Here is a 121,896-nt window from a genome sequence, read left to right as displayed (position 1 = left end):
GATTTTGTGTCAGCATAACTAGGAGACAGGATTACTTACAGGCCAGAGCTAAGAAAGGCCAGCCCAAGCTGAAGGGGAATTGATTGCCAGCACTTAATTCTGGAGTTCCTCTGTCTTCAGTGCTCCACTTCAGAGATTGTATGGAGATGTTAAGTAAGAAATATGGCAGAGAGGTTCTTTTCTATGGGATGTGGAGGGAAAAATTTAACCTAAAGTTTTCTATCTTTGGTCAGTAACTGAGGCTTAGCCTGGTGCCTACCTTTGTCGTAAAGTACTGATTCTCTGGGTTGGGAAATTTCAAAGCATAAATTCCAAGAATAGCATTGCCTTAAATGGTGGGAAATGAACTGCACTGCAGGTTTGGTAAATCTGAAGGTTTTGTTCAGCCACTTAGTCATAGCTGCCCCCTCAAGTGAGAAATAACAAAAGGAATTTTTTGGAGAAGGTGAAACTAAAAAGCAAAATATAACTAAGTGAAACTGTATGAGTCCTCTAAGCCGTATAAAAAGAAGTTAAGGTAAAAGATTTCCCATTGTACAGTATTATCAAATGACATATCATACATAATGATATTAATGTAATCAGAAAGCCTCAATTGATTTTAATGGAAAAAACATTGATTTGCACCAGCAGAAGAACCGAGAGGAAAGAGGTGCATTTTTGACTGTCTTACTTATATGCTTGAAATAAATCTAAAATATAAACATTATTATCTTCCTTTATAGTTCCCTTATGCAGGTCACAAACAGACAGACACTGAGCCTTCAGTCTTTTGAATGGAGTCAAATATTGCACCGATGAAAAAAATGTTCTTGCTCATGTCACTCCATGTACCAGCAGGACCTGGCCCTACATACCACAGTTGCTGTGACAACTGTGGACAGATCTGAATACAGCAATTACCATAACATGGGTTATAGTAAATCACATCCCAAATTGATGTTCCGTATTTGTTTTTGTACACTGAAAAGGAAGTTCACAGCAACAGAAAGCATTTGCTGGGCTAGTTGTGTTGTGTGGTTCCCTGTCCCAGAGCCACCTGTGCAGCCCAGTGTGGTCACATGTAAAACAGTCAGCGATGCTGGCTTTCCTGCTCACCATCAGAGCTACCTACAGGATGCAAGTCAGTAAGTCAGAAGCTATGTGTTTAGAAAAACTAAAAATAAAAAAGTCAATGCTTTCCTTCTTCCCTTCCTGCTACATACAGTGAACAGCTGGGACAAAAGCAGCCTTACTAAGTGCTCACTTGTGTTTGAGCACAATTACAAAATTGCCATTCTAATTTCCATCAACAAAGATACAACCTGTCATGGTATTATACTGCCTGGGAATTGACTATGAAACTGTCTCAACTGAGTAAAGTGCTAATGAAGGTCTAAATGTTATCCCATTACCCCTCATTGCAGATAATAGCTTAGTTTGGTGAACACCATCAAACTATGCTGGCTAGAGGCTGACAAACACTTCTGTTGCTTATGCAGATCTCCATGGTGAGGTGAGCTGTTCTATCCCAGTGTGCACGGTGACAGACTCTGCATGGTCTGCCCAGCAGGGCCTATCCACCAGTGAGCACCACCAGGCCTTTATGAGCACCACAGCAAGACCTGCATGTATTCTAATTTGTTTTGCATGAGTCAGAGGCTGGTTAGAGGCCAGTGGTTAAAGACAGGTTAAATGGCTGGAGTCGCAATGCATTTTAGTGCCTCAGAAGTGGCACAGTAAGAAGGAAGGGAAAAAAAGTCTATTTCCCTGTTACAAGAGCATGGCCATTGATACCTCCCTGGTGCTGTTTCATGGTAGATCTCAATCTAGGCCTCAGAGTGCCATTAGAAAGATATTTCTCTAAATGTGTACCCCACATGCCCAGGCAATAGTGTACTTAAGGCTCCTGGGGTGGTGGGAATGATTCACGAATCCAAAGGAAAACCAACCCTTTTCTGGTGGACAGCCTGAACACTCACTGGATTTTTAAGCTCAGTACAAAATTACACTGGCCCTTGACAACACCTGTGGGAACCTCTGAAACTTTTCTTCATTTCAAAAGTCAGAGAGACAGTGCAGTGAGTCAGATAGAGTTGGCTTGTTTGGGAGCACGGGAAGCAGCTCAAGTGTGGCTGGTCACACAGCAGGAGTCTGTCCTTCAGCCTCTGCACTTACCCTGCACATCCTGCTGCTTTGCACCATCAATCGAGCTGAGCAGCCTCAAGGGGCGTTAAATCACAAGCAGACAGCTGGAAGTAAAACTGCAGTGAAGGCTGCCAGTGAGTGCTCTGTGCAGTGGCAGCGTAACCCATGCCTTTTATTGCAACGAGCTGCCCAGCACAACTTAAATTAACAAGCATCTGCATAGCTGTTTAGTCAGGAAAAGGGAATGCACAGGATATGCTTGGCTGGATAACGTCTGTGAGTCCTGACTTTTTTTCCTGAATAAGCCTCAAGTCAGTCCTAAGGCCTATGATGACAGCGTATGAGAAGAAATACATTTGGATGCAGTATTTTTTTTTTGTCTGGACCGCTGGGCAAGCAAGCAGTTGAGACTGTGGATGAAACATAGGATGCATTTTAAAGCAGCTGATCTCACGCACATGCGCTGTAAAATGAGTGTCACAATGGATTCTCCTGGAGATAGATCAGCTATGTCTCTGAGTCAGACATCATAGCATTTGAAAAGCTGCCTCTGGCCATTAAACGGTGTCTCAGCTGACTTGTTTTAATACTGGTTGATGGCACCTAGCAAACGTAGCATTTTCTCTGGTAAAATATATATCAGAAATAACATTGTGGTGTTTTTTTTTTTTTTTTCTTTTTTCTTCTTTTTACCCCTTAGTTTAGCTTTGGTTGTTTCAAATGAGATCTCTTCAATGAGAATAGCCAGATAAGTCTCCCTGATACATGCAGGAAGACAAAGGGCACCAAGGTACTGCTTGGCAACTTAATAGGTCTCACCATTCTCTTGTGCTGCAAGTGATGCTCTAATACTACTGACATTCATGTGATGTGCTAGGAGGTACGTCAGGTTTTCAGAGGAGAACTCAGAAGCAAAGTGTTTGGCAACCTGACAGGCTTTGAAGGATGCAACAATGACAAATGAGAAAGGGACTTATGATAAGTACACAAGGAGAACAGAAGACTGAACATAAGAATGAGAAAAAGAAAAGAGGCAGAAAGGGAATGAGCTAGGACTGATTACAGAGAGGACATGAAGGCTGGGAGTGAGGGGAGACATGTCATTCTGTGATCTGCTGGAAAGCACAGACAGCTGCCTGCAAGCAAGGCTGATAGAAACCAGGAATGGAAAGAAATGTAACAAAGAGAAAGAAACAGGCAGGTTGAAGTAGAAATGAGAGATTAGGAACAAAAAATAGTAAATGTTTAAAAAAAGAAAAGAAAAGAAAAAAAAAAGAGTAAGAATTACATGAAAAGTTAAAAAAAAAAAAAAAAGAAAAAAAAAAGGAGAAAAGGAAACAAAATAAGGAGCAAAAGTCAAAGAATAATGACTAATAGTCACCAGAAATAGGCACCTAGAAAGTGTCATTCAATCTGTTCTAGCAAAACAAGACGCACTGTGAAATCCTTCCTGATAGCCATTATTGTATCAGTGACAAGACACGACAAGAGCTGCTTTGTGCACCCAGCCTGGTGCTGCCCTGCTGTGGCAGAGCTAGCCTTTGAGGAATGACGTGCATGAGGTCACTGTTAGCTAATCTGCTTTCTATCCTTCTCAGTCACACTTTTATCAACAAGGCCTCAATTAAACTGAGATTTTTCTGAATCTCAGAAAATGTTTTAGTATTCCCTAGCAAGAATTATCACAGCTAGCCCTGATGGAAGCACTCCTGTAAATGGCCTTCTGGTATTTTTACCTCAGACTCATCAATACCTGAGATGAGAATAGTGGTAAAATTGCTTTGGAGAAGTCTCCCATAAAGTTCCTACAATTGCAGTTACTCATTAATAGGGTTAAGATTTTTTACTATGGGGTTGATATCTCAAAGCATTCATCCTGCCTTCAGCAACTCAGGAATTAAAACTGGCAGCTCTGAAACTAAAAAATCTAAAATGCAACATGGAAAAAGAAACTTTCTGGTTTCAGCTGTGATGTCAACAGAAAGGCTTTTCTGTTTCTGGTGTATTAATAAATGCAATTTTATTTTATTTTATTTTATTTTATTTTATTTTATTTTATTTTATTTTATTTTATTTTATTATTTATTTTGCCAAACTAGGGGCAAATAAAACTCTTACTATAGACCAAAGGGGAGGCTAGAAATTCCGGGTTTCTCTTAAAGAAAGACATATTAAGACTTGAGAAGAATGAAAAAAAAAAAAGAAAAGAATTATCTCAGAATATTCCCTGAAGTGTCCCACATTTCCATGTTTTAGATGTTTTAAAATAAGAAAGAAGGACTAGAGTTTAGGAAAAAGCTGAGTTCATTGGCTTTAAGTCCAAATTAGGGAGATGAAACTCTGTTCAGTCTACTGTTTTATTTGCAAACATTTCTATGCATCCCTGTGTCAGGAATGAAAGAACCTCTTCATGGTGACTCCTACACCCTATAGGAGTTACAGATAACACTGTCTAGTTATGTATCCTTTTACAATAATGTATTTGTGTAGAGGAATGATTGCCTACACTCTATTATAAAAGAGAGATGGTTAGGTTAGTAACAGAATGCAACCAAAGAAGAAAAACTCCTTCAAAATGTTCAGGGCTCAGGATAAACAATTTTTACCTCTGCTAGAAAATATATTCTTCTTACGTCTTCTTGGTGTTGGTTCATGGCAGGGTGAAAAATGAGGCATTAGGTAGTGCAAAATTCTTATTCAGTATAGCTCTATACAGGCATTTAGTCATTCATGGCAGACAAGTACAAAGATGGAATGTATCTATAATGCCACAAAAATTAACTTCAAAAATGGAAAAAGAAAAAGAAAAAGAAAAAGAAAAAGAAAAAGAAAAAGAAAAAGAAAAAGAAAAAGAAAAAGAAAAAGAAAAGAAGAGAAGAGAAGAGAAGAGAAGAGAAGAGAAGAGAAGAGAAGAGAAGAGAAGAGAAGAGAAGAGAAGAGAAGAGAAGAGAAGAGAAGAGAAGAGAAGAGAAGAGAAGAGAAGAGAAGAAAAGAAAAGAAAAGAAAAGAAAAGAAAAGAAAAGAAAAGAAAAGAAAAGAAAAGAAAAGAAAAGAAAAGAAAAGAAAAGAAAAGAAAAGAAAAGAAAAGAAAAGAAAAGAAAAGAAAAGAAAAGAAAGAAAAAGATTATTTTCCAGGGAAGAAGTGTAGAAGTGTTCTGAATTGTATTACAATGTATATGCATACATTTTCAGCATCTGTGGCAGAAGGAGGCCAGGATATTTACAATTGCAACAGTGTGGCTTTTCAGAATCCCTGCCATCTGAAGACATTTATATTATTTGCATACAGCCCCATAATGCACTGGAATTCACAGGAGTCTATTCCACACTGAGAAACATATATATATATTTTGATGGAAATTACTGTTCTTCATAGTGGCTAGAAGTTACTAGACGTAGACAATGCCAACCTATATTTTGTTTTCTTTTCTCTGTTCTTTCAGTTCTACAGCTCACATCCTCTTTGTGCTCATGAAGGACTATGATCAGTTTGGTAATTTTTTTTGGCTGTGGAGTGATCTATCTCCATAACAGGTAAAAAGTCTCCATTAATTACAGAGCTGTTTAGAGTGGATCTGTAATAAAATGTTGAAGCAATTTTTCTTCTTCAGGTTTAATCTTCTGAAAACATTACACTTAAAATCCCTACTTTTCCACAGAAATAAAAGGTAAATATTATTGTTATTGTTATAAAATGTAATTTTGTGCTCTTCCACAAAAAACAAAAAAACAAAACCAAAACAACAAAAATGCCACCAACAACACCCACTCACCTAATCAACCAAAATCAGTATGGCTTTATTGATATGGTTCCTTAAAACAGTTTCAGTTAGGAATAGAGAAACTTTATATCACAGAATCATAGAATCACCAAGTTGGGAACAGCCCTCTAACATCATCCAACCATTCACCTATCCCCAATGTTTCCCACTAAACCATGTCACTCAGTACAACACCTAAATGTTTTTTGAACACTTCCAGGAATGGTGAGTCCACCACCTCCCTGGGCAGCTCATTCCAGCCCCTGACCACTCTCTCAGACAAGTAGTATTTCTTAACATCCAACCTGAATCTCCCCCTGGCACAACTTGAGGCCATTCCCTCTAGTCCTATCGCTAGTTACACAGGAGAAGAGGTTGAACCCCACCTTGCTAACCTCCCTTCCAGTATCTGTAGAAAGCAATAAGATCACCTCTCAGCCTTCACTTGTCCAGACTAAACAACCCCAGCTTCCTCAGCCACTCCTCATAAGACTTGTGTTTCAGACCCCTCACAGCTTCACTGCCCTTTCCTGAACATGCTTCAAGGTCTCAATGTATTTCCTGTAGTGAGGGGCCCAAAACTGAGTACAGTACTCAAGGTGCAGCCTCACCAGTGCTGAATACAGAGAGATGATCACTCCCCTGCTCTTGATGACAATTCTATTTCTGATTGAAGCCAGGATGCCACTGGCCTTCTTGGACATCTGGGCACACTGCTGGCTTATGTTCAGCTGAGTGCTGACGAACATCCCCCAGGTTTATTTCCTCTAATGCCACTCTTCCAGCTACTCTGCCCCAAGCCTGTAGTGTTGCATGGGGTTGTTGCTGACAAAGTGCAGGAGCTAGTCTGCAAGAAATGAAGTATGTAAGAAAGTAAAATACTTTCATCTGAAAGATTAAACAAAAGGAGGAAACAATCAGTAAGATATAGGAAAGCTGACTTTGATGACCAGTTTGCTTGCAAATGTTTTATTGAACTCCACATGAACAATACAAGAGGTTATGTGAAGAAAATTGACAGTAAATAGGTTTAGAGATAGAAGTCAGGAAAATTTCTCAAGAGAGATAAGAGCAAGGAGAAGAGTTTCTCACACTTTTTGATGTATATAAGCTAATAAAAATATCAGAACTACTGCACTTGCATACATCAAATTCTTGCATTCATTGAATCACGCAATTGTTATTTATAAGGTACATATTGTACTACGTGACATGATGCCAAGGAGTGAAAAGTCTTGATATTTCTGCAGTGATTCTCTGAGAAAAGCCTAATATTTAAATTATGTGGCTTCTGGTTTTTCACGGATATCAGACTCAAATGATAATTGAAAAATCTCCGCCAAAAAGCATTCCTAAAAATATGTATACAGCACCATCTATTGACACTATGAGGCCTTACAGGTGAATATTTTAGGCACGCTGAAGGCCTGTTTTACAAAAGTGACGTAGTTTCCTCATTCGCATGGAATGATTGCCAGTTTTTTCCTATGGTCCTATAGACTCAGAATGATGGTGGTGATCCTTGATGCAAGAGTTTAACAGCTAAAAATGAAGCTGAATAAAACAGGGCAGTAGGGAGGAAAAATGAAGGAAAAAAAAAACAGTAAAAATGAGATATACAAGGAGTAGCTGAGTAGAAACAGTGCATGTCTGGGAGCAAATGTAAGATGTTCTTAGTAAAGGAAATTTTTGTTCTTAGTAAAGGAAATCATTACTGAGAACCCTGAGACTTCACTCTCTTCTGGCTTCAGACTTCTGCATCCTCCTTTGGGCCAGCTAAGCAGCTTATGAGTCAGTGCATCTTACTTACCAAAACAACTTTCTCTTCCTTTAGCCTGTGTCATTTTTCTGCTAGTTAGACTGGTCGAGCAGAGGAAGGGCCTGACTGAGATCAGAGCTGCTGCAAAGCTCCAAGGAGTATGGAGAGGGAAGGGAGGAACATGATGTTACTAAAGGGCTGTCAGATTACCCTGGCTATACTGTAATTTTACTCTTCCTGGGCTATATTTAGTTCATTGACCTGGTTTACTATTGCTCTGTAGACATATAGGAGTGTGTGCAAACAGGCAAGATGTAAATTCCCCAGGTGGGGTGAGCTGTCAGAGGAAACATAATGTGATCCTACAGCCTCAGTGAAGGAGTATTGAACTGGGCCTTAACAGCAGAGCACTGAGAAGACATAGTGTTCATCTCTAGTCTGCTAGCCCAGTAACTAGGATGTCCCCATGGCAGATGGAGACTTGCATTCAGCTCTTAGTTCCAGTTCTGCTAAATGATCCAACATCACTCATTTTTAACATTAGGCACACTGACCTTTCCAGACTTCACTCACATCTGTCCTAAGAGCTGTAGATCTTTGTAGACATAGCAACTTTTCTCCTGCCATGAGGATGCCACAGATCAGGCAGAGGAAAAGGAGATTGTGGCCCAACAAGCAAGCAGCAAGCATTGTGGTGTCAGCGGGGAGGAGCATGGGACACAAGTAGAGCAAGATAGGGAATGGGGATCAGTGCAGCACAAAAGATTGGTATCATGGGTAAGATTTCTGCTTCAGAGTTTAGGTGTCATTTTGTACTGAATACCTTCAAAGCCACAGTACTCCTGCTGTTTTGGGGTATGGCTTTTATTAGCTTCTGTGCCATCCAAGAACCATCTGAACTGTTTCCAGAGCTACACTGCAAAGGCATATAGCTTTATTTATTTATTTATTTATTTATTTATTTATTTATTTATTTTTGGTAGATGCTGCTAAGATGGTCATCCTGCTGAACTCATACCAGTCACTATGGATTCCTCAGCAATATGAACAAAGGAGTTGTCTTTTTTATTATTTGTAAAGCCTTTTCACAATTCTTTGACTGGAGCACTTTAGTTATACAATAATATATTAACAATTTAAAGAAATAAGGTAATTCTGTCACTGCACTAAGTTTTTCCAGAAGGTTAGATCATTGTTAAGTGGAGTGGTAGCACGGCACCGAGCACAGACTGTGCACAGAACAGGATGTTGTTGTATTTAAATAGAGTATTTAAATCTGGTATTTAAATAGAGATCACATACTGTTTCTCAGATTCCTGTAAAATGTTTTTAATTCTTTCAACCTGAGTAGTCAGCACTTTGGGTAACACTGCACATGCCTGTATCAACACAAAAATTGATGGAGCACATGAAAACTGTTTGAAGAATTCTGAATCACACCCAAGAAGCATCATAAAAGCATGGTAAAAGCATGGCAAGAGGCCTTTCCCCACACACTAAGAGAATTTCCTTTTTTCAAATTCTAGGCACATTTCTAAGTCCTGTGGAATGGCTGCAGGAATAGGATTCCTGCAGGTGTAGTTTCCTGATCGGCTCAGGCCCACCTGATCCTGTGGTGCTGCTGGAGGTGATGGTCCCGTTCCATTAGTGCTCACGTAGGTGTGGACTTGGCCGCATTGCAGAGTCAGCTAGGATAGAAAGCAGCCACTTGCTGCCAGGTTAATTTGCAGATGGATCAATTCCCTCATCTGCCTGCACACCCAGGGGTTGCTAACGTCCATACTTGCCACCATCTCTCAGCAACCGCACAGGCTCGGATCAGCATCGTAAAGCCCCACCCTGAGGCTATTTCTTTGCTGTTCTGGCTGATTCACCCACAAAGACAGCTCAGCCTTGGAGCCTTGCACTCAGCAGCCCTTTTCCTTGCACTGTTCCTTGCACTGTTCCTTGAACTGTTTGATTCCGGTGTTTTCCACAGTCATTCAACGAAGGGGCATTTATCAGTTCCGTTTCTTCATCTGAAAGAAAGGTAGCCGCCAGCCATACAATTGCCCGTAAACCAGAATAATGAACCGCTTTATTTCTAGTGCAGCATAATTGCACTATCATTTTCACATGTGCTCCCAGAAAAGTATGGTGCTGTGGAAGCCCGTCTCTTGTGGAAATTATGGCTACTGATGAAGGTCAGGGATGAGGCAGATAGCGCTGCCTGCTTCCAGAGATTTTGCTGCCTCTCTCCCTGAGCGTCCTTCTGAATTCTGCACGCGTGAACAAAGCCACGCTGCCATCAGCAAACCAAGCACAGGAAGCAGCGTGTGGAAGGGAGCTCGGCCAGCAACGCGTCAACCAGAGAGGAGAAAGGCGAAGGCACTGCGACAGGCCGCCGACGCTCTGCCAGCGGACCCCACATCCCACCACGGGCCTGCTGCCCCCGCCTCCACACAGCCCGCACGGCAAAGGGGGAGGGGCCGGCGGGGAGCGAGCCGCCCGCACCCACCGCTCCCTCGCGAGAGGCGCCACCGCCCCGCCCCCGCGCGCAGCCCCGCCTCGCCGCTGGGCTGCGGGCGGCCTGGCGGGGAGGGCCGGCGGCGGGAGCGCGGCGAGCAGCCATGATGGTGGGTGCCCGGGCGGCCGGGGCGGGGGTAGGGGCTGGGCGGGCGCCTTCGGCCGGTCGCTAACATGTGCGCTTTGTCTCTTCCCCATCCTGCCTTCCTCCCTCTCGCCGGCCTTGGCCCGCGCTTGTCCTCGGCACGCGCCGCCGCCTCCTCCTCCTCTTTGCGCCCAGCAGGAAGGCTCTGACGACGGCCCAGATTTCCTCTCGGAGGAGGATCGAGGTGTGAGTAACGCGGGGTGGCACTCGGGGAGCGGGGGCGGGTTTGGCCTCCGTGCCGCGGGGTCGAGGCCTGGGGCTGGGGCGGTCCCGGAGGAAGGCTTCCCCCGGGCGGGGTCCCCCGTGCGGGTGTTTTGCTGTGATTTGCCCTTGCTGCGGTCCCCGCGTTTCCAGGGGCAGCTGCTGGGGGCTTTTGTTGGAGAGCCGGGGCAGATCCGTGCGTGCCGCCGGGGCCGCGCTCGCGGTGCCTCCCCGCCCCCGCGCGGAGCCGGGCAGCGGGTCTGGGGTGTGCGGCCCTGCGTGGGGAACCACCGCAGCACCCTTTGCTCTCCTCAGGCCCCAGGGGTTCCCGTTCCCGTGGATAACAAAGGGACAGCATTGTAGGCTGGCATTGCCTAGTAAGCTCCTTATTGAACAGAAGTGCTGTTGTTGGGAGTGGATGCCACGGTGATGTTCCTTACTGAGAAAACACTTCTCTGACCTGCTCTTCTGGCCTCTGTTTGTCTTCTCACTATATCTGCTGCGTTCATCTTTAACTTCCATGTCTTGGTTAAGCAACAAATAGGCTAATCTGGTGCGGTTCATTCAGGCTGACCTATCAGGTGGTATCTTGAGAAGGACTGGGTGAGATAGGAGAGCAGCTGCTGGACAGAATGGCAGGGATTGACTTGGTTGCTGCTGCTCATTACAGGAGCTGTGTCTACTACATTGCTAAAGACACCAAATGTGAACAACTATGTATTGGCATGCACTCGTATCATGTATGTCATACTCAAACATCAAGCGTAATGTTCAGTACCTTCTGATTTTTTGACTGTAAGTGCGTGGTAGGAATTAACTGTATTCTGCATATCCTTATATATAGGCAAATAATGTTAGAGCAAGGGGGAGATGCTTTAAACTGAAAAAGGGAATATTCAGGTTAGATGCTAGGAGGAAATTTTTCACTCAGGCTAGTCAGGCATTGGCAGAGGCTGCCCAGAGAAGCTGTGGGTGCCCCATCCCTGGAGGTGCTCAAGGCCAGGCTGACTGGGGCCATGAGCAGCCTGAACTGGTGGGGAGCAGCCTTGTCCATGGCAGTTGTTGGGGCTGGGTGGATTTTGAGGTGCCTTGCAACCCAGACCATTCTGTGTTCCAATTCTTCAGCCCTAGTTTGGAGGGGGTTTGAATAATATTCCACGTGTGTTTTCTTTGGCAATTAGGAACAGCACTGAAGTGAATGATTAGGTTGTTTTTTGTCTGAGGATGTAGATAGAATGTGTAAAACTTTCTTGATTGTGTTTTAATTTTCCCTTTGAGGCCCCAAGTAGTCAGAGTTCACAAAGTAATTTTAAAGCCATTAGAAATCTCTTAGCAGTCTTGTTTGTGCTGTTGGACAACTTACATCATCTCAGTAGGCCAAGCACAGTCCTCTTTTTCTTTCTTTCCCTTCCTCTCACTCTAGCATCAAACACTGAGGAATTAAGGAGTGTCCTCTGTTCTCCAGTTTTGGTTTCTTATTTTCAGTCGTGCTTTTTTTTTTCTTCTTCACACTGCTCTGAAAATCCCTGGGTTTAAAGCATAGGCTGTTATCTGCGTTATTTTGATCGTGATACAGAAAACCTAATCGGAAGCAGCACTAGCAGTCTGTTCATGAATAGGTTTGTTGTGCTCTTATCTTCAAAGCCCTAACGTTTTTCTCAGCAGTAGTAAAAATAAACAGCAAAGAGCATTTTCCTAGTTCTGGTTTGTTGCCTTTCCCTGTTTGTGATTAAAAAATGGTCAATTGAATCTTTATTTGAAAGCGTGAATTACAATTTCTGGTTAATTAGCTTTCAGTTTTGGAAACAAGTATTCTTTCCTCCCTATAATTCAGAGATTAACAACTGTACTTTTAACTCTTCAGTACAGTGTTGGTCAGCTACAGTTGTGTTAAGTTTAATGTGAGGATGATGGGATGAAAGGAAAGCTGGAATTTATGCTGATGCCACATAAAACGAATTCTCTTAACAGTTGCATTATATCATATGGAGGAGACTTTTCTTGGTGATTGTAAAATAGAGCACTGAGAATTGTCTTTGAGGAAGTAGCAGTGGGTGGTCTGTAGAAGGAACTGTTTTTAAATAGTTTTCATAAAATGAGCTTGCTGGAACTGCTTTTCTAAATCTTGCTTAGGAAGATACTATTGAGTCCACTGAGAGTAACTCAGTTCCTGGTTGTGTTTTGTTGCATGATCTCTCTAATGTAAACAACAAGCATTTTAAAGGGGTGACATAGTATTGCTATACTAGAACTGTTTTGTGTATTTCATATCTGTATTTACCTCAGCTGACTTGGCTTATGCTCTTGTGTACTCATTTAGAGGAAGGGTTCTATGCCTTAGAGCAGGTCTGTTAGAAACTTGATGCTGCGGTGAGGCTTGGTGTTCCTCTGTTGTAAAGTATTGTTTATTTGTCTTGCCTTGGGTATTTATCTGCCTGTAAAGAATCAATTGAAGAAAGGATCCTTTGTCTCTAACCTTTTTGAAAGCTAAGGGCATTGTAATTAGTTACTGTTGTTGAAGGAAGACATTGCCTAAGAATGTAAGGTTTGGTTGTTTCCCTTGTCTTTACCAGCTTCTTTTTGTTATCATATTAAGTCTAATTGGTCCTTAAACGAGTACTTAGATGCTAAATCTTCTTCAATTGCACTGCATTCTCTTAGTGCTGTAACATCGATTAGCTCTGTATTTGGCTTCTGGCGTTTTCTAGACTTTGAATAAAAAAGGGACTTCATTTGTATAGCATAGGAAACTGCAAAGCAGCTGAATTAACTTATGTTTTTCAAGACATTCAGCATAAGTGGAGAGCATGTATTTAAGCATAGAATGATTGTGCTGTGTTGTATTGGATTCAGGAGGGAGGGAAGAGAAAGGAGATGGAGGGACTTGTCCCACCCATATTTCTCTCCAGAATTTAAAATAGTTTCATTTTGGTCCAAATCAAACTTTGGAAAGTTTTGTAGCATTTTGTTTTCATTTCCTATTCTGTTCATAACTCAGAAGCTATCAGTTGGTGGCAGCGTTCTTTTGGAGTAGCGATGAGAGATTGCGTAAGTTTGTTGTGTGATGATGTTGTGATTTTAATTCCCAGTAATACAATATGAGGGGTTGTGTCATATGAATAAATTTAGAGTTTTTCAACTCTGTGATTGTCTTTGACACCTTTCATTGAATGCTTCATTACCATTGCAGATGAAAACGTTCCCTGTTGGCAGTCGGGCTGCATGGCATAATTTAACATGTGATTAAAGTCTTCAGGATCGTTACAACTTAACTCAGTATAAATCAAACAATTAGTCTTTTAAAAATGTGTGCTGTGAGTGGAGTTGTCATGGTTAAGGTTGTTCTTCCTTTTCTCAGTGCAGATGAGAATTTCATTTTGAATGTTGTAAATAGTGCAAATGGTCCCATAGGAAATGCTGCTCTAGATGCTGCATAACTCTAGTAACAAATATGAAGAGCTGTTTTACAGAGTTGTAGAATTTTGTACTTTACCATTTTTTTTAGAAAGGAGAACAAAATGTTTTAATAGAAATTGTTATGACCTCTGGAGGAATAATAATTAAAAAAAACAAAACACAAAACCAACAGCATTGGAATAATCCAGATTATTTTCTGAGAGTACACAGCTGTGCTTCTTCTGTGGGACTGGAGAAGAACAAACAGTGCATCAAGCAATGTAACCACTAAAAACTTTCTTACAAGCTGGGAAATTGTGGTGTCTAATAAGGCCGAGTTTGGTATGTCAGATTATATTTTTCTTTCCTAAATTAGATCTAAAGGACTTCAGAAGCGCAGTAGGAGCTGAGAGATTCTGCTTTATAGATGTGATCTGCAGTGGGTCACTGCATGCTAATGTCACATCTTTGTGTGAGGCAGTAGCCTCTGAACTTGAGAAAACAAAACAAAAACCCCTATGTCATGTGTGGGAATGTATCACTGTGTAATCACTTCCAGCTTTGCTTTGAGCAAGGAAATTCTGGTGAACCAGCCTTGCAGGGTACTCTAGGCTGTATGATGGCTTAGTTTAATACAGTAATTGTAAGCTCAAGTAGTCTGATTGCTGCTGCATAAGGAGTGGAGTTGTTCATGCACTGAGGGCAAAGTGGGAGCTGGCCACTGAAATTTGCAACAGGTTTAAGATAACTGATGGGAAACTAGATGTGGTGGTTGATGCTTCCGTCCTGATGCTGTTCCAGCATGTTGCAGAGTTCCCTTCAAAATTTCCTTGTGTGCAGCCTTTGTGCTGCACGTTACTGGTAATTAATGCATTTTTGTACTTGAGTGCAGACTTCAAAATGCGTTCCTGAGAAATCTTATTGGAAAAAGTGCAACTTTGTATGGAAAAGCACTTTTATATTGAAGAAGTTGGTATTTCTATAAATAAGTACAACATCAAAGGAAACCGTTTCAGTAAAAAGTGAACATCGCAAGCATGAGACTGAAATAATTTCTGGCAGTGCAATTGCAGAAAATTTCTGATTTTGCCTTAGTAGTTGTAAAAATATTCAGAATGTTGGTTGCTCATGACTGAAATTGTTGTGGGACAGATTGCTCTAGAACAGCAAGTAAGGTGAAGTCGGTTTGACTGAGTAGTGGTGAAGCCTTCAGTCTAGTTACTGCCAGGCATTGCCTCTTCTGATCACTGTGCTCAGGTAGTTATCTTCTTTTTCTGTATTTGATTGTCTTGCTGTTTTCTTTCATGACTTGAATTATATTGTGGGAGTTCAGATTTCATGTCCAGTGGAAAAAATAAAAAAAAAAACAGGGATTCCTAGTCTTATTGCCATTTCTTATGCTGTTTTTCAAGAGATTATCTTATTTTTTTCAGAAAAAAAATATGTCCAAAAGGACTTAGCTCTGTGAACTTCAGAGGATTTTTTTTTTTTTTTTTTGATTGTTTGTTTTTTGTTTAGCACTTTTGATCTATCTGGGGCATCTTAAACAAAAGAATGGTGTAAGACAATGTGAGCAAACCAGCTCTTTAATAGCTCTTCCTTCTTTGAAATATAGGGCCACTTTTTTTCTTAAAGGAGCCTTTATGACTCTTAGTTACTTCTTTACATGATTTATCTTTACATGATTATTTAATGTTGCTCTTTTAAATGAATTATTTTCATAATTCTTTTAAAGGTGTTTGTCACGTTAGATTGGGGCTCCTCTAAAGGAAAGTATAAGGGAAATGCAATTAACATGTTTGTATGTTTAGCTGATATATATATATTTAAGCTAATAGGTTCTTTCTCTTTGTTTAGCTTAGAGCAATAAATGTTGATCTCCAGACTGATGCTGCTCTGCAAGTGGATATCTCAGATGCACTCAGTGAGAGGGACAAAGTGAAGTTCACTGTCCATACAAAGGTAAAAGCCTGGGTTTGTGCATTGAGCATTTTCTTAATTATAAAAAAGAAAACTACTTAAGCTGTTTAGGAAGCAACTGTAAAATATTCCAAAGCAGATGAGAGAACAGCATTATTTCATGTTTAAGAGACCATGTAGTAATGATGCTCAAAGAAATGATGACAAAAAATGGAAGTTAAAAATAAAAGTATGGAATAAAGTAACATTCTTTTTTTGCACTGGTGTGTTATCATATGATTTCTATGCCTATTAATCAGCCTATTTGTAGGTAGAATCTTTGATAAACCTCAGTATTTTTCAGAGTAGTTTTTTTACTTAGACTAGACATGGTTTCAAATTCTAAAAATACATTTCATAATGGAATTGTATTCAAGAGTCATTTTTAGTTACAGCTTGTATTGACTTCTTTTTGTAAACTTGTTGGTTTATTGAGTGCGGAATCACAGAATAGTTGAGACTGAAGATGATCTCTTGAGATCACTTAGTCCTTTCTCCTCTCCCTACTTCCACCATCAAATGAGAGTGAAGCAGAGCAGGTCTCTTAAGGTTTGTCCAGTTGAATTTTGAATATCTTCAATGGTGAAGATTGCATAGTTTCTCGGGGCAAGCCATTCCAATTGTTTGATGCACTAATTGAGATGGGAGTAATTACTGCTGTATGAATTTTTGGTAAGATGCTTATCTTGATGCTTGAGTTATTACTATTATTATTTTACAGGGATATACTTCGATATTTTTTTCAGGATTCTTTTAATATAGTAATGAAAAGCTGTTCTCTGTTGTTGTTTCGTAACTCTTCCTCCTTTTCGCTTTCCAGAGCTCCTTACCAAATTTCAAACAAAGTGAATTTTCTGTTGTTCGGCAACATGAAGAGTTCATTTGGCTTCATGATTCCTTTGTGGAGAATGAGGATTATGCTGGCTATATTGTAAGTATGACAGTTACTTTGTTTTACGTGTGTTGGTTTCTGTGGGCATGAGGAGTACTCAAGGCTGCTTTTACATCTGATGGAAACAGCAGGTGTTTGTTCCTACTAAAACAAGATCAGATGCTTTACTACTTCATTTTATACAATTACACAAAATTTATGTTTAAAGCAAATTTGGAGGAAAATCACTATGGTTGTCTTTTAATACTAAGGAGTTAGTAGCTTAATCTATATATCCTTTATCTATTAATCTATATATCCTAGCATATTTTTGCTCTACAGTATTGAAGTGTGGGAGACTGTATAACTTGGTGATATTGTTTTTGTAAGCTAATGTTTAACTTAGCTGAGAGCTTCATGTTGCCTTTGTTTTATCTGCAATGGCAGAGTGCAGTAACTGAGCACTAGTAATTAGGCTTTTTCAGTTTCCATTTTGAAGATCAGAATGACTTTACCATAAAACAGTTTGAGGGGGAAAAAAAACGAAATCCCCTCCAAAAACCTTCTAGAAATACAGATCACATTAATACATAAGTTAACAACTTTAACATGTTTTGTTGTTTATTTTATGCGTCCGAGGAAGATATGTCCTCAAAGTAGTCACCTTATGATGGGATGCCTCTTCATACTTTAATTACGGATAGAAATACTTACTATCCTGGTGTGAAAGTTAGGTATTTGTGTTTGGGTGAGATTACCCATTGATTCAGTGTGTATTTTTAATGTGTATTTCTAATTCACTAATGATTACAATTATAATCTGTGAAGTCATACTATTCTTGAGCTAATCTTTTTTAGTAAGAGGTATTGGGAGTGAGTGGGCTTTGATCTCTAGCAACTAGTTTTCAACAGTTTTCTGAGTAAATTCTGAATTTTGCTAGTTCTGTAATTCATGTAATGCAAAAATATCAGCGAACTTAAATTTGAGCACATTTTAGCTTTATTTGTTCTATTTCTCATTATTCATAGCAATTCAGGATCAGTTTGCAGCGTTTTTTCTTTCAATACTGTTATGACAATAACCTGGGGACTTGTTTGTTATATGCTTTGTTATTTCAACAGATGTATCTTTAATGTCAGCAGTGCCACAGGAAAAAACTGGTTCCTGCAAGCAGCACAGAATGTGGGGTTTTTTTTTTTTAATTTAATAATTTTGAGAGTTATAACTGGTGTGAAAGAGACTGTAGAATTCTTTCTTTCTTTCTTTCTTTCTTTCTTTCTTTCAAGAAGAAACAATCCATACCAAATAAACCAAAACTGATGATAAAAGGAAATACAGAACAGTCTGAGCGCAGCCATCTGCAGCCCAAAACTGCACCCTGCGTTCGATGCTTTGGTCTTTTTTTTTTTTTTTTTTTTAATTCCTTGCATTGGGAAAGCTAGGTATTGCTTGAATTCTGTTGTAATTAAACTACAAAAGCCATTTAGTTAGCTCTTGAGTAATCTTCAAGGACATTTGGTGAAAGTTGGCACGCTAATTCCAGATACCTAACTCATTCATGAGAGGATTTATCCGTAAATGCCTTAATAAATGACAAGAGAGCCATATATTAAAAAGCTGCAGGAACCCTTCTCAGGCAAATAGTATCCAGTCAGTAATGGAACAAAAGTTGAACGAATTTAAAAAAGTTACTTGTTTCTAGATTCCACCAGCACCACCCAGGCCTGACTTTGATGCCTCAAGGGAAAAGTTGCAGAAGCTTGGAGAAGGAGAAGGATCGATGACTAAGGAAGAATTCACCAAGATGAAACAAGAACTGGAGGCGTATGTAGACTTGATTACTACCTTTTTTTTTCCCTTCAAATTTTAGTGCTGTTGGCTGTCCCATATTTCTGATTTCACTGCAGTGGTTCTCTGTGAGATAAAAGCTTGAAAATCAAGTTGCTACATAACCAAGGTTATCTTAGTGATCATGATCAGAGCCATTAGGAAAATTCTAGAAATCACTGCTTAGAAATTATGACTATTTCACGGACAAGCTTCTGAAACGGGAAGAAAGTCAGCTTGTTCTTGAGAATTCTTTTATAAGGAAAAGATAAACAACAGCCTAGTTAGATCCCTTTCTTCACAGAGCACTTGGAAAGGGAGGAGGTAGCCCATGTCTTTTTTATTTCTGTGTTCCCCATTCATTCCCCAACAAACAATAAGTTCTATGCATATAGTAATTGAACTAGGGATTTTTGCGTGTGGTTGGTATTGTAAACGTAGATACCAACCTTCTGTTCCCTAAGAAATACAGGAAGCAATTACTAGAAAATCTTTTTTTCTTGAAATTTTTTTTTTTTTTTTTTGCACAATGAGAATATACTTCCTGAAAATAGCATCTTCACATACTGCCAATTTAGCATGTACTGAAACATTTGAACTTAGTTGTCTTGTTCTGTGTTGAGTTACGCAGTAAAGTTTCTCCTGGCTCCTTCTACTTTCCTTGTCATGCACTCACTTCTTTGATCTTTTTTCCTGTCATTGGTTTCAGTTTTCAAGTGTATATTTACACTGCTTCTAGACTGCTTCTATCAAGAGCTCTGAATTGGCAAGAGAGGTACATAGAACTCTTAGAACTGATGTTTTCTCTCCAAATGCCAGCAGCTGTGAGCAAATATCTTAAAACTCCGTGTTAGTGTTGCATACCACATAATTTATAGCAGAGTAGATATACACTTCATATACAGAGAACTGGAAATTAGTAAAACACTACATTTTAAAGAATCTGGTTTTCCAGCGGCCCTGATCATGATTCTCTTGTGGTCTGGTTAGGGGTTGGATAACACAGAAAACTTTGAGTTTCTTCTGCCACCTCCATCCTCTGCATCCTCCTTTTTTGTCTTCACTGAATGACTACTACTCTCACTGAGATCAAACATCTCCCAACACTGGCCCTGCTGGTTTGCTGGTATGTAAATCTTAACCTCCTCACACATAGTGGAAGCAAAAGTATTATCATTTCACTATTTTCCCTCAGAATGGGGAAAAGGGCCCCTTCCTTGTTTCTAGAAAAGTTGCATCTTACTGATTGAATTTGCAGAGCAAGAAGAATTTTAGAAAACTTGTATTAATAAAAATGCCATCCTCTTCATTAAATCACAAACGAGTATTTCCTTGAGTTGGTTGATCTGAACAACTACATAACTGTAAAGGTTAAATGTGATTGTTTTGGTTGTACTTACCAAAGGCACTTAATTTCACTTTTAGAGCCACAGTGAAGCAAGACATCCATGTAAGAATCTGCCTAAAAAAAAGGCTAAATCATCATGGAATAAGAGGCTGCTATTTAAAGAGCTAACCAAATGATTTGAATGTTTAAGTAAGGAAGGAGGGTGCAAATAGGCAAGGGGATGGAGATGGGGAGGAAAGAAATTATGCGTCTGCTATCTACTAACTATCTCAATTTCTTGACTTTTGTGAAAAGGCACAATTGAAATTACATTTGCAGCAAACCTATCCGTGTTAGTCTTAAAAGTTAGATTGTATTTGAGTCTTCTTTAAAAATCTATCAGTAATATGTTAGGGCTTCAAATTTCCCCCTCATATTAACATTATACTATTTGTTTTTATATGTGTGTCTTTATATATATAAATATACAAAAGTATCAGAATGATAACCTCTACTACTTAAATTTTGTGTCCTTACTGAGGATCTCTTAAAGCTTCTTATTGGGCTTACCTCAAATTTTATTGCTTCAAGTGAAATTCTTAGTCTCTCTTATTTTTTGTTTTCAGCGAATATTTGGCAATATTCAAGAAGACGGTTGCAATGCATGAAGTGTTCTTGTGTCGTGTGGCTGCACATCCTATTTTGAGAAAGGATTTAAATTTCCATGTCTTCTTGGAATATAATCAGGACGTGAGTATTGAAAACTAGATTGCTGGCAAGAAAAATCAAGATGTACTTTTATGGTGGTGTGGAAAATTGATTAAGAAAGCGTTACCTCCTGGAGCAAATTGCATCAGTTCCTTGACGTATTTGTATTTTAAGTTGCAAGTTCATTAATGTCTGTAGGAGTTAATTCTGCTGCTGCCTGGGCAACCAAATACTCTAGTGTCAAAATAAAAAATATTAGTGGGAATCTATTATGTTTTGGATTAAAAAGATTAGCTTTTGGTGGTGATTTCCCATGGTGTTATAATTGTCTGTTCCTTGACTGAAACTTGGGATGGGGTGTGGAGTTGGTGTAAAAACAAAAACAAAACAACAAAAACAAACAAAAAAACACAAAAAAACACATAAATTTTTCAGAATTTAGAACAATGGTTTAAATTCTGTTGCAAAAGAATTTACAAAACCAGAGGATTTCTCCTGAAGCATTATGATAAAGAAAGCTCCTCCTCCTCTCTTTTTTTTTTTTTTTCTTTAAATAATGTCGGTGAAACTTTAGTTTTTTTTCTGGAGATGTAGATTCTGTGGCTATCCATAGAATCTTCTGTTATTTTATATATTGAGTTATGTTATATACTGAGTTACTATCTGAGTTGATTGAAAGAAATCTGTCTGAGTTCATAGTAGCTGCTTGGTGTTAGAGTTGGTGGTTGCTCATTCTGCAAATGTATTTTAGTTGCTTTTTTAAAATTGCAGAAATCAACATTGAATGTTGGAATAGAAATCTTGACAAATATTGGTTCGACTGAATACGTACTTACCTTCAAGATGTGTTACAGAGAATCCTCTTGCTGTTTGACTTAGAAATACCAGCTTTTTAAGGAACCCATCTTTCTTATACTTGACAAACTTAGATAGGAAGAAAAAGCGTGAATAGACTGAAACCAACATTATCTTCAATGCACTGAGGGATTAATGCTTCTTGTTTCTCAAAGTGAGAGACTTGTCATTCTACACTCAGAAGAGCAAAATCTGGTAATAGAAGTTTAACTCAGGTTATACTATGCATGATGAGTATTGTATTATTGATAAGTGACACGTGTGTGTCGTTAATTTGGTGTCATATATATTTGCTAGAATATTGCTGAATTTTCTTTTATTTAATGGAAGAATATGGTAGGTATAAAGGACAGTAGTAAATCAGAGTAGTCTGATTCTGGGTGCATGGTGGTCTATTTCCTTTAATGCAGAGCTCAGTTAAGTAGAGAGCAGGAAAACTGGTTTAGAAGCAGCAAGCTTTGGTATGTCTTTATATATCTAGAATTAAAAAAAAAAAAAAGCTACTATTGCCTCCAGCAAAAGAAGTAACTTGATATATGAATTTGTTTTTTCAGTTGAGTGTTCGTGGGAAAAATAAGAAAGAGAAACTGGAAGACTTCTTTAAAAATATGGTGAAATCAGCTGATGGTGTCATTGTTTCAGGAGTAAAGGTAGTTGCTGCTTAATGTATCAAGATTAGAAATGTATTAACATTGTCTTTCTCTTTCAACATTTCCTAATGTTGAAATAGTGTTTTTATAACTAAAATTCTGCAGAAGCTGTTTTTTGGTCTTTTTTTTTCTTTTTTCTGATATTAACTTTCCATTTGCAAGCAAATTAATGGAAGCTGAAGTTCCTAGTAATAAAATCTTGAATTTCAAATTTTCTGGACAGAGGGTATAACACTGGATTAATTATGAGATGGAGAAAAAAATATGAAGTTAAAATAACCAGCAGTGGTTACTCAAAAAGCATGTTGTTCAAAGCCTGTATTGTAGTCTATTAGGTCTTATTGAGTATCCGTGCTATTTTAGAGTTCTACTTTAAGCCACACATCTTAAAAGGTAATATAGTAACAATTTAAATTTACCTACATTTGCAACCTTAAAAGAAATCTGCCATAAAGGTCAGTGCTGCAAGTTTGTATTGTCTGTATTGTTACCATTTCATTTGCATGATTGAGTTATCTTACTATTCCATCCTGCCTGTTTCTTGGTTAGTGTCCTTGATTAGGTACTTGACATTTATCCTGTATTTCTATCAACAAAGTGATCGGTAGTAGTGAACTGATTTTCTTCGCTTCTGGTTTAGTTACTTAGACCTTTGAAATGCTTGTTACAAATTTGTAATAAAACATGAGATCATGATTAAATAAGTAAGGAGGAAAACAGTTTACGTGAATGTTTTGGATAAACATAGATTTCATGTCACAGTAACAGCAGTATATCCGCATTCTCTCAGTGCGATTTGCACTGTACAGAATGAGTGAAATCTGAGGTTTTTTTAAATCGTCTTTTTTTTTTTTTTCCAGGATGTGGATGATTTCTTTGAACATGAAAGGACATTCCTTGTAGAATACCACAACCGAGTCAAAGATGCTTCTGCCAAATCTGATAAAATGACAAGATCACATAAAAGTGAGTTATTTTTTCTGAAGGAGAGCTGTTCTAGAATACACAGAAATGATTTGTGAGGAGCAATAGTTTTTACTTTTTAACAAGAAAAGATGAATTTCTCAAAGTGTAGTCTTCTGGTAGTGAAAAACAAAGTTTAATATTGTTTTAAAATTTAACCTTTGCTATAGTAGTCTGGATGGAGTATGAACAGCATGTTTCAGTGCTGAAGGTCTCTTCAGTCCCTTTGGAGAGAAACAAAACTTCATGTACTTTTTTTTTTTTTTTTTTTTGAAGACTGATTCTTAGACTTTAAATTGTGAAGTGGGTAATAGAGCATTAGTAATGATTTTACTCCTAATGAAGTTGCTCTCTATTAGTTAGCTTGTGGTTATCAGAGTGCAGTTTCTTAGCACACGAGGAATTGCATTGACTTACTGGGTAACAAACTCCTGTTTGGGCTGTTAGTTATAGTCTGGGAGATCTGATTTCCATTTTTCAGCCTTCTAGACTGGGGATTGGAATTTGTATTCAGTAGCTTGGTTTGCAAGACCCCTTTTGTTGCTGAGGTGAGATTCTCTGATTAGTTGCTGTTGATATTTCTTCCAAAGCTGAATGCTAGCTAATGTCATTTTTTGAAGCTGTAGATAATTTTCTCAATTGCTTTATGCCTATTTGAGAAAATAGGAAACCTTTGCTTTAGGAAAATATAGTTGTGTTTTGAGAAAACTATAACAAGCTTGACTTTCATTACCCTTGATTTCAGTTTTTCAGACTCAAACCCTATATGTCTAATGGCAACTTCTATGAAACACCAGTGGGAATTCCCATAACTTGAGAAGCTTATTTTGGAAATGGGCAATCTGTAATTCATTGATCTACAGAGAACTTCAAAGCTAACAGTGCAAATGTCTTCCTATTTCCAATGTATTTGATGTTTAAGTGTGAAATATAGTCGACATTAATTATCCTTAATTAACAGTTAATTAACCTATAATAACCTTAAACCCTTCTTCACTGTGACCAGCTATGCTAATTAGCTTGGGCTATATGGAGAAATAAATTGGATAGATGGTGACCCACTCAATCTTCTGAACAAAAGTCCAAGCTTAATGATGAGAATTGCTTCTGAAGAAACAAGAAAATTAATTCATATGTTTAGGGTAGTTCATCTAGAAACTTTGCAAATGTAAGCATTTCTGTGAACAACAAAAACAAGAAACAAATATAGTTTCCTATTCATTGGTTGGATCTGTTGAGTTCACACTAGAAGTTTTTAAAGAAGCAATCTGTGTGTAGCAATATCTCACTAGTCAGATTAGGCAGCCTTCTTCACAAACTCTGCTTCTGATTTTATTGTTTAAAATGTTTTAACTCCAGTTCCTCTTCAGCTAGTCACTAATTATTGATGGGTAAGGGTTTTCTGAAAATTAAACACATGCAAGAAAGGATGTGCATATAGCACTGTATTTTGGTAGTTCACAGTTGATATGCAGTGTAATACCCTGAAGCACATGGATTTTTCTTTTCTTTTTTTCTTTTAAATAGTTCTGGACTTCAAATTTAACTCTGAACATCAACTGTTGATTCTGTAAGTTTTCTAAATAAAACTTGACAATGTTGCACAATAAACATACTCAGCAGGTGCTAGTTGTAATTTATCTAGGGATATTCAATACAGTCTTTGCAGTTTGGTAAGAGCCATGTTTGTTGTGTGAAGTTCATAATACATGACATAAATTAAATTTTATTTCTGTTTTTGTATTAAAGCATGCTCCTTGTAGGAGGAAAAACAAAACAAAAGCCAGAACTCTTGAAGAAATAAAGGAACTTGATTTCCAGAAAGGAGAGAAATTAAATAGTAAAACTACTGCTTGCTTTTTTCCTAGATGTGGCGGATGACTATAATAGAATTGGTTCTTCATTATATGCATTAGGAACACAGGACTCCACAGATATATGCAAGTAAGATTTTGTTAATAGCTTACGGGGGAATTTGCTAAATAGCAGTCTTAATGATGACCTGCTGAGTTTGGTAGCACTATTCTTATGAGAAGAACAGAGTTTATTGCAGATGTATCCTGTTAAGGGATTTTCTTCACTAGCATTTATGTTCTGTAATGTGAGACTGCTTTAATATTACTGCTTTAATAATTTCCTGGGAAAAATGCTATTGTTTTCTGTAGTTTGTAGACAATGATACCTCACAGAACAGACAAAGCCTCAACTCTCACTTTTTAAAAAAGTTTTTAAAGTGCTTCAGTGAATGCAACAAGGGTGTATCGCAGGTCTGAGTGTACAGATTTCTTGGACGTTCCTGTAACAGCATCTTGAAAGATAACCTTGCTGTTCTGGCAACTTATTACTGCCTTTAGGAAAGTAAAGGAATGGAAATTCCGAAAGCTTTGAAAATAGCAGGAGGTTTCTATGTGCAGATATGTTTTTTCACTCTTTCAGTGGTTTGCTTGAATGTGAACTGTTTGATGTATCTGAAAGTAAAAATTAACTAGCTAAAGATGTTTGTTAATGCTTGCAAACATTTACTAGTGTTACAATAGATAGGTGTGTAAGAAAGGTGACTTTTTTTTGTCACTTTACCTGATTTATAATTGTATATTTCCAAATGTTGTGATACCTTACAGATTACTGTAATGATTATAAACAATTACTTTGTTTATAATAATGAGATTTGATGTAGTCTGTTAGAGTCTGTCAGGAATCACATCTGTCCCCTGTCAAAATGAAACTACTGTAATTCAGTCTACTGCTGTGAAACGTGTGTATCATCTCCTGTGATGAAGGTGTGCTGCTTTTCAAGCTTACTGAATTCCAAGTAGGGCATGCATTGTGTTTACTGTTTAGAGAAAAGTTATGAAGGAGAACTGGTAACTGTGTAGGACTGTTAACCAGGATGGTGGTATTTTAGGTTTAATTTCTAGAAGTTAAAGGATCTCTGAGGAGCTGTTAAATTATTCTGCAGTAAAATCCATCCCTACATTACACTTTCTCTCTTTACCTTTTCTGAAGTTGTACAATTCCTAAATGTTTGAAGTACTGCAGTTTGAAACTCCTAATGTTCTTAAGATTCTGTAAATGACAATTATAAGCAGTGCATTTACAGTCTCTGTTGCCATACCCAGACATATTTTGATTTATAGAAAGCTGATTAGACTGTTCAATAATGTAATATAAGCTCTTTCCTTCCTACAGGTTCTTTCTGAAGGTATCGGAATTATTTGATAAAACAAGGGTATGTATCTTGAAATCTTTGTAGATATATTCTTTGTATCCATCTTTGAAGTACCAGGATATCTGGCATTAATTATGCATTAGGATGGAGATGTTTTATGGATACTGTGATATTGAATATGTAAGCAGCATGCATTCAGGAATGAAAAAGCATAAATTTTTCAGTCATCTGTTTGTAAAATGATTGATCCTTAGGAGTACTTGGTCTACTGAATTTTTGGCAGTCTTCTCTTCTGTGTAATAAGTAAAGGCGCTGTGCCTCTGAAATGCTTAGACTGCTTTTCATATTTCATGTTGATTATCATAGAACTTACTAAGGAAAAAAAGAAATGTAACCCTTAATAATCCTTAATTAAAAAAAAAAAAAAGAAGTGGTTGTGTTGCTTGTTTCTGAAGTTAAGCCCTGTTTCTACACATGCATGTCACAAATTAGGAAATGTTTTGAATGAAAAGTGTTATTTTCCTAAACAGAAACATTGTATTTAAGTAGGTACTTTGAAGGAAATGGAAATTCTGAGATAACTTGCTTTGACCTCAAATGTTAGGTTTTAGAATTTTTTAATTTAAGTTTTTAAAAATGCATTTACACACTCTTAAGTTCATAGAAATGTCTGTTTTAAGTGCAGTAATGCAGAACACAAATTTTACAGAGTAGTATTTTGAACCATTTAATGCAGTTCAGTTACACAGTTGCTCTACTAAAGTAGAGCCTTAAAATTTGTTTTCATTTGATCTTGAAGACTAGACTTGTACAAGTCTTCATACCAGATAAGTTTTTGTTTCTCTTTTATATTTTTTTCCTAGTATATAATAGTAATAGGAATTGGGGGAAAAAAGCTTTTTTTATTTAAAATAGAAAGCCAGTTGTCACATTTTAATAGAAAAGACTAATACAGTTTCCCTTTTTGCATGTTTAAGTATTGTATCACAAATGCATGATTAACTTTTGAAGAAGACAGTGTCTTGCACTGTTGCATAGTTCATACTGTATTTACATCATACAAATATATGTCTGATATTTGGATGTTTAAATCAATGTTTTTACTTACTGTTTTTTTTTCCCCCAGAAAATAGAGGCCCGGGTATCTGCTGATGAAGATCTTAAACTTTCTGATCTTCTGAAATACTACTTAAGGGAATCTCAAGCTGCTAAGGTAAACTTATGTTTTGTGTTTGGTGGGTTGGTGTCCCTTTTTTTTCTTTTTTTTTTTTTAATAAAGGGTGGGTGGTGGGAGAAATAGACTGCTTTTTTTTAAATGGAGAGGTTGAAATAATACCACCTCCAGCCTTCTATTTTTCCTTCAACTGTGCAAATTTTATCTCAGTTTTATATAAGAAATAGCAGTGCAGTTATTTGGGCTGTATGAACCACTTGTCAAGGCTAAAACGTGCAGTGTAATTAAAAACGGTAGAAGAGCACTTGATAAATTTGTCAAGCTGTAGACTGCAAGCAGATTTGTTTTGTTCATTTTAATATTGAAGATAAATACTCCGGTTCTCTGCAAGCGCTGATACGAAAATGTGGGCAGATTGGATATTCTGTACCTAAAAAGACTCATTTTTATTGCTGCTTGATATAAGATGATTAAATAGTAGAATATAGAAGCGTTTGGCAGAAAGTGTCTGTATTTAGATCACACCAATAGCTGCTGCACAAAAAAAAATACTGCTATTTCTTAAGCCCTGTTTATATTTAGACTACAGATCAGAAGTACAGTTTGTTTCTAATCTAAGAAGCTGTTAAATTTCCCATGATTGCCTTCTCTTAGACTTTTTGCAGTATCATCTAAGCCATCTGGTGCTAGCTTCTGTCAGACAAGATGCAGACCAAACAGTATTAAATTGCATGCCTGATCCAGCATGGACATTTCTGTGACTTGCAGGATGAAATACAATGAATGAAAATAATTTAGTTAGATATATGGGATGAAAGGTTAATTTTAATCTAATTTTCTTTATCACTTTGTATATGCTAAAATGTTTGAGTACATTAGTGTAAGTTCTGTATGGCCTTTATCCTTTATAGGATCTCCTGTATAGAAGATCTAGGTCACTAGTGGATTATGAAAATGCTAATAAGGCATTGGATAAAGCAAGAGCAAAAAACAAAGATGTGCTGCAAGCTGAAACTACTCAGCAGATATGCTGTCAGAAATTTGAGAAAATATCTGAATCGGCAAAACAAGGTATTTGGGTGGCTTTTGATTCTGTGTTACTACTTGAAAAATAATGGAATTTGAGTTAATATTAATGAGATTAAGATTTTGTTCTGCATTTCCTACGCAAAAGTGTTATTTTTTTCTAACTACTATTTGCTTATTTTGGACAGTTCAAATGATATTTTCCTTTGGTTCTGATAGCTTCATTAGTCAGTAATATCAATGTTGTAATTGCTTGGCAGAGCAAAGTCTAGGTGCAGATTATCTTTTATCCCTCTCTTATTTGCATAGACTAAGATATAAAAGGGCAATTGCTGTCAGTAAAGGCAAGCCTGATATTTTTGAGTACTGTTAAAATTCACCTTTTGGTTTTATGCAGTCTGTTCAACAATGATAGTAAATAAGGGAGGGTTTATGAAATGAGGTTTTACTGAAGATGCAGTTACAGTAATTATAAAGGAAGGCAGTATTTTTTACATGTTGGCCTCTTTCCTGGAACTGTACTGCTTTTCAGGCTTAGATTGTTGTGGGTAAGTAGTAATCTGACTCATCTGGGACAGATTCATACAAGGTTCTTCTGTCTTCATCAGTTAAAGGAACTGTTTGACCCTGTAAATCTGGCTAATTATTCTTCTAGATGAGACATCACTAAACTCTTTCTTCTTGAAGGAAAGTCGAGGCACTAGCAATAATACTGTTAATGAATCCAATCTTATTTTATATAGAATTGATAGACTTCAAGACAAGAAGAGTTGCAGCATTCAGAAAAAATTTAGTGGAACTAGCAGAACTGGAATTAAAGCATGCTAAGGTAATTATGGTCCTTTTTTGGCCTTTATTTCAACTGGCTTTAAGCATTAAATGCTTGAATAACCAAAACACCTGCATTAGTTTTGTGTGATACACACTCCTACATCCAGGGAGAGGAGTCTGATGATAAGCATCTTCCAGAAATGTAACCTTTCCACAACTTTTTTAAATAATAAGAATAATATCAGTAAAATATATCTGAGGGCCTGGTATGAATTGTCTTTAGAAAACTTATGCCCTTGAAGACAGTGTTGACTGTGGTTTTATGTTTTGCTAACTCTTCGGTATTTATTGCTTTAGCACGAGTACCTGCCAGTCTCATCTCATGATTTTTTTTTCTTTTTGTGAGATAGGAAGTGTTTTTTCCTGTTATCCAGATGCTGGGGACTTGATAAGTAGGGCAGACTTAAGCATGAGATCATACGAGACTTGTATGAAGTCAGGAACTAAAGTCAGATCAGTTCTGTGTGTATACTTTTGGAACTCTTTTTGCCTTCAACTAAGCAATGCTAACAAAAGATTTTATTTAGCAGATGCATAGCATAATGTGTAGATATACTTTATAAGCAGATCAGACTTTTTAACAGTGGAGCAAGAGAATGTTGAATTAAATTATTATTTTTTAAAAAAATTAGTATTTTAGGCCTGTTCTGTGTTTCTTAATAATTTTAAGCAGCTGTAGTTTACATGTGTTCAAGCACGTTGTGCAAAAGCTGTGTTTAAACCTACTCAGTATTTTACCATTGGATTTTGGGGCATTCTTTTGTTGTGCTTTCATGTTCAAGAAGGGAGGACTGATGGTCTGAAATTTGGTGAAACTTCTGAAGTATACTTAAAACATTTAGAGCCTTGGCTGCACTTCGTGTTATGACAGGAATTTTAACTGAGCTACCTCCCTCAAAAAAAAAAAACAAAAAAAAAAACAAAAAAAAAAACAAACAAAAAACACAAAGATCTTCCCACAAATATAAATATATACTGCCTTTATAAATTCTGATGTAAGGAAAAACAAAAACAAAAACACCTTGTTGCTTTATTGATAACAGATGTTTGTTTGGAATTGGCAGAAGAAGAAAGTAAGCAAAATCCACAGCTAAGGGATTTGGTTAAATGTTTTGTCAGAAGTCATTTATTCCCTGCTTCTGTCCCCGCAGTCTACCAATAACTGTAATTTTTAGTGCTCAGGAATTTGAGTTGGTAAGAAGTACTTTTCTGAATGTGAAATTGGAGGACTTTTGAGCTGTGCTGGTGCAAGTCAAGTATATAAAATGTTGCAGCTAGAAAGAGCGATGGTGCCTCTGTTGTCCTTCATTTACTATAACTTAAATAAGGTTATTGTTGTGAACGTAAACTTAATGAAAACGAATGGTGTGCCTGTGTGTCAGTAGGCTGTCATACTGAGACGGGAAATGACTGAGAACCTTTTTGTGCTATGTAATAGCCCATGAACTGCAAATTATTTCATGTTCCTGCTGAACTGTAAAGAGATAGGCAAAAGATCACTTGTCACACTTCTGCTATAGGTAACAGGCATGCAGTCCAGAAGTACTTCAAGCTGAAAACTAAATCCATTCCATTAATGACTTTGTTACTAGCTAATAATTAAATGTTACAATAATAGGGCCTTTAGATTTATGAATCCTATACACTGCAAAGATGGGCCACCAGGTCCACACACATCTCCTGTATACGGAGCTTGTTCATATCACAGAATTCAAGCCAAGTGAAGCAGCTTGTGACTGTCCCCTACACTTATAAACATGAAAGAACAAAAAGCTACTGAAGCTGTAACTGAAATATGTCTTTTGAATAAGTCTGAAAAGGGTTTGGTAGACCTAACATACCTTCTGTTTTAATGTGGTTAACTGCTTAATGTGGATTGTAAAAACAAAAAAACAAAAAAACAAAAAAACCAAAAAAAACAACAACCTTGCTAGAGGAGAGAGCTATGATCTCTGACCGTTTCAGGCAGAGAAACAAACGTCCTTTTGTGTATCTACCACTGGTCACTTGGTAGGCTTTCAACTGTGAAAAAGTAAGAATTACGCATTCATCAGTAGTTGTGTGGACAATTTATCAAGGATGTTGATAATTACACAATTACAACTTCTGATACTGATTAGTTACAGGGTTTTTTTTGTTTGTTTGTTTGGAGACATGTTTTCAGGTTAGTTTTTGGAGGATTTTTTTTAAAAGGAAGCAGTTTCTCCCATGTTTACAACAGGGCATTCAGAGTGGTTTGTCCTTGCATTTTGCCTGAATCTGATAGGAATTACATTTAGCAGTTAATAATCTATTATTATTTCTTACAGAGAGGTTTCAGAATGGGGAACAAATATAGTACAGCTGTTTAAGAGTGAACAGACGGTGATGTAAAGTGATCTGAGTATAACTGAATGCACAAAACAATGTGAATACTGATAATATATTGTTTTCTTCTGCAGAGTATCTCCTGGCTTACCAGCAGTTCACTTGTGCATACTTGGCAGTGGTAGCTTTTTAACTGCTAGCTCTGTAAATTCAATTAGAAATCTGAAAGTCAACCTGGTAGAGTTAGAATTCTTTAAATATCATTTACAAACTGATGTACTAAATCTCTGTTTGGAAAGAAGGGCAGAAATTGCCTGCAGAGATAAAACTTAGTTAATGTTCTAATAATGCTTTCTGTAGTCTCAGCTTTGAAACTTTCGTGGCTAAATCAAGCAGCTAAGCATATAAATCTGTGGGGAGAAGTCTTTTACACAATGCCCATCTTTGGAAAAAAAAACTACAAGCTGAAATGGCTGCTATGGATAGAAGATTGCAAAGCACTGCTTAACACTTTCTGATAAAATCAGCATTATTTGCGTGTATGAATGCTTCTGTTTTGGGAATGATACTGCAGTGACAGGGTAATGGCAACTCTGTGTAAAGAATGAAAACTTTACAGCTTTGAACTTTTTTGCTGAGACTGCTCTGCATAGAATAGTTGATATTGGCCAAACTAGATCTTCTGTGAGAAACTCGTGGGGAAAAAAAAAAACAACATGGAAATGGTAGTAGTGCTTATTTTTGAATGTCAAGTTCAGTGTCATGACACAGCATTCTTAAAGTCAACAAAAATCTTTTCCTTAAATGTCTTCACATATACTTAACGTGTATCTGTTTTCCCTTAATGATGACTGTTGTTGCTGTTTTAAAAAAAGCATTTCTTGTACCTTGAATGTACAAGGAGATGTGGTCATATTTTTCTGTATTTTTACAGGGTAACTTACAGCTGCTGCAGAGCTGCCTGGCAGTGTTAAATGGTGACACATAAGCTACGCTCCGTCCTCCCGCTAACAAGGGCTGCCCTCCTGGATTTTGTTTTCATGACTTTAAGTAGGCATTTATAGTTCCCTGGAGAAATTGTTTGACAAAGTGCACATAAGTGAGCTCTTCCTTTAAAAAAAAAAAAAAAAAAAAAAAAAAAAAAAAAAGTTAAAACAAAGACCTGAAAGTAGCTCAAGACTATACAAAGCAACAGCTTACTTGTTATTCATGCATATTCATGTTTATTTAATCATTATATGCTTTCATTGTTCAGAAACCAAATGCTGTTCTTGTGAAACTAGCCAATATAATTATGTACATGTTATGAATACTATGATACAGCTGCCAATCATTTACTTTTGTAATTAATTTCTGAAGTTCACCATTTGAAGTACATTATTCAAATGGCTTAACTATGACCATTAGATATTTGACTATTGTTCCTATAATGCATTGTATACACTGTCTTAGCTTTTTCCATTTACTGATATCGAGAAACTTAATCTTTTTTTCAATTGTGAACATTTCTTAGAAGTTTTGAAGAACTTTGTGTAACCTTTATAACTATGATTTAAAAGGAGAAGCAAATACATTAGTATGTTTGCCTTAACTTGTAGACTAATCCAATTATTGTAAAATAAACCATAAAATCAATGATTTTTCTAAAATTATGCAGACATTGTATCATCTATAAGCTTAATATTTTCTAGTGAATCAGATTAAGTAGATTTTTCTTTATTCATCCTGTAAAACAGGTACCAGATTGATTTGACATGAAGTACTCACTTGGTAATTTTTCACTTGCATTCTCAGGTTTACCTGTTTGCCTCTGTTCATCTGTGACTTCCCTATCGAGCATAGTTTTTTTTTTTTTCTTACCTTAGTGCTGACTTTGCATTTTCTTTGGCAGAAGTGTTTTTTAAGGGAGCTAGCCGGTTTCTTTCCAGAAGGGGAAAATAAACTGGCAGAAGGGTATTCAGTAGAAAAGGTAATACTGCCCCACTTTTATACAAATGAGAAGCTTTGCTTCAGAAAATAACTAGTAAAGGCATACCCAATAAAGGAATGCCTGAACTGTATCTCCTGCTAACTGGATTTAGAGCTCTGGACGCCTTATGTTGTTTGAATCCACTGTCATTTGTTGAATGCTCTCTCTCTCCCCCTTGAACCACCAAGGGGGAACCACCACTCTTCCAAGAGCTGCTGTTCTCTTCTATAATCTCAGAATGTCATAAAATTAGGCTTTACTTGATTAATCATTCATCAGGGGGATTGCTGCTTTGTATGGGTCTGTAGCCCTTCAGTAGAGCAGCAGAATTCCAGTGAATGGCTTTTTTTTGTTTGTTTGTTTGGAGATGCCAACCAATGTCAGTGGCTGTCTCTGTAATTACACTCTCCGGTACTGCTGCATGGAGGGCTAGGTTTATTTTCAAATAGGATGAATTGCGCAGTGTAGTAAACCACAGCACTGCACATGGAATGGTTTCTAACCTAAACAGAAGACAGAGGTTCCTCAGCTTCACGTGCTCTTTGCATTGAACGTCTTAGGCATAGCCTCAGACGTGTGGTTATCAGTGCCCAGGGGCTATTAGCAACTCACGTCGTGTATATACTATTTTCTATTAATGGCAACTACACTAATACTGTGCTGTTCATCTTCCAGATAAAAAGGTATAATTCCTAAGGAACTCATCTATAAATAGACTGTAAGGGACAAAAGACTACAATGTATATACAGCTAACACAATTGTAAATATTTTAAGTAGGATTGTGGGAACAGTTTTTAGACTAGTCCTCGTTGTTCAGTGTTAGTAGCTCATTAAATTTTTTTCAAGCCTCTTGCTATTGGGTGTGTCTCTTCAACCTTCAGCCTGACCCTAGCGCGCCGCTGGGGGCAGCACAGCGGGGCGGTGCTCGGTGGAGGGAGGGGGAGCGTGCGTTCCCTTCTGGGGGTTGGGCCTGGGCCGTGCTGCTTCCGGCGGAAGTCGCGCAGAGCCCGGAAGTGGCGGGAGCGGGCCGTCAGCGAGGGGCGGGGCGCCGCCATGAGCCGCCTGCGGGAGGAGGACGACCCTTACGTGGTGGAGGAGCCCAGCGACGAGGAGCGAGCGCTTAGCAGGTGCCAGCCGGCTCCCGGGGCGGGCTGGGGGCTGCCGCTTCCTTTCGCTGCAGGTTTTGGTCTGTCTCGTGCTGCCGGTAACGGAGGAGGCCGCTGAGGGTGTGAGGGGTCTGTCCGCCACAAGTCACGGCAGCGATCCCTTGGAGCCCGGGTGTTTGCCTTTGTAATCCCCGACACACCGAACTGCCGAGTGCTGCGCGGAGCCCCCGGAGCCGTGTTGCTGGCGCCTAGCGGCAGGCTGTACTCAGTCAGTTGCTCCTTTGCATTAAAACCAGTCAGAATCTGGTTAATAATAAAATAGGTCGGTGGATTTCGCATAAATACACGGATAAATGCTCCTCGGTATTTCGACACAGCTCAGACGGTGGTTGTCCTAATTAGTCAGTGTAGTGAGCTGTTAATAATAATTAGGTGTGTGATGTTTGAATGTTTGTAGCTCTGAAGATGAGGTGGATGTGCTCTTGCACGGCACTCCGGACCAGAAGCGGAAGCTGTTACGGGAGTGCCTGACTGGGGAGAGTGAATCTTCCAGTGAAGATGAGTTCCAGAAGGAGATGGAGGCAGAGCTCAACACCACTGTGAGAAACATAGAAGGCAAATGGAAATCACCAGAAATGGGTAAATCAATCTTGACACCTGCTTGCCTCTGAAACTGAGAGTTAAGTGGTGTCCAGTTAAGGAGCTGATGTGTTCTTATAGCTGAAGGGGGGGTTGCAGTGGCAATGGAGTACTGTTTGAGACCTGTGGAAAGGTCTTAAAATGGCTCTTCAGTTCCACAGCAACGGGTACTTGGGTACCTTGAATGCATTTGTTTCATCCGTTCTAAGATTTTTGCTTTTGTTGTTTCTGAATCTCTAATTTCCTGTTACACTGTGATTTTTCTTTTTATGGTCAGCCCTCTTTTTTCCCCAGTGTCTCTGTAACTTCTGTTTTAAGTAATTTTCGCGTGTATATTTAGAAGCCTTTCAAGTGGTTTGCAGTCTCTTTGCCCAGTGGCTCAGGATGCTATCATGTTTGGAGCATGTTCTTGCTGAAAGGAATGGCATATGGTGGGTTACGATCCTAAGATCCCAAATCGACTGGGGAAAAGAGTCAGGAAAAATATTAATCCCCAAAGTGCTCATAATTATAAGTTGCATCAAGTGGTGAAACTGTGTAAAGGATTTATCCGTTCTGGAGTTTATATACTGTTTTGGGTGCTGTAGATTGCTCTGGCATTTAAAGATTCGTTCTTTTTACCTAGTACAAAACATCTGGTGAAGTGTTCTTAGTTTTCTGCAGTATTGATGTAGTGCTTGTTTTAATGTAGGAACTTCATTTCCCGTGCAGCAGATTTAATGGTTTTGTTTGTGTTAGTGGTCAAACTTGATCTATAATTCTGTGTTTGCAGTTAACAAAAAGCACTTACAATACTATGTGCACCCAGTGCAGAGACTTTTGGTGCAGACTGGCTGTGGTAGTTGTGATTGGCAATTGATCTGAACCTTTTATGAACTTTCTGTATGAAGTTAGTACAGAATGTATGAGATGTAGTTGTTTTTTTGTTTTTTCTCATTTAGATTTTATGTTGATCAAAGTTTATGAAACAGTTTGCCACACTTGTATTTCTTTTGTATGACTTTAGAGAATAAGAGAATAAACTTTCCTTTGAACCATACCTGAGGTTCATCTCGAAGGAATTGAGCAGTTTCACCTGTAAATGAAATAATACAAGTAACGTGGTTGGTCAGGACATGGGAATAAACTGGGAGAGCTGCAGCTTAACATGCATAAATAGACTGAGGGGCTCTTGAGTCGGGCAGCTTGGAGATGAAGGTTTGTTCTGGGCTGTATGCATGTTGTCCTTTTGGTGAGATGTTCTTACCGTTTTCAATTTCACACAGGTACTTCTTCAAGCACTGGGCAGGCTGGATCTGCTACCACTTCAAAATACTATGATGACATTTACTTTGATTCTGATTCAGAAGATGAAGACAAAACGGGTAAGGGGCTGAGAGAGAAGACAGCATCTTCAGAGTGTTACTGTATCTCAGATCCAGTAGAATCCTCTCAGGGCATCAGAAGCTATTCCCCTTTTGGGGGCAGTTACCAGCCTATGTAGTCTCAACAAAGTTCATGCAACTTTATGATGTATCCCAATGTATGTAAGGTGCTTTAGTTCTTTGGGGTGGTCTATTTGGAGGAGGGGTAAACTAGATATTTACAAGTTAGTTTACATTTATTGCAGGTATTTAAAATGAAAATTGAAAAAATTACTACTTTTTGATCAGCTGAGTAGAGAATCATCATATATCTAACCGATGGAACCTGTGCTTGCCTAATTCTCTACAGTTGTGCAAGATGTCCAGAAAAAAAGAAAACATCAGCAACGTCGGATTCTTACCAATGATGAGCTGCTATATGACCCAGAAGAAGACAGTCGAGACCAAGAGTGGGTAGACTCACAGAGGAGGAGGTAAGAGACTGTAAATAAATATAGGATGTTTACCATAAACTGAAACATTCCAGTAGACATGCTGAACGTATAGAAAAACCCTATACTGTCAAGTTCACTCAGTGTCTTAGAATTTATGGCACGGGGAATTTAAAAACTTGTAAAACTTCTGCATATATATATTGGAAATGGACTCTTTAAAGTGACTTTTAGCGTTCTTTAAAGAATGCTAAAACATGCAGTTTTTCAAAGTCAAAACTTCCTAGTTTACTAAGCCAGTCTATAGATCTTATAAAAATAACTGTGGTGTTGATGAAAAATGTGTAATAGGAATAGTTCAAAACTGCTTTACTTGAGGTTTCTTGGAAGGGTGAAAAGTACTTGTTGCAGCAGAGGAGAGATGTAAGTCTGTTGAAAAGCACATCAGTGTATGTTACCAACAGAGATTGTTCTTGAGATACCTGTCTTCTCCAGGAAAATGATTATTGGGCACAAATCCACATCAAAAGTATGCACATCTCTGGGTGAAAATCTATACAAATGAAATGGAAAAATATTTGAGTATGGTTTTTCTCCGCTGTGCTTATATTTAGTTGTTTCAGTTAGTGAAAAGTTGTTGAGAAGGAGACAGGTATTACCAATGTATTTTAATTTAAAAAATATTTGAGGGTCAAATTGATGGGCAAGGATGTGTCATTTCACTTTTTTTTATCCTTCCTCACTTCATTCGGTAGATACCGTAATCAAAGAAGGGTGCTGCAGCCACAACAGACAAAACCTTCATCTGTTCCAAACAGTGATGCTGTTTTAAATTGTCCTGCTTGCATGACAACTTTATGCCTGGACTGTCAGAGGTAATTAGTGAACAATAAGAAGTCTTTCTGTAATGTCTCTCTTTGAGTCATTTGCAGTTTTAGTGTGTTCAACAATTTGATTAATTCTGTCTTGCAACATGGGGCTTTTAAAGAGAAGATGGCTATATGTGAATCAGGTGTGTAGGTGAATACCAGTTTAAAAGAATGATGGTGATCAGTTTAACCTGCAACCATGGAGATGAAGAAGAACAAGGAAGGACTTTAGCGTAGTAGATAAAGGAACGTGTTTAGAAAAATGGGACTAAACTGGAAGTTCATTTTGGATGTTGTCAGTGCCTCATCCCTGGAGGTATTCAAGACCAGGCTGGATGTGGCTCTGGGCAGCCTGGTCTAGTGTGACAACCCTGCACACATAGCAGGAGGGTTGAAAATAGATGATCGTTGTGGTCCTTTTCAGCCCAGGCCATTCTATGATTCTGTGCTGTATGTTTTTTCTAGTTATGTTGGTTTGATGGTTAAAGGAATAGAGTTATTTCAACTATTATTTTCATGTTGAAGCGTCTGTTTTAGGACAGGGTTAAGCAAAATCAAGGCAGCATGTTATTTCTCGGTTTGAGTACCAGCAGTTGTGGTTTTGAGTATAGTTACGTTAAGTAGTATCTGGAAAGCATTTAGGTGTGAATTCATAGTTTGTTTTGCTGTTCTCCAGTGTTTCACTGCATTACAACCCTAATTACTACTGTTAACCTGGGCAGAAGAGGAAACTTTGCATTTTTGAGCAAAGGAAAAAGAAATTCTGTGTAGTGAGGAATAAACTGCCTCTAATTTATTGAGTACTTTTGCTGATTAAAGGTGAAATTCTCCAGCAGCCTGAAGTTATCTCAGTGCTGGGTGCTGTTTCTCACTCTGTTTCCTCTTTCCTTTGCTGGTTCTGGTACTCCTTGACTCTCTTCTCTAGTAAAGTATTTCAGTTTGCTAAGCTGACAGAAAACTGTCAGGCTTGTCTTCTGTGGGTTCAAAAAACTAAAATACCTCAGCATGCCGTTAGACAAGCCTTGGAAGTCAAGACAGGACTTCTGCAGCCAACCATGCTGGCTTAGGCTGCTCTGAAATTGCAGCTGGACAGATGTGCTGATGCAGACCTGAAGTTTGCTAAGTACTCCAGCTATGCAGTTGATATACAGATGACTGCTGAAAAATATATTTTATTGTAGGCAGGATTTTTAAAATGTGTTGTGCGATTGTTTATCATACAGAATTTCAGGCTTGAAATGTTTTAGGTTATAAATACCAGTATTTGAGTCACTTGCGTTCACAACTTCAAGATTTTTGCCTATCTATCATAAGCTCTAAATAGTCATGCATGATTGTGTAATACCAAGCTGTACTCCAGGGGTGCTTATTTCAGTGCGAACCAGTGTGTTTTTATGTACGTTCCTGAAAAACAAGACAGGCAGCTTCAATTATTTCTGTGATTTTTTGTAGTTGGGACTGTTCTGTTTACAAAACTTCATATTTATATGGCTTTCAGCCATTTGGCATGGCACTTCCTATCTTTAATCTGATTTCCAGAGATGATACCTTATTTCATGGAAGCAGAGTTTTACCAGTGGTATGACTTGCATTTTCTCTTCTTCTCCATAGACATGAATCTTACAAAACACAGTACAGGGCAATGTTTGTGATGAACTGCTTTGTTAACAAAGAGGAAATTCTGAAATACAGAAAGAAGATAAAGAAAAGAAATAAGAAAAGGAAGCACAGCGAGGAAACTACTCCTGTACAGTCAAATCAAGAAGAGGAGGAAGTGTATCATCCAGTATTATGTACTGAATGTTCAACTGAGGTGGCAGTGATGGATAAAGATGAAGTTTTTCACTTCTTCAATGTTCTAGCCAGCCACAGCTAATATGCAAAAGCAGAAAAAAAAGTGCTCTGTTTAAGATTGTGTGAAGTATCAGAAGTGCAGGCAGTGTCAGAAGTGTCTTTAAAAATATGTTCTTTTAAATGTACGTTTTTATCAGAGAACTTTATAGTGGTTGGACTTCTGACACTATTGCTGTATTCCTTTTTATGAAAGGAATACTGTTAACTGCTTGCATTTGAGAGTGATATTTTTTTACACTGTCAGGTGGTTGCATTGTTGAGGATTTAATGTTTTGTAAATACAGTGTAAGATCTGTGTATTATGATCATTCCTTGTGTATGTACTGCCCATTACCTCAATATGTATTAGAACTACTGCTTAGAATAAATACTGTATAAGCTGGTTCTCTCTAGCTGCATTAATCATTTCTTTGGAACTGTTAAACTTGGTGGTTCCCCATGAGGATTTTGGGCTCCTTTATGCTGGCATTTTTTGTTGATTTGCACAAACATAGTTAAGATAAAGAAAGAATTGTCATTGTGTTTGGATTTGTGGCTCACCCATATCTCAAAAATGTTTTTTATACTTTTTTTATAATTTTTTTTTTAATAATTTTTTATACAGACAGATTGGATGATTAGGTTGTATCAACTTTGCAGGTGTGGATGATTCTAACATGTGTCATTTAAATCAACATTTAATGCTTAGTAATGCAATTTGGAACTTTTATATAAAGAGGTATGAAGAAAAGAATCTGACAGGTTGTTTTGATTTTTTTGTTGTTGTTGTTATTGCATAGATGTTGCAGCAGACAGAAGAAAGGACAGAGATGACATAGACTCTTGGTTTTTTTTTTTTTTTCTTCCAATTTTTTTTTTTTTTTTTTTTTTAAGTTTGTAAATCTGATGAACATTTTGGCCCTTTGAATACTAAATGCTGTAGGCCAGAGTCTGTTGGTTTGCCCACCAAAATTTGAGGATTTACATTGTGAGGAAGATAAATGACCAGAGTCTTATATTAGATGTATCTGGGATTAATGTGAAGGAATCTGTGAAAGTGATATTTCAAGCCAAGGTGGAGCAGGATGTAAAAAGGAACTGAAGGAAAAGAATCAGTAAGCTGTTTTAGGGTTTTGTCATTGCCTGAATAACAATTATGCAGAGGCCACAACTTGGACATGCTGGAAGCAAATTCCTTTTCTAGTCAAGTATCACAGTGCAGTGGACAACTTTCTGCAATGCAGATTGGTGTGATCTGTGCCTCTTCTGGCACTTTTTCAGAGCTTTCTAAACACTCTTAAACCATCCTAAGCATCCTAAACTGTTGCATACTTATTTATTAATTGCTTTTTTGGATATTGGCTATCTTCATGTGTGTTTTTTTGTTTTTTTGTTTTGTTTGTTTTTAAAGGAAATTTAAGATTTATTTAACTTTTACTGAGGGAATTTAGTACAGATATCAATATTCACCTTTTTCTTTACAGTTTTCAAGGAAATAACTTGTTATTGATGATGGGGAAAATAGGAGCCATCAAAATTTTTGTCTTACATGCGTGCATTCTTGTAGAATTTGCATTAATGCAGACTGATCATACTTTCCAGAAAAAAGAAAGTAAATCCTACTTTGAAAGCTATATAGGTTCACTGTTAGAAAGTTGCAACTTTCTTTTTCTTTTTTTTTTTTTTTTTCTGGTAATTTCAGAAACGTAGCTGTGCTAGCATTAGGACAGATTTGAGCATGAAAGAAGAGTAAATACTGTAATTGGTCTTTATTGTATCCAGAAGAATGCTGACTTCCCTAGTGATATGGTGAACATGAATATCCTGAAATTACTGCTTGTTTCTCAGGAAGCAGCTTGGAATACCATGTGCATTTTTTACCTTAATGTCTTGACTTCCTATTTTTGCATCAGCAGAAACTTCTTGATGAAGCACTGAACTATTGAGGTAGCTGCTGAACACTTCGTTGGTCAGGTTGGTGTATCTTTCTCTGCACGTCAAACCTACAACTGAAACTGAGCTTTGTTTTGAAACATGGGATCTACTTAAGATAAGATCTCTATACCATTTTCACTACCTGTGGCATGTTGTCGGAAATTATGCCATCTAAAATGGGATAGACTATTATTACATGCTTTAAGACTGGAGTCATATATGGAAAATTTTGAATGTGAGAACTATTCCTTAGTAACACTGTGAAGGAGCAGATGTAATAGAGACTGTACTCTGTGCTGTAGGGCATAGTGGCCTCAATGCAAACTGTCTTCACAGTCCAGGTAATGCATGAAAACTATGGAGCATCAGGGTAAGATCTTTGCACTAAGCTGCTGAAAACAGGAGAATGTGAGAATGTTGTTCAGGGAATAAAAGTCAGTGCAGGTGGTAGCAGGAAGAGCAGTAGTCAATGGCAATTCCTAAGCAGGACTAGGATGGAACTGGTGGAGGATGGGACACTACACAGAGGAATAGTATCCATTTTTTTCAAGGGACTAATAAACAACAGTTTCCTTCTGAGTATGCACCAAAGTGAAAAGGTGTAAAGGGCCTGGACAAACAGCTGGTGGATGTGGCAGGAAATTGTGAAGCTGGCATGCTTCTCAGCATTTCCTTCCTTCTTATCTCATGTTCTTGCTGCTGCTTTTTGCTCACTTGAATTGCAGCCCCTCTTCTTGTGGAGCATGGGAGCAGGTGAGACTGGGACATGTTTGCTCCATATTGATACTGCTCTTGCAGCTGTGAAAGGGAGTAGTGCTTTAGTTGTGCTAAAAGCTCCGTGTCCTTGGATTTTGTGTTTATTTAGAAAGGCAGCTTTCATCACGGCTGCAGCTCTTTCAGGCAGTGTCAACAACACAAGACTCCTTCAGTATCAGTTACAACAAGAAACATCTGTCTTAGGTAGGGGCAACAGCTCCTTTAGCCAGTTATGTGGGGGTATTAATTGTATGAATATGCTCATTTCTTCTTGTGCTGAAATAAATTGGTCCAGATAAATTATGTCTGAATGTATTCTGACTGGATTAAATCCCATATCAGATCTTTCCACATAAATTACTACAGAATTTGGTTGTCTCTGCCAGCTATTTTCTTTTGCGCAGTTATCTCCTGGAGCTGCAATTTGCAGCTCTGTAAGTAAGTAATGTGAGCACCCTCCTGTGACTATGTTTCCTTGCTTTCCATTGCAATAACAGCGCTGGTTACGTTAGGTGTGAGGCAGCTGCAAGACTAGAATTGCACTAGAACTGACATCACCTGAAGCTGTTTTACTGAGCAGGATTATGGCAGAGGGCTGACAGTTTCTCATCTGTGGTGCGCACCTGGCATGTGTGTGAGGCTTCTCCTGGTGGCCTGGCTCCAGCACACAGGGGTTGGTTTTACTTGGTTGGCTTAATTGGGATGCTTGATTTCCCCATATGTTGCTTTTCACTGGGTTTGTGTTCTAACAATTGCATTTGAAACCCAGTTGTCCATGTAAGCTGCCAATGGCTGTTATAACTGTGTGGTCCCAGGCCAAACTCTTGGCCTTTGATAAGGAAAAAGTCAAAATAGCAGCTACAAGTTTCTAACACTAAAGTGTCTGGCCCTAAACACTTCTCAGAAGTGCAAAGTTAGCAACTCTCATGAAAGAAAGTTGATCTTTTGCCCTTCACTGTTTCTGTGGAGTCGATCTAGTCAGTCCAAGTCGACAGATTGTAAGTTCTCCTTTATCCGAGCAGTGGTTTTGAGTGGGCTTTGCCCTCTGAATACTAACAGTGTTGAAGCATTCTGCAGAACCCTCTAACACACTTCTGGCGGATCATATTGAGTGCCATCTTCAGGTGATCCCTAACATCCAGGATGTCTATTTAAATGAAACAGGATGAGAGAAAATTGTGTGCAGCGGTCTTCCAGATATGACTCAGATCTGCTCACATGGTGACGGGCAGTCGTGTGATGTGATGTGATCTAATCAGGAACAGCCTCGTACATACAGCTGATCTATTCTGTAGGGGAAAATCAGTGCGTTCTGCTATGGGGACTGTGAGAGGGGCTGGTTTTGTAATGTGTGACGTGAGCTTCTCCTGGGATCTGCACAGACTGTTTTGTACAAGAATGCGGGCAGCCTCATGGCCCTGTATCCAACTCCAGCACTGACTCGCAGTGAGGGCGGAAGGGAGAGAGTACGGCTCCCTTACGCTCCCTCCGCCCTGCTGCCAGGGGACGTGCGCGGAAGCCTCGGTGCTGAACGTCCGCATCCCCCTTCCCCCGCTCCGGGACGCCGCCGGCTGGCGCCCCGCCCGCCTCGCAGCGCCTCCATTTCGGGAGGCCGCAGCCCAGGGCCGGGCCTCGCGCGGCGGGGCCAGTCGGCGGAGACGGCGGGGGAGGGCGGGTCCCGGGCAGCCACCGCCCCCGTCTCCGATCGGCCTGGGCCCGGCGCAGGCGGCTCGAGGCTGGCGGCCGGCGGGGAGAGCGCGGTGCGCGCCATGGCGCTGGGCTCGGCCTGGAAGCAGATGTCGTGGCTGTACTACCAGTACCTGCTGGTCACCGCGCTCTACATGCTGGAACCTTGGGAGCGCACCGTCTTCAGTATCCTTCTGCCAGCGGCGCGTGGCGTGCTGGGCGGGGAGCTCTGGGACCGGGTGGGCTGTGAACGGTGTCCTGGGGCTGTAGCCGAGGCCGGCTGGGGCGGCGGGGCCCTGGGAGTGGTGCGCGGGGAGATGGCGGGGCTGCAGCCGGCGCGGGCGTAGCGCGGCCGGAGTCAGGGAAGAGCCCTAGTGCCGGCGTGTGCTTCTGTCGCAGGCATCTGGCCGCTCCGACTGCCTCTGCCCGGGGCCGGGTTTATATCCTGACATGCTTTCTCCTGCGCTTTTTTATTATTATTTATTATTATTATTTTTCTCCTGTAGAATTGCGATAGTTTTTCCCCCCCGACTCTTCAACTGGAGCCCCACTGTTTCTGCTCAGCACAATTCTTTTGTGAATTTTGTTTTGTTGTCTAGTAGAAAGTAAACGTGTGTGCTTCAAAACCTGGAGAGATTCGGTTTGGGCTGCACTTTGTCACACGGTTTTTGTTAGAAGAGCATTTAATCCTTCAGCTGGTAAATTTGTTTGGCTCTTCTGGAGTGGAAGAACTGGATAGATTCTAATGTGGAGGCTTCTGTATGCAAATTGTTTAAAGGTGAGCTTCGTCAAGCAGCTCTGTCAGACTGGCACTGCGGTCTTCTAGGGGCTGTTATTTATCACAAGTGATATTCTTTGCAAGCATAGCTGTTTTGATCTCGAGTTAAAATGATGTCTCATGAATGACCCTGAGCCATCTCCAGTTAATGCTGAGAGGTACAGAGATAAACTAACAAAAACATTAAAGCTGCTTTCAACCATCAAGAAGGGTTTAAGAGTGAAAAGCTGCTTTTCCTGGTCAGTTGTAAAGGAACTAGTTTCATTATATAAGAGTGGTTCATATATATATAAGAGTGGTTTCCCAGGTTACAGCTGGTTACAGGTTGCAGAGAGTTTTCTTGTGTACACTTGGTAAAAGTGGAGTCATTATTACTTTTTGTCTTTCTAATACTTACAGATGCACTGTGCATAGTTATAGAGGCAGTGGTTTTTAGTTTCAAAATACCATGTTTCTAACTAGAATACCCTCATCTGTTTGTACTGTGTATCACTGAAAACATTTCACTTTTGCTTTCCTTACAATTAGGCTAGTTAAAAATATATATATATTTTTCCTTTTGTGTTAACCAGACAGCTTCTTAACTTGGGCGAGCCATTTAACTAATTGACAGTTTACTTACTTTATAAAGTGCTTGTTTTGCAGTGAAGTGATTGTTGCTCCACTTAAAATAATGCCCTGAGTGTCCCATGTATTGTTTGCAACATCAGATTGGCTACACTGTGCCTGTCCTCACAGGGAATGCTGTCACTGCTGGTGGGCCAGGTCTGCCAGGCACTGTGCAAGGACCACATGGGCAGAGGGCCTTGGAGCTGGCAGTGCAGAGACCTGCTGGGTGCATTTCCAGCCTCTTGTGTTCCAGAAGTGCTGGGAGCACTGGTACTGGAATGTAGATCTATGGGTTGACCTTCATTTTAGTGTCTTGCATTGTGCAATCTTCTGGGACTAAAAATACACCCAGAAGCTGGTATACTCTAATAAGCACCACATATACCTCTGCTCTATCTCGGGGAAGTCAGTCACAGAGCCTTTGTTGCACACATGCTATGGTAACTTCATTTCTCAAAGTTATGGAGCATGCACAGCTCCTCTGATTTCACCTGTGGAAACTGAGTACTGTTATCTGCGTTATCGTACTTGTTGATCTTCAGAGCTTTATATAGTGTTTCTGAATCTCTGCGAGTTACTGTTGAGAGTAAAACTTTTGAATTTCTGATGTCTTAAACTTTGAATGGCCTAATCCTTGAATAGTCTGATGCTGTAGTTTCTGCACATAAAGCCTTGAGAATCCTGGAGTGTGACAAAGGTCTAGTTGTATGTTTACACTGTAAGCTGACTTCTTTGAGTTTCTGGTTTCCATTTGGAAAGTTCAGCTAAATGAAGGGATCATCTTAAGATTGCTTAGCAGATGGCTTCATGTGAGGTTTGTTTTGCAGCTCTGCCATAGTAAAATACCAGTGAGCATCTATTTATTTACATAAATTTACTCCAAATCATGCTGATCCTGTGAGGTGTTGTGACTGAAATATCTGGAAAGGTGTGTGTAACAATGTCACCCACATTTTTCATTACTCTTGCAGCCTTTTTTCCTTAAGTACTGTCAACACTTTTTAAATGGAGGTCCTTGTCTATGAGAAGAGGTCTGAGCTGATAGAGCAGCAAACCAAATAATGTAGTAACTTAAAGCCTAGGGAACACTGGTTTCCTGGCTTTATGGTTGCAGTACAGTTTTCATGCCAGATGTTTTGTGAACATTAAGTTGAATTTATTATGTCATTCTATTCCGAGAAGTTGATATCAGCATTTAATACTGTCTTCTTAATAGTGAGTAGGCTGTGCACAAGTAACAGCTCTTACTCAGTACAGGTATTCATATAATCCTTTTGTTTTTGCCTTTTTTTTTTTTTTCCAGTGGTTGACTGTTCTGCCTGACTGATTGTGCTGGCTTCTGCAGGTATTGCTTAATACGTTGGAGGATGTATGCATAATTCATATATCCTCAGTGCCCGTTTTCAATTCCTCCTTCTCCCTTCCCATGCTTCAGTCTGTACTGTTGTGTCTATGATAAGGCAGTGGATATCTTGCAAAGCGTCTTGCTGTAATTCAGCTTATCACCCCTACCTGCGTTCTGTTTTCTAATCTTCTGTTGCTTCTTCCTACAGCTGTAACTGTTGAATACAGTTAGTACTTAGGATTTACAAATATAATGTTATGAGCTAGATAATAGAAAAATGGTAATGCTGTGCTTATTTGGTTTTAAATGTTTTCTTCCTTAACTGTAGTTCAGATTCAATGCTAGTTTCCGTTGTTGGAATGGCACTGTACACGGGTTATGTGTTCATGCCTCAGCACATCATGGCAATATTGCACTACTTTGAAATTGTGCAGTGATGAAGAATGTATGTTGAAGAAGTAATCATGCTCTGAAATCTGGTCGACAAAGAAGATTGAACCTCTTAGTTTTAACAAGACTTCTACCGATGTCCAAAAAGGAAAGACACGATGATTCTGAAGACTAAGAAATGAGATATGTAGAGCAGGGGCATGAGATGTCCCCTATGTTGTGTTAATTCCTTTTGATTTTACAAGATATGCCCTTGTATAGTAGTTTTGTCTACCTTAACATTGTGATTGTACTTTGATATCAGTATTTTCTTAACTTTGTGACAGTTTCGATATTGCACTGTGAAAGCTTTTCTTAATTGTAATTTTGAGTAAATCTTAATTGCCTTCTATTTTTAATCAGAAAATCATCTAATTAAATGGGGCTTAAAGCTTTTGCTATTGTATGGTATGTATTTGCCTGGGTATTTCTATCAATGCATTTTTGTAAGAAAATACATCTAGATTCATATTAGAGACATGGATATATTCGTCTAACACTACTTACACAAATTAGTTTGTACGACTCAACTCAGGTGTACTGTTTTCTTGTCCAAACTTTGTTCAACAGTATATTTGTGCATATCACCTGAAATTGGAATTAGCAATTATTTCAAGTTTCTGTGCTCTGTATGTTGGAGGAGATAGAGAGAAAGCACTGTAACAATGAAGGCTGTATTCTTTATGTTTGAAGAAGTGCTGTGGTTATGGTCTTTTCATAGTGGGAACAAAAGCACTTTGCTGACATAGGCCCACATAAAGCTTTGGGATAGTACTTTAAGTCAACACTTTTTCTAACAACCGATTAAATTGTACTTTTACATAATGCTTTGTTATGTTCCATTGGTGATGGTATTCTGGTAATTTTCACACAACAGTGTAACAGCCTATGTTTTAAAGGGGTTTTCTATCACTGCTAGCGTTCCAAATGTGTTCTCTCTACAAATGACCAAAATGTAGGGTTATAAATGGACTCGAGTTAAAACTACAGCAATAAGTAGCTGAAACCTTGACTGAAGTCCTGTCTTTTTTATTTAGTTTTTTTTTTTTTTATAGGGATTTTTTTTTCAGTTTTGTATACTGAAATGTAAGATGGTGACAACCTAACTTTCTTAAGTGTTTTTTTTTTTTTTTTTTTAAATAAAACTTTAAAGCAGAGCTTTGCTGCAGAACTTTCTTTAAGCAGTTAGTGTGTTTCTGAATGTTGCTTACTTTTCTCAGACCTATAAAAAAATGAGAACTAGTACCTGACCAAAGAATTGTGATTTAGTGGCCCAGTAATAACATGTACTGTTACATTTTTTGTGCGACTTCTTTTATAATGAGGAATTTAGTTACACAACTAAACAGTTCTATAAATACACTGTCTTTTAGGTTTATATGGCTTTCTCAGATGCACACAGATGGAGCAAAAAAGTCTTTTTTCATTTAAGTACTTTATGCATCTCTAATGGAAACTCTATCATCATGTTGGAGCTATAAACAGTGGGCCTTCTTAGGTGAACCATAGCTTTACTGCCATTGGTAGAGGTCTCTCACTAAATTAGTGCCTTGCTTAGGGTGGAATTTCTTGTGAAAATTTCTAAAACTTTTAATTGCCATTTCACTTATCCCATGTCTGCATGAGAGGCCCAAGCAGTGGTGTTACTGATTTGGTAAAGCTGGAGACAACAGGTGTGTAATCCTGTCTTTCCTTATTTAAAGTTGGAAGAGCAAACAGGCAGTTTTATTTTTAAAGTGCATCCACGTGTGTGCATAGGTATTTAAAAAATAAAAATGGAGATAATGAGTAGTTAACATTCTCTTTTTGAAGTAGTGTATTGTAAATTCATGCTGCCCATGGGTTAAATCAGTACTGTGATGTTTCTTTGTGAACTACCATTGTATTTGAGGCAAATTACTGCTGAGAGAGGGTTTTAGTTGGGGTGGCTGGCGAGGGGGACGGGGAGGGATTACAGTAACAACAACAAGAAAAAGCTGTGCTGTAGCATTACGAATGCTAAAAATGATTTTTAATTGTGAAAGGATTTGTAAAAAAAAAAACAACCTTTTGATGTACTGACTTTTATTAGCTGTCTGGTTTTTTATTTTTATTTATTTATTTATTTATTTATTTATTGAAACAGGGCAACCATAACCTTTAAACACTTGCATTATGTTAGTGTGGGCTTGATTGATATCATCCTTGGATTCAATTTGCTAATTTGAGGAATCTTTTTTAGCAGTATTTTTCAAATTATAAATCAGTAATTTCTTAGGAGTTTTGGACTGTTCTTTTTGGCTCTAGATGCTTTGTTAAAGATGAAATTATTTCATTAACAAAATACTGTATGTTTCTAGAGGTTTTTCAGGGTGATTTTTGTAAAGCTGATCTAATGAAGAGGTGGATTAAGTACAATAATTATGAAGCAAAATGAGTGTCTTTTTTTTTTTTTTTAAAGTAAGGATTTTGGTAGAAATTTAATTCATCATTAAATTTTAATAATAAATGAATCCTAAGGCTATTAAGTTGTTTCCCCTGAAACTACAGCAGTCTGCTTCAGTGTCATATTAACTGGGGAATCAATTCCTTCATGTACATACTCTGAGCTTTTTCTTTGCAAGCTGAGGCACCTTGTATTCCATTTGGAGGAAGCAGGTCAATTATACTTTTGTTTAAAAAAGAATGTTGTTAACCAAGTCATCCGTATTTTATATACAGATAGAAAAAATAATTGTGAGAAGTATCTAAGGGCTGCGTGTGGAAATCTGAGCCCTTGAAGTAGCTTTATGTTAGTCTTTTAACAACAATAGCTCCTGGGATTTAGCTGGAGTAGCTCAAAATGTGTTAACTCTTACAGTGCAGCTGATAACATCAGCTCTGTCAGACAGCCCCTACCAGAGGCTGGCGTCCTGCCTACTGTGGTATATGCTGTGCCTGGGGCTCAGCTGCTCTCCTGCTGGTCTGCTCCATAGTTGGCTACACACACCCCCATAGCTGGTGCAGTGTCTGGACACTGCAGGGATTGTCATTATAAACTCCTATAGTAAGAACTGCTGTAGCTGTAAGAGGAAACTTAGACACGAAATCTAGCTGTTCAGGGACATGTGTTGCGATTGCATGTGTATGTGTATGCATGTCCCTGATCAGTCAGCTTTATAAAAACGTACCCTCCTGGTGGATGATTCCTTCCTTCAGTTTCTTCCTCAAAGATACTTTTCTGAGGTGGGATTGGGCTGAGACTGGCAAGTCTCAGTTGTAATGTCTCTGGTGGCTCTGATAATTTTTCTTTGGGATTATTGTGTAGCACATAATAAGTTGTAGGTGTTATTTTGTTGTTGTTGTTTTCCTACTTTGTGAAGGAAGACTCAAGAATCCTAAAGCAAGACTTTCTCACTGAAATTTAGCAAAAAACAAAAAACAAACAACAAAAAACAAACGTTTGTGCATTCATTTAAACATTAAAAAGAAACCGGTGTGAAAGGACTGTCGTCCTTTAGTCCTATAGTCCTTAGAATCACAGAATATCCTGTGTTGGAAAGGGCCTACAGGGATCACCGAGTCCAACTCCTGGTTCCATACAGCACCACCCAAATCCAATATCTGAGAGCGGTGTCCAAATACTCCTTGATCTCCAGCAGGTTGGGGATTGTGTCCACTGCCCTGGGCAGCCTGTTCCATGTGTTCCTCCCTCTGGTGAAGGACCTTTCCCTAACTTCCAGCCTCACCCTCCCCTGGCACAGCTCCATGCCGTTCCCTTAAGCCCTGTTGCTGTCACAGAGAGCGGAGCTCAGTGCTGCCCTCCACTCCCTATGAGGAGCTGCAGCTGCCATGAGACCTCCCTTCAGCAACTCTGCTCTGGGCTGAACATAGCACAGGACCTCAGGTGCTCCTCATGTGTCTTCTCCTGTAGACCTTCCACTATCTTCATAGCCCTCCTTTGGATGGTCAAGTAGTTTTAAATCCTTCATACACTGGCACCCAAACCTGCACGCAGTGCTCGAGGTGAGGCTGCACCATACAAGCAGAGCAGGACAACCCCTTCCATCACCCAGTGGCTGTGCTGGCCCTGTTTCACCTGGGGGTACAGCAGATTTTGGGCTGCCTGGGCGTGCTGCTGGCTCAGATTCAGCTTGCTGTCAGCCAGAGCCCCCTGATCGCTTTCCTCGTGGGTGCTCTCTAATGCCCCCAGATTGTACAAAGATCTGGAGTTGCCTCATGCCAGGTGTAGAATCCACCAGGATGAATATAAATTGAATCTTAATTGTATAATGGGTGGGCATAGGATTACTGTAGATTAGTGCAACTAGTCTGATAGGATGTGCTGTGCTGTTTCTCTTGGGTGCAGTAAAGAAGCACGTGTTATAAATGCTGAGCAAGGGATACCTGCTACTGACTAGCAAAAAAAGATTGTATTGAGATTAACAAGCACAGCATGAAGAGATTTGACCCTGTGGTATTACTGGACTGTGAGCAAAGTTCTGAGGAGAAAGAAGTCATCCTTTAAAACACTAAAACAGCATGTTCTGGGGTTGGGACACCAATAAAGTTTTTTTTTTATTGTCAGAAATTCCTTCTCGTTAGATAATTTGCCCATGTTTTCTACAGCTGCTGTTGTGGGACAACAATTTCTTCCACTCTTGCCCATCCTAGCACCAGGGTTGTTTTTTCTTTTTCTTCTTTTCCTTTTTTTTTTTTTTTTTATTGTTTGCTTTAAAGATAGAAGCATAAAACTTTATATGTCATTTGCATTGTTTCTCTATTCAGTCTGCTGTGGTCAGACTAAAACAGAAGTATTAACTGAGCACAGCTGCTGTCTCCCTTTCATCAGGATGATTTAAGGGGGAAAATCTAACATCGTAGTCCTGATCTGAATCAAGCTTCCTTTCCATGTAATGGGGAGAAATGAAATTCTAGATGTGAAATGCCCTCTCTGGAGTTTCTGCAGAAACTCTTCTGTTTTTCTTAACAAATTCAATATATGAAATTTAGTGTATCATTACAAGATTTTTCCACCCATCTAAACTGTCGTAGTGTAATTGAAGACTGAGGAATGATGACCATCCACACTCCCTGAGAGATTCAAGCCCTGATTCAATTTCTGAAGTGTCATTAAAGTCAAGCTTTTTCTTCACAGTATTTTTGCAATGACAGTAGGTGTATTTCAAATGTTACAAGTACTTACAGTAAAGCAGAATGGGTAATTACATTATACAATAGCTTATCACTAAATCCTATGTAAGATGCTGTGAGGCAATCTTGGCTGAAACTCAAGCTGTCCTGAGGTGGTGTTGCTGGTGAAACTCTTAGCAGTGCTTTGTGAATTCTGTCAGCCTGTAGACTGTAGAGATCTGTGCTTGTTCACAGGGGGAGTACTTGTATTTAAAACAAACAAGGTATGTAGACCTTATAATGGGAAAACCAGGTTTTTGAAAGAGGCCTTACAAATATCAGGGACTCTGTTTTATATGTACAGCAGTTCTTTACGTTCTGTTGTTGCTCATTTAGTACTATGTGACTCCAAATACCTGTAGGTCTTAGGTATTTTGATGTCTGTTAATGGCTTTTAATGTAAAGCCATTCTACTTTCTTTTGCAGGGGGGATCCTCTGTTAATTACATTCCTTATTCTGGAGGAATTTTTAAATGTGTTACGGTGATTCTAATCTAAACTTGGCTCATTATGTGAAATCAAAGGGAAGGTGCATAGGGTGGAACTAGTATAAAAGGAAAGAGGCTGAAAATGAAAATTTCATTTGCCCTTGGACAAGCATAAGGAGTGGATTGGATGAAAATTATTTTTAAAGGCTTTTGGTTTCTGTGGAACTTCAACTATTGCAGAATGGGTGTTTCTAGTATTTTGATAAATGTTAGAATTATTTCCCTCAGCATAAAGCATAACCTTGTTTTCAGATGGCTGTGTTGAAATTTTACATAATCCATTGCTGAAACTAAAGTTAAACTCCAAAATTTACCAAATGAAAATGTGAATTTTTCATAGAAATATGACAGTTACTGAATTAGGAACTTTAAGCTGCAGAAGTGTTGGTTTAAGGTGGCATTTTGGAGTGAAAGCCCAGTGTATTGCACTCTACTGTATTTAATCGTAATTATCAGATATTTTCCAAACTCGGGATTGAATTAGTGGATGGCTGTATGAAAATCTTTCTTGGTCATTAATCTTGTCAAAAAAAAAAAAAAAAAATTGTCCTTCCATGCACCTCCCCTGTAGTTATAGAGTATTCCAATAGGCTAGACAAAAAAGTAGTGCTCAGCTCAAACTGACAGGGTGTAAGATGCACGGTCTATCTGTCTTAGACCACAGAAGAAGGGGACATACTTTGATGGTCTGTTGAATTTCTGGTATCTACTCAAACAGAATGGTGGTTGCCACTGAAAGATGAGTGTCTACACTGAGAAGGGAGACAATTTCTGTGGAAATGAGGTTTTCCAGGTCAGAATGTGGCTGTAGGGTATGCCTGCCATGCGATTTTACCTTGTGCTGAGATCCAGAAGTACTCTGCAGGAGAATTTGTGCAGCACTGCATTTCCTTGGAAAGAAAATTGTATAAAGTCATCTCTATGCTGAAAAGAAGGGAAGTGTGTGAGAGAAATCCTGATCAAGCTGAAGCACACAGAGATGATGTCTCTCCTCTCTGCACTGTGCAGCATTGCCTATAAGCATCCATATGGCATATTGGTTTTCAGTACTGCTTCTGCTAAATGTGATGCGCACGTGTGTTCACAGTCATTCAGTTTTTTATCTTTGGGAAATCATAAGGCATGCTCAGATGTATGGGTAGGCATAGTTCAAGGGTTTCATTCCTTATTCTTTTGGCTGGAAACTGTGATCTGGAGAGCAAATGCTATGCCTGTTGTTGGTCTGTAAGTTGACTGATGATGGCAGTATTCCTTTTAAAGCCAACATCTGTGCCTCTCATTGTTATATCAGTTTGTGAATGTCTTTACCTGCTGCAAGAAGCAGGTAAAGTTGTTTTCAGTTGGGAAAACCTCTTTTGTCTGATATTTTAGCAACATCTGAACTCTTCATTCAGCTACTGATAAACCCTTTGAATTGTGCGTGAGATTGTTTAATACTGCTGTGTGCTTTCTCAGGTAATTTCAGGCTTATATTAGGACAGCAGACCTCAGATGGACATACTGCAAGACTTATTAAGGTCACAGGCCTACTTTTGCATGGGAAGAAATCATATAAGGAGGCTATACAAGTGACCCAGAATGTGTCTAGCCTTGATGATGTAACAGAAGCCAGCCACATATAAAGGTATGTGTTTGTCCCTGCTAGCAAACAGAAAAGAGCTGGTGGCAACTGGGGTTGCAGATGATGGCAGGGGCTTGAGTGCTCACAGATAAATCAATAATAGATTCAGAAGAAAGGTGAGAGAGAAAGTAGCAAAATAACTTTTGAGTTTGTGCATATAGAAAACAGAATTCAGCTTGTTTAGGGAATTGCTAGGCAGAATTGCCTGAGAAGCTGAGGATATATTGTATGTATTCATTTGTTTATGTCAACTAAGTTAACACATAGGGTGACAGATTGAAAATACAGTGAAAGTGCTGAGATAGCAGTGATGATATGGTCCCAAGGTGATCTTTACATTTTATTTCTCTCAGTGAGGTTATAAGTCAATAAAAAGTTATGGTTAGAAGGACCAATAAAAACAGAATAGAAAGCACTATTGTCTGAGCTTGAAATGAGAAAAAGGTCAGGAGAGGCAATGACTGCAGTATCTTACAGTCTGTTTCCTGTAAAAACTGAACAGCCCATCAGTTGAGCAGAATTTTATTCCTTCTCAATTAGCTGTTTTCTGAATTGGTGTCTTATGGTCTTGGCTCTGATTTTTTCTGCTATCTGCTGGTTATCTGCTAGGCTCAGAAGTTGATTCACACTTGTCTACAGCCAGACTTTCGTAAATACTCAGTGTCGTTGTTATGAATGACTCTGCTATTAAGAAATCAGAATGTCTCATCTCCTTTTTCAGTGAAGTATTGGTTCCAGAAGAGAGTGGAAAGAAGAATCTGATTTCTACTAATTCAATTTGAAGCTGTTTTCTGTGGAACTTGAAAATAGCTTATTTATGAGAGCTGATTGTTCTCATGAAAGGCCTGAAAGAGAAAACCAAAGAAAGAGAGCCTGTTATTGCAGACGTTTTCTTTCTTTGTCATTATTACAGAATTTCTGTTGATGTTCTTTTTTGAATTCTTGAATGATGTGTGGTTTAGAGAAATTACTAAAAAGGAATACTTTGTTGTCTCACAGTCTGGGATTCTCATCAACAAAAAAACCCACATCAGAAAAAACATTTTTTTTTATAGTATAAAAACACTTCAGTCAGAGATAAAACCTATACATTTTTTTCTCCTTTTGCAGTAGGCAAAAGGAGCAGGAGGGTGCTTCTGCTGCTGCTGGAGACAAATTTTTTAGCATCTTTGAACTGTACTGGTTCCGAGAGCTCAACAAAAATAAGTACCTGTTCTACTTCTGTTGTCACTATGTCCAACCTAATGAGTAAGGGATGTGGTTAGTCTTGATAGCTCAAGTTAGCATCACCTTAACTTAAGTTGCAAACTCAGTAATAGGGTCATTCATCTGGAGAAACCCAGCTACGAGTCCTTGTTTTCACATATAAATGAACTGCGAAGAGTATCAGGGAGACCATATCTTCCTTTATAGCGTATCTCAGGCTAAGTATCCCTCAAGCCACTCTGTGTGTTTTGTCCCACATGCACCAGCTTTCATCTTTTTCTTTACTCCTGAAAGAAAATTTTACTCTGGGAATAAATTTCCCATTGACAGCTTAGCTACTGTGGCAGGATAGCAACACCTCATTCTTGCAACCCCTGCCAGCAGCTCAAAATGCAGTGACTTACACTTTCAGTGACAGCACTTAAGGAATTAGAGCTCACCTCTATGTTGTGGGTGGAGGTCTCCTTATAATGAACCTGCTTGATGTACTGATATAACAAGACAGGATATTAAGTGGATTGTGAACATCAAATTGCTATACTTTTAAAAGAGCTGCAAGTTTAAGGCCTCTAGTTCAAGTAGGCCTCCTCAGGAAAGCATCAACAAAAGACACCTCAAGACACAATTGTTTTGTGCCCTAATGAGAATGCTTCTTGCCATTATGAGGCCAGTGAGACTGGGAATTTGCAGTAGTGCAAAGGAAGCAGCTGATTCCCCACATGTCCAGCTTTTTTTTTTGCAGAGCTCTGTTAGTAATACAAAAAGCAATGCACAGTTTTGAAGAGAGATCTTCGTGTTCTTTTGTTCTTTCTTGATAGAACTGTCTGCAGTTTTGGGAACAACAGTGTCTTCTGATCATTCTTGTCTTTGCACATCTGTCTTTTAGGATGATTTTCATATTAATCACGTACTTACACAAACAGATAACCAGATAATCTGCTGTGGGGTGAGGCTCAATGATTTTCCTCATCTGTAACCACAGGCCTCATTCCATCTAAGCTTGTTCCTACCTGTCCTGTCCACTGTGTGTGAAGACTGTTTCTTTTCTCTTTGTGAAAGGTTTTACACTGCTGAAGACTGGAAGGGTGAGATGGGAATTTAACAACCTATAAGCTCAACTTCCTCAAATAATTTCTTAGAACTTTCTGAAACTCCTTAGTAGAGCCTTCTGAAACTCCTTCTTTGAGCCTTCTGAAACTCTCAGCTGAGGCCTTATCAGCATCAAATAAAATGGAGAAAATATATTGTGACAAACACATGAAATAATCCTGTTTGTACAGCCTTACCTGATGTTTGCCTTTCTAACAGTGGCATTATATTGACTTCCCATCTGATGGATATCCATTGTATTGCAATGCCATTAAGTGCTGTTAACTGACAGCTATTTTCTATCGTAAATTCATTCAGTTGGGCATTACTATTAAAATTCAGCATTCTACATTAAGTTCCTATTCACTTTGTATCTTCTTCCAGATTGTTTCTCAAATTTATTATTATTATTATTATTTTGACATCTAGTATACTTGGAGTTCTCCCTACTTTGTCATATTCAAATTTAACAAACAATTTGTTTATTCTGCTGTCCAAATTATTAATGAAAGCATTAATAATAATTATTTAATTATTTATATAATTAATATAATTTATATAATTAATATAAATTATATATATATATATATATAATTATATATAAAATTTTATTATTTAATTATTATTAATTATTATTATTATTTAATAATTATATTATTAAATAATATTATTATTTAATAATATAATATTATAATATAATATTTTATTATATTATATATTATATATATATAATAAATTATAATTATTATTATTTAATTATTAATTATTAATAATAATTAATGAAATGAGGTTGGAGGTGGTGCCACTGTCCACGAAATATCCTGTTTGATGCATACTTCCTTTTTGGCAGGGAGTTGTGGGTACATACCCCTTAGAACTGATGATATTTGCACCCATTCTGTGGTAATTTGATTTAGTCTTTGCCTCTGCAGCTCATTTATGAGAATGTCATGTTCAGTAACATCAAAAGCTGAAACTGAATTTTGGCACCTATTGCTTCTTCTGTATCCACAAGACCTGCTGGTCTGTTATGTAAGGAAATTTGATTGATTTGGTGTGATTTGTTCCCTAGTACTGTTAGTGGGTTTGTTAGATGGTATAATTTAGTCTAATAGTTTTCTGGTAACTGAACTTGGCAGGTTTTTAATTTCCACCTTCTCTTTTTCCTCCTCTCGTTAGAGATGCAGTAGATTTTCCAGCTGCCAGAAGCTGCCTGTATTCTGAATTCTCCTGTATGTCCATTAACACTACTGAGGTTAATTCCAGAGGTTGTAGAATTATTCTGGGACAAACAGCATTACGCCCAATGAGAATGAAAAAGATGTCTAAATAATCTATTTGTCTAAATGGACCTTTTGAATTAAAAATTCAACTCATCTGCTTTTATTTCATTGACTTTATTTACTTTTCAAATGTATATATTTTTGAAATAGTTGAGTTACTCTGCTGTATGCATTTTTACCCCTTTTGTTGTTGATATGATGATCTGCATTCTGCCAATATTTCTAGTTAGTCTCCTATATGATGTAATTAAATAATTTGGACATGTGGCGTTTTCTGATAACTTTTATCTTCTTAATTCCCATTCCTATTCTAAATTTCCTGTTCCACTAACTGCTGAAGCATTCCTGTTAATGTTCTTTCCTAGTTGCATTTGATTTTGTCTTGCTATTTTCATTTTATCCCTAGACACTCCTGCTATTACTTTATACTCATCTTTGGTACTATGACCCAGATTGTTTTCTGTCCACTTCCCCTTTTTATCTGATAAACAGCTTGCAATTTCCTGAATTACTTTCTTGCTACCTGTATTCTCCTTTTCTGCTTTAGAGCCATTTGAGCTCTTATTTTTATTTTAATTTCTTTGAGGAATGGCACCCTAATTTGTCTTTTCTTAAATTCAAAGTAAGAATTCAAAGTAAGAATTCAAAATAGGTATTCTGTTTACAAAGAATATCTTCAAGACAACATAATTACTGCTTTCAGTGCTTTGGTTGACCTTGCTGGGTAAGGTGTGTGTGTGGTTTCACAGGAAGCCTCAGCTGCATAACTTGAGTAAATCCTTGGCATGGCATCTTCGTTTCTTTTCAGTTATCATAGTTACCACAGAACAGATTTAACTCAATTTAACTCAGGCCCAGATCTCATGACTTTCTCAAAATAAGAGTGATTTAAAAAAAAAATTTTTTTTTTCTTTTTAATCTACCTGTTCCTCTAAAATAAACCCTGTCCATTCACTTGTACATAGCATAGCAAACCATGCAGCCTATGGACCAATACATTTCCCTAGATGCTGTGCGTTCCATTTTATGCTCCCTTGGGACCATGGACAGCCCTTGAAATATGCTATTGATCCATGCCAGGTTATAGCAGGAGCAGAAGATGGGGAAGGGAAGAGATTCTTATCAGTTATTAAAAAGGTGAGAGTATGCGTCATAAAGCCACTGAGTATGTAGCAAATGGGTCACATAGCCTCATCAGTTAAAAACTTCATCATTTCTTGCTCTCAACTAGGGTATGAAATATTGTTTAACACTCTTTTTCCTCTATGTTATGCTAGTCAGGCATCCTAACAAACACTTTACATGCAGTGTCCAAAGTAAAATGAAGCAGCTTAGAATTTCTGCATATCATATCCAGAGCTATTAAAGCACATGTGCTATTATGGCAAGGTAAGATAACTTCTGATCACATATATGATGCTTCCCAAGTCTCTTTACTTTCATTTAGAAGGAAAGTGCAGCATAGCATTTAAAAATAAATAAACAAATAAATATTGGGAGCCCTTAATTAAATCAGCAGATTTCAAAAGGGACATTTAAGTGACCATGGAATGTGTTTGAGGATGGATAAGAAGAAAGCCCCTGGGGAAATAGTACTCTTTTACTCCTTAAAATGCTGTCCTTCCCGGCAGATATGTTCACTTTGAGCTGGTGAACCTAGGTGAAGGCAGAGCCAGGGCTGAGATCTCCGGAGCTTGGATATTTTCTTTGTGAAGCAGCGAAAAACTGGAGATGGAAAATGGAACTAAGTACCTACCCAGGCTTTCTGATAGGCGTAATGAAGCTGGACAGAGGTTGAGTGGGCACATTATATTAATGTAGCTGTTCTCTGAAGCTGAGAATGGAGCTTTGTGTGTTGAAGTGAGGAAAACTGCAGGTTGTCATAAATATTTGCAGAGTCTACAAATTCCACAGAATCCCTGGGTGTTTTTCTGATATTTACTGGTAAAAGGCCATTTTCCAAGGGGGGGGGGGGGGGGGGGGAATGTGGTGTAAGGTATATGGATTCAAGTAGCAGATAAGATTCTTTCTACACTTGGTCTTTTTATTTAGAAGATAGAATAAAAATTAGCAGCATGATGGTGTCCTACTACTCTTGTGTGTGTGATATAAAAATAACTTGTATTTTATCCAAAATAGAGCTTTTTTTTACTGAGAGTTTTCCATGCTGCAAGAATTTTTCCTTCAGAATTTGATAAAGAAATAGTGCCTTTGCTGAGGACACCTGGAAAAAAAAAAAGGAAAATAGTTATGACTGTATATATATATATATCTGTATATGTATTTATATATATGAATGTATATAATAAATGATGCACAAGTAATTGCTCACCACTCCCTGACCAATGCCCAGCCAGATCCTGAGCAGCGGAAGAGAGGGAGATAAACTCCCACCCCCTTCAAAACTCCTTCTGCATGATGTCATATGGTATGGGATATTCCTTTGGCCAGTTTAAATCCGCTGTCCTAATTCTTTTCCCTCCTTGGGTCCTTTGCTGTGAATGGCTTTGGCTCTACACAGCACTGCTTAGCATAGTTGCATAGCAGCAACTATAGACATTGGTGTGTTATCAACATTGTTTTAATCCTAGAACCAAAACATGACATCCATCATACAAGACACACTGAAGAAAACAATTCTGTCTCAGCTGAAACTAAGACAATCTCAGTGAAAATAGCATAGCAACATAGCTGTGAGTAGAGGACAAGGTCTTTGTCTTGAGTTGGTGCTTTTAATTCCTTTTCTTCTAAATTACCTAGCTCTGTTCAATTTGTGCACAGATTAAGTAACAGGTACTAACAGTAGTAACTATCACTGTCAAAATGTTGAAAAGTTGCAATTCAAGTCAGCGGGCTCAATGTCACTGCTGTGCAAAGTGTCTGGATTTCACCTGAACTGTTTAGAGAAAGCAGCTTTATGTTGTGCTGAGTGCAGTCTACTTAACACTTATTCATTCTCCCTCTGTGAATTGTACTTAAAATTCAAACTTTAAACCAACTAAATCTGCTGAAGTAGAGCTAAGTATTTGTGGAAAAACAAGTGAAAATCTCTTCTCAACGTGTATTTTTCTTGCACTGAGAGTGGATGGTTCTATAAAGTGAACTTAGCACTGATGAAGCGTGTGTTTGAAGGCTCTAATGCTGGAGATCTCTGTCCTCAAGGCAAATCAACGGAGAGCTCCTGATGCCGAACACTTGGCTAAACAGCTCAGCTCTGCATGATACCAAGAACTGTTTGCAGTATGCCTGTTTCATTTGACTCGTTATCAACCATGAATTAGTGAATTCTGCATCCAGTATAATCTGGATGCAGATTATATCTGGATGCAGGACAGGGGAATCCCTTTCCTCAAGATTTCATAATCTTGAAAGGAAGTGTAACTCTTTTTGCCCAAATAGGACACCAAAGCACCAAAATAGAGAACCTATAGGAAACGTATTGTGCCTTAGACTCTTAAGAAACACAAGTCAATCCATGCCTATCACCTCTTGTCTATCCAGAGTGCAGATAGCCTGAGCTAGGACTGCTAGATGTAGTTCAGTCTGTAGCCAAAAAGTGTAGTTCCATGTAATGTTTGGATTTTTTTTTAAATGTCTTATTTAGGGCAGCCAGATATGTTGAATGTAAGTGAAGAATAAAATAAAAACATATTTTCTGATTTAAGTCTATAAAGTCTTCATAGTGAGTATATCTTTGGCAAACTGTCTTGAAAGCTTCTTACAACTTAGATTGCACTTTAGGAGTCGGGGAGGTGGGTGGAAAAAGCCCTTTGCATTCTCTGAGAGATGTTCCAGTAGGACCTGCTTCCAAGTAGCACTTGTTTCCATTAACTTCGAGATAATGTTTCAGTGCTCTCAAAGTCATAGGAAACCCCACCCTGTACTGAATCACCTTGGGTTTTCATTTTATCCCCCACTTAGTGTTCCTCCAGATGCAGCCCTACTTTCTGCTGACTCTGTTCTTGTGGTTAGAAGTTGGCACTGTGGAACGCAAACAACGTGCAGTGTTCAATTGTATGCCCTAGAAACATAGGGAGCAGGATTTCCAGTGCTTAACATCCTGTGCAGGTCAATTTACACTAATTTACTGGGGAACCTGGCAACAGTTGAGGAACCAGGAGGTAACCAGGAGTAACTGAGAAGGAAAAATATCACATATTTTTAATTTGTACAGACCTATACCAGTGATAGACACGATCTCTTTGAGCATAATGAAAATTTATCCTAGTACTGGATACTCAAGTTGGGTCTACACACTCTTTCCTTCTATTGATATTAATTCTTCCAGGTTTGGTAAAAAAAACATGTTAAGCTGAGTATTCAAAGCTTTCCTCCAGGGAACAAAGGCATTTCTAAAGGATGGAACAAATATTTGATAATTTGTGTATGTCTTTCCAGTGGGCTTCTTGGCTTTCATTAGCCTGTAGAAATCCAATTATTTTTTAAAACAATGCACTTTCCTAATGTTAGTTTTGAAAATTTAGTTTCTACCTCCAAAAGGTAAGACCTTTTACAATACTCAGCTATACAGCTAATACAATGTTTATCTTGAGTCTTCACTGCCTCATTTTAGGTCCAAACAGACATTAATTAGAGGCATTATGCTCTCTACTGCTCCTAGATTTTTCATGTATTGCAGCTGGATTTTGTTTATACTGCAACCCAGTGCAAAGTGAGGCACACACAGCTCAGTTGCTTCAAATAATCAAAATCTTTAATAAACAAAATGAGGTTAAACCCATTCTTTATTTAAGATGAAAAAGAAAGAAGTCCTTTCAGTCTTGCAAGCCTGCAGTTTCTATTTGCTTTATTTTCTTCTAATTATTTCACAACATTCTGGAGACACAATCCACATTTTTATGAAGATGAAGGTTGACAAGAGTGCTCTTTTCCATTATCCTTCCACTTGTGATCAGTGAGTGTCCCTCTTTTGCCTCTTTACTCACTCTTTTCCTTTTCTGTTCCTATTCCGTTAAATCTGTGCCCTCATGGGTGATGCTGAAAATCTATTTCCTGGTACAGCTCATTTTTCTAAACCTTTGGTTGGTTTCACTTTTCCTTGTTTCAAGGAAGGCTTTTGAAACAAGTACATCAGTATTTTAGCTTATGGATAATATTCCTTCCACATTCCAGTTTCATTTTAACATGCCCTACAGAATAACAACTTTTCCTCCTTTCCCTGTTTGCTTACCCAGCTCCCTTTTAGCTTCCTCAATATCATCTGAGGATGTTGAGAAATGGTGACGTCAACACACTTGTGTTGTATTTATTTGGTGAGGATGTTTCCATACTACAGCTGTAGATACTTTGGCCTGGAAAGAAATGTAGGGTGCTAGTTGTGGACCACCTTGTAGCTGAGCTGGTTTGCAAAGCAGACTTCGGCATGTTGGCCTGCCTTGATCTGCCATGACGTTATTCCTGCAGATCTGCATTCCACAGATTTTGGATGATGAAGGAGGTTTCCCCTCAATGTCAGAAAAGGCCTGGACAACCAGACTGCTGACTCTTGTTGCTGAAAACGTTTGGTATGAGGGGAGAGCAAATATCTACTCTTGTAGCTTTGTACAAGCCCATATAAATCTACTTCACGGCATCCACAGCTCCATTCCTGCCCCTGTGTTGTCCCAGAAGGTGGTGGAGCCAAAGGAGAACACTACCTGCAGAGCAGCTGAGAGCGGCTTGGATTTTTTGAGAGCAAGCAGTTGGAGGAAGGTGCAGCTGTGATTAGTTTTTAATAGGGAAACTGGATGACACCAGTCAAAGAGCTTACAAGGGAGGGTCCCTCATCTTTTTGTCAGGCTACCCTGACGTTGACAAATCAGTAGATTCAATGAAATGTGCTTTTCTGTTGGTGTGGAGATGTGGGTTGGTTGTTTGTGCACGTGGACCACATGGAATTCTGCAGTCACAGCTGTGACTGGCCAAAGTCAGCATGAGTTAGGTTTGTGTCTAGTTACCATGCTCTAATTATATGGTGGCTTCATGCCTAGTCTAAAAGCTGTTTTATCTCACTGTTTCATTTTCAGTGTTCCAGCTACCCTTAGGCAATCCACACACTTACCTGCACAGGGATCACCAGCATGTGATGCAGTGCAAAGAGTGGATTGAATCTAAGCTGGCCAGAGCCCATGATTTTAGATGCTTACTAGCTTCTGTGCTCAACATGCAGGAACAATTAGCTCAGTAATTGTGAAATTCACAGTTTGTCCTACAGCTGATATTTTCTGGAGACAGACAGACAACACTGCAAGCTTGTGTCTTGTCAGCATAATAACATATATGAGGTTATAGCAAAGCCAAGTGTACAAAATAGAATGTCACAATCAGCAACCAATTAATCTTGTAATGTAACAATGAACATACTGTTGCAAATATTTGCTGAATTTTGCCACAGTGGGATTAATTTGCTTGTATTAGAATACCGTTGCTTATATCAGTCTGGCATGAACGGAACAGCTTGTCTGAGAAAAGAGGACCACACCTGCCTAGGTGAGACTTTGGATGTTAGTTTGTACCTCTTCAATGAGACCCACAATGTCTTTCAAATGGTGGAAAAATAAGTATGACTTTTTGGGCAAATTCTTGGAGTGCACCCTAACAAATTTTTACTCTGATAAGGTCATTACTATTTGTAGTCATCCCCATTCCCAGATTTTACTTGAAGTGCAGGAGATCAAAAGGGAGACAGTAGTCCACAATCTGCTAAACGGGATTTATTTCGTGTAACTCCTGAGATCAAAATACATGCTGCTTAGAGAAAGATGCTGACTTTCTTGGAGTTCCAACAGTTCTTGCTCTTTCCTCTACATATGAAATGTTTCATTTCTGATCCAACTGCTAATTCTGTCAACTGAAATAATGCAACAAGACAGATAGGTCTAAATGACAGCAAATTGTTAAAATTTTGTGATCACTGAAGTCTCGCACAGAAAAGTGAGGCTTAATTCCAGTGTTTCAAGGCTAGCATTGTCATGCTTCTGTCTTGATTGCACTCATAAGGATTCAAATGTTTTAAAATGGAGTATGACTGTTGTGACTCATGGCCCATCTATCATTTGCCCTGAGGGGGCTTTGTGATTAGACTGGGAACATGCTGAATGGATTTGCTTACTTGGAGTTGCTGCACCTATGAGAGTGAACCTCTTCCTCCTCAAAATAATTTCTTACACACATCATTCCTGTACAAAATCAGTCCACATTTGGGTGATTCAAATAATGAAAATAGCAATGGGGTCCTGAGGCAGCTGAACAGTGAATGCAGTTGTGACTGAACTCCTCTTTGCTAATGTTCTGCCTAATATGGCATTTTTTGAAGAGAGCCCCCTTAACAAAACTCCAGGAGGCACCAAAAATTACATCTCAAAAATACATGAGAAACAGCTTGCTACTTGCTCACCAGTAGGTTTGTCTAGATTACAGAGCTTGTCCAGAGTATTGATACATTGCAGCAAATAAATGAGAATTATGTTTCTCAAGATATGCTGGGAACAGAAGAGCGAGGCCTTAAGTGAGCACCTCTCCAATAGTAGATCAGCTGCATGTGCTCAGTCATATGAAAGCTGAAAAAGAGCTCTTATATGTGTTGATAAAGGTTTTTTGTTTTTTTTTTTTTTTTTTTTTGGCATTACAGCAAAACTGAATGCATTTTGGGATAGCAGGATTTGTGCTGGGCAGTTGCTTATGTTGAATGAAATGCTATGAGATGCAGTGCTAATGATGTTATTTCTTTGCTCAAATACTGCAGGTCTTTACTGTTTTCCCCCTTCTCCCTGAAAAAGTAAAAGCATTTGATCTGACCTTAAGTTTCTGCTCACTATGGCCTTCAAAATGGCCATCTCTTTGCTTATGGACCTAACTTCATCACAATTATCTGCAGTTTTAATGCTATAGCAGTTGCACTGCTGGCATTGTTATAGCAACTGTGCATACTATCTGTCTATCTCAGAATATCCTGCACTATATCCCTGAAGCAAAATATTTTGTACTCTAGCAAGTACACAGAATTTGTGTTGTTTTAAAGGATCTATAAAAGTACCTTCTTTCTTAGGCAAAAGCCCCATCTCACTGCACTTGCTCTGTGCTTCCTGGATTTCTAACCATCTGTGACATCTGTCTAGAAATGCTAATACATTCCTTTTGTAATTGGAGCAAGGAGAACTGCATGTACTTCCCAGTATAGAGCAAGTAATTGATTTACACAGTGGCAGCAAAGAGCGTGGCCTCTCTCTCCTGGGATAAATGAGTGTAGCAAAATTATTGATGTTCTTAATTAAAGTTGGGCAAGGCCAAAGGAGAGGTAAGCTTGTTCAGGGGAAGAGGGGTTGCACGGCCAAATATTTTACTGCGAGTTACTGGGGTGGAGCAGAAGTGATGTATCCCTGTGCTCTGAGGACAGAAGACCAGGAGGTTGTACAGTCCTTCCTAACTCTTCCCCTTCCTACAGCAGCCCAGGGAATAATTCTGTCCGCTCAGAGCCTCTGCTTTTTCCGCTGCTCTGAAGAAGCTTCCCAGCTGGTGGCTCTAGCTCTTCTAAGCACAACACAGCCCTCTGCTGTATGCAGGTGGGAAGGCTTACAATTTGGCTAGGCTGATTTTGCTAGCCAATTTTTCAGATACAGCTTATGTGACATTGTCTTTCTGTTCCTTTCTTACCTCAGACTGGTATAGTGTTTGCATATGATATAAAGCTGGCAAATATTTTATTTGGCTTTCTTGAGGTAGCATGTAAAAATCAGTAAATCTCCTAAATTTTGCAGATGAGATCACTTCATCTACCAAGCTCCTCTACAAGGGCAAGCCCACAGCTGTGTGAACACAGGAGTGTCCGCACACCTGTTTTCATCTAGGGGAGAGGGGTGGGCCTCAGGACAGCTCACTTCATGCAGCACTTTGGTCAGGAACTCTAGCTCTGACTGCCTTTCAGCACAGGCTGCCTTGTATGTGTAGGGTATCCTTTATACAGAAAGCTCTTTTTCTTTTCAAGCTGAACCAAAGTTTCTCAGGTGAAGGAAGCTGCGAAGTCTGCGGATTTCAATGTACAAAAGTTATTGTACCTCCAGTGTTGTTTCTGGGAGAAGACATCCAGTGTAAGTACAACCTCTGCAGTATTACCATTAGTATTGTCCCTGTACTAACAGATTTACAAATGCATTTACAAATGTTTTGCTTCCTAATCTTCAGAGCAAAAGTAGCTCTCAAAGGCACTGCATGTTTATGATAGAAGCTCCTGACTATTTCTTGTCCTCATAGGGCTGAATGAGGACACCTTTTTTTGTCTGGTGAAAAAAAAGGACAGAGCATATGGAAAAATGAGTAGGATTTGAAAGACTCTTGAGTCCTTTGAAAAGTGCAGTGGTGGAATGTCTCCTGACTATGTTCTGCTTTTATCTGCTTATAATATTGTTTAGAAATCTGCACAAAAGCAGGGATCAGACTAGGTGACCTGCAAAGGGTCCCTGTCAACTTCAGCATCTCTTTGATTAAGGGGCATCCATGCTAAAATTGATTTAAGGCAAGAGCAGAAAAAATGCCTCTCCCCCCCCCCCCCCCCATAGGGATGCAGGCTGAAAAAGGTCAAAACCAAAGGAGAGAAAGCTTCTTGTTATTTGTTTGTTTCTTATAACGATGTTATCAAACAAAGTGCTGTATACAACTTGCAGAACCAAACACAGAATAGGAGACCCTGTTGTTAGAGAGAAATGAAGGGCTGGTTTCCAGCAAAGCAGATATATAATAACACTTTGCTCCTTCTTAAACAACACATGCAACTGCGCTTTCTTCCCAGTGTACGTTTGAGGCATACTGAACTCTTCTGTAATTCATTTCAACTGTAGCATCTCTGAAAGGTCACATCAACAGCAGGAAGTTGTATGAAGCTGGCAGCTTTTACATAGGACCAGCAGGGATATTTGGGGCTGGGATGAAATCTGCTTAGAAGTTTATGTGGGGCTTGCTTGTGTTGCTCCAGTGCTTGCAACTTTACTTCCACAAACATTCCTGTTTGGAGATTGAATATGTAAAGGATACCAAAACAAAACATAAAAACCTTCCCAAAATAGGAGAAGTTGAACCCTCAAATTGTTTACTAGTTCGGTGGGAAGCATAAGTAACTATTTACTTGTTCTTTCAAAATGGTGTGCTTTGCTACATAAAAGGATTTAATAGCATGCAGTGTCTTCTCTCTGAATTATGCATGACTGTGGACTGAGTGGCAATCTACAGACTGCATGTGGTCCACACATGCTTCTGTTTCTTCAATTGCTCAAACACTGTCCCAAAAGCCAGACTCCTTCTCTGGCGCACGTCCAGGCTAGAGCTTGATCTGACATTTCTTACAGTATGGATGGACAGGAGGTAGGTGCTTCCAGGTCATCTGCAAACCTGCTGTTGCTGCTTTTCCTGATGGCAGGGTGAGCATCAGATCATCTCAGCAGGTGCTGTGCAAGCTGTGTCTGAGGGAGGAAGAAGATGAAGTGTTTAGGCAGTGCTTGTGGTTGTAGGTGTGTTTGAGTCACGAATGTATCTCAATAGGTGTGTGTGCAGGGGGAAGGATGGCTACAAGACCTTTGCAGCAGCAGTAGCCTGAAGCCTCTGCAGTGAGTGAAATCCCAGGAGAGGTCAGCTACTGAATTCTCCAGCAGTATAGCAAAAGTCTGTCTAGAAAGACCTGGTTAGTGACTGGTTTGCAAAGGCAAGCTATCAAGCTCGGTGTTTCCTGGGATCAACTGATTAGCTGTAAAATATAATTGGTAGCACCTCTGAATTTACACTGCAAGGATGATGCTGGACTTAAGTCCTGATAGGCACTCAAGTCCCCTTTCAGCCTGACCTCTACTTGGGACTTAGTTTGCTTGCAAAGATTGGAAGAGCTCTATAAGGTCTTCAGTCCTGCTTATTGCTTTCAGTGATATAAATGAGTGGCTATGTACTATTGTAATCTAGATGCCATCAGAATAACTCATCAACAGACTTTGCTGGTCCTTGAGATCATTACTTAATCTTAGCTCCAGCCAAAGACGGACCTAAATTCAGATGTTGGCTCTCAGATCCTCCGGATCTAGGGAAAATTTGAAGCTGGGCATGAATTCTGGTGGTATGCTCTCATTTCCAGTCCTGTGACTTAGTAGACTTGGAATACAACTTCTGTAACTCTCAAAATATAGATTTTTCTTTTGTGTACCTGGAACACAGCAGTCATACTGTTGCTAGATCCATCTGTTTCAAAGTCACCTGAGGTGGCCAGTAACAGATGCTTTGTAACAGATACAAGAAACTCCACTGGAATGGCTGGCTGAGGACCTTTTGATCTTTACTTTAAAATTTTGAATGTTGAGAGCACATGGCCTCCCTGCATGATCTTTACCACAGAGCCCTTACTTTTCTTCCACTTTTCTTCACTGGTTTCAGTAGGACTAATTCGGCACTGTGGCTCTGTTCAGTGAACAATTCATCATCATGATGTACCTTCTTGTTCTATGCCTATGTTTAATTTCTGCGGCTTACTGTTAAACATACAGAGTCTGTTTGCTTCGGCAGTGATACAATATCTGAAAGGGAGTTAGAGAGAATGAATCTCAGGCGTCAGTGCTTTTATAGCACCTCTCTGCTATGCTTCTGACTTTAAAAATGTTTAGTGGCTTGTTATGTACAGTAAGTCTCTGTGCATAACCCCAGAGGCTGTTGCCCAAATAATTGGACACAATCTTGTCCAGTATAACAATCAAAATAAAGAGAGTTGTGATTTAGCAGTTGTCCTGACACAAATTCATTTTAGTATAATGATGACAGAAAATGTCCTTATTTTCTACAGTTAAAAGAAAACTGAGAGCAGCTTTAGACTGCATCAGGCAGATCTAATTGATACTGCTTTAAAAAAAAAAAAAAAGTCCAATTCAACTTCATGCACATACTGAAAAAGGATAACTTCTCCCATAAAAAGAGGATGTTAACAGCTGAGCAATCCCTGTAAAGATGGCGCAAATAAGACTGGCAAAAAACACTGCTATTAACTCTATGAATAACCTTATCCTAAGATCTGAATTACTTACGTTGTTGCCATATTATTTTATTTAGCTGTGATCCACTTTTAATGCTTTAGTTATAGTGTATCTTGTCAGAAATTCTTCTTACTCTTAATAAATATGTGAAAAGAAATTGTTTTCAACCACGACAACAAAAACAAGATTAAGCCGAATTTCATGGAAAATGCTATTAACTCCTGTCAACAACTGCTGGCTGCTCGTGCAAAATAATAGATACCCTCCCTGGATTGTTTTTAACTTGCTTTAGATAAGTATTTTGTAAAATAAAAAGGGATTTCAGCTTGTGGTATTTTTCAGCTTCTGTTTGCATCGGTTACTGTAATTTCTGTTTTCTTTATTAGGAGAAGAATCAGATCTTTGGTTAAACCTAGACATGTGTTCCTGAATACCTGCTCACAGCTTGAGGGGAATCTAGCAGTGGTTTTGACAAGAAAAACCATTATTCATCATGCCTCATTTAGCAGGCATCAAATTTTACATTTTCCCTCTGCCAGCTATTCACTCTCCCGCCCCTTCTCATCAGTCAAATACAATTAATATCACCTTAGCTGACTGTTCACTTTGATTATACAGTCTAGTACTATTACTGGTTTTCTTTCTTGACATTAGCAAACCATGAACAATGATTTATAACCAAGTTAAAACAATGTTGCTGGCATGTCTATGTACCTGATCTTCTCTTTCCTACTCCAAATATCTTTCCTTGCCAGCCTTAGTATTCCTGACCATCTTTTACCGTGAATTCCTTTCTGCTGTCAGCTCTTCTGTACGACCCCTTATTGACTGCCATTCAGAGAAGATTCTTTTTTTTTTTAAGATTTCTTTGTCCCCCCTTTTGATGTACCTTCCTTGTAAGTTCATGATGTGGACTCTGACCTCTGAAATAACATCTTCTGTGACATTTCGTCAACACTGTGTACTGTATTAGTTCAACAGAGTCCTTCAGCTGATGTTCCCCACTGCTCAAACAATAACAAAAGGAAAATTGAGAGTCTGGAATAGATAGTTGCTGGTATTAAATGAACCAATTTGCTGGGCCACCTGCTGGTAACCATCTTACAGCTTCTTCAAATACACGTTTTAACTGAACACTGCAAGTGCTTCTAAAGTATTTGGATAGCCACTCGGCATGAATCAGTGCTGAGAGATCATTGCTGGGATCACAGAAATCAGAGGCGGGAAAGGCCTGAAGGAGTCTGGGTGGGTTACGTCCCTTGTCCATAGGGAGGTTAGTAAGGGCTGACAGGTTCTGCCTCAGGTTCTGTCCCATCGTGTTCTCAGTGTCCTGCCATGCACTCCTTTCTGTGAGTTACTTGGATTTTAGAAGCAATGATTCTTACTATGGAATATACATATTCCATATCCAATGGAATATGTATATGTAATGTATCCAAACCTTTTAGTGAAAGTCTAGGAAGAACGTTACACTATCTCTGTTAGTGTAGAATGTTAGACAAGTGAGGAACTTGTCATGCTGCATTCCTGAACAGAGTTTTGCATAATTGTTGTGGAGGCCTGTCAGGTAACTGGGAACATTGGAGCCATGTATCAATTTTTGACTGATAACTTCTTAATCTGACATCTGCACTGTATTCTGGCAGTTGGCAATGCTGTGCGCTCGCGGGGTTTCACATCACACTGTGGCACTAGGGGCAGTGTAACAGATAGGAGTTCTTCATAAACAGTTTCCATGGAACCCATGTCCTTCTATCTTCCAGATTTTTTGCTGCAGAAGTCACATCACTCCACTGATATTTATTTATTGAAATCCAGTCAATTTGCTCTAACTGCATACCAACTGGTGAAAATGGCAAATTTCAATTGCTGCAAGAAATCATTGTGTTTTGTAATTGTATATGCTGCTGCAGTTATCAAACGTAGCAAGGGTGATGTCTTGACCTAAAATAATGGCAACGTATACTAGAAACTTTAAATCAAGCTGTGCTTCTGTGCCTGCTCTGAATTGATTTTAAACTTTATTTCTACAATGCAACTTGTGTATATAACTATTCCATCCTTCTCCACTCCAAGTTTCTCAAACTGTTAACTGTTTTAAAAGTAAAATTGTTTTTGGACATTTTTAATTTTTATTTCCATAGCTCATCCATCCTTTCAATTGGTACTGCATTGCTATTCTTGTCAGTAGACTGTTACTTAAATAGGAGTTTTAGTGATCTTGTAGTTAGCATTAAATGCAATATATCTATCTAATATATTGCATTTAATCTAATATTAATCTAATATATCATATATTACGAGAGGAATTTGTTCTTGTCTTTTGAGTTGAGGCTTTGAGGATGTAGCTGGTGTTTTCCCCTATTTTGACCCAAGGAATGTTAAAGTATTACTTGAAAAACGGATGAGTCCTAATAAAGAGTTATTGGTAACATCCTAACTCTGAATACTGCATATCTGTGATGTGAGATGTGTGAGTCTGAACTCTCAGGGGAAGTGTGGGAAGCTGTACTGGAATTCCTCGTGCTGTAGGTGAAAATGGCTGCTACAGAGGTGCTTCAGGGAGGACTTGGTTGGCTTCTTTTTTCTGGAGAGAGCTGAAGGTTGTGAATCCAGACCAGAGGGGAGAGTCCTACCCCACACAGCAAATTACCATGGTCATGGAACTCTGGCTTCATTGTCTCTGCTTTGCATTTTCTGTTACTGTTTCTATCTTGAGATGTCCATCTGAAGACTTGCAGGTCCATGTATGCTCTAAGCCGTGGGCTTCTGCGGAATAGAATTGCATAAATGTAGTGTCCTGGTCTCATATCATAGACCAATCTGACAGTAAATGATGGTACCACCAGAGCCAGCATAAAACATCAGGTAAATCTGTAACTTCCTGCAAAGTAGAGATGCTTTAGAGTAACACTCACATCTCTGTTGAGTTTATCTTCAGGCTCTGAAGTAGCTGCAGATGTTCCACAGAGTCTGAAATCTGCAGGGTCCCATTCATGCTTCCTGACTAACACCTGCATGCCTTGTAAGGAAGTAGCAGTGACCTATGACCCGCTCTGACTGCTCTTCCACTGTGTTACTAGGGAGTGCTGAGAAACTAAATAACTTGTTGCCCAAATTCTTGGTTAGTCTATCACTCATCATTTGATTATTTTAATTTTATGAATTCCTGGAGGCCAGAGGGAGGATTGGGATCTCACTGTGCTAGATGTTACACACAACATTGCTAGACATGAAGAAAGAGACTTGCCCTGCAGGTCTTTCAATCTGCATGCAAGAAGATTGAAGATAAGAGAAAAGGAAATATCATGCAGATATAATCATCAGATGATAAGCAGTGAATGTCACATTAGTTCCACATCAGACTCTTTCCCTTGTTTTCTTGTTGTATCCCTTACTGCTACCACCAAAGATGAGAGGTAAAGAAAGAAGAACTCCTGTTAATATATCTTACCTATGGCTTAAGAGCAACTGGTATCTTGTAGGTCTCTAGTTATTACAATGTTTTTTTCCTTAACATTTATTATTATTATAAGTGTTAGCATTAACAATGGCATTTCTTACTTTTATGGAGCCTGAGAACTGACAGAGCCATATTGGGAAGATGCTCTATAAACAGAGGAATACTTCCATTTCATAGTTGATTCAGCAGCCCTTTTCTCAGCAACACAGAAAAAAAACAAGAGTGCTTTAAAAAACAACAACAAGAAGTATGCACAAATAAACCTCAGTGCTTACAATATCTGGTTAAATAAGTATTTTCTTAAGCTCCAACCCTCTTAAGGGACAGCAGAATTTTGTGGTCTGGAGAAATCTGTATTTTCCAACTTCGTAGCTATGTAACAATTTCTTTACACAGACCTCAGTATGCTTCCCTGAAGATTATGCTTCTCTTAAGTGAAGTACATCAGTCAGCTGGCCATACTTGAGTCATGTATGAAAGAGGGAAGCCTTCTGTCATGTCTGCATCTGGCACTTGCCATAATACAAAGTAGGAAGAAAGGAAGAATTCATCCACCGAAGTCAGTGCAAAACTCACCGCACTCCAGATGGGGTTTCAAGACATATATACTGTGATGTGCAAGCCTCTGGCTGCTCTCAGATGGTACCACCTGCAGAAATTTTCCCTTATGCCCTATGTGAAAAAGGTCTTAAATGTAATTTAGGTTTATTGTTCATTGAAATGTTAGTCCTAGAAGCAAATCTAATACCAGGGTCCCAAACTGTAATGATGATTAAAGCACTGCCTCTGAAATAAGGAAGGAAAGGAAACTTTCCTCTCAAAAGCTGTATAAGAGGTTCAGTGATAACCTTCTCCTGAGACGGATTTCATATAGCCTCATCACTAGCAGAACCACAACTTCTGCCCTTTGCTTTTTCAGAGTTTCAAGCTATAAATATATATATAAAATATAAATAGTCTCACATTTTCTTCCTTTTCTCATTACAGCACAGTTCTTGAGTTCCTCCGTTCCTCAGTTTTTGAGCTTTCCTTGATACCTATTGCTATCACCAAGTTGCATGTTTGAAATGATCTGAAGACTTATTCTTCAGCACGATCTGATTTCAGGAAACGGTGATCTCAAGGCGTTTTCAGGAATTGCACCATTTTCCCTATTCTCATTTCAGCTTTTCGCAGCAGGCACTAGATGGTGCTATGTTGCTGAGTTTTACCTCAGAAAATACTTTTAGTCTGCTTTGTAGCACATGAAGAATAGGACCTCTCGCATTCGAAACGTGTATGTGAAAAAGACCTCTTCCTAACACTGAATTTGAGATTTTGTCAATGCTGGGCTAGCTCCAAATCTGAAATTAATTCCAGCCCAGTCTGCTTCTTTCCTTTTCTTTTAAAAATGGAGCTGCCATAGCTGTATTTCCTTGGTCTATGTGTAGTATGTTTCTCTCATCAGAGACCTAAGGTTGCTAACAACTGCAGTAATAGAATATTTAATTATTTAATAACTTCCTGTTATTCTCCATCTTTCCTCCCTCCTTACACCATCTCATTTTTCTTAATTCTTCAAATATTAGTTAAGAATATGAAGAAAAGAAACAACAGCTCTGTTTAAAACAATGTGTTGTATTTTTCAACAATAAAAATATGAATTAAAATGGAATTAATTATTTCTAAAGAAAGAAATCAATACTGTCTGCTGCAAAAACAGTACAGGCAGCCTTTTCAGTACGATGCACAGAATGCCATACCAGGGCAGTACAGACAGGCTTTTCAACCCCTCTTCCTCCCCCCCGCCCCCCCTTTCCAATTTTGCTGCTTAAGTAACAGAGCTTTGTCCTGAAATGTGTCTGCATTTCTCCTCCTGAGCTTTCCTGGTGTGAGTTTTGCTGATTGTATCACTGAGAGTAGACGGCTTTAATTGACCCAGGCTATTCCTAGCCTCCCCTTTTTTAAACTGAAATACTGTGCTTTGCTGTTGTGTTAAGGTTTCACTGAAGGAGAGTAGGAGAGACACTGGTTTGTGTTCAGTTCAGACCAGCTTGGGACAGTGGCTGTACTTGGGGGTGCAGATGTGGCCTTGTGTCCAGCTGATGAAGAAGAGAGGGAGATGAAGGGTTCACCCAGTACTCTGCCAGACCTCCTATGTGTCTCACCTCACTGGTGGCTGGCTCTGTGCTCCAGCTGCAGGGATGGGGTAATGGGGCAGCTTGGGGAGCCCATCAGTTCTCCAGGAGATGTCTGGAAACTGACCAGGAGGGGGACCTGAGGGATGTGTGCAGAGCCAGGTGTGGGGCAGAGCTTAGCGTTTGGGTGTAAAGGGCTGGTGGAATTTTTCCAGCCAGTTCTATAACAGACTTTATGAGGTTTTAGAAGATATAAGGGATGATGTTGCAGAACAGATATAGTGAAGTCCACTCTCTGATTCCATTCAATCTGAAGATGAGATTGAGCTTTGAAAAAGGGTCTGCACACGCGCACACACACACACACACACAGACACACACACAGGGGTCTCTAAGAATCCGAACTTACAGACAGAAGTACCTGTCTTCAGCTGTCTCCAGGGCTTGTTCAAAGATTTGCTTTTGTGTATGCGATTGAAAGCTGAGTGTATCTCTAGTGAACGAGCAAGCAAAATGAAATATGGGTCTCAAATGGAGAGTTTGGAAGATCTGAGTCTGCCTCTACTCCAAATCCAGAGAAAATGTGATAACTCAGTTTGAGAGGTAAGAGGTTTCAGGGCCAGATTTCATTCCTCCAGATTTTCTCCCTCCGTCTTTCTTTCCATTTTTATTTCTACTTAGGATGAATGCTTGCAAAACATAATGTAATCTTCTGCTGCTGAAGTTACATGGAAGATCTAAAATATCAATCAAGAGGAATATTTTCTCATTACTACTGACTGAGGTTACAAACAGCGTTTGGAAAAAAGACATTGAAGCGGTCTCATCACAGAAGTTTGGTAAAATGTATTGCAATATGACTGCTGTATTAAGGATGGAAAAGACGGAATTTTCTGTGACAGAAACTGTGTGTGAGCTTGAGGTGCCCTCAGAACTACTCAGGCAAAATTCAGCTGAACTGTATATTTCAAAAACTGAGATGGGGAAAAAGAGCAGTACACATTAGTCTCTCATCTGTAGGAAAATAGTTAAAATGACAACAAAGACAAGAAAACCTACATTTCAATTTCAATACATCTATTTGAATTATGGCTATTTGGTACTTTTGAGAATAAATTGCATTTGAAATGGAATCTTTCTAACGACTTATCTTTCAGGCAGGTATTGTGCACACCTTTTTAATGCATTTTACATGTTTGGAGGGGGGGAAGAAAAAAGATGAATTATGAAGAAGTTAAGAGGAAAATAATTTCAGGAGGTAATGGATGAGCTCTGTCTGGAAGATTAATCAAGGCAGTTGCAAGAGAGTGCCAAAAGCATAACTGAAGTAGAACTAAATATCTGATTGTAATTAAAACTTTAGCCTTCTAATGGCTCCATGAAAGATATTTTAATAAACGTGAAATGCACTTTCTAAATGGCACGCTAACTTTTAATGACTTGGGTGTTTTGTTTGATTAGTAACCTGGACTGTTAAATTAAAGCCAACTGCAAATGCATGATAAAATATTGATGGTTTCAGGCAAATGAATTGGGGGAGTTATGCTTGACAGATTTTTGGTATCATTAAGGATTTTAACTGGTGGAAAATATATTTTGCTGGTGCTTAAAGATAGTTAAAGAGGATCTCGTCATTTATATGCCCTAGTTTTAATTTTACAGTAATAATGGGGAAAAAAAATCTGAATTATTCACAGATGGTTGGTCAAGAGAGGTCACTTAATTTAAAAAGTGTTATTTTAATTACACCTGTTTCTCATTTCCGGCATAGAAAATTAAATATTTGGTAGTGTTTGGTTATTTCTTTTCTTAGAATGCCTGGAGCCTTCTTGAGGCTGCAGTGTGTGCTCTGTGTGTGTTAAAGAAGGAAGACTGACATGGTAGAAAGATTTTTATTGTTTCTAGTATAAGAAGCTTTACTGGAAGTTAATTAAATTAAAAAAAACATAATGGTGTCTGCAGGTAGAAAAAGGAACGCGCGGGATTTCCAAATGAAGTGGGGATGGCCCTAGAACTCAGACTCTTTCAAAAACAGATCTATTGTATTATCAAAATCCATCAGTATTTCCAGTGTTTTCACGTTATTGAAGAAGAAAGATTCAAAGGGCTGTGGTAAAGCTGGTAAAAGTTTACGTGGTTTCTGTTAACTCATATCCTCATAGAATGGGTTCTGATTTTATTGTGTGTTAGGCTTTGCAAGTGCCGAAGCAATAATCAGAGTAAAATCATACTTCCACTGAACTTGTCAGGGATGCTCCCAGGGGTTGTTTTTTCCTAAAGCTGCCACTGGCTTTGTTACATCTTTATCTCCTCTCTTTTTGGTTTCTGCTCCCTGTGTCCAGGCAGCTTCTCACCATCTTGCTGCTCCTCAGGGCAGCCCTCTTTTTCTCCTAAGGTCTGCAGCAGCAGCTCTGCTTCATTCTTTTTCTGGTGAAGGTGGTCAGCTGACAGCAAAATAGTAGGAGGTATAAAGACTTGTTGTTTGGCTGAAGCCACATGATAATATTGTGGTTGGTTCTCATAGAAGTGTTACTATGGGCTTCCCAGCAGTTCATACCTATGTTCAGACCAAATTAGTTTGTGACAAGAGGGAATCTCAGAACATGGCCTTTACTGATTCTTTCTGAGTGTGTCTGAGGCAGAAGTTGGAGAAGAAAGGCCAAGGAGAAACAGTGTAAATAAAGGTAAAAGTAGGCAGCTGCTGTCTAGAATAGAATGAGACTGTCTGAGCTATCTTATGATGCCACCTAGAAGTAATTGTAAAATACTGAGAGTGCTTAGAGGGAAGCTCCAGGTCCATGATCGCTTTGAGCAGAAAGCAGAAACCTACTACAACCATTATGTGAACGTTTAATGGTTTCCTAGCCTTAGGCAGAAGGTTGCATGGCTCAGTAGACTCTGAACTGGATTGCAGTGTCTTTCGACTAATATAAATTATCCTTAGAAGAGTGGACTTCTGACACACAATGAAACATGAAACCCAGAGAAAGCCAGTACAGCTGTGTGTCTGTTTCCAACAAGTTTAACTGGTGCAGGTATCCTTTGCCATTAGAGAAATCTCTGAACTCTGAAACTGTGATGGTTGTTCTTCAGTATTTCATGTTATGTTCCAGTTGTTTTGTTTCTCCACGTGCAATAGACATCATCTAATCCAATAGGCATCTCAGATTAATTTTATGCATGTGAATATTTCAACTAGAGCATTTGCAAAATTGGTACCTTGGAGTGCAAATGGTTCAGAGCCATCTTCTCACTGAGTCATGCGCAATACTGAGCACACTGCCAGGGCACAACCAATAAATTAACTCCCTAGAGACTCCCATTTGTCAGAGAAAAAAGCATCCATGTTCAATAAAAGATTCTGTCACTCTGTTGCTGTCTGCAGCTCTTTTGGATTTATATATTTAGCTGATGATGAGCCATTCAGTATGATGGGTGTGATGTGTCTTTCCAGTTGGACAGGATGACCACAAATGTTATTAAATTCCACCAGTCTGCTGATGGAAGACAAAATCTGTTCCCACACAGTATCAGTACCAGCAGAGGAGATAATGCAATATTTATTTATGTACAGGAGGCCGTAGATAAAGTTCCCATATTGTGAGCCTTGTGAAATGCTGAACACACATAAATGATGTACCAACTTTATCCTGGCAGGACTGGCAGATATAAACACCATGGTATTCCTAACTGACTCAGTTTTACTGTCATACAAATGGCCTAGTATATAATGTAAAAACACATTTGAGTCAGTGAATGCCCATTTTTGAGTGTAGTCAGATGGATTTCTACTGTGGAGGCCCCTGTTTGATGTCTAAATTTGCCTCCCATACTCTCTTGATATCAGCATGCTTGGAAGAAAGCCTTGATTTAAGCTGTTTATGGAGGTTCCATGCTCGCTTGCACAAATCTTCTGACACTCAGCCAAGAAGCTGGCTTTATTCATCACTAGGATGAGAGAAAAACACTTTAAAAATGATTTTCATAAAAACCCACAGAGCAAGTGGGAAGTGGAGTTCCTAATTGTTGATTTCAGCTGGTGGAACGTAGCCATGTGGCTCTCTCATATTTCTTCAGCTGAGGAGGTGGATTTCTAACTCTTCTCTTTGAATAGCTCATCTGGATTTTTTAAAACAGCCTGTGCAACTTCTCAAAACTAGATAGGTACCCACCTCCCTAGCAAAAATGGGGGAGACCCATAAGGCCAGTTTGGCAGGAGCAGCCAGACTTTGGTAAATGCAGCCATTCCTGGATTCAGCAAGGATCAGCTGGAGCAAATCCCACCCGAGGAATTTTTGATGCCTTTTGCACCTATGAATTTCATTTCCCTTAGTGTAATTGTTAAACTAAGTACTTTTTTTTTTTTTTTTTTTTTTTTTTTCTCCTAATGTGCATTATTGAAATGTTGATAGGATTTAAATTCATGGTATTATGTGCTCAGTACTTCCTGCTCTGTTCTCCTAGAAGTATTTTTTTCCTCTTTTTTTTCTCCTGATTTTCTTTTTAACCCTTTTGTATTTTCACTCTTTTTATCCTTGTCTGTGCTTAGGCCATTTGTTCTGAATTAGAATAAGGAAATGGTAAATCCTGTAAGTCCTGGCTTATCCTTCTAACTACTGGGTTTTCTTTTCTGCCTGAGCAGGAGTACCTTTACTTGCCATTATATTTAGCTCTCAGTTTCTGGAGAAAGGAAAAGGAAGGAGGCTTACATCTAGTCACATCATAACACACCTAAAGTGCTTATAACAAATGGTGCTAGTCTTGTTAGTGTTTGCTTGTTGAGCTTTGTATTCAGTCTCTCACTTTGCTATGTAATTTATATGAATTTCTAATTGTGACCTTTTATCCATTTTTCCCATCTTTCCCACCTGCTCCTAACATATGTTCCTCTCCAGCTAGGCTCCTCTTCATTTTCAAACTGCTGAATATTTTCCTTTTTAATTTTAGCATTTTTTCTTTTGCCCTTCTCAGGTTTTTCTCTCTCTTCCTCTTACTTCCTGTGTTCTGATCACTCTTTGCCAAAGTATTATATCATCTTGATCTTACTTGTTCTCATATGGATATGGCTGCTCAGGCTTCCAGTTCTCCAAAGTCCTCCCACATTTGGTTTGCTGCTAAATGCCCTATGTTCATTCCCTCTGTGTCATCTACACACAAAGAATCGGTTAAGCTCTGCAGCCTTCATCTTAAAGAAAAAGAGGAAAGGGAGGGGAAGATGGATCAAAGCCTGGGGCTTTGGAGACTGCCACAGGGGGGTGGTGCTGGGTTGTATCATGCTGGCTATGATGTGGGGAGCTGTGTTCCCTGTCCTTAGAATCACAGAATCATAAAGGTTGGAGAAGATATCTAAGATCTAGTCCAACCTTCCACCTACCATCAATATTTACCCACTAAACCATGTCCACAAGTACCACTTCTACACTTTTCTTGAACACCTCCAGAGACGGTTCTTTAGCCCTTGCTGCCTAGAGGTACCCAAATGTACCAATGTAGGACATGGATGCTGCAATGGAATTTAACACAAATGCTGGTGATGTGATAAGCATCACCTCCAGACATTTTATATTGTTCTGTCTAGAAATCTTGTAAAGAATTAGAGCCAGCCACCAAAGTTCAAGTAGCAATGGAGTCTTTGCTGCTTGTGCTTCTTAAATAGCAAAGACTGTGCGTGGTAGAATGAGCAGACACTATCCTTCATGGGTCAGTTTCATTTCTGTATTGATGCAAGTCTCCTTTCTTGTTACCCTAGCTGAAGGCAAATTCAGGAAACATGTTAATAAATGGTGCTATTTAGTAGCTATCGTCATGATGAGAATATTCTTAAGAGACAGTCTTATGTTAGTAGATATGTTCCCAAAACCAAGTTTTGACCCACAGCACAGGCTGCACAGAGATCTGCATTAGAGTGCATGCACCAGGAGACCCCAGGACTTCTGCAGTGCATCCACTCACCTATTGAAGAAATTGAAGGTTGTTTTTGCCAGTGAAGATATCTGGACCCAGAGTGAGAAGGCAGTGTCTGAGGCCTGGTAAGGGCTGTAATGACAGCTAATGAAGCCAGAAACTGCCTTCTGCAGTGAGACAGAGCTTTAACCTCCTGCCACTCTGCTCCATGTTATATGACTGGAACTGGGAAATACAGTTCAGTATCTTGTCAAAATTCTTGTGTAGTGCTCCTATTGAAGTCACTTTGAATATGTAGTTCTTAGTAGGATTTAAACAAAACCAAAAAAAAAAACCAAAAAAAAAAAAACAAAAAAAACCACACAAAACTACAATGGAATGAAAAATGTTCTGTCACATTCCAGGTTACAAACTGTAGCTGGAGTAATAAAAGGTCACTTTGCCATTCAGCATCCATTTCCTATTCCTTTGAAGTCCAGAATTTACTAGGAAGAAAACCAAGATATTTCAAAGTTTTACATCAGTGTGGTGAGGCAGAGACATAAATACATGAGTAACATAAGTGATTATCTGGTGCTGCCTTTGCTGCCAAACAAAATGGGGCCCACTCTTGTTCTCCCCATGCCTGTGCCCTCTGCAGAGCTGTTTCTGTCTGGCCCTCTGTAGTGTGCCTTTTATACAGGGGTGCATCTCTGAAGTGTGTAGGGAGGGGAAAAAAGCCTTTTCTTGGCATCTCCTTTGTTATGTAGCTTTCCTTTGCTTGGGAGGATTAGAAAATATTTCATCATCTATTCCCTGTCCCCTTTCTCTGTTCTCTCTCTCCCCCACTTGTCATATTATGAAAAGAGAGGAAATACCTAGAAAAAGATGTTTGCCATTCACAGTCAGAAGAAAAGAATAAGGTAGGCTGCAGAGTTTCTTAAAAGGTAATTTCTTTCGCCAAGCTGCTCTTGTAATCAGATAGGAGCATATGGAAACAAACAGGCAACCAAGCTTTCTCTGCTCATGGCTGGCAAGGAAAATGCTATTAAGATTATCACAGACTCTTTTCTAAGGGATTGATATCGGCTTGCGCTGAAGATGTTATGCCACGGCCGTCTTGCGACACACACAGCCCTGAAAACTGGAAACGATGCGGCCCTCGTGCTGCAGGGGGCAATGCAGCCCAACCCAACCTGGCCCTGTAGCCGCTGCTATAATCAACTATTTCTGACAACAAAGGCCAAAATTGTGCTCGCGGTCTGGGGATGGTGATTCTGAATTCTAGTGCAAGGATCAGTCTCCTTTGTGCGGTGATTACACATTGTATGAAAAATCCTTCATCAGCCACTGAGACATGTCCATGGTGTGAAGCAGAGCTGTCTGCTCCCTGCTGCAGGTGGGCTTGGCTTGGGGGAAGAACGGGGCTGCGCTGCACAGTGGCTGCCCTGAGCAGCTGTCGTGTTGGGATCCTTCAGGTGCTTCTGCACAGTGCCAGCAGTAGCAAACAGCAGTGCAAAAGGAGGGCCTGGAAATCTGGTGTGGTGGTTTTTCCTTCAAACACGAGTTCTTTTACGAGCCAAAAGGAAAGGTATTTGGCAGACAAGCTTGTATGTATAAGCAACATTGCTGAAAGTCGTCATGCTGGGTCCTCCATATTGGTCTTCCAATTGGGTCTTTTCTCTGGGTGGTCATAAACTTGTGCAGGAGTAGCAGCTGAAGAGCTGGTTCAGAGAGGCACTTAAAGCCCAATGTTTTTCCATTTAGATCCTGACATACTTGATGCAATACAGTAGAGAAGTATCTTCACATGCTTCAGGTCTGAGACATACATAGTTTGGGGTGATTGGGGACGGTTTAGTAATTCTCAGGATCAAAATGGTGATGCGCAGCAGCCATGTTGCCATCACCTCTCCTGTTTGCAGAATGAGGTGTATGGATAGCAGGCTCAATGCTCTGCAGCACAGCTTGAGGAGGCAGAGAAAGCTAGTAGGGGAGAGAGACACTTCCCGTGGGGACAGGAAGTGTAGTGCTGGCTATGAGCTGATATATTGGGTGTGGCTTAGTGTCCATTGATTAGAGACTGGAAATGGGATGTGTCAGAAAGGCTTGCTTAACTGTTGTGTCCAGCTTGTCTGCCTCCACGTTGTCAGCCACTCTAGACTGTGCTGCAATGACCTTGACACTGCTCTAGTCCAGAGCGACCATGGGGATCACCAGGCCAACCATGCTTTCCAGCAGCTTATGATGTGGGTTCCCCAGTGATGCTCGGTAACTGTTATTGCTTGTTTTTGTTCCTGAGTACTGCAGGGGTTTCTTAGGGGTATCCTGATGTCCAAACTGATGAGAGAGAGTGCCTGAAGCCCAGCTCACCATTGCTCCTACAAGTGAGAACAAAGAAAGTACAGGGCAAGATTTTAACATCCATAAAAGTCACTGCCTAGACTTCATTGTGAGTATCACGGGACAAGCTCTGTATGAGGCTGGAGGCCTTTTCTGATGGATAGTATGCTGCTAATGCAGGTGTTTTGAACTGGTGCAAGTCGGGTGCTGGGGTCAGGAGGACCCTGTGCCTTTGGCTGCTGCCTTTGGCATGAGGCAACTGTGTAGAGCTCTCTGGCACCTCTGGTACTATAAGTTCAATGAACAGCAGAGCTTATTGCACTTAAATTGCCATGAAATTGTGTCTTATGGTGAGGTTCTCCCTTGTCAAAGTGCAAAGATTGGTCCAAAGATAGTCCTGCAGTTATGGTATGTACAAAGTATCTCCAGTGCAGATTCTCTGACACTTAATTATTCAGTTTTGTTCCCACTAGAAACGTTCCATAGCGGAAGCAGTTAAGTTGTGTCAGATTTAGTTAAAAGCAAACAACAGGTTCGATATTACTGGCAGGAAGCAGAACTGATAGATATAGACAGCACAGCATGTCAACCACATCACCTGGATAGCTGGATTGAAAATGAATAGCAGATGTTCTTGTTAGGATCCTTAATATGCAGCACAACCCAAATATTAGCAGAGATGAAATCTAACATTTGAGCAAGTAGGAGGCTAGCAATATAGTGTGCTTATTTGCAATAATCAAGCAATGTAGAAGACTAAAAAGTTAAGATTTATGGTGCTTCTTACAGTTGCAGAACTTGTCTAATGGATAGCTAAGAAACACTGTTTTTTAAAATCAGGAAATGAATGTATTTGTTTCTTGTTCTGTACGAGGAAGGAAAAAAAAAAGCAGCAATGCTTAGAGCTTGGATAACCTTGGATTCCTTGGGCAACTCGTTTGTAATATACAATTTGTAGTAAGCCAGTTTGCTGGGCCCTTGTCATTGAAAAGCTCACTGTTCCCATCTAAACTTTTCACAAGTCTGTGGAAGTTCCTACAAAGGAGAAAGTGTTAGATATCCAAAGTTAGATTCAGTAATGAGTCAATGATACTACTGTAAAACTGCTAGCTTAAAAAGTTAATGATTAAAAAAAGGACTTTAGGAAGAATCTGTATTCCCAAACTCCCTGTGCTGGGAAGCATTGCTGTCTGGGGCACCCTGTGCAGATAAGTCTCTTCCTGCCCCAATAGGGCAGTCAATCCCACCCCCTGCCAAGCACTCCAGCCCAGGAAAGGCAACTCACCTCCCTGCCTGATGTGACCAGTTCTCTGTTGAGAAGCAGCAGATCAGGCTTCAGGGGGTTTCTGCTTTGGGTTTTATAAATTACTGTCCTCCCTGCACAGTTCTGGGAAAGTGGGGCTTTCTGTTTTTTGTAGCTGCTCTAGATACAATTTTATTATTAATCACATCAAGGGAGGCTCATAGGTTTTTAGGGCTAGAAGAGACTATTACTGTAATCTAGTTTAGAAAATTTCTTCCGCAGTGTTTTTGTGTTTTGTCAAAAAGAAAAATGGTATTTATTTTTCCATGCCCTTAGGCCTTAAGGTTTAATTTATTTTTCATAAAGCAAACAAAAAACACAGAATGGTAATTACCATAGAATAGGTAAAAAAGATATCTTCATTTGTTGAATTGTCTAAATTTCTAGAATTATTATATATATTTTTTAAAATATAAAAATAAAAATCTATGGTAATTCTAAATGGGAAAGAAGAAAACCCTTCTAGTAAAAACATAGACAAACCCTTTAACTGTGATGCCAGGAAAGCCCACGGACAGGGCAATGGGCACCCCCAAAGCTGAGTTTTAATACATCTGAATAACAAGTTGAAATGCAGCATAGAGGAATTCTACTCACATTTCTGACAAGCTAAACTTTCAGCTATTTTTGATGTTCAGCTCTCAGGACTTGTTTAATATTCAACACTGGTTTCATCATCAAAGAAATTGAGGCAAAATTAAAAATTCTTTTCCTGGGCCTGTTATTTTCACAGCTTCTACTTCCTTTCAATTTTGATACCGCCATCCATTCTGATAAAAGAAAATGAAGTGTGAGGAACAAGGCAGGCAGGAAGGAGACAGAAGTAGAAGTGCTTTTCAGCACTGACTTCACCTCTGCAGAAGTTTATAATAAGGTGTCTGCAGATCACTCCCTGCTGAAAGCTCTAACAAATAACACCCTTGCTCTCAGAAAGTGAATTAAACCAGCACTGCAGTGCGCTGCTGCTGCGAGTGCCGCGGCACACTGTGATCTGCTAGCAATCAGTCTCTTGTCTAGTGCCGTGGAATGGCTCTCTGCTTCTTCCTATCGAGCTTGTATGACTTTTGTGCTGTTTTCATGTGTGTCAGTCTCCCCACCCCAAAAGCTTTTTGTGGGAAGCAAATGCTTCCAAAAGCTCGTTATGCTTTTTAAATAGGCTCCTGGGGCTGGCTCCTAGGATTCAAAAGAAAACTCTTTTCAAGGAGCAGGGCTTGCAAGAGCATCCTCTTTCCCCAGATGAATGGGTGAAGGGGGAGCCTGGCAGGTGCAGGCACCCCCAAGGGCAGTGTGAAGATAGTGAGTGCATGGTTCTTGAGGGAGACACTGAAGCTCTGCATTACAGTCATGAGTTAGAGTCAACACTGGCTACTTCTCCGATTTCCAGTGTGATCTTGAGCAGGTTAATCTGTTACTCACATGCAGTTTTCAGAATCTACGCAGAGGACATGACACTGAGCTCTTTACCTCGCGGTCTTTGTGCTGCATCCATGCGGTCCTGAAGCACTGTGGTACCCAGTACTCCTGGATTTCCCTCATGGGAACTCAGCGTGTGCTGCTGTACAGCTGCGCCCACAGGAAGGGGATGAAATGGAAGGTTTGCTGTGATGAAAGGAAAATTGAATGAATTTGGGATAATGCTCTAGACTTCAGTGGGCTGTTGAATATAAAAAATCAATGTTAATTCAACATTATAGCTTAGTTTTTAAACCTACTTGTTAACGTGTGAAGGCCTGTAATCACCTTTTGACTCCAGACAGGCCAGGATCTGAAACATTACTAGTGCACTAGAAAACTAGTGAGGTACTCTGCTTTTCTGTAACTCCAAAAGAGTTTGGCAGAGTGTTAAATAGAATTTACCTCAGAACAAATCTTTGGACAAGGTGCTCTCTGGGTTAAGAATCTCCTTCTATGGTCCCATGCTCCTTGGTACCACGATGACCATCCCTGCCAGGCATCATGGCATGGCTGTACTGGCTGGCAGTGCTGTTGAGTCCTTTTTGTTGTTATTGCATGCTAGCAATTAAAAACTGCCTTTGTGATTGGGATGTGTATTCCTACTCTCCATGACTATCAGCAGTTTTACAAATAGTGTTCTTTACATGATACTGCTTTTTGCATAAGAAAAAGTGCTTTGATTTACATAGTCTCTGGAGGGACTGCAAACAAAACCTGTAGTCTGATTGTTTTTCCTGTCATTATCTATTTTTCTGAGGACTTCTTGCATGTCATTTGCCAGTATAACCTGATAATTTATTGGAATTAATAGACATGAGTTTACTAGCAGCAGAACATAAGGAGCATTCACTGTTCTGGTGACCCTTGTCTTATGTTCCACAAATAGCAGGTGCAGCCTGGCTGTGGCTTAGGATCCTCCAGGGCTTCAGACAAGATGAAAGGCTGTGCAGCTGCCCAGAGGGGTGTGTTAGGTCTCCTTTCATGTGATCCATCATGGGAATGGGCCCAGATGCACCTTCCTGTGGTTAAAAAGGGAAATACTTGTAAAGCTATGTAGACATTATCATATCTCATATATGTGAAGGGGTCAAGCTCAGGTTGTCATGGGGATTGCACTTGTAGCCCTTGTGGAACTGATGTCTGCAGGAACTTTGACAGCCACGTTAATTGAGTTTTGTGGTTTTTAAGCTTCTCTTGCTAATGTTGTTAATGCCATGCAGAAATCTGAATGTAGTGGAGTCTCCAGCAAGGGACTGAAAATTGGTGCTCCCATGCCATTCCAGTAGGCTGTGGTGGGATGTCCAGAGCTTGAGTCCCTGTCCTTCATCCTAGTACTTTGTCAGCTGGGCAAGAGGCTGTTTGCCTTGCTCTGAGCTGCATGATGCTGTGTGGGAGCCAGTTACATGCCAGAGGTTGCTGTCCCTCGGAGCTGAGTTCCAGTAGGTTCCACTTTCTGTTGGCTTTCCTTGAGATGCTTCCACTTGGCATGAGTTCCTCAGAGACAAGGACTTGGTTAATTGGCTGAAATGGATGGAGAGGTTCCAGCTCTGAAAGGGATGCTGCAAAACTGGCTTCCCATTTCTTTTTTCCTCAAATTTAAACTCCTTAAAAACAAATCCCTTCGCTCTCCAAATAAGCTCTTTACTTCTGCCTTTCAACCCTAAATAGCTTAGCATATAAGTAGCTTCTTTTTGAAAAAAGTCAACGCTGTCTGTGTTTCTGTGATCAGATGCTCAGAGTGAATTTCAGTCTAATCCTAGTTTTGAAATTGATTCAGCTCAATGACCTTGGGCAAGTTACTTAACCTCTCTGTGCCCCAGTTTTTCCATTTGTGAAATAGAGAAAAGAATACTCTTGTGAGCTGGGTAAGCATGTCCTGAAGCTTAATACAGATATGCCCATTTTTAAAGGGCCTCGAGCTCTACAGCTGGAAGCATGGTGCAAGGACAGAACAAGCTTCTTGTTGGGAGCTTTGTCTCCTGGCCCTCTCCGTGCACTGGGCTCATGTTCCAGAAGAAGTGGAGACATTAAACAAAACATCAACACGAGGTTTGTACTTGCTAGGAAATGGGAGATCATATCTTGATCCCACCTCTGCTTGGATCTACAGAAGAGCAGAATCACTTCGCCCCTGTTAGGCACAGTGGAAGATGAAATGTCATCTGTACTTGACCCTACTGATTTCCAGCCCTATTTGGTTTGAAACACGACATGTGCAGGCTGGAGGAATTCTGGAAGCAAAGTGGAAGTGTTGACATGCCCGTTTGCATACTAATACACCCCGAATGCCATTATTTTTCCAGCTTCCACAGCTGTGTTATGACTGTACTAGATCTGAATTCTAAAAACCAGCCAAAAGGTTTGTTTGCATGTATATGTGCACTGAGGTTTAGCAAGCAAAACTGGAAAGCTTTCTAGTTGTCACAGTTGTGGTGGTGATGGTGGTGTTTTTCTAAAACTCAGCACACTTTTGTGCTTACGTTAAAAATTATGGATCAGCTGTATTTTAACAAATGACTGTTCCCTGAATTTATGCAGTTGATGGTCTCTGAGCTAGTTTGAAAGGTTTCCCCCTCTGTATTGTAACCGGGATTTCTTCCATAGATTATTTTCTTTTTAAAATAGAAACAGTGTTTTATCTTTGTATCTTTGTCTTCTGTAAAAGATAAAAATCTATAGTAATTCTTTTCTATGTAGGCTGTTCTATTTTTCCCGTAAAACACTCTTGCAAATAAGTCTGCAGATCTTTCAACACAATGCCTGAAGCATCACACATGATAAATCCTTCCCTAGTCTCAGCTTTCTGTAACCTTCCCCATTCCTCACAATGACACACACTTTCTCTCATTCATCTTTTATTACAATTCAATATTGTGCTTGAATATAATTAGTTTGTATGCAGTGTTCCCTTCCCCCTTCCTTTTTTCTTTTTTTTCTTTTTTTTTTTTTTTTAATTTGGAAAGGACAAACTACTTGTTCCCATGCACTTTCATCTGAAAATTCAGTGTTATAGGTTCCAATATATTTACACAACAGGTACAGAAAGATATTGGGAAAAGAAGAAATATTTTTAACATCATAAACCTCTAGCAAAAATATGTATGTAATAGAATCTGGTACTGTGGCATTACACACATTACAACTGTCACTGTGACTTACAGCCTTAGTTTAGCTGAAAGAAAATCTATAACCCTAGAAATGCAACAATGTCCGAGTCACAGTTCAGAGTAATAAATGTTTTTCACAGAATAGTGTAATCCATATTTCCAAAGCTGATACAACAAAGGCATTTCTACTAGAAATCTTTCAATTTCATGGGCGGAGGCTCAGGGAGGGGGAGAGAATGGTTAGAAGAAATGATAAACAATAAAATGCCCATGTTCGTAAATATTAGCCCTTTGGCTAGCACCTTTGGCTCTCTGTTCTTGCCTCCAAATTAGGTCTTAATAAAGTATCATCTGTTTTTTGATATCAGCATGAAAAAATCAACTTTTAAAGTCTGTAATCTATTTTGTGGATGGTGAGAATTACGAGGTTGCAGACAGTTATGTGCAAGCACCACACTGTTCTCCATGCCATGGGCTTCTTATTTCTGACAAAACATGCTGAATGCTGGTCCTCTGGGGCAGTTGATGGTGTTCAGCTGAGGTGAAGTGTACCTTAGGGATGGTACAGGCTATTTTGTCTGTCAAGGCTCTTGAACATGCTCCTCCAAGTTTCAGTGCCAGGAGTTGCCAGTCACTGTGCCTCTTTGGTGTCCCAAATAGGCAACCACTGCTGGGCCCCTCACCTCTGTGGTGGGACAGACTGATGGGTGGCTCAAGGGATTGCCTTCAGATACTTGGCTTTGTAACCTGAACAGTGAGGTCTTCTCTCAAATTTTTAGATTCACCTGTGCTATATTTTCATCACAAAGGTGTTCTCAGGCCAATGGCAGTGAAAACCTCTGGGTGTCCTAGTGTCCCTGGCTTTGCTTTGACTTTGTGTATGGAGAGAGGACTTGACCACCAGCCAAAGTGGTGAGGCTATCCTGGCAGGACTTCCTGTCGGTGACAGCAAACAAATATATCACACTATATATTTCCTTTCTCAGAAGGGCATAGTTTGAGTAGCTAAGTAGCTTGTGTTTTGGGCTTCCAAGACCTTCATTTGTCTCTGCCCTCAAACTTCCTGGCAAGCTTGCTCATGTCTATTAATTTTCTAAAATCCATGAAAGTAAAAAAAGAGCAAATTGCATTAAAGTAATCTGTAATCATTTGAGTTACAGTATGAGTGAAATACACTCATAGCTGAGCAGTTAAAATGGAAATGCAGTGTTGAGAAGCTATATGCAGCATAGTTTATTGCCCACTCTACACATTGCAGAGTATCAGGTTAGTTGCAGTCAAGGTTAGTCAGACGTTTGTGTTTGGTTTTATGTTTAAAATAAAAAGAGGAAGAAAGGGAAGTGGAGACACCAGTAATATGAAAAACACCTGTCTTATTAAGCCTTTGCTTTATTTGTTCCTTTCCTGGAGGAGCAGAGCAGATATGCTGGGACCTACAGCTGCCAAGCAGGGTGTTTCCCAGCAAGGAGCAGGTGGCAAGGAAAGGCCAGTGGGCTTCTTGATGCTGAAGAACAAAGCTTTTAATCAGAAATGCAGAAGCTCAGCATATCTAGTTGTATTATCATCTTGAAGCATTGCAAAAGCTTGGTATATATAGCACTAACATTGCCCTTACTATGCTGAGACATCATGCTTGCTTTAATGCACAGTACTAAAAATTTCAACTTCACATAAATTAGCTTTATTAGCTACTTTACTTAGTCATCATTCCTATTACTGCTTCATTACATATCTGATTCATAATCATTGACTTATGAAGAACAGATTGCAAAGATTTCCCCCCTCCCTCTGCCTGCTCCTCAACTTCCCATGCCTCAGTGTGCATTCTGCTAACACCGCTGCTCTGACCCCTTCTGAAACTCTATATGGGACAGCCTAGAGTGCTCTGTCCTTGTAAGGCTGTTTCACCCCCACAGACTTGCTGCAGGCTCTATCATTCTTGATTGGAGTGTCTGACTCACAGGGATGAGCTAATTTTGTTGGCAAGATCCTGTTTTCCGGAGCTAGGACAAACATATTTTTTTTCTGATGCTTGGGTGGCAGTGATAGGAGTCTGAAATATTGCACATGTGTAAAATAGTCGAGGTGTAAAAATTCACTCATAAAACATTAAGGCTATGAACAGTTCACTTGCTCTTAGTACACAGGAGCAGATAGAGGGAGGTCACTTTCTGTCTCATCAGTACAAAGAAGAAGTTAAGTGCATGGCTGTTAAGTTAGGAGGCTACAGGAGTGTGGGGCTTTGCATCCACTGAAGTGTGACTTCAAAGTTGGGTGCGGGATGAGGCCCTTCTGCTGAAACCGTTGTCAAGTGTCTGGGGCTTCAGAAAGGCCCAGGTGATGTCTGCTGTTTATCACGCCTGTTTCTCTGAGTATTATGTTTGCTGTACGCCTTGGCAACGTTCAAAGCACGAAACCGTATGTTTTGAAAGGAGAAGGTAGGAAAGCCTCCTTGACAGATAAATGCTCTTTCTTTATGTGCCTTTATTTGCAGCTGTCCTTTGTTTTTTGATCACTATGGCAGCATTGCCTTCAAGTGCTGTGGAGTTTCTCTGGTGACTCATAATTCTGTAGTGGTGTGTGTCACAGCAGCTATCCACATGTTTCTTGTTTGCAGAGAGATGGCTCTAGCTGTTTGCCAGTGTTTAAAGGAAAAACAGTGCTTTCCCTCCAGATTGCCTGGGAGGAATTCTGCAGTCATTGGGCTATTCTTTCACAGGTGAAACTGGGAAATTTTGCTAAAAGCCTTTTGCACACAACAGAAAAGCGTGCTGCTGGCAGGGATGTGAGCATCACGTGGCTAAAACTGGCACCCTCTGTGCCTCCGATGAAAGGCTGTGGCCTCCTGAAGTGGTTCGTGCTGGTCATGCTTGCTGCATTGGAGAGAGAATTTCAAAATCCCAAATGTCCTGTAGAATTCCTGTGACCTTTTGGTAACTTTTTAGATACATGCACTTGCTAGCTCTAATATGCATGTGGTCACTGAACTGGCACTCTTCAAAATTAAATAGACCTAATGCAAATTACTAATAATCTGAGAAAGCTTTGTGCTAAAGAGGCTGTAGTAAAATTTCACAGGAGAATCCTCTTCTGCAGGCTATGTTAAATGGCCTTGTTAGACATTTGAGTATTGAGTATCATTATATAGTGATTTGAGAAGAACAGAAAAAAACCTGTAAAACTGCTAGTAAGATTCACACTGCAGATCCATTATGGCGAGTCTCATCAGTAATAATTTAGAGTTTTAATTTTCTGAAATGTCCCTCAGGTTTACTATAGCCAGCCAAACGGTTCTTGGAAAAGTGGACAGAATGGGAGGTTTTTATAGCTTAGCCTCACTGGTGACTTTTTACAGCTTCCTCCTGATATATGTTTGCACATGGATGCACAAGCAGGCACAGACAGACACGCGAGAAGGCTCAGGGAGCAGGATGAGGTTGTCAAGGAGGAGGATGTGCAGCTCCCAGCTTAATTCACATGATTCAGAAGCCAGCAGCAGCTTGATGCAGGGCTTTTTTCTTGGCTTTAAATATATATGAAAAAAAACGAAACCAAAGGTGGATTGATTGATACAGAAGCTCAAAGAGTGATAGCAAGTTCCTGATTTGAATAGCCTTCCTGAAAAACCCTACCTCTGCCTCTGGATTTTACTCATCAATCAATATCCATCTGTTTGAAAAGTGAAGCACCTGCTGAGAACCTGGTAAGACCCCTGGCACAGAGTGTAAATACCCTGAACCGTGGGATTTATATCAGCAGTCAGGGAGAAAAATATATTTTCTACCTAATCGACACAACACAGACAAAGTTATCCATGCTGGGTGCCAGGATCATGATTCAGAGCCATCTGGTGCAGCAGCTCTGGCAAATTGGGGACAGGAAAGGATGTGCCTGTGCTGTGAACACGTGATGAGACAGGACCAAAGTGCTGCAGCGTGGATGACGGGGCTCTCCCTACCCCCATGGGCAGAGGTGGCTGCAGGTGGGCAGACACCTGTACTGGTGGTTTTCAACTGAAATGCTGAAATTAGCTTCAACACGTGTGAAATCTCTTTGACAGAGCCCCTTGCAGCAAAGTCCCCAGAACATGAATTTTGACAAGGAAAGAGCCCATTATTATCAGTGATGTTTCAACCATTATTTTATGAATATATTCAATGACAAGAACTAGCTTGTTTCCAAGACAACAAAATTCAAACCCTGTCCATGATTGCTCTAAAGGAGACCTCCTGTCATTTCATTCCTTTGAAGAAACTCACAATTTGATGGGCAAAATGCCAGAAATAATTAGACAGAATAGCACCATAAACCCCAATGGAAGCAAAATATCTGCTGTAAGAATTTCCCACCAGAAATCTTGAAAATCAAATCAAAGCCTGGGTAAAATCTTTTCTGTTGAGGATATGAACCCAAAAGGAAAAAAAAAAAAAAGTGGGTGGGAAAAGACTATACAGTTTTCTACTCATCAAAGAGAATACTAAAAACTGTCTTTGTGACTTGCTTGTGTCTTCTTGTGAAATAATAAGTGGGCAGGGCAATCAAATTTAAAGCAGTATTCCCCAAAGCAAGGTCAAAACTGCTAGAAATGTTCATTTCATTTTTATTTGCTTTTCCTGTGAGGTATCCACTGTGGCTATAATTTCCCATTCTTTATGGGGAGATCAAAAGATTTGTGCTGTGCAGTGTAAGAATCAATTCAGTTATCCTGGCAGCACGCCAATCTTTATTACGTTATTTGTTAACCCGAGTTATTGCAGAATAGAATAACTGTTCCATGGGATAAATGAGGGAGTTTTACTTGCTTCCTTGACCTTGATTTCAACGCTCACACCAAGGTGAGCTCAGCATCCACATGCAGATAATGATTGCCGGTGTGAGAGTGAATGAAACATCACTGCAGATCCCATGCTGAAGCAAATCATTGAGTCGGTGTCATGTAAGCTCACCAGCAGCCTGCATTGTTTGCCTTTGCACTGTGCAGCTGAGAGAGCTTTGGGTGCTTCCACATGGGATGGGAGTCACCTCTCTTTAGTGGCAGTAAAATGAGCCTCAGTAACGAGAGCTGTATTCTCTCTTCTTCCTATTAGGTCATTTCTGCAGCACTTAAAAGCTACATAAATATATGAAATATTTGTTTTTGTTTAACTATATATTTTTAAATCTTTTTTCACTGTTTGTGAGCTGTGTTATGTTTTGGTAGCTTCGATGACATACATTAAAGGTAATTTAAACCAGCTTGTATTTTTTCTTGAGAAAATATCAGTTTTCCTACTGATTCCTCACTGGGAAATTTTCACTTCTATTAATCTCAATAGAAAAATGCACATTTTGCATAGTCAGATTTTTCATAGAGAAAGTGGAGGGTAGGTTCTGCTTCTCATTGAGTGGAATTAGTCTTATTAGAAATAGACTTAATGCAGATCAAATTGGGTGGCTTTAGGATCAAGTCAGCATTAATCTTTGTCCCATAGAGTAGCTGCAATGGCCTCTGGTGGTGGAAATTTGTGGCTACTGTGCACCAACTTTGCTCTGAACCTAGACCTTGTGGTGCATTTGCTATGCTGCACAGAGCTTTCTGGTAGAAATTGTGCTGGAAGGCACTTCCACAGGCTTTTGTTTTGTGTAATGCTTGAGAACTGAGTGTCAGAGGGGAAAAGGGACAAGCCAGAGCTATTCAAGAGCCCAAGGTAAACTAAGGTTTAACTTCAGTGAGATGGTGTAGCAGCAGCTGATACATAGTGTGCGCTGTAGAGCCTCAAACTAAGCTGGACTCCTTAATTTGATTTAATTCAGTATGCCAAAATCAGGGAGAATTATAATAGGGAAGAGGGAAAAGGATCAAAACGTAGAGATTCTTTCAAAGCACTCTTTACTGCTAAAACAAATCTTTTTAAACCTATTTTGAAATAGAAGCAGTTGTCAAAATCTCAGGATTTTTTTATGGGATGAATGTCCTTTATGGCAACAAATCCTAGTCATGAAGTTGCAGACCACATTGAAAACGCAAAAGATGGAGTGTATTGTGTGAAAACCATGCTTTGAGACTGGGAATTTGGGAACAAGAAAGAGGAAATATTTACCTTCTGTTGTTCCTCCCCTAAAAAGCCCATGGTAGCTGAGGAAATTCAGGAAATAATGGTAGTGATAGACAGTGAAAGTGGAGCTGCTGCTGTGCAGTGCTGGGAGTAGAAAAGGCAAATGCTTCTGTGCCCTGTGGGAGAAGAGCCACGGCTGAGAAGGGAAAATTTCTCTGCTACTGGGGAAAGACCCGATAAACGGCCTTAAGTGCTGCTTTTCAGAATACTTTTTCCTATTCTGCTCATCCATAATCTTACGACATAATCTGAAAACATTTATGTCTCCCAGCAGGAGACAAAGGTGTTTGCAAAAAGCACTAAGCCTGAGAGTCCAGCCACAGAAAATCAAAATGGGAAACTTAAATTCATAAGCTTACTCCTTTAAACTGATGGAAATAGATCCAAACAAAACAAAGCAAAACAAAAGCAGTGGGTAAACATGTTGGAATGTGCAATAGATAATGGATATGGAGGGATGATCTAGTCATGCATGCTAAACAGATACATTTATGAGCATAAATATAATTAGCACTTTGAAATTAACAAGGCTAGAGAGAAGGGCAATGTGTTTTTAAGTGAAGGCGATGAATAGGTACTGTTTGGTGTATATAGATAAATGAGAATTTAATTTGTGAGACTTAATGTGCCAGGTGCCTCTAAAATATTTTTGTTTTCTACTGGCTACCACAGTGGATAATGGTGTAACTCTTCAAGGTCAGTCTGTCTCTACCTGTTCATCTTTCTAGGGGAATTTGTTTAACTAACTAAAATATATAATTAACTACTGACTAACTAAAGTTAATTTCCTTTGTATTAATTTCTCTTCACATGAAAGACAACATCCTAATCAGTACTTATTTGAATAACACAGAAAGTGCATTTTCCCAATACGGTGCTATGGGAAAGCCATAGAGGCAAGAAAATTATACAACTGAGTTTTCTGTAGGGCTTAAAGGAATTTATCCTTTCCTGTAGTTCCCTGTGAACACAAAGTAATTCAGATCCAGTTTCAGAAGAGAATGTTCTCTAAAATAACTGTTTGCATGGCTAATATAAGAAACAGGTAGGATTTGTAGTGATGCAATTTCAGGCATTTGAGAAGGGTGTATTTCTACTTAGAGAAGTACACTTGAATAGAGAACATGGTGAGTGAACTTTATTGTTATTCTTGCCTATTACTTTTAATGGCACATTTATGATTACTGTAAGCCAAGGCCTGGGTTCTGTGTCTGGATATCTTCAGATATTTTATGACTGAGTATTACTGTATGCAACAAATAGCACGTCATATAAGGTCTGTTTTAAAGTTGTGCACAAATGCTGTCCAGCCTGCTGTCCAATCTCTGGTGTACCTTGCAAGGGATGCGCAAAGAACGCAGTGGGGAGACATGTTAAGCGTGTGGTGATCCTTTCCCAATGTCTACAAGTTTTGAGGCCCCTTGAAACAGTTCACATTGGAAACAAGGTATGGGGGATGGTTTTCTACTAAAGCAGAATCTTTTCAGGGTCAAAACATAGCACTGTGTCAGCTGGCCTGCATGTGCCTGTACGAGTCCTGCCTTGCAGAGAAATTCAATATATTCTAACTCTAAACTGTTGATTCAGTATCTTAAATTTATTACAAAACACTAAATTAAGTATAGTGCGCAGTAAGGGCTCTGGGATGGTAGATATCTGGAAGACTGAAGGAGTGATAGGAAACTTTGGAGGAAAAAGTGTGGATCCATAAATGACAGCTGCTGCCTTCATACCCATATTCATACCTTGGATCTTTCCATGAGTCTCTTGTCTGGTTACAGTTCGCAAAATCTTCAGTGTTTCGAGGATTGTTCCTGCTTTTTACTTTTTGTTGTTATTGAGGAACTTATGTTTTTTGCTAATTCTACGTTTGAAAACCAGCTGGCCATTGTTGAAGAGGCATTTCCTACTTTGATTTTCATTTCCTAGACTGTACATAGACTGAGGCAGATTCCTGTGGAGGAATGCTAGTTCAAGTCTATGTCCTCACATATGTATCCCTGTGGGAATGAGGTTGAATTTCCAAACATGTAGCAAATTGAACTGATGCTTCTTAGTGATTGAATCTGAAAACAATGTTTTAATAAAACTTTCTGGCTTTGTTGGGAAAAAAAAAGTGCTAAATTCTAAGTACCATGTGGCTCTATGAATTCTCTTTTCTCTGTCATCTGCAGGATTTCCATCCATCTCCTTAAGCATTTCAGCAGACATTACTACCACTTGCAGTGAAAAATTAATGACAGCAGGAAATCCTGTTGTCCTAGTAATGGATGGGACTGCGAGGGTTAATGTCATGTTTTGGTGATGTTCAGTACAGTTTGGGAAGATCAGTAGAATCTTTTTGCTGGTTTCCCATGTTTCTGCCAGCACATACCTTGCAGCAAGAGCTAGTCTCTATCTCCATATCACTTTTTTAAAGTACTGCAGCAGCTTCTTGACATTTTTGGCGAAATTGAGGTGCTTGCTTGTCTGTTTGCATAATTGCTTGCATTGCTGTTATTGTTAAAAAAAAAAGAAAAAAAGAAAAAAAGAAAGAAGTCAGAGAATGGAGAAGGTTTCTTTTTTTTCTTTTCAGCTGCTATCCAAGTGAAGCGCAAAGAAATTTTTGAGAGACAGTTATTTTTCTTCAAAACAGATGTCATAGGGCTACTGCAAGTAATAACTGCATGCAAATTATTTTCAGGAAGAAAGACCCCCACCACCACTCCCCTTCCCTCTCTCTCTACCCCTACGTCTCTCTTGTTTTATAAGGAAAAATGTTAGATACCTTACATGTCGGCATTTCTTCCAGGTCCTCAAGTAAGTTTACCCTGCACTGGAGTGCAAGGGATTTCACTGGAACTTATGGACTTGAGGAGGAGGAATATTTTGATCACTTTTTGAGTGTACAGTTTTGAATTAATACACTAGCAATGAACATATCTGCTTTAAATGGCCTTGTGTGGTGGAGGAAGAATGAACAACTTCTTGCTCACAGTTCTTTGTTTTATGATAAGTTTAACATGGCAGTAAAAAGGGGTTTACGTTTGTACTTCTGTCTTTTATGAACAACAGTTTCCATCCATTTAATAATGACCTTGCTTTTCTCATGAGAATAGTACAATTATCAATCTGTCAGTGCAGCTTTCTGTAGTGCAAGATAGCACTTCCTGTTCCACATAATCGTCTCACCCATCTGTGGAGCTCTGCTCTTGCCGGAAGACACCTGCTTTCTCAAATGATATTTTTAAGGATCAGATCCATTGCAGTTGATTGTATGAGTCCTGTTACATTGGTTGCATTTTAGGAGAAAGATGGGTAAAAGCCAGGCTTCCTACTAAGCATGCGACGTAGCAAAAACAGCAGCTAATTAAAAAAAACAAAAGACGTGCACACAAAAAGCCCAAGAGCAAACATCTCTCTCTTTGCATAAAGTATTAAAGTTCAACAAAGGATTTGTCATAAATTGAAGCTAATGGTTAATTTAATACTTCATCGTGCTCTTTTGAATGTGGATGGTACCATCTAGATTTGCTGGGTCAAAAGGAGCAAGACAGAATGAAGAAATTTTCTGTGGTTTTGCCCATGAAGGCCTTGCTTTATTTCTGGTCTGAGAAAGTTCTGATGTTTCTTTTTTTGACTCAGGATTGCCAGGCCAGTTTTTGAGCCTGGAAACGTATCTTGGCTTAAGCTCTGCTGAATTACTGCTGCTCAGCCAAACCCTTCATGCCCAGGAAGCACGTCCTGGCCTGCTTCCACCCCACAGTGGCCATCCTGTTGCTAATGGCCTTCACAAAGACAGTGTGGGCTGTGAGCTGCCCCATCATGTGCAGGCAGCAGGTGCTGCCTGTGCCAAGGCAGAGTTATGGTGGCAAAGCTGAGGGAACAAGTAGGACTCACAGTGAAAGCATTTTTCTTAAGGGCAGCATCAGTCATACTGCTTTCCTGTGAGAGGGATTCATCTCCTCAAATTGACATTACAGAGCAGAAGAGGACACAGTAGGTACAAATATCTACTTTGCACTTTCTTTTCCTCATCCTCCTGGCAGATGTGCTTCAAAGCTGGAACTTTGTAAGTTATGTCTCGTCCAACCTCTCCTTTCCCTGTGCTCTGAACATCTGGCTGGCCAGAGAACGCCTGCACTGCCCCTCTGCCAAGGGGAACTGAAAAGTCAGGTGTCCCCCTCATTGGTACCTGGGATGTAATGGAACAAGTTGCTTCCCACTGAGCAGTTCTACCATCCTCATTGCTGCATGAAGAAAACCCATCCCTGCCCCCTAGCCTCACATTCCACTGTTTTAAATAAACTATTTTAACTGCAAAATATATCTTATGCCATTATGTGTTTTAGTTGCTATATATGCTGCTTAACATTATTATTCATTTCTGAACTTCACATTTGGCAGAAATAGGGCCCTAAAAGTACAAGAAGTATTGACACATAATACGTGATGCTTTAAACCTGATTACATACTGTGGAGTTTTACATAAGCTTCAGGTAAAAATGCTGTGATGTCTGTTTTGTTCTTGATTTCTGTTTGCCATCCATTTAAACAAGACTGCCACATCAGTGAGGGGCTGTGATGCTGGACTAGGGTTATAAGAGTAGGGATCACACCTTGCACTCATTTGTGTAAATCATAAATGTTTACAATGACTAGAGCAAGATGGGATCAGAGTAATTACCATCAGTAATCACTAACAACACTGTAGTGTTAGCATTCAGAATAGCTGGAACTTTCTTTTTGCTAGTAGGAAGGAGGATTTTACAAGACTGTGCAAACCCAGAGTGGAAACTTAAAAGAAAGACCTAGAAAGAAGGTTTGGTTACTTAGTAATGGATTTTTTATTGACTTTCTTTTGGCTCAAATAGCTAGCAGGAGCTAAGGAACAGTGATGAGTACTCTGTGTAATGTGAACTCCAAAGTAACACTGTGCCATACCTCAGTCCTTAAGCAGCAGCATGCAGGATGAGCAGGGCGGTGGCAGCATCCTTCTGCCAGTGCAGCTGTGATGGTGGTCATGTCCCCTACTGAGTGCTACTACCCAGAAGGGGTATAAGAAAGTGGACATGTTCAGAAATGAGCCCCACGTGTAAGCATCTGTTTAGCTACTCTGGAGGAAAGTTTAATGTTAACCAGATCACAGTCTACAAGACAAAACTGGTTAGCCAAATTCAAATCAAAATAACTGACAATTAATGTACGTTGTAATGGATTTCCCATCAGTAGAAATTCTTAAAACCTGGAGTGCAAATTTCTCAAATGTTATAATTTAGTTCAAATGGAGTCCAGAGAAAACCTATAATAGGCCTGTGCTTTTTTTTGGGACATTACAAAAAAAGTCCATATCTATAGCACTTAGAGTACATGATTTCAGATTAGTTGGTTTCTGGGTTGTCTTTAACAAGCAGGAGGGATATGTTAGCACTAGGTTTTTCCACTGAAGAATACTGAATGAATTTAATAGTTCTGCAGGGAGTCAGATGGGTATAAATGGACACAAAGGAAACTAGCATTATCTTAGTCTATGAAAGAAGCACTACAATAATAGGAAATAATAGTCTACTAAATTTGACTTTGGTTGCAGACAAGTTCCTGGAGATTTTAAGAGCTCAGATCACAAAAAAAATACATGGAATTGTGCTCTGATAAAAGTTACCAATGTGCCTTCAGAGGGAATACACTTTATATGGCACAGCTAGGAAAGTTATTTTGTGAGGCTTGTTGAAAGGACAAAACTGTGGTGAAGGTGAGGAAAAGGAAACAAATATAAACTTGGATCTTGCATTAAGTCATATGGCAGTGGCTAAGATTGAGAAAAAGGGCCAATTTCTGAGAATATGAGACCAAATGCATGACCATACAAGGATGATAAATAAGTAATTTTATATTTGGTGTGCCATAGGTGCATTAAAATCAGCGTTTGGTGCTAGCTGACCCTGTCCGCTTTGATGGCAAGTGGAAGTTGGATTTTAGAGGAAATAGTGCCAGGTCAACGCTGGAGACCTTAGAAATTCTGAAAGCGTATCTGGATTCTTTGGCCTGAGAATACACTGCATGTTGCAAGATACATGACTGTAACCCAGGAAAAATGGCAGGTGAAGATAATTTAGATTAATTTCTTGAATACTGAATTTATAGCAGGTGCAACTGCCAAAAAACCAAACAACCAAACAACTTCTCCTTCTGTTCCACAACACTCACTCCTTACTGTGGCCTTTAATGACCACAATTACAAACTGAATTGAATATTGATGGAATTTAGGTCTTATTTCTATTCTTTCTATTTCTCTGTTCATATCTCCATCAACACATCATGTCCATAATTCTTATCCAATAAATGAAAGTGAAGACAGGCATGAAAATTAATTTGACTATATGCTTTTATTTATTTTGTGCTTTTTCCATAAAAAGGAGATACAAAGATGAACAAGAAGTTGATTATACTAACACTGAGGTTATTTCATGGTGCAAGTCTTTCATTTTGGTTAGACTAGTGTGCAACTGAAGACTTGTTAGAAAGCACTGCACAGGCAGCTGGAGGGAATCTGAAAATGGGAAACTGACCTGCTAATCAAGTGCAGTTCTGGACTGTGTATATTTAGAAGCAAATAAAGTGCATGTTGCCTGCAAACACACTCTCATTCCTACCAGGGCATTGCTGTGAAGAGGGAAACTACTACTGTTGGCCAACAGCTACTGAGCTCTTCCTGGCTCCTGGAAGCATGTTGGCAAATGTTTTGTCTTGACTCTGGCAGCATGAACAATGCAGGAGTGACATTAAATTAAACCAAATCACAGCTCTGTTTCAGTACATGTTTCTCCACTTCTTGGAGAAATTCTTCAGGATCTTCCTCACCTGTAATGGGTATGTTAAACCTTTATGAATTTTATTTCAGCTACATTTTACCTAATGGAAGCTCTCCATCACTATTTTGGTTGCCTGTACCTTATCGTGGCCATGAACTGCAATTCAGTCATTTATACTCTGTGAAAACAACAGTGATGTTTTCAGAATATGCTTGTTCTCTGCTCATATGTCTATGAGCAAGAGACCTGTGTGAAGTATTATCTACCTTACCAAGTCACAAAAAATAAATAAGTACAGTCTCATCCATAACATAAAGAATCTGACCAGAAAAAACAGAATTAGTGGTGACATAGTAGTTGTTACGGTTCTGCAATGAAATGAATGGTATGGGAGCACAATGTATATTTCTCCTGTGGTTGCAGCTCTATATCTTAGATCTGCAGAGCAGCATCTAACACAATCATACTTGAAAGCCAGCAGAATTAATACTAAGCAGGGCTACCCAGCTGGAGAAAAATGTTGAATAATACAGGCTTTGTATTAGCATAAACACAGCTTCCTTTGCTTCGTATTTAAACACTATTTTGAACTATTTTTTTTTAATTTTGAGGTTGCATCTCTTTCATTGACCTGTGACTTGATGTGACAGAAGAACTCACAACAGAGGATATTTTCTGGAATTTCATGTCTGAGGTGAGTTTATTGTGAAAATTGGATCAGCATCTACAATGAGCCAGAGCAGCTTTGATAATATGTATATTCCCACGGTTCACATGGTCCTTAAAACATTTTGAATGCTATCCACCCAAGCACACAGTCCGTCCACCAGACACTTGCTCTTCTGTACAGAGGAGTGGGATTTCAGTGGCACTTGAGATGGTGTTGCAAAGATTGTAATAATGAGGCTGAAAATGGAAATTACCCCTATGGTACCAGGACATATGAACATATTATTGTGTTGTTATGACAATGAAGTGGAGTGGATTATTCCATTATAAACCAAAAAACTGCAGTGAAAGATGTTAATTACAGGAGCATCCTCATTATCCATACTTCTTTTATGAGGACCTAGCTCCCTTTCCCTGCCATTGACTCCCAGTTTTACAAACTCTGTAAAAATGTAAGATGTGACTGAGTGCAAAGTACAGCAAGAATCTATTCAGGTATCAGTCTGAGAAGCATTCGGGAGAAAAATATGATAGAAAATAGCAGTAACAGGAGTGGTTAGCTTTGCTGGTTAATTTCCAGGGTCAAAGGGTTAAATTAATTTAAACCAAGTCAAACTTGATTTTAAGGAACTGTGAAGCTGCAACAGTATGGAGGACTAGTAGCAGTCCTATCCTGAAAGCATCAAGCTTAGGCCTGGGCAGATGTGTCTCAGTCACTTCATGCTTGCAGGTGGTGGTGACCTGTTAGTGCACAGCCTGCTTGTGCGGATGCACTTTCATGGTGCAATTTTCTCCAAGTTGATGTCTCAAGCCTTGCCTCTGTTATGCATCCAGAGTCTTCTTGGTTGCTTCAGAAACCAACTGACCCTTTTCTTATAACTGCAACAAGCTCTGCTCCCTCTCCTGGGAACCCTTTCGGCTGCCAACTCAACTGATTTCAGTCTGTGTTGCAGCAGAGGTGGTTTCTAACTCTGTGGGGGCTTGTTTGTCTTCACCTTTTTGTTTTCTCCAGCATTCAGAAATAATTACCAAACAATTAACAAAAAATAAAAGCTCCTTGGATAGCACAGTAGACAGGGTGGGCTACAGCACTTTTATTCCTGCTTCTTCATTTATTTTGTGATCAGATTGAGTAGGGCTGCCTCTTTACGTCACAGTCTTTTTCTGCCTTATTTCTTCAGGCTGTGAATTAGGAATTGCCTCTGATGCATCCGTATTAGTATTTAGATCAAAAATCTTCAATTTTTAATGTAGATTCCAGGCTCTGTTGTTGAATACACTGGATTTGCAGGTTGCTCCTACACTATCCTGAAAGAGTGGTCTTGATGGAAGATGATTTTGGCAGAAGCTGTCTGAACTGATGGGCGTGTTTCTGGCCAATGCTGAAGGGGACACAATGATTTCCGGCTTGCTTAGTAGCTATCCCCTGCATTGCCTATGAAAATCATGTGATGACCAAGAGCCAAGCACCAATGGCTTTTTATGGATATTCTTGTTCAGGAGAGAGTAACTGATGTGAGATTTTCAACATTTACATGCTACAAAACACTTAAGAGAATATTCTTTGAGTCTATATTGCATTTTCAGATGCTGCCATTTGGCACTAATGCACTCTGTGCCAGAGTATCCTGTGCCCTCTCTGCAGTACAGATCTGAGCCACTCCTTAGTCATTTCATTCATACATGGGTGGTACTCAAGGACCTGCAATTCCATTAGGACTTTAGCATTTATTATAGTACAGATTTGTCTACATAAACTAAGCTGATAATATCCTGTAGAACAAAGTTGCTACTGGGTGTCATGATAGTCATTAGACCTGAAAGAGGTGAAGCTGGGTTTATTCACATTGAATTTTAATTCAGAGGACAAGTCAGAAGCAAATATCTTAATGGTGTTTCTTAACAAAAATGGAAGCACCTGTGCACATAAGTCTTCAATTGCCTGAACTCCTGTCTTGAGGGCTGAATCCTACAACCCTTCCTACTGAATAACTTTCAATCTCTGCTGTGGGACCATCACATGCAGAGGATTTGCAGATGCAGACATGATTACACGATTCCATATGCAGACTTGTGATACTACCGGTGACGAGATTGCTGTGATTCACCTATCAGCAGGTAGGATGTTGGCTAAAACACTTTATCCATGAGGCAGTACTTTCTCAGAACCAAATCAGTACTCTTTAACATCTTTATCAGTTACGCAGATGATTGAGTGCACTCTCAGCAAGTTTGCTGATGATGCTAAGCTGAGTGATGCAGTTTATATGGCGGAAGGAAGGAATGCCATCCAGAGGGACCTTGATAAACTTGAAAGGTGAGCCCATGTGAATCTAGTGAGGTTCAACAAAGCAAAGTACAAGGTTTTGCAATTGGGTTAAAGTAATCCCATATATATATGGACTGGGAGAAGAACTCCTTGAGAGCAGCCCTGCTAAGAAGTACTCAGGAATTCTGGTTGATGAAAAACCTTATATGAACCAGCAGTGTGCGCTTGCAGCCTGAAGGGCCAACTATATTATGGTCTGCATCAGAAGAGGGAAGGGCAGCAGGGAGAGGGGGGTGATTGTCCCTCTCTATTCTGGTCTTGTGAGGCCCTGACTAGAATACTGAGTTCAAGTCTGGGACTCCCAGCACAGGAAAGATGTGGAGCTTTTAGAAAGGGTCCAGAGCAGGGTCATGAAGATGATCAGAGCTGGAGCACATCTCTTACAAAGAAAGCCTGAGGAAGCTGGGCTTTTCAGTCTGAAGAAGAGAAGGCTGCAGGGAGACCTCATTATGGCCTTCCAGTATTTAAAGGGAGATTACAAACATGAGGGAAATCAACTTTTTACACAGGTAGATAGTGACTGTACAAGGGTGAATGGTTTTAAGCTTAAGGAGGGAAGATTTAGATCAGATATCAGGGGGAAGTTTTTCACTGAGAAGGTGATGAGGTGCTGGAACAAGTTGCCCAGAAAGGTTGTAGATGCTCCATCCTCAGAGGTATTTGGTCAGGTTGATGGTGCCCTAGGCAACCTGATCTAGTTCTTGACCTAGCAGTTGGCAACCCTGTCTGCAGCTCAGGGGTTGGAACTTGATGATCCTTGCGGTCCCTTCTAACCCAAGCCATTCTGTGATTCTCTGATTCTACCATTCTGTGGAGTACCAATAAATGTTAAATAACCAGCCTTCCACCCAGACCTATTTTCTGGCACTTACGTAATTACAGAAGCTTTTGGAAATTGCATTGCATGGCTATGATTTGATGGCAACATGTGAATGTTTCACTGTAAACACATTTCCATTACATGAGATTTCATTCCAGAGGTTTCTGCTCTGATTTCCTCTTTCTTTAAAGATTAGGGCCAACAATGCAGTAACCACATTGTTAGCAGGAGCAACGTGAGATTAAGAGTGTGGACTCCATTGATTGGAGAACTTCAGAGGCAGGGTGCTAAATATTCCTTAATAAGTGGGAGTTCACCTTGGCTCTATGTGTAATGACTGTGCTGCACAGAAGCATTTGAAGTATGTTGCCTTGAGCAAGCTGAAAAAAACAATGAAAAAAGGACAGAGTAAGATTGATATCAGATTATTCACCATTTATTTATTCCTGTTATATGTAGCTAAAGTACTGATCTCACATGGGTGTCTGCCCACAGAGGCTGTGTGTATCGGCTGCCACTCTTGGTGGAATCGGGGCTATGACTCCCCACCTCAGGTGACTGAGCTTCACACTTACAGTTAGTGCTCAGGCTGTAAGACACTTGCTATAGCTTGAAACATGCTAATATATTTCAAAGAGCAGGCATATGACCACAGAGCATGTGGGAACCCCTGCAGCTCCAGGGTTTCAGCAGAGGGCTGTTTATGCCAGCTCCTTGTTGGGCCCAGTGGGTTTTGGCTCTCCTACAAAGCTCCTGAAAATGGTTCTCTTGTCTCCTAATAAAGCTCTATTAGCATCCTTTTTACTTCAGTGTGCGCACCTTTGTAATTAACAGCTCACAGATGCTATGCTTTCTTCCTTGATATTTCCCTCCCCTCTGTTTTTGCCTTGTTTCCCTTTGTGAGTTGGTGAGGCAGTGCTGAGCTTGGTACTGGCTTCCCTTGACAGCAAGCATTAAGCTGTTGCAAGCATCTCTCTCAGACTGTTAATTGTCTTGGAATAATTCATTAATTACTTGCTTTCTTGCTTTCTGCCAGCTACATTTTTACTGGTGAAAGGCAGGCTGAGCTCGTCTGCTCCCTTCCAGAGATGGCTGGGCCCATCTTCATTTCATTTAGAGGAAGAAATTCGTTTTTCTGTTCCCGCACTGTGGAAAAACTCAATTGCATCAGCGCACAGAAGAGAATGCTGCCACAGGGGGGGGTAGCACTGAGCAGGTGCTGTCTGGTGCAGGGTTTCAAAGGTAGGGTGGAATACTCTTGTTCGGTCCCTCTGCAGTCATATATCTTGGGCCTGCCAGGCATTTCCAGTCATGCAGCTGCCATGTGCTGGTTTTTGTATTTCACGTGCTTTAGTAATAAGTTCATTTATTTTGTTTCTCCATTTTTAATACAGCACAGATCTAGTGATCTGGATCAAGGCAGACTGGAGTGCAGATTCTCCAGAGGCCATAGCACACCTTTTGGGACTGACCTTTTTAGTTTTTATCAATAATGTCATCTCTTACTTTTACAACCAGTTAATAGTTTTCCCACTTTTTTTTTTTTTTTTTTTTTTTCTTTTCTTGAGGTCCTGTATTGATGCAACTTTTCTATCTGGTGTGAATTTCAGGTCTGTCCTATAGGACCCTATCTGGGTCGTGCTTCAGTTGCTTAGAGCAGGAAAAGCTTAGCAAGTGCCCCTGTAGTTGAAAGACTAGGAAGAAAAGTCAGGAGAGGTCTGAGGTTGTGAAATGACCTCTGTGGACAGTGCCGTGTAGAGTTATGCAGTAGCTGTCCTTCTGGAAACAATGCTGTTCTGGAAGGCTGTGGGCTGCAGCCTTTCGTTGCCTCCTCCTCCTTGGCCTTGTGAGATGCTGCTGGGCTGATTCACACTGGCTACGACTGCAGCAGAGCTACTTTCCTGAAAGTCAGAAGTGAGCACACAATCTGTTTCACAGATACCATACTGGCTTTTAAAGGAGCCTCTCTTTTCATCAAGCTCCCCATGATCAGACGTGCTAGGTTCAAAAGCCCTTTGCAGCGCCTTGGGACCTCTCCCCTTCCTTCACCTCAGAGCCATCCAATCTGTCTGCAGCCTCATATCAAAGTACTGCATTACAAAGCCTAGCATAGGTTGGGTGGTATTGTACACACAACAATTGCATCTCAGCTTTTATCCTAAATATATTGTTTCCAAGTCTGTGTGAATGAGGAAGTTCTAATGAAACCTAAAAATACGGGTAGCGTTGACCTTCAGGAGATGTTTCCTATCCCAGCAGCTAAACTCACACAGCAGTGCTTGCTGCTGCTGCTTTTCCTGGCTGCAGACACAGAAAGAGGTTGAAAATGAGCAATCAGCTTGTTTATGGCAGATTTTAGTGCTCCTCTAGTATAATAAAAGAGGCTTTAGCAGAAGGGATTTGGTTCTCGTGTACTTCAGTGTTTTCTGCTCTGTTTTGCTCCATAAAACCCAGGCTCTTGTTTACAAGAATTAGCAGCTTCCCAAGGTTTCTGCTGATTTTGAGGAATCAACCCCTTGCAGCTATGTGACACCAGTGTGCAGCTCCCTCTCCACACAGTACTTGCAGAATGACTATTCACTACGTGCGGTTGAGCACTTGGATTAAACACCTGCACAAAACAATTGGCACAGCCCAAAGTGCTGTTAGAGGCTCCATATCCTGTTTGGGAATCACTTCAAGTGAAATTAATGATTCTTCTCTGCACGCAGACTTTTTAAAAAGAAATCTGTTTTTATACGTGCAATTAATCCCAAGAAATCGCTGTGCAGTATATACTGTTACACAGCAGTAAGACAGCAGCTTTACTGCTTCTGATTCTGTGGAGTGCGTAGCATTTTAGACAACAGCATTTAAGACAACAAAATCTTCACGTAAGTGGCAATTGTGACACATACACATACTGCTGTCCATTTACTTTTTCTTTATTTTGGAATGAGGGGGGAGAATTTTGTAACTAGCAAACAACACTGACACCATCTATGGCTACTGTAGTCTCCCTAAATTACATAGGTATTATGCAAAATTATTATATAAATTATTTTCATAGCAGAGATTAAAGAAAGTTTCTAGTAGAATTGGTGTGCTGATTCACACAGTGCTTCCAGCTCTTGTGGTATTATCACAAGCCTTGTGATATTTGCTGTACTGTCCTAAAGCTCCAGGCCCACTCATCATGAGAGCATTTGAATATCAATCCTCATAAAAAAACCAAAAAAACCAACAAAAAAAGGCCCCTTCCTTTTAGCTGCAGAGAAATGCTTCAAATAACATTTCACCTCCCGAGAGCCACAATGTCAGAAAGCAAGTAAAATTTTCTCAAAATCTTTTTTCTGCATCTGCATTTTTTTGTAGCCTATCTTGTTTATTTGGAGAATGATCTGGATTTCGAGTGACTGGATTTAGTGTAAGGGAGCAGTGTGCATGACCAGATTACATTTTTATTTGGGATTTGATGCTTCAGCCCGATGTTCGGATGAAGATAGAATGACTGTATTTATTATTAGGGGGATGCTATTTTAATACCTTAATGCATATACTGTATGTTACTTCACCACAGCCCTATTCACAGTGAACCAGTGCTTATCTCAGGCTTTTCTACATGCATAGAAGTGATCAAGCTTCTTTTGGTCTGGCAAGTAATTCACAAAATGAGTTTCCAGACAGAGCTGTCCTGGGACTTATGTTGTAGAGAATTCTCAAGTCTATGTCAATCAACTAAGGATGAGTATAATGAATCTTGGTGGTACAATTGTACTTACTGCTTCTACACATGTTGTCCAACATGAGCAGTGGTATTTTAAGTTAGTGCTCCTGTTGTAAAAATCTTTTTTTCTTGTTTATAGCTGAAATCTAACACCTGCACTTTACATTCCTCTCTTGCAAATCAGTTTAAACTGTGCTAATCAGAACTGCGTAACAAAAATCAAATTTAATTATTTAAAATGAAGCTGAAATGACAAACTCTCTAACACAGTTTTAGAACCAAGCTACCAAAATCCAAGGGCAAATTTTCTGCTTCTTGAGAGAAGCAAATGTGTCTCTCATCTGTTATGAAACTTTTCTCAGCCCAGGGTAAAGGAATTTTACTCTGTTTACACTAAGCTGGATGATACAGTCTGTCACAGCACTATATACGCCACTGAAGCCAAAAGATATCTAAATACAAATAGTGGAACACCTTGTCTGCTGCTAGTCTTAAATCAGGAAAGACCTGTAGATGGTGCTGTGATCTAGCTGGAGAAGAAAGAGGGCTGCTGTGAGGCTCACTGAAGTTTTCTTAATCTTTCTCAGAAGTTAACCTCAGATTTATTTTGTCTAATTTCATGTGTGCAGAATTTGGGGTTTTAAGTAACCATATCAAACTCACAGCACCTAACATGAATATGTATAGAAACCTACAGATAGACTCAGGGTCTCTGGCATGCCAGCTTCTCCATCTTCCAGGTGTGAGCCTAACCTCACGAGTGGCATCACTGAAGATTTCTGAGGAAATCTTCACGTACATACTTTAATCTGGGAAAGGGCTAAATGCCATAAGAATTCAGGGTTCTTGCACAGTGATAGATTTTCTCCAAGGGCATGAAATGAGTAAAGGAAACCCACGAAAATAATTGTTTTTTCACCAGTCTCACTTTCCACCCACCCAGCATTCCTAAGAAGCCTCTCAGATCTATCCTACAGCTTACAGTGCACCAGGTTCAGCTGTGGGTATGCTGTCTGTACGATTTGAGGAGTGCCAAGTTTATCAGTTAAGAAGACTTAAGGGGAAATAATTCTGCCAGAGTTGCCTCTGTCTAATTCTGAGCTTCAGAACTGCAAGCTTGGTGTCTCCTTCCCTGACTGTGAGTTATTATTGGATTCTTTACTCTCTTTCATAAACTGCTGATTGGTGGCAGATTGTTTAGCAGCTGCCACCTGCTATAGTGCTTGTTGAATAAATTTTCCTTTTTAGTTCTGGAATAGCCGTGGTCTGTTAACAGCTCTGGAGACATTTAAGGGGGAAATAGAGATTTTTTTTTTTTTTGGCAGAGTTCGATACTGATGCAGTGTGATTCTTCTGTGAGTCTTGAATCCCAAACCAGTAAACATGTAAATATGCATTTTAAGCATGAATAATCTTCTCACTATTCAGCAATCATTTAGATGTGTGCCTAAGTTTGACCAATTTTTCCAGTATGTGTCCAGACCCATAGTTTTTGGTAGTGTGGAGCCAAGCTTGAGTGCTTTGCTGAAATGGCTTTTGTGAATTCTGTATGGCTATTGGAGGTCATTTCGTGAGACGATATTTGATTTCCTGAGAGAATATGAAACGCCCTTTAATTTAAGGATAAACTATAGAGAGAATGCTTGTCTTTTGAGGACTTTTATTTTTGGATATTGAAGTGGTGGAAGATGCTGATGCAGAAGGCAAATGCTCCTCTGCAGCCTTGTTTTGACACAGGGAGAGTCCCCATGCTCTCTGGTCTTGATGCTTATCTCAATAAGCTCAGTTATTTACTGGCTGTACCTGCAGAATTCCTTCCTGAGAAAGGTTCTGGTGGCTTTGAGAAGAAGGGTGCAAAGGGAAATGGCAGAGCACAAAAGCAGCACACCACTTAAAGATGTTTATGTATAGAGGACGGTTGGAGGAGTAAGGAACCTCTGAGGATACACCCATTTTTTCCTCTCCATGTCTCAGTATGTCTTAACTGACAGGGTGAATCCTCTCAGCTTGTCCACCACCCTGATGCAGCTCTGAAGCCACTTCTTTCAGGAAAAAATAAACATCTGTTTAGGTAGGAAATTTGAATTTTTTCAGCAGAAAATTCAAGAGGAAGGAGAAAATTAGCACGCACTTTTTCAAATACAGGTGACTGACTGGCCAGTGTCCTTCTTTTCATTGTGGTAGGAATCAAGGCTGCTTTGGTACAAATCAAGTCTGCTTAGAATTAAATAGGTGGATGGTGTCAGCAGTGGATGGATTAATTTCTTGTAACAGCTGGCATCTCTTTTGCAGGGGAACTTTTAGAAAAGAAATAGTAGGAGGAGGTAGTACTCACAGTGCTGGCCAGAATCCAATTTGGATAATTGCATTCTGCCTACCTAAAATTGTAATGGCATGTTTATGCTTCCCAGCTTTGTAATGCCTCGGGTTTCTTTGCTTGAACCTTGCTGTTTAAATATGGAGTTATTAGTTGAGTCATCAACATTAATTTTATTCTGTATTTCCATCAACAAATAATAGTTCTTAGTCAGGTAGCACAGACCATTCATAGTAATATTATTATAGTGGATTCACATTAATAATGTAGTTTATACATTTCGGTGAGGGTGTTTTTTATGGCCCGGCTTTCAAAAATGTGGAAACCCAATGGTTTAACTTGCAGCTATTACAACAGAACAATCTAAAAATCGGTTGTTCATATCTAGATGTTCAGAAACATCATGAACCAGCTTGGATTAGTGTATTACAACTGTCTCACAATTTCATTTTCAAATTAAGCTAACCTGCTTATTAAATTACATATATTTCAATTTTTAAAGAAAGTAGCACTTAAGTAAACAAAGATTTAAATGGAATTTAATCATTTTTTAATGTCTTTGTCAAGGTCACTGATTTTAAAGGTCACTCTTTGGACTTCCGGATGGTGCATGGAGCCAAGATCGGGCTAAATTGAGTAGGTTGTATCTGATTGAAAAATGTGATTGCACTGAGTCCTTTTTCTGACTGATGTAGGTGTATGGAGGGAAACACAATTGCAGATTTAGAGTTTGTAGGTAGATTTAACACTGGTTTAAAATTTAGATCCTGACAATCTCTCACTGCAGAACAACATATAGACCTTAGTTTTATTGTGTCCCTCTAATGCATCCTACTGAGGGATTTGTTGGATGAACCATGCCTCAGGAAGTAGGTTCGGATTGGGAACCTCAGTAAGATATGCTCTTCAAAGCAGCTCAACTGGACATCCTACTGATGTCTCCACTAATCTGTAAGTCTCTGCCAGCCATCAGATTTATCTCAAAGGTTCTGACATACATCACACCATGCAGTGACCTTCCTCCTGAAGGTGAAGCTTGACTGGCACGTGGCTCTGAGCCATCCCTATCTCTGTGACCAGAGACAACCTCCTCTGGCATCTCCTGCACATGGGGTCAGTGCTAGGCAGAGGCCTACTGCTCACTTCCTGCTCTGGCTGGGTGATGTGGGCCCTTCTCACACCAGCATCACCCACTCCTGTTGTCCTGCTCCCTGGGGAGATGCTGACAAGGCTGAAGAACCACAGTAAACTTCTCTTCTAGACTTCCAGCATCCTCATACTGGCTGAAATTCAGGCAGTTAGAAAAGCAATCTGCATAAAAGAGAGAGGAGGCCTTTTTAAACCTGTCATCCCTGTTCATTGATCAAAGATTATGGTCCTACTTTCTCATTGCTTTATGGAGAGCATTTGTTTGTTTAGTACTTTGGCAGCTATTGGTACATAAGCAATGCATATGGCATAAATACACCCATTGTCTGAAGACCCAGATCTGCAAGCACTGCCAGGCACAGCACTTACTGCCGTGAAGTTGATAGAAGTACTCCAAACAATAAGCACTGTGCTTGACAAGGTATTCAGATTTTCATATTTCTTTAGCACATAGAGAAAAAGATGAAACCTATCCTGACCAGGCACCTACGAGGGTTGTCATCCATTGCTGAAACCTGCTGGTGTATGACAAGTGGGTAGGAGACAGCACCACGTGAGGCATGGAGACAGCTCAGGCACAGACACTGGTGAAGTGTGGTGGCTAATGTGAGAGAAGTCAGTGCCCTGCATCAAAAAACAAATTGTGTAGAACATGAGAGGAAAGCGCTAACTGCTGAAACAGAGCTCAGAAGGGAGGCAAGGGAGAGAGAAAATAGCGAAGTGATGCTGGAGGGCTGAGTAGGAAAGGCTATTCATCTTGGCCTAGGGAGAAAAAGATTATGAAGAGCAAGAGGGGAGGTGGTGAGAAAAGGAGTACTTCATGTATCCACCTCTTTCAACTTTGAAGACTGTGCTTTGTATTGAGGAGTGTGCAGTCAGAGGGACCTCTCTGTGTGACGGGCACAGTGGTGATGTGAATTTCATGGTCCCCCTCTGACAAGCCACGTGCAAAATGGCTTAAAACCATTAAAAACTCACAGAGAAACTTAGTTCTTTGTCATGCTTTGTGTACTTTGTCAGCGAGATTTTTCAAATGGAGATTTTGTTGCATGAAATAATAAAACTGTGCATTGTGGTCACAAAGATTAGTTGTTAGACCTGTTTATGCACACAGCCATCCAACTACTGTTATTTGCATCCATATAAACAGAGGCTATGTTAAAGTCTGGCTGAAAATCAAGCCCTTTGTGTGCTGCCTAGAAGGTTTCAGCAGATGGGAGCCATATAAATAAAATGTGGTGTCGTTATTAACTGGCCTAGCAGTTTGGCGCATTTCTAACAATGATTACTTGAAATGATACGATGACTGTTCTATCTTGAAGGGTGAATTTATCTTTTATACTGGACTGAGACATTTAAAAGCAAAATACACAGTCCTTCCTCTTTGGGAGCAACGATGGTGTGAATCCCATTGTATCCCAGAGAGAGTGAAAAAGGGAGCTGCTGCACAGGTTGGATTAACTTCAGTGCCAATTGTATTAGCAAATTCATGTTACAACTCTGTACAGCTGCTTCAGTTTACCTCCGTCCTAATTTGGCACCGACTCTCTCATGCCTAGCCCTACAATAGACTGTGCTTTGCTTTTTTGTAATAAAAATACAGCTAATTTAAACAAAGCAAACTTTATTAGACAGTGATCTTATTTTTACAGCATCACTGTATCCTAACTCAGAACAAAATACAGACTTCTACATGCAGCACACCAAAAAGATTTGGCTGTGGAAAAAAAGCAAGCTGATCCTATACACGTGAACCCAGTGAGCAGATAAATAATTCAGTATCCTCAGTGTGATTCAGGTTTCTTGGCCAGCACTAAGATTGCCAGTTAGGAATGACCTCACAGGCTCTTCCCTGGAATGGCCCATGGTGATGAGCCCTTTATATCAGGGAGAGACAACAACCCATGCCTTCAAAATAGTTTATTTTTATTTCTCTTATGTTTGATAACTCCCTCTTCTCCAGTTCAGTCCTACGTATTTTTCCTAGGCTTTCTCTTTCTTATTTGTGAGGTGGTTCTTGCTCTTCCCATTTCCCTCTCCATCCCACTAGCAGGAATGAAAGCACCTATTTTTTTAACCCATCTCATAACCTGGGTGTGGCCGCTCCCTTTCCTTGTTTTTGCAAAGGTGATGCTTCCCAGCACTGATGAGATCCTACTGATAGCAGGTGGCTGTGACCTAGCTCCACCATTTCAGCAGCTGAACTCCCTTCCTGGAAGATTACACAGCTCACTTTTGTTGAAAGAATCCTCTTGTCAAAATGCAGATTGAGAAAGTGAGATGTAAAGCATAATGGTGCTGGCAGGCTGCACGAGAATCCCAATATTGTATGAAAAAACACTTTTACCTCAGTGTTGCTGACTTTTGCTATATCTGGAAGTATGACACTTAGAAATTTATGAAGTCTCATTTTGAGTTAGAAAACATCTTAATGGTACAGGTGAGTTGTCAAATGATGACTACAAAGTAAATAATGGCAATGTGAGCTCAGGGAGAAGATGCTGCTGAAGGTGGGCAAAGAAAGCATCATCTCCAAAAGAGCCAACTCTAGCTTTGCTGTTCCTGTATATTCCTCCAGAGAGTGTAACAACTAGATGGGAAAAAACCTACCAGCTCCTGAACAACTGCCCCATCAGTACAATGCTAAACTTCACACTATTTTCTCTCCTTATATTCATCTGTGTCTTTCTCATCAGCCTTAAATGTAAAACAATCAGATACTTAGGGAGTTCAGTTTTAAGGACCGCAGAATGGAAACCAACCTTAGCGAAACTGTGTATTGCTTAAATGTATGTCCTTTAGCCTGCATCTTGATCGACTTTCATCTTTTTTTTTTTCTTTTCAACAGTGCCTCAGAAATAGAACCAAAAAAAAAAACCAAAAAAAAACCAACTAGTGCTTCACTGCTAACAAGAAAGTGGAGATGACTCACTGCTACTAAAGGTGAGTTATGTAGAGTAATTATATTTTAGTGGATCTGTTTATGAGTTACTTTCCCAGACACAGAGATATTAAAGCTCATCCTCACAGTACTGCCTGTCATCTCCTCCAAGGCTGTAGAAACTGAGCCTGCCACACCGTTAGCACTGCCACTGGCCTTGGCATACACAAAGCATTGCTTGTGTGGGCACCCCCAAGCACATACGCACAGACACACACCTGGACTACAGAGGTGATGAATATTTTTATGACATTATTTTTATGATAATCTGTTTCAATGGTTAATTTAGTTTAGGGCACTGATTTATAACAAGTTTATAGATCTCTTTTACTATTCTTTGTTGAATTATAGAGGTGGCATGTGTGAAATGGAAGTGCTTGGCCTATTGTTCTGCTTCTCACGCAACCAGTGTAGTTGAGACAATAAAAAGATCTATAAAATTAATATATACAGAGAGAAAGGAACAGAGACAGAGAGAATATGTAATGCTTTAGATAGCACGTTTATCTTTCCCAGAGAGTTTAAGACTCAGAATTTACTTGTGGAAATACCAAAAAAGATCTTTACCTCTTTTGTGGAGAGAAACTACTTCTAAGCGTTTGTACTATGATCCCCTTTATTTATAAATCCAATTTTCAGGATGTAATTTTAAAATAATTTTTAGGCTAGAATCATGTTGCTTTGCTATCTGTCTGGAACTAGGCCACCTACTCCTGAAGGTTCTCTGGTCTGGAGTTTGTAGGCTGACATCTACAGCAAAATTCTACCGTACCAAAATTTCAGCCCCTGATTTTTTTATACCAGTACATTTTATTTTATTTAAATACACACATGTGTGAATGGATACACTATAATACACCTATATTGATGCATCTTTCAGTAAACTCAATATATTCTCACACATATTTACTATAATAGTATTTTTTTTAAGTCTCATTGTTGCTAAACTTTGTTCAGTTTGCAATACTAACTACACAGCTGCCTCAGCTCCCTTTTCTACCTCCCCTGAGGCTTTTTCTGCTAAATCGGATCATTGAAAAGTAATATATTTCAAGGTCTTGTACCTCAGACCTAGGAGATGGTAGTAGACTTTCTACTATCTGTATCCAAATGAGTAGGAAACAGTAGGAATTTTTACCTTTTTTTTTTCTTCAGAATTTTCTTTAGCTGTTTTGCAGCTGTTTAGCTGTATGCCAGTGAGATTAAACAAGATGTAAAATACACTCCATAACAGTACAAGTCCTGTGTTTTGTATCATTAATGCAGTTCCTTTGACTGTTTCTCAAAAAGATTTTTTTTTTTTTTTAAAGAAGCTTCTTGTTTTGAGGATGCAAAAAGCAGAGGTGCATTCACATCACCCAAGGATATAGATTCATTCTTTGTTTTGCATCTGAACCTACTGTCAGCAATTAATTTATGTCTAACTTCTGTCAAATGACAGTCAGTGGTAAGGCTTGTGATGCTTTCCAGCTGATAGTCAGAAATTAAAGGATATTGAACCAATTAATAAAGTGTCCCACATCCAGTCATTAGGTTTGCAGACCATGCAATATCACATGATACGAATGAAAGTTGGGCAGGATCAATTATCAGTAGGTCGGGGACTCCCCCTTGTCACAGAGTCTATAGTAAATAGTGTGAGGATCTTTTGGTTGGAGAAAGGATGCACTTTGAGTCTTCTGTGTTCCAAGTGAAGAGAGGGTAGATTTACTCCTACAACTTCTTGAAGTGTTAATAGAAGCTAAACTGCTGAGAGTACTCCAGCTTTAAAAGAAATATCTCCAGCTGCACTGAGAATCTACAGTCTCTTTGGGGGATATGTGCTTTAGCATTGCTTGTGTGTCTCCTGAACCCTTTCACCGCAGGAATGTAAGTTTAAACTGTGACTTGAATTGGAAGAACTTGTCAGGAAAGATGGACAGTCTTACTATCAGCTGAGATTTTCAAACTAATGTGAATCTTTCTAAATGGCATGTAATAGTCTTTCTTTTTTTACTACCTTTCTTGTGGCTAAAAGTGGTCAAAACTATTTTTTCATGCTGTAGCAAAAATTTTTGTTTATATGATAGGAGGAAGTCGATGAAAGATGAATCAGTTTCCCTGTCTGTTATGTAAAATGATTAAAAATATCTATTAGCACTCATTTGATTCCCTTTTTAGCCAGTTCATCTTGTAAAGAGCTTCGTCCGCAGTGAAGCAGACAAATGCTAATCAACTGTCTTCTGTAAACTCTTAACAGTGGAGTTTGCAAAGGTGATAGTTATTTTTATTTTGCTTCTGGCATTTGTCCTTTAATGTCTTTGATGTGGGTAGCTGCCTATCTCACCTGAGCCTTAACCAGCTATGATAAGATCTGCTGAGAGCCTTCCCTCTGGCTAGGTCAGGAGCTTATTTCCTTTGGAGTCCATCAGCTGCATGATGACTAATTGTACCATGATAATGAACACTGAGAGCTAATCACTGTCCACTTATGTAGAAAACCACATACTGTTCATACATGTCTGAACTATATTGGAGGTTTCCACTTCTCACCTATTGCAACTTATTTCTGGTGTTCACAGCACGTTTTTTCCACACAGACCCACTCTGCAGATGAAATTCATACCATCATTTGAAATTTTTCTATTCTTTCCTCTGTAGAATTCCTTCTGCAGGAGCCTTTTGACAACAAGTTTGGGTCTGTAAGGGGCAAGTAACACGAAACATGTTTCTAATGAGCAATAATTACAGGTTTAAATAGTTGGCACAATCAGTGTTCTGTGATTTCATTATTAGATGGCACTGTAATTTATGCTAATCCTGATAACGGTTCTGGATGAGAGAGGTCCAGACATAGGCGATTGCACTGCAATTATTTATACCCTGTATTTCTGAAACAATAGATATGGTAATTTGGAAATCAGATGACTGTGATTTCATTTATTCTGGTAGGAAACACATGTACCAAATTGTGTCAACAACTATAAAATTAAATAGGATTACTTGATTTTTAATTCTAGGTTTATTCCTTGTTAGCTTATTTTGCCCTAAAAGACTGATGAATTGAAGCAGTCACAAGAAGGGGAAAGGGAGGTGCTTGGTGTCTTTTTTTTTTTTTTTTTTTTAGAGAATGTAATGAATTGTTCTATTATTTTACTACTCTTTCGTAAACCTTGCATTTGGTTATGGGTTCTCAATGCAAGAAAAAGTTGGGAATGAACCTCATGTGTCTGCTGTCTAGGTATCAACTTTGTCATTACTGCAAAAAAGGTGGACTGTTCTATGTCTCTAAAACCCTTCCAACCTTTTCTCAGTGATGGGATTCTTGTATTTCCTAGTCCCACTGTGCTCTTGAGCAAACAGACTATCAGTAAATTGTGAATTTTCAAATTAAAATGTATTGCTCCTGTGAGTGGCAAGGAATCCTGAATCAAGAAAGCATGGCAGAATAAAGTGCCTGGGGGGAAACTGCATAAAGAGTCTGGTTTGCAATGGCTGGTTTTTCCTGGGGACTTGCAACTGGGGACTTGCATTGTGCAAGTTGCTTTATTCCCGCTTAGAAATGACAGTTGTGACAAGATTTACCCCTAATTGCAGTCATGTCCCATCGTGCAAGTTTACAAATGACAGTTTTGCCATTTAGCAGTCAGTTATCAATAGAGATCTTCAAGGATGGAATGCATTAAATAATGGGCAGCCCCCTAGAAATGGAAGTGCCAAGACTCCTCCATACTCTTCTCAGCATGTCTTTCCTCTTACAAGCAGATATAAGTTGGAGCTGCCTCCTCTCTTCATATTAACCCTGTGAATGTTCCCATAGACCTATATCTAAGATACATGTGCAGAAGGGAGTATACCACAAAGGCCTAAGTCAAAAGAAAGGGAGGCTGTAGTGCTGTAGAAGACAGAGAAAGCTTTTAGCACCTGCACCAGGTCTCTGCTTCATTCCTCAGCACTTCAGTCATGCCAAAGAAGTCAATTAGTCTGTTCATGTGTTTAAAGGTAAGCCTATCCTACATGCTTTGCTGAACTGGAAGATCAGGTCTTTGGTATGACTAAGTGGGATAATAAGCTGTTGATTGTTAGAAGTTCCTGGAACAATCAGAACTCAAGTTTCTCTGCCAAAACGTTATTCACTGTAATTAGGACAATGAAAATCACTAAATTCCTGTTCACTCCATCTCTCATCCATATCTCCTCTGGTGAGCATGTACAGTCTTTTATAAATACAAGTTTCAAATTTGGAATTCCTGTTAGGGGGAATAAATGTGCACATTTTCTAATAAGGAAATGTGTAAGTCTGGACACTGGAGACCAATGTATATACTACATTTCCTTTCTTTGGTTGCTGGGACTTTCCTACAATATCTGCACTAGAGAGAATAAAGAGAGGCATGCAAATACCTTCTCCTTGAGAAGTTTGCATATATAAACGTTGGCAAATGAGAAACTTACTTCCAGATTTGCATAGAAATGAGCAGAACTTTTGAGAACTTCTGAGTGGCTGACTGCCAAGGTTGTCACTTAGATGTCTCAATTCCCTTTGTAGATATATGTACAGTTCTCTCTTCCTGTGCAAGGAGCAAGGTGAGCCTGGTCTGGACGCCATACTGAAGAGGCACTCCTGGGAAGCCCCTGGAGAACTGAGTTGATTTAATGAAAGTTGACTACCTGAATAGGAAATGACCCCTGAACAATTTAGGGTAATGTACACATTTGACCGCGCACCACCATGGAGGCTTGAAAAATTGTATCCAGAAGCTATGTTTAACCTTATGTGAACTGCTCAAGTTTTTTGAGCCTTGTGAGAGAGGCTCTCACTGTGGTTTTGGTGCCTGCTGCTTTTGACATATTTGGAATTGTTGAAAACAGCCAGTCTTTGTAGTATTTGTGTTTTTGTTTCTGATCGTAGCCTGATCTGGAAGGAAGCAAGTAGAGAAACTGCAAAACAACATAAAGAATCTATTAAACCTTCTTTCCCTAGCTTTTTAGATCTATTCTACTCTTTTATAGCTTTGGGCTGGTGAAGTTCCTGGTTTCTTCTCTCTTTGCATGAAGAAATTTATCTGTATGTTTACTAAAAATACAAATGGATGAAAAAAAAAAGACTGTATTGTATAGTACACTGTCTCTGTTGGGATGATAGCTGTATAAAACAGACTTCAGTGCAATCAACCTGTCTTTGGCTTTATATACAGTCTATTAATGAATCAACTCAACTTGCACTATATCTCGCTACGTTTAGAAAAGGAACAATCCAGTGTCTTGAAATCTTCCAGGAA

At 39.5% G+C, this 121,896-nt stretch overlaps 3 protein-coding genes across 3 annotated transcripts; all 3 read left to right on the top strand.

The window, feature by feature from the left end:
• Nucleotides 1-1,078: 1,078 nt before the first annotated feature.
• SNX6 (sorting nexin 6) lies at nucleotides 1,079-32,769 on the top strand (the record flags this gene model as incomplete). Its single annotated transcript, XM_079537458.1, is given in 17 exon segments — nucleotides 1,079-1,123; nucleotides 8,278-8,424; nucleotides 9,851-10,003; nucleotides 10,005-10,262; nucleotides 10,433-10,483; nucleotides 15,752-15,856; nucleotides 16,674-16,784; nucleotides 18,428-18,549; nucleotides 20,506-20,629; nucleotides 21,997-22,092; nucleotides 22,953-23,058; nucleotides 24,924-24,999; nucleotides 26,245-26,284; nucleotides 27,351-27,437; nucleotides 28,310-28,469; nucleotides 29,168-29,253; nucleotides 32,497-32,769. Coding segments are annotated over 17 exon segments (1,821 nt in total). The 3' UTR covers nucleotides 32,551-32,769.
• Nucleotides 32,770-34,585: 1,816 nt separating this feature from the next.
• EAPP (E2F associated phosphoprotein) lies at nucleotides 34,586-39,817 on the top strand (the record flags this gene model as incomplete). Its single annotated transcript, XM_079537822.1, has 6 exons — nucleotides 34,586-34,659; nucleotides 35,096-35,277; nucleotides 36,543-36,641; nucleotides 36,991-37,114; nucleotides 37,828-37,947; nucleotides 39,553-39,817. 6 exons carry the CDS (start codon nucleotides 34,586-34,588, stop codon nucleotides 39,815-39,817), a joined length of 864 nt encoding a protein of 287 aa, XP_079393948.1.
• A 4,417-nt stretch (nucleotides 39,818-44,234) lies between these two features.
• SPTSSA (serine palmitoyltransferase small subunit A) lies at nucleotides 44,235-47,320 on the top strand (the record flags this gene model as incomplete). The annotated part of the gene is made up of 2 exons (XM_079537842.1): nucleotides 44,235-44,337; nucleotides 47,217-47,320. The coding sequence occupies 2 exons, from the start codon at nucleotides 44,235-44,237 to the stop codon at nucleotides 47,318-47,320; spliced, it is 207 nt and encodes a 68-aa protein (XP_079393968.1).
• Between the last annotated feature and the right edge of the window lie 74,576 nt (nucleotides 47,321-121,896).

Source organism: Tetrao urogallus, assembly GCF_951394365.1.
Source record: "Tetrao urogallus genome assembly, chromosome: 6".
Lineage (NCBI taxonomy): Eukaryota > Metazoa > Chordata > Aves > Galliformes > Phasianidae > Tetrao > Tetrao urogallus.
This window is presented reverse-complemented; position numbering and strand designations above follow the sequence as displayed.